The sequence below is a fragment of the Lithobates pipiens genome, unplaced genomic scaffold (genome assembly GCF_037356315.1).
Source record: "Lithobates pipiens isolate NorthernLeopardFrog02 unplaced genomic scaffold, aLitPip1_a1.2 Scaffold_8, whole genome shotgun sequence".
Taxonomy (NCBI): Eukaryota; Metazoa; Chordata; class Amphibia; order Anura; family Ranidae; genus Lithobates; species Lithobates pipiens.
The window spans coordinates 108,082,895-108,227,073 of record NW_027507903.1 but is presented as its reverse complement, the minus strand read 5'-3'; the positions used below and the strand labels follow the sequence as shown (position 1 = coordinate 108,227,073).

General features: G+C 44.1%; 1 protein-coding gene across 4 annotated transcripts; it reads left to right on the top strand.

The window, feature by feature from the left end:
* The first annotated feature begins 29,775 nt into the window (after positions 1 to 29,775).
* EDC3 (enhancer of mRNA decapping 3) lies at positions 29,776 to 120,357 on the top strand. Of its 4 annotated transcripts, none has more exons than XM_077472964.1 (8): positions 29,776 to 29,854; positions 49,112 to 49,307; positions 56,983 to 57,275; positions 71,708 to 71,764; positions 84,028 to 84,372; positions 102,630 to 102,783; positions 105,799 to 106,016; positions 119,625 to 120,357. In XM_077472964.1, exons 2-8 carry the CDS (start codon positions 49,144 to 49,146, stop codon positions 119,963 to 119,965), a joined length of 1,572 nt encoding a protein of 523 aa, XP_077329090.1. In that variant the 5' UTR covers positions 29,776 to 29,854; positions 49,112 to 49,143; the 3' UTR covers positions 119,966 to 120,357. The 4 variants fall into 4 exon arrangements, with proteins under 4 accessions (XP_077329090.1, XP_077329089.1, XP_077329088.1 ...); XM_077472963.1 differs by having other exon boundaries at positions 29,784 to 29,920; XM_077472962.1 differs by lacking the exon at positions 29,776 to 29,854 and adding an exon at positions 29,868 to 29,976.
* Positions 120,358 to 144,179: the final 23,822 nt, after the last annotated feature.

The following is a 144,179-nucleotide window of genomic DNA, read 5'->3' as shown; positions in this document are numbered from 1 at the left end:
GACCTGGGATAACACTGCTCCTAACCCAACGTCTGATGCATCAGTTTGTACAACAAAGTCCTTAGAGAAGTCTGGTGAGTACAACACTGGCTGGCTACATAAGGCTGTTTTTAAGGACTGAAATGCTTCCTCAGCCTCTGGGGACCATTTAACCATAACCGACTCTTTCCCTTTTGTCAGGTTGGTGAGGGGCACAGCCTGAGAAGCAAAATGGGGAATGAATCGTCGATAATAGCCAGCGATTCCCAGAAAGGCTCGTACCTGTTTCTTGCTGTTGGGACGTGGCCAACTCTGTATGGCCTCGACTTTATTGACTTGGGGTTTTATCACCCCCCTCCCAATAGTGTACCCAAGATATTTGGCCTCCTCCTGTCCAATGGTACACTTCTTTGGATTGGCCGTAAACCCAGCTTCCCGGATAGAGTCTAGGACTGCTTGTACTTTTGGCAAATGTGAGACCCAGTCTGTGCTATGGATAATCACATCATCCAGGTAAGCTGCAGCATATTTATGATGGGGCCTCAGAATCTTATCCATTTTCCGCTGGAATGTTGCCGGTGCATTCTGTAACCCAAACGGCATTCTCTTATATTGGAATGCCCCATCTGGGGTTACAAACGCAGTTTTCTCCTTGGCCGACTCGGCCAGGGGAATTTGCCAATACCCTTTGGTGAGATCAAGAGTTGTCATATATCGGGCTGTTCCCAGCCGGTCAACCAACTCATCTATACGTGGCATGGGGTAGGTGTCAAATTTTGTAACTTTATTTAATTGTCTAAAATCGTTACAAAACTGCCAGCTCCCATCAGGTTTGGGCACTAGTACAATAGGACTGGACCAGTCACTCTGGGACTCCTCTATCACACCCAATTCCAGCATCCTTTGAACCTCCCCACGTATTGCCTCCCGTCGGGCCTCTGGTATTCTATAAGGTTTTAGTTTTATCCTTTCTCCTGGCGGGGTGATAATGTCATGCTCTACGCCAGATGTTTGTCCCGGAAGCTCAGAGAAAATCTCTTTGTTACGAAGTACAAACTCTTTAACCTCCTGTTGTTGGGGTTTCGATAAGGTGTCTGCTATTCCAACCTCAGGAACTAAGCAATCAGGCTGTACTTGTGACAAAGTCTCTGCGACTAGGGATTCCCTATCCCTCCAGGCTTTCAGCAGATTGACGTGATAGATCTGCTCCGGCTTTCGCCTTCCTGGCTGTCTAACCCTGTAGTTCACCTCACTAATTTTTTCAATTACTTCATATGGACCTTGCCATTTGGCCAGAAATTTGCTTTCAACCGTAGGGACTAGCACCAAGACCCTATCCCCCGGGGAAAAAGTACGTGTCTTGGCCCCACGGTTGTACACTCTCTGCTGTGCTAACTGCGCTTGGGTTAAATGTTCCTTTACAATTGGCATTACCTGTGCAATTCTATCTTGCATCAGGGCGACATGCTCAATCACACTCCTGTGAGGAGAACTCTCATTTTCCCAAGTTTCCTTGGCGATATCCAGCAGCCCTCTTGGGTGTCTCCCATAGAGCAACTCGAAGGGTGAGAAACCCGTAGAGGATTGGGGTACCTCCCTAATGGCAAACATCAGATAGGGTATTAGACAATCCCAATTCTTTCCATCTCTATCCACCACCTTCTTTAACATTTGTTTTAGGGTTTTGTTGAATCTTTCAACCAACCCATCTGTTTGGGGGTGATACACAGATGTACGCAATTGCTTCACTTTGTACAACTTGCATAATTCTTTCATAACCCGGGACATAAAGGGTGTACCTTGGTCCGTAAGCAGTTCCTTACAAATACCCACGCGGCTAAAAACAAGGGATAGCTCTTTGGCTATGGTTTTGGCCGAGGTATTTCGGAGAGGAATTGCTTCCGGATAACGGGTGGCATAGTCCAATATAACCAAAATGTACTGATGCCCCCTAGCAGACTTCATTATCGGACCTACCAAATCCATTGCGATCCTCTCAAAGGGGACCTCAATGATAGGAAGAGGTACCAGTGGGTTACGGAAATGTGGCATAGGTGCCGACTTCTGACACACAGGGCAGGAGGAACAATAATTTTCTATTTCCTTCATGACCCCAGGCCAATAGAATCTCTGCAATACCCTCTCTCTGGTTTTCTCTGTCCCCAGATGACCTCCCAGAATGTGTCCATGAGCCAATTCTAACACCAACTTCCTGTAAGGTTTGGGCACTACAAGTTGCTCAATGGTTTCTTCTGCCCTTTGAGCCACTCGATATAGCAGGTCCCTTTCCATAGTGAAGTAAGGATAAGGGCAAGTCTTATCTGGGTTCACTAACTCGCCATCTATTTTCACCACATTTTCCCGTGCCTTTATTAGGGTGGGGTCTTTTAACTGTTCTGTGGCAAAATTTTCCCTGTGAACCTCAAGATCCGAAAACTCCACAGACGGCATGTTTTCATCTGAGGATGTTGGCTCCTCCCCAGTTTCTCGAGTTTCCCCCGCCAATACCGACAAGGGAAATTCAGGAGAGTCCTCACCACTCCCAGAGGAATTCTGGTCATCTTCCTGGTTTATAGGGGCACCAATGGGGGCCTCAGGACAATCCCAGAGTTCCCAGAATTTTGGAAAATCCCTTCCCACAATAGCATCATGTGGTAACTGAGACACTAACCCCACCTGATGAGAGAGGTTACCTTTGGGGGTCTCAAAAAACACTGAAGTTACAGGATACTCTCGGGTGTCCCCATGCACACAAATAACAGCCACCCTGTTCTTCCCAGAGACCTCTGTAGTAACTAATTCAGCTTTTATCAATGTTACCAGGCTACCTGAATCTAGCAACACATCAACATGTCTACCATTAATACACATTTTACATAAATGTTTCTCAGGTCCCCGAATGGCAGTGCATGCAACTGTCGCAAACAGCGACTGACGTCTCTCCCTTATAAAGTCACATTGCATAGGCTCATCCACAACTGGGCAATTGGCTGCAATATGTCCCTCTTGCCGGCAGCGGTAGCAAATAATTTTTTTCGCTGCCTCTTGCAGCATGGGCTTCCTGGGCTGCTCCCGCCAGACCTTAGGTAGAACTCCCACCCTCTCACTCTCTCCACCCTCACCCCTTGGAGTCATCTTACCCGCCACTGGGGATGGTCTGGTCTTAGGGGGGAAAGTCCGTGAGTCCCTGGAAGAGGTGGTCAAGTTCTCTGTAGCCAAGTACCTCTCAACCAGATCCACAAGTTTATCTGCATTTTCTGGGTCTCCATGGCTTACCCATTTTTGGATGGCAGTAGGAAGAGCTCTCAGGAAACGATCCATAACCACACGTTCCACAATGTTTGGTGCGGTCAAAATCTCTGGCTGCAGCCACTTCCTGCTCAGGTGAATGAGATCATACATTTGAGACCTGGGAGGTTTTCCAACCTGAAAAGTCCAGTTATGCACACGCTGAGCCCGGACTGCCAGGGTGACACCCAGCCGTGCCAATATTTCTGCTTTTAGCACCACATAGTCTTTTGCTTGGTCAGGCTCTAGGTCATAATAAGCTTTCTGCGATTCCCCAGTTAACAGAGGGGCCACCAGTCCAGCCCATTGCTCCTTAGGCCACTTTTCCCTTTCAGCAGTCCTTTCAAATGTGGTCAAAAACACCTCCGGATCATCCTCTCCAGTCATTTTTGTCAGTAAACGGCTCACACCAAAGGTTGCGGTATTATTGTACCCACTTGCTTCATTGGTCTGCGGACGTTGCTGTATCAATGTCTCTATTTGCTGTTGAAAATTCTGCTCTTGCTTCTGCAACAGGTCTATGAAGCGGGCTTCAGATCGCTGCTGGGCTTGTTGCTGAGCTTCCAAACTCTGCTGCAAAGTTGCATTTGTCTGCTGCTGATTTGCATTTGCCTGCTGCTGGGCTTGTTGTTGAGCTGCAAGGCTCTTTTGTAAAGCTGCATTTGTTTGCTGCTGATTTGCATTTGCTTGCTGCTGGTTTGCATTTGCTAGAGCCAGCTGTCTCAGTATCTCCTCCATGCTGGCCTTAACAAAAAAAAAAAAAAAACTGCCAAAATTCTCCACCAACTGTGAGGGGGTTCGCTCGGTAGCGGGTGTGTGTGACCCCCTGGATGGGTTCACAACACAAAGTCAGGCACAGCAGACAGCGGTGTAGGTGCAAAAAACAAAAGGTCCGGTTTATTTAGGCTACATGCAGTGATACATATAACAGCCAAACAAAATAAAACAAGAAAATAAATCCTGGTCAGCTTGACCTCTAACTACACACGTAGACTCCCTGTCTAACAACTGGGTGCAGCCTTGTGCTGCCCCAGTCCCTGTCTCTATTGTAGGGGTTTGCCACACAGGCGTTAACTCACCGCACAGAACAGATCTCAGACTCCCCAGTCTATACACACAAAACTGGTTCCAGGATGGAGCATCTCCCTATGCATGCTGGGGTTTTTTGTAGAGGTCTTAATGAGCCCACTTACTTCAGCTGGGCTCATTAACTCTTCCCCTCTAATTGTAAAAGTCTGCATAAAGCCTGAATCTAGGACACACATATTTCCCATCCAATACAACCAGGTGATTTTACCTGCGTGCTGCCACACATAGAATGCACTTTTTGGTTAAGTTCTATTGGTAGATAGCATGTCTAATTTTATTTGTTTTCTTTTTTTAATGCACAATAAAAAAAATTGTATATAATAATACTTGGCTATTTGTTTTACTTCAAATGACAGTTTGGGAGTAGACAGTTACATTTAAAAAAATACAATGTAAAATTGACAAGGGACACCAACATAGTTGTATCTTTGATCTTAAAAACTATGGGATAATGGTGTTGTGGTAACTTGCCCAAATGAAAAATAAAAAAAGCATAATAATATTATTCTTGATATCAATAGAAAAAAAAGCCTTTGACAATTTGTTTGCAATAACTCCATCAGCATCACCACCAAAGCAGCTTCATTATTATCCCATTAAAGAGAATAGTTTGCTGCATTTCGAGATTTCATAATTTGCCACATCACAAATGTTAATTCTCCGTTACAAACGCTAGTTTACAAGACTGACCGTTTCTGGCACGTCTTCCAAGCATGCGTGTTTGTACTTTGGACTTTTGTCCAACGGAATTCTGTTCACACGCTTGGAAAATCCGACAACACACATTTGTCTGCGGAAAATTTTAAAACCTGCTAGCCAACATTTGTCTGTGGAAAATCCAACAACAATTGTCCAATGGAGCATACACACGGTCGGGTTTTCCGCCAACAGTCTGTCATCACACATTTCCTGTCGGAACAAATGATCTGATTGTTGGCAGGGGATTGTGTGATGGCAGACTTTTGGCCTAAAATCCAACCGTTAGCACTCCTTTACACAATTGTTTTTTTTTTTTGTATATTCTCTTTTCATTCATATAATTATTCAGGTTTTACAGCATTATCAAATATAAAATATTACATTTTTATAAGAGTTGGTGATTCCACCTTACATTTTCCATTTATTTATTCTACACTGGAGCACCATCTCTCCTCTTCAAATCCTGAAAAGAAAAAAAATAATAGAAAGAAGAAGAAAAAAAAATCCTTCAGACAATTGTTGTCCAACTTTCGGCCAACAAATGTTGGATGGCAGGCTAGTAAATTTTTGGCGGACAACGGTCTGTTTTCAGATTTTCGTATTGTCTGTACACAAGTCCGTCACACAAAAGTCCAAAGTACAAACACGCATGCTCGGAATCAATGTTCACCAAACACGACTTTAGCAGAAGGTGCCCAAAGGGTGGCACTCAAGAGCTGAAATTCCACATAGTTCATCACTTTGTTTGTGTTTGTTGCCCGACAATTGTGTGCAAGACAAGATGCAGACACATGCCTTTTTGACAAAAGTCTGACGCTCTGTTGGCCAACAATCTGATCGTGTGTACCAGACTTTAAAGTGAGAATTAAACCCTCCTATCCTTTACAGCCAAGAAAGCTACTTCTGTTTGAACTACAGCTGCCATAGTGCTGCATATGTGATCAGTTATGACACCAGACATTTGATGGTTTGTCACTTTGATTGAAGACATCATCCCGGCATTCCAGAAATGGAACCTCGTACACACAATCAGATTTTCGGCGGGGAATTGTGTGATGACAGACTGTTTGCCTAAAATCCGACAGTTAGTACGCTCCATCAGACAATTGTTGTCTAACTTTTGGCCAACAAATGTTGGATGGCAGGCTAGTAAATTTTCAGATTCAGATTTTCATCTCGTCTGTACACAAGTCTGTCACACAAAAGTCCAAAGTACAAACATGCATGCTTGGAAGCAAGGATGAGCCGGAAGCGGTTGGTTTTGTAAACTAGCATTCGTAATGGAGAATTACCATTCGTGACGTGGCAAAGTATGAAATGTCGAAATGCAGCGCACATTCTATTTTTCTTTAATGGGATAATAATGAAGCTGCTTTGCTGGTGATGCTGATGGAGTTATTGCAAACAAATTGTCAAAGGCTTTTTTTTTTTTATAGTGATATCAAGAATAATATTATTATGCTTTTTTATTTTTTATTTGGGCAAGTTACCACAACACCATTATTCTGTAGTTTTTAAGATCAAAGCTACAACTATGTTGGTGTCCCTTGTTAATTTTACCTTGTATTTTTTAAAATGTAACTGCTTACTCCTAAACTGTCATTTGAAGTAAAACATATAAAATAAAACCAAAGAATTTCCAAGCTCAACTTACCAACCAGCCTGCGACCAACCAAATTAACCTGTCTAACAGTAGACGTTAAAAACAGGGGTTTAGTTGCACACATTTGCAAATACATGCATAAGCTTCAGGCCACGGAAAGGCCCCCTGTATCCTGCAGACCCTAACTCTAACTTTGAAGGGTCTCCACAGTAGAAGCACATGTATTCTATTGGATTGGATAGATGAAGGGCAGATGACTGGAGGGAACCCAACCCTCCTTAAAGGAGCAGGAGCACACTGAACACCCAGCACATTGCACAATGGCAGCAAAGGTGTCAGTGCACTGCCTGACCAATATGTCAACAATACAAAAAAAGTGTTAGGGTCTGCAGGATACAGGGTGCCTTGCTGTGGCCTGCAGCTTATGCATATATGTGCAAATGTGTGAAACTAAACCCCTGTTTTTAACGCATACAGTTAGACGGGTTAATTCGGTTGGTTGCAGGCTGGTTGGTAAGTTGAGCTTGGAAATTCTTTGGTTTTATTTTACATGCATTTGCCCTTTCAGTGCTCCTTACTGTGAAGATCAGTTATAGGTGGGGGCAGTGACCTTTTTTGTATTGTTGACATATTGGTCAGGCAAAGCACTGACACCTTTGCTGCCAGTGTGCAATGTGCTGGGTGTTCAGTGTGCTCCTGCGCCTTTAAGGAGGGTTGGGCTCCCTCCAGTCATCTGCCCTTCATCTATCCATTAGAATACATGTGCTCCCACTGTGGAGACTCTTCAAAGTTCGAGTTAGGGTCTGCAGGATACAGGGTGCCTTGCCGTGGCCTGCAGCTTATGCATGTATTTGCAAATGTGTGCAACTAAACCCCTTTTTTTAACGCATACTTTTAGACAGCTTAATTCAGTTGGTCGCAGGCTGGTTGGTAAATTGAGCTTGGAACTGTTTTGGTTTTATTTTACATGCGTTTGTTCTTCCAGTGCACCAGTTATAGGTGGGGGCAGTGACCTTTTTTTGTGAAGTAAAACACATAGTCAAGTATTATTCTACACAATTTTTTTTATTGTGCATTACAAAAAGCAAAAAATTACAGATGCTATCTGCCATAAAAAATATAAAGAACTTAACCAAAAAGTGCATTCTATGCATACAAAAATATAGAAAATATAACAAATAAAATCATTATTCCAAAACAAAAATAAAAATGAAATTAGTAATTGGTGAAGGGCTGAAAATCCCCAGTTCAGCGGCCTTGTTGGGGGCTTTGTTGCTGGTATTGCCACTGTCCGCCAGCTGCTGTGATGGGTGGGGTGGCTGTGGAGGTGGTGGAGGTGGGGCCTCAAAATCCGAAATGTGTGTTTTTTCTGAAATTTGGCCCCTCCTTACCTTGCTCAGGAGCTGCAGGATGAGTTCTTCACACCTTCTCCTTTGCTCAACATCCATCTCCCTTAATTTGTTTGCCGTCAGAAACCCAAATGCCTCAGTCGCATCTGGGTCTATCCGAATGGCAGTAGTGGCCTGGCTGAGAAAGGCAGCTGTGGCCTCATCCAGATTCCTGCTCTTCCTGGCCTTTTTAGCAGGAGGGCATAGGGGGGAGATCTGGAACTCCATCTGGCTGCTGGCCACGGGCTACTCCTACATATACATATACAGATGTCTTTGAGTCCATGACCCTGTTGAGCTCCCTTTTAAAAGTACTCCTCAGGTTTGATATTTTGTTCTTGATATAGCTGATGTCTGCCCTGGGGTACAAAGGCTTCACCAATTCAAGCAGTTTCTCCAATGCTGCCTTCCTCGAGATTTTATTTGCATAGTCTCGACTCTTGACCTTCCAGAGACAGGGCAGCGCCTGGTACAGGTCAATGAATTGGGGCAAAAAATCAGGCGCAGTAAATTTATCCATCATGATAAATGATATGATGCCTGCAAGACAGAACACAAGACAAAACATAATGTCTGGCTTAATTTAGCTGGTCCTAATCTAGGCCTCAATCTAAGCAGTATAGGCCACTAACCATCTATGCCCCAATTTCCAATTTTCCCTTCGTTTTCTGGCTCCTATTCGTGTATTGGTGATGGCAACCATTCGTTCTCCATTCCGAGATCGTTCCTACGGCCATTCCATTGACCATGCGTTATGGCTTTATATACACTGCACATTGGTGAAACTCTGCTCTAAGTGTGTCATGATGCTGGGGCGCAACCATCTCTCTTCTGCATGCGACATATGGCGGAAAATTCGCGAGGGACAACATGGCGGATTTGGCGGATTCCAGGCAGTCCCGCTGTGGTGGAGCTCATAGGAGGCACAAAGCAACTCCCATGAGCAAAGATGAGATGGTGGAGATGGTGCGCATCCTAGGGAAGCACGGTTATGACTGCAAGCTGTGCAATTATGTAAGGCCCAACGGCCGAAAGGACAGCATTTTGGAGAAGGCCATCACCTTTTTGCAGAGTGATTTTTTGGTGGAACGATCAAAGGATCAAATCAGAAAACGATGGTCTGATCTCAAACACCATGAGAAAGACCAGATGGAGTACATACATCTGATCATAAAAAAAAAGTAAGCAATATTTGTATCTAATCAATATGTATATGTATAATTTAGCTGTCTGTATATGTTCTTTCTCCAAGTAGCTCTAGAGAATTATATGTAAGGTTATATAAAATCTTTGTGACTTGGTATTCAAAAGATGAAGGTAAATATAAAGCAGATATGAACATTATTATTTGGTCATGTTTTTGGACATTTATTTGCTTTTGTAACTCATTTTTTAATCTTCTTTCAACAGGAAGGCACCAAAAAAGGAGGCACCAGCCAAACCACCACAATGCACGAAGGGAGGCTACCCTCGCTCGGGCCCCAACAGGGTAGGCAACAAGGGCATCTTTCCCAGTGGCGGCCCGCCCATAGGGGGCGCCCGGGCGCCGCCCCCCCCTCTCCCTAGGTGTAAAAAAAAAAAAAAAAAAAAAGTTAAAAAAAAAGTAAAAAAAAAAAACGGGCCCTTTAAGACATTTAAAAAAAAAAAAAAATGTCATTTAACAATTTAACATAGTGTACTGTGGCGCCGGTCACAGTGCACTATGAGAAGCGCCACGTCCATGCAATCACAAGATTGCATTCATGGCGCTTCATTTGCGGGTTAAAAACCCGCCTTGCGGCGCACAGCAGAACGCCGACTAGCTTCCGCCCGTAAAATCACTGTGATTCTACGGGCGGGAGCATTGTCACTCTTAGACAGGCAGTCACTTCCGGCTTTCGGCTGCTTCACGAAACCCGGAAGCGACGTAGGCAGCTCCGTTCCTTAGCCCGAGCGGAGCTGCCAGACAGTGAGAGGTGAGTCACCGCATAAAGGCTTTCTAGCCTCTACTTTGTGGAGAATGTTCGTGCATTTAGCTGAATGAATGCAAAAAGCTTTCACAGCCAGAAAGGTTTCCCCAGGCCAGGCGACTTTTGCCGTGGCCAATCAGAGAATGAGCTCTGAAGGGGGAACTCCACGCCAAATTTCTGAAAAAAAATTTGACGTGGGTTCCCCCTCCGAGAGCATACCAGGCCCTTAGGTCTGGTATGGATTCCAAGGGGAACCCCCTACGCCGAAAAAACGGCGTGGGGTTCCCCCCCAGATCCACACCAGACCCTTATCCGAGCACGCTACCCGGCCGGCCAGGAAAGGGGGTGGGGACGAGCGGGCGGCCCCCCCCCTCCTGAGCCGTACCAGGCCGCGTGCCCTCAACATGGGGGGGTGCCTTGGGGGAGGGGGGGCGTGCGGCCCCCCCACCCCAAAGCACCTTGTCCCCATGTTGATGAGGACAAGGGCCTCTTCCCGACAACCCTGGCCGTTGGTTGTCGGGGTCTGCGGGTGGGGGGCTTATCGGAATCCGGGAGCCCCCTTTAATAAGGGGGCCCCCGGATACCGGCCCCCCACCCTATGTGAATGAGTATGGGGTACAATGTACCCCTACCCATTCACCTGTGAAAAAAAGTACAAAAAAAAAACACAACACAGGGTTAAAATATTTTATTGCACAGCTCCGGGGGTCTTCCGTCTTCGGGGGTCTTCTCGCCGGACTCCTCCGCTATCTTCTTGTAGCTCTTTTACTAGCGGAGGAGTCCGGCTTTCTTCCTCGCCGCCGGCCTCTTCTCCCGACTTCGGGGGTCTTGTCCCCCTCTTCGGTTCTTCTGCCGGGCCACCGCGCCTTCTTATAGCTCTTTTACAGGCGGTGGCCCGGTCTTCTGCCGCCGCCGCCGCCGCCCGTTCTTCTTCTTCTTCTTCTTCTTCTTCTTCTTCTTCTCCTTCTTCTCCAGGAGATGTTGCCTCGACGATCTCCCTGGCCGGAATGCCAGGGACGCGCTGTGCTGCCACTTATATAGGGACAATGGGGCGGTGTCACATGGGTTGATGTCACATGGGTTGGTCACATGGGTTGATGTCCCATGTGACCAACCCATGTGACATCAACCCATGTGACACCGCCCCATTGTCCCTATATAAGTGGCAGCACAGCGCGTCCCTGGCATTCCGGCCAGGGAGATCGTCGAGGCAACATCTCCTGGAGAAGAAGGAGAAGAAGAAGAAGAAGAAGAAGAAGAAGAAGAACGGGCGGCGGCGGCGGCGGCAGAAGACCGGGCCACCGCCTGTAAAAGAGCTATAAGAAGGCGCGGTGGCCCGGCAGAAGAACCGAAGAGGGGGACAAGACCCCCGAAGTCGGGAGAAGAGGCCGGCGGCGAGGAAGAAAGCCGGACTCCTCCGCTAGTAAAAGAGCTACAAGAAGATAGCGGAGGAGTCCGGCGAGAAGACCCCCGAAGACGGAAGACCCCCGGAGCTGTGCAATAAAATATTTTAACCCTGTGTTGTGTTTTTTTTTTGTACTTTTTTTCACAGGTGAATGGGTAGGGGTACATTGTACCCCATACTCATTCACATAGGGTGGGGGGCCGGTATCCGGGGGCCCTCTTATTAAAGGGGGCTCCCGGATTCCGATAAGCCCCCCGCCCGCAGACCCCGACAACCAACGGCCAGGGTTGTCGGGAAGAGGCCCTTGTCCTCATCAACATGGGGACAAGGTGCTTTGGGGTGGGGGGGCCGCACGCCCCCCCTCCCCCAAGGCACCCCCCCATGTTGAGGGCACGCGGCCTGTTACGGCTCAGGAGGGGGGGGGGCGCCCGCTCGTCCCCACCCCCTTTCCTGGCCGGCCGGGTAGCGTGCTCGGATAAGGGTCTGGTGTGGATCTGGGGGGGAACCCCACGCCGTTTTTTCGGCGTAGGGGGTTCCCCTTGGAATCCATACCAGACCTAAGGGCCTGGTATGCTCTCGGAGGGGGAACCCACGTCAAATTTTTTTTCCGATTACATAAGGGGCGTGTTTTATGAGAAGTGGGAGGGGCCAAAATGGTGGGCGGGTCATGATGGGCGGGGTCTGGCGCCCCCCCATCCAAAAACTTCACCAGCCGCCACTGATCTTTCCCCCAAAAACGTAAGTGATAACTTCAAACACACTCATTTAGCCACTGACAGGGGTGGTTTTAGGTGGGCCAATGACCATGGGCTTAGGTCAGAACTTAAGGGGTAAAGAACACTTTCTGGTTTCTGCCTGCCTCATCAGTGCCCATTAGTGCAGCCTTGCCAGTGTAGACATGGGTAGAGGAGAGGCCCCGGGATCACAGTCACACAGAGTCACGCCTGCTAGGATGGTCATCATATATCCCCTTTCCCATAGGAGACGGGGGGGCAACTGCCTTGTTCAGTGTTTGCCCTCTGTAAAATTACATCACCATGCCTTTTCTATGCATTTTTCACAAGAAAACAACCAGAGTGCAGCATAGTGGAGTCAACAAGTCAGGAGCAAACATTGACATCAGACCAAGTGCAAGATTGGTCACCTAATGTACCAAAAAAAATGCTAGAAACATGGGACTTGGGGTGGCTTAATGAATGGTGTATTGTTTCTTTTTAGAGGAAAAGGAGTGTGGTGAGCTCACCCAGCATGTTGTTTTGGAGGCATGGGATCTGACTCCTGGACCCAGCACAGATGTCAAATACCCTGATCAGGGCCGCTGATAGGGGGGGACCACCGGTCCTTCTGTACGGGGCCCGCACACACACAGGGGCCCGGACAGGAGGCAGATCGGTGCGGATTGACAAATACAGAAAGGATCCATATAGCAGCTGAAATCCGATCTCTCTCCCTCCTGTCGGTTTTCAGCTGCTAGATGCATGTGAAAGCAGCGCTGCCTGTTTTTCTCTTGTGGAAAACAGAAAGATGTGTCAGGACACTGAGAGCGGGGGAAGTGCTGGTGAATTTGTCATTTATGGCCCCTTCCTGAGGCTGTCTTAAGACACAGGCACCTCTGAGAACTGCCCAGGGGTCCTTGGTGCATGGGGGAGGGATAGAAATTGCCTCCCACTGCCCCCAGTAGTACTCTGGTAACAAGTTCCCCTCACTGGTTCTCAGGTCAGTTCTGTAATATATCTTGTGTCCAGCTGTCCTAATGTATGTCTCCCTCCTGACATCTTCCTCCCGCCTCAGCCACTATCTTGTCCTGCTTTCCTTTCATTCTCACACAGACTCATCTCTGCCTGTCACAGGGCTCTTCTCCCACATCTTGTTAAAGCGGAGGTCCACCCTAAAGTGGACCTTCCGCTCATCGGAACCCTCCCCCCCTCCGGTGCCACAATCGGCACCTTTCGGGGGGGAGGGGGGTGCAGTTACCTGGATAATCCAGGTAACTGCACCCACTTCCGGGATAGCTCTCTGCGGAAAGGGGCGTAACTTACGCCCCTTTCCGCAAGTGCCCGCCCCTTCCCGCAAGTGCCCCGCTGTCTGCTGGGAAACACACAGATCCCAGAGGCAGCGGGGAGCGTCCTTATTGCGCAGCGCAATTCGCGCATGCGCAGTAGGGAACCGGGAAATGAAGCCGAAAGGCTCCATTTCCTGATTCCCATACCCAAGATGGCGGCGGCAGGACCCGACAGGCGACCTAGAGATCGGCTTCGGGTGCCGACATCGCGGGCGCGCTGGACAGGTAAGTGTCACTATTTTAAAAGTCAGCAGCTGCAGTATTTGTAGCTGCTGGCTTTTAAAAAAAAAAAAAACCCGGAGTCCCGGTGGACTCCCGCTTTAACCATCGCTGCTCACTCCCTGCTCATTTTTAGCCTTTTCTCCAACCGTCCAGACATTTTTTTCCGGACACTTTACAAACAATAGTCCCTCAATCCCCTTCCCCTCCCAGTCTTCTTCTCTGCAGACACTTCACCTTCACACAGGTGTGTGCCCCCCACATTCACACAGGTGTGTGCCCCCCACATTCACACAGGTGTGTGCCCCCCTCATACACAAACACTATAACTGCCTGGAATCCCCCACCCTGCACACCCCCAACACTGAATCTTTACTAGTTAATGGAATCTCACCCTCTACCCCTCCCTAACAGACAGCCTATTTTATTTTATTATACTGTGGCTATTCCTCACCAGCCAACAGTATTCCCCATGCTCATCCCTGCCACCCCTCTCCAGTCCCCTCCACCCCCATCCATATACCTCCCCTCCTTCCCTCATTCTATTACAAATCCTCCTCTTTTTTTTATCCCTTTACAGACCAGAATTACCCCAGTCTCACTCCAGTTCTTCTCTGCCCATGCCCCATCTCCTACCCACTTCCACCCCCCCTCCTCCTTCCTCACCCCACGATTCCCATCTCCACCCCCCCATTTTATTCAGGGTTAAGGAAGAACCCTGAAGTGGAGCAACCTATTACTGCTGCTGCTTGTGTGGGTGGGATGTGTACCGCGCCAATCCCTGCTGACTCTCTGCTCCTATTCAACCTATGTGATTGGCACAGTACACATCCCACCCACACAAGCAGCAGCATTAATAAGATGCCCCGCCTTGGGGTTCTTCCTTAACCCCTGCAAAGCACCAGAAGAAAGCCAGAAACTCTGGAGGGGAAGGTAGAGGGGGAGTTGGTCTTCCATTTGTAGATTTAGCCCAGTGGCAGCCTGCCAGAATCTGCAATGTCAGCTTCCCTGCACAGCTCTTCTTCAGGAGTCTGTATAATACATTACTGTTCATACACTGTTCTCTATACTGTACCCTCCTGCCCCCTGTACTGGGTCCACTTACCCTCCCCCTGTACTGTACCCTCCTAACCACTTACTGACTTACTGTGCCCTCCTCCCCACCCATACTGTGCCCTCCTGCCCCCCCCCCGGACCTTCCTGTCCCCCTTCTTCTGTGACTCCCTGTACTGTACTGTACTGTCCTAACTACTGTACCATGCCATCCTGCCCCCCCCCCCCCCGACTGTACCCTTCTGTTCCCCCACATACGTTTGTAAGTTATGCTGTGTTTGTGTCCACTAATGATAATTTTTGTGTATTTTTAGCGAAAATATTGATTTGATCAGTTTTAGGGCGGCCCTGTTAGGTAAGCTGTACAGGGCCCCGTGATTTCTAACAGCAGCCCTGACCCTGACACAAATCACAGTGAGGGCCAAAGCAACCCAGAAGAGGAAGAAAATATTCAGGGGCCTCTTGTTTGTTCAAGTAAGTATTGTTTGGACATTAAAACACTCAACATGTATACACATTTGAAGCCAAACACCCACTCTACACATTAGCAAAGTATGTTGTGCATTAACATTAGCATGGAGAAGGAAGAGGTGTAAGGAGCTGGCAGTGTTGCTAGGTACCCAAGTTTTGGGGACCCAGGCACCAGGGCCAAGATTAAAGAGTAGTTGCAGTGTGTACATTCCTAGTAGTGCAGGTGTCTGAAGGGCATGCAGGTTGCAAGCAAATATACACTGTGTAGGTAAGTATTTACTGAATTTGACTATAACTCACTATGTAGGGCCTCGTGACCATCGTTACCTTAATACTTTTTACTCTTCTTACTAGGTCATGATCTTCCACAATGCACTACTGGCAGAATGAGTACAGATATGTTGCATTGTTTGAAGGATCTGGAGCAAATCAAGGAGGCTACTACTGCTTTACAGTGAAGAATAAGAGATATTGTGGACATGCTTGCCAAATTTTAATTTCCTCTTGCCTGTTCTGAAGTTTTTTAATCCACTTGTTGGTTCCTTTTTTCCCTTTTCCTATTTAACATGTTTTTCGGACTTGGAATTGTGAAAGTTTAGGGACAGAACTCAGTTTTTCTCCACCCCACTCTTCTAGTTGCTCCACCAGGTCATGTTTTTGGTATTTTCCTCAGTCTAAAAACAACTGAGCAAATTACTAACAGTGAACATGACAACAACACCTGTGCCAAATTCTACAAGTATAGAAAACATGACCTGGGTTTGCATCTTGAGGAGGGGAGTTGGGCAACACTGCCCTAACTAATGTGAATTGTAATTTTTCAGTGTTTTTAAGAATATAAAACCCAAAATATGAAGGTGCTCCCAAATTGTGCCTTAACATTCTTATTTCCTTCATGATTCAATGCCTAAAATGTGTATATTTCCATACATCTAGTTTGCTAAAAGCGACAAAACACACAGTGTGTCAACATGTGCTATCTACCATCACTGGGTATCAATGGAATGCGTTTTGGGGATGCAACCCCTTCCTCATAACTAGAGAAGCTCAGAGGAAGGGGTTGCACCCGAAACATGTCCATTGATACCCCGTGATGGGAGCTAGCACATGTTGCCACACTGTGTGTTTTGTGGATTTAGGAAAAAATATGTTTATAACTACACACATTTGCGACATGGGATCATAAGGGTAATTTAATTGTTATGTCTCTATGTGTACATGGCTTTAAATTTTGATTTTTAAAGGGGTGAGATCACCCCATATGAGGAAGGCAACATCCACACGTTCTTGGGATACTAATGTCTCATTTGGCCTTCACTTTACCGAAATCAAACTTTGTAAGTCCCTGGTTTTGGGATGTGTATCTAATGTTTTGGAACATGCCTGTTTAGCCCCAAAAAAGGGCAAATAATGCAAAACATACATGTTATACACCAAGATGTTGGTTTGTTTTAAAATCTTTAACTGCACATGTGAATGTGCTTTGAGTAAATTGTTTTTTTACTAAACAAAGTGCAGCTTATTATTTCAAAGCTCAATAACAGTGTATTTGTTGTTGTAGTTACAGTGACAATGTGCTCTGAAATGTGGCCAACTCTGCAATTTTTAATCCTCCAAAAAATTATAAAAGTTGAAAAGGCATAATGTTTTTGAACTTTATGCATTAGATCCATTAAGAACAAAAACATTGTGTGTGTGTAGCAGACCCACAGCACACCATAATAAGAAAATATTGTCATCCCATGTAGCAAATAAGGTACATTTGCACTATTGGAGCAAGTGGGCAAAATAAAGCCCATTTGTGAACCTATTAGACAGATAAGAAACACAAACAACAGTAGTTCAAATTAAATATGAGTTTATGATCTTGAAATTATATTAGGTACAATCAGCTACAATTTGCTGCCAAGCCACTTCTCCTCTACCCACAAAGTAATCTAGGTATTTCTGATGTAAATATCTGGCAATTTGTGAGGGCAATCCAGCAGGGGGCATTTTCAAGAGCCGTCAGCACTCCCACAGATGGCCGAGCTGCAGCCTCTTCAGCTGGGCCTGCCACTGCTGGGTCCACATCACTTGGCAGTGAGGCAAGGTAGCTAGTCACATTCCTACTTAAAAAATATGTAAAATAATACAACAGCACAGGACCACATGGTTGATCTTGTAGAGTGCCAGGTTGATTGGAGTCAAAAACAGCCTGAAATGACTCGATAGGATGCCAAAGGCATTTTTAACCACCCTTCTGGCATGAGAGAGCATGCAATTGAATATTCTCTGCTCTGGGGTGAGGTTCCTCATAGGAAACGGCTTCATCAGATGTCCCCCAGAGCAAAGGCTTCATCTGCAACAAAAACAGAATCAAGGCACTCAGCATTCTACCCAGCAGGTGGCAAGTTAAAGATGCCATTCTGAAGCCGCTTGTAGAACTCTGTCTGCATAATCACTCACCAGACACACCAGAGTTGCGGCCGTTCTTCACAACATCCAGCAATATGCTGCAAAAGCCCCTATAATTAAAATAATAGGAGCCAGAGTTGGGTGGTAGGACAATCCAGACATGCTTCTTATCAAAAGCACCACCACAGTTGGGAAAATACCACTGATGATGGAACTGGGCTGCAATGTCTTGCCATTGCTGTGGGTTGGAATGAAACTGTGGATTAAAAAAAAAAAAAATGGGAGCTAGCCGGAGTTCAAGATGGACGTGCAGTAGAGGAGCTCCTGACTCAGCGGGGAAGTAGCGGCTAAAAGCACCCAGCCTAATCGCTCAATCGGGCAACCAGAGCGGCGATCCAGACCCCCGACAGCCAGGGACCACTCCGCTGACATGGCGGGGAAGAAACACAGACCAGGCAGGCCGGCGAGGCTGACGGAGTACTTCTCCTATGAAGGGAAGCAAGATGGCGCCGGCCGCACATCCACACCGTCAACCGCAGCTTCCAGCTGTGGAACACAGCAAAAGAAGCAAAAAAGGAGCAGCCCTCCGGGTGATCCAGGGTCCCCACCTGCCACACCATCCTCAGGGAGCCCATAGAAGGCGCGATTCAAGCCGGATGCCGCGGATAGCAACCATGAGGTGAGCTCCCTTCTAGACTCAGGCGATGACACTAGGGAGTTGCCAGACTCCATAGATGCTTTTCCCACTAACGGTCAGCCTGTCATAGACACAATGCTGAAGGAGATGCTAGTATCCTTAAGGGGTTCACTTCACTCAGATATGGTGGCATGCATGCACAAATTTGGGAAAGATCTATCTGCCAAGGTCACACATATAGAACACAGAATGGGGGACTATGCCACAACTATTAATGAGCTGGTTGACGCTAATGAAGCTAAAGATGATGAGATAGAAGACATCAGAGCCAAAATGGCGGACATTGAAGATAGGTCTAGGAGGAACAATGTGAAGATCAGAGGGGTCCCTGAGTCAGTCCAACAGCAGGAGTTAAGGGAATATGCAGTACAGCTTTTTACTGCCATACTGCCTGACCTGAAGGAGCTTGACACAGACTCCCGAAACCCAGCTACCTATCTGATAACATCCCAAGAGATGTCATTCTCCGTTTACATTTCTTTCACACGAAGGAAAGACTCATGACAGCCACTAGGCAGAAAGACAAGATTCCTCCTGAATACTCCCACCTGCAATTTTATGCAGATCTCTCACACTACACGCTGCAAAAACGCAGAAACATGGCAACCTTAACAAAGGCACTCAGGAACCACAAGATCAGCTATAGATGGGGTTTCCCCACAAAATTGATAGTCACAAAAGATGGCAAGGAATATGTAATGGACTCCATCCCCAAGGGCATGGCCCTTCTGAGCTCATGAGGGATCATTGCAGAAACCCATATGCCTTCCCTGTCAACCACAAGAACGCCCGCAAGCATACTTAATTGGGATCAGGGATCTTCCAGTCCTCACCCGCTCAGGAGGCAATGTACCACTCTGTAAACTTGGATACAACTTTCCCTCCAAGTTACTACTTGAGTGACGACATGTCACACTTTTTCACACTTTTGAGGTGTTTGACCTACCTATTGTTCCAGGTCTCTTGTTTATATGGTTGGTGGCACTTGACCACTCTGTTCAACGTTGACTTACACAATATTTCTTTCTATGGATTGTCAGTCGTCTCTTCCCTCCCAGGTGTGACACGGGTTCCCTTACTCTCTGAACCGGAACCATTCGAGCCACGGACTGAGAACCTCATGGTGAGCCTACAATGGATGAACACTACAACTGTAAGTGAGCAATACATCCACTTGAAACATATTCTCTCCCCACACGACTCCCATGGCTGTTAATTTTCTATCAATAAATGCCAAAGGCCTTAACCATCCGGCCAAACGCAGGTCTGTATGGAAAGAGGCCCTTCAGAGGAACTGTGACATCTTGTGCGTGCAAGAGACCCATTTTCAGAGTACTGCACCTCCCAAATGCACCCATCCCAAATTCCCCCATACCTTCTTCGCCAATGCTGACAAAAAAAAGAGAGGGGTGATGGTGGCGGTGAGGGACACTGTTGCATTTAAACTACACAAAATAGAGGAGGACCCTCAAGGTAGATTTATACTTATGGTATGTGAAATTAACTCTTCCCTTTTCACGTTGGCGAATATTTATGCCCCTAATGTCGAACAATCCAAATTTATGAACAAAATAATGAAGAAAATACATCAAGTACTCCAAGGCTCATTGCTAATGTGCGGGGACTAGGGATGAGCTTCGTGTTCGAGTCGAACGTACGTTCGACTCGAACATTGGCTGTTCGGCCGTTCGGCGAATTCCGAACGTTTGGGCCGTTCGCGTCAAAATTCGAGTGACGCGCGCGCGGACCACAATGCACTGCGGTGGCGCAGTGCATTGCTGCCCCATGATTGGCCAAGCATGCACTGTGACCCCGCATGCTTGGCCAATCGCAGCGCCGGCAGCGAGGAGAGCCATGATTGGCCACAGGCATCCTGCCTGTGGCCAATCATAGCTCAGGCTGTGTAGTGCACGCCCCACACTATATAAGGCCGCCTTTGAGGCGGCTTCGTGTAGTGTGTTACTTAGCATCTGAAGCAGTGGGTGTTCTGTGTACCTTCAACACAGTACACACCAATCGTTTTTGGCTGATTTCCTATCTTGCTGCTGTGTAGTGGTTGTTGTCTGTGCCCTGACTGCAGTATACACCACTATATTCACCTCACCTATATAGCTAGTGATCTAGCTTTAACCACTTAACAACTGCCCATTGCCGATTAACGGCTTCAGGGGGGTTGTTTAACTCTGAGAGGCCGTTAATTAACGGCCTCCCAGAATTCTGCTCTCGCGTGCCCCGAGGTGTGCGCACTCGAGAGCATCCGTGACCGCCGGGTCGCATCACGGATCACGGTAAACGGCCGCTCATAGCTTTTTTTAATATGGGTACGGGGTTCCCCTTAATATGCGTACAAGACCCAAATAGGCTGGTAATGGGCAGGGAGGGCTACCCATGCCATGTTTCTCAATGATTTTCAACCATATTGCAGGAACCAGATATAACATTAAAACCGCAAGCAGTTTTAAATGGTGTTATTTCCGTTTAATGTCATTTTGTGCAGGGACTGTTCTAAACACGGGAAACACGTGGCACTTCACAGGCATACTACAGACACCCCCCAGGGGTTTTTTTTCACTTTAATCGTCATTAAAATCAGTGCTCCCGCCAAAACTGCAGTTTTTAAAACTTTTTTTTGCAGTGACCCATGTCCCCTGAGGCAGGAGGCAGGTCCCCAAACCCTTTTTAGGACACTATCTTGCATATTAGCCGTTAAAATTAGCACTTTCCAATTCGAACGTTCGAGTCCCATAGACTTCAATGGGGTTCTAACGTTCGTACCGAACGCGGGGGTCGTTCGCAAGTTCTGGTGCGAACCGAACCGGGGGGTGTTCGGCTCATCCCTAGCGGGGACTTTAATATGGCTCCGGACCACAAGATGGATTCTACGTCACACCCCAAAAGGCCTCAGACTTCCCTTCTCCCATTTATGCGCAAGCACTTACTTTTTGATGCATGGAGATGCTTAAATGCCAATGCAAAGGACTTCTCCTTCTTTTCCCACAGCCACAAAACATATAGCAGGATCGATTTGTTTTTGATTGACAAGCAATTACTTTTTAAATGTAAATCATCGCAGATTCATGGTATAACTTGGTCGGATCATGCTCCGGTGGAGTTGCAAGTGGGGAACCCAATGAATAGGAAAAACGCTTTTATTTGGAGAGCAAATCCCCGGCTCCTCCGCCATGGCCCGACCAAAGAATATGTCAAGGGAAGATTATATGAATTCTTTACCACTAATCAGGGCTCAGTATCAGATCCTTTCATTCTCTGGAATGCCCACAAGGCGTTCGCCAGGGGAGTACTGATCCAACAGGGGGCCAGGGCTAAGAGGGAGAGGCAACAGCGGACCTTAACTATTATAGAAACAATAAAGACACTGGAGACCCAAAATATGTTGCACACAACACAAGCATTGACAGATCAACTCACGCTACTAAGAACAGAATTGAGACTAAGCCTTCTGGAGGACTTTGAGAAAGCCACCAGGAAAATGAAATTGACATACTACACTAGTGGCAACAGGGCAGGGAAACTGCTAGCTAATAAATTAAAGGGTTACAGACACAAGACCCACATTCAACATGTACTGCACCACAAGACACAGGCTAAACTTCAACACCCACAAGATATAGTGGATGCGTTCAGTAGCTATTATGGCTCCTTATACAACCTTAAAGACGACACTACTACAGCGCAACCATCTACTGCCACTATAACTGACTTCCTACGAACACTTAGCCTCCCCAAACTTACAGAGGATCACCTACACATGTTAAACGCCCCCATCACAGACGTGGAAATTGGTCAAATAATACGGTAGTTACCTTTAAACAAGTCCCCGGGTCCGGATGGCTTCCCCGGGGAGTACTACAAATCCTTTCAAGATATACTAATACCACACATGGTGGAAGTGTTTGGTTCTGCTGTTGCCTCCTCCTCGTTCCCCCAGGAAATGTTGAAAGCCACTATAGTTGCGTTGCCTAAACCGGGTAAAAGCCCGGATACCCCGCAGAACTTTAGGCCAATTTCGTTGTTGAATAATGATGTTAAGATATATGCTAAGCTTATGGCCACTAGATGAATGCATATCCTGCCTGAATTGATTGACGTGGACCAATCGGGATTTACTAGGGGGAGGCAGACCTCAGATGCTACCAGACGCCTGATTAATGTGATTCATGCAGTCAATAGGAGCGGAACGCCTTCTCTGCTCCTGGCTTTGGACGCAGAGAAGGCGTTCGATAGAATACACTGGCAATTTTTGTCTCAGGTACTGCAGGGGTTTGGTTTTAACGGTACAATTTATTCCGCCATAATGGCCCTATACTCCCAACCGTCAGCTCAGATACTTGTAGCAGGAGCGTTATCTAAGCCGTTCCAGATTACAAATGGGACAAGGCAGGGGTGCCCTCTTTCACCCCTGATCTTTAATCTATTAATGGAACCTCTCGCTATCTATTTGAGATCGCATCCACACATTCATGGAGTACACATAGGGGGGAGGAAACACACCATTAGCCTGTTAGCAGATGATATTATCCTGATGCTCACTGACGTTGAAGTCTCTCTAGAGACGGTCCACCAAGCCCTACACATCTTCAACGACATATCATATTACAAAGTCAATGCAAACAAATCGTACATACTCAACTTAGGAGTCCCAGATCATTCCAAGAGCAAACTGGAACAAAGATTCCCCTATATATGGTGCCAGGAAGGGATTAAATATTTAGGTATCACTCTCACTTCCAAAACAGATGATCTGGTAGTGGCCAACTACATTCCGATGCTCAAAAAGTTGGAGGGGAAACTGAAAGCCATATCCATAACAGAACTGTCATGGTTGGGAAGATTGGCGGCATTTAAAATGCAGATTTTGCCTCAACTGCTGAATGTATTTAGGACGCTACCTATACCAATACCTAACTCATATTTTAACGCAATACAATCTATATTGAACAGATTTATATGGCAAGGGAAAAGGGCCAGATGCGCTTTTAGTAAGATGATCAAACATAAGAGAGCGGGAGGGGTGGGTCATGTCCAAATCCAAGATTACTATTTTGCAGCAATCTTGGCCCAACTTATGCATTGGGTTATCCCTAACCCCGACCAGAGCACACTATGGTCGGACATTGAACAGACACAATTAATGTCGGGCACGCTGAGAGATTTTCTACTCACAGCACACTCACATTCTTCTCTGGATGCCAAAATGTCACCTACTATTTTGGCCGCCCTGAGGGCTTGGCTATATTTTAAAAAGCACTGTAGAGGGTCGGGCACTCTTTTGCCCCTAAAAATACCCATATTGACGCTTAAGTACCTGATACCAGACATAAACATTAAAACATGGGAAAATCGAGGTATCCAACATTTGGACGACATAATAGTTGATGCACGCATTAAGCCATTTTCCTCTCTTCGTCAGGCTTATGGTCTGTCGGAACAGGAATACTACATATACTTACAGATCTCACAGATATTTAAGAGAGATACCAACCTAACGTTTTCACTTCCCTTCAAATTACGCTGCTTTTATACAGACAAGCAAAGTAAATCAAAGGGGATCTCAATAATATATATGGGACTTCAAGGGAAAAACCTGTGCGAGAAATCGCAAAATATGGTGGCATGGGAAAATGAGCTAGGAAAGGTTTTCCTGTTGAGCAATGGGAGAGGGCTTTTAGAATAACACACACGTCCACTAAAAGCACCAATCTGTGAGAAATGCAGCAGAAAATTACCCTTAGATGGTACCTAACCCCGAGCCGTCTCTCGAAAATATACCACACAACATCGTCTGAGTGCTGGAGGCGTTGCGGGGGATATGGATCTTTGAGCCATGTCCTCTGGAATTGCCCCAAAATTGGTCCACTTTGGAAACAAGTAGAGTGTGCCATCCGTAATATTACAGGTTTGCAATGGGAATTGGACCCAGAGATGGCGATTCTTTCGCTAGACCTAGACAAATTTCCCATTACGCATAGGACAGTAGTCTCACACATGCTGTTGGCAACCAGATTAATAATTCTTAGACATTGGCGAGATACTGAGACTCCATCTTTGTTGGAAGTGATGACTACTATCCACACACATGGCAAGTACGAAGTTCTACACTCTTCAACACAGGGGAAGTATGAGGAAACAAACGAGTTATGGGCACCATGGCACCAGTGGTACTCGATCTATAGCAATAGGGGACAGCCTTAACTGGGAGTGAGAGAGCGATTATGTAACGTTTAATTGTGACACGACTGACTTTCGAGTTTTGAGTTTTGAGTTGTTATTGAGTTTTATTATTTTATTATACAGTTAATTTTGTTTATGATAAACAACAGTCGGATACTAATGTATCAGTATTTCCCAAGGTACACATTTCCATAGTAAACTTCTTTTTCACCTAGCAGAATGAATAAATAAGAGGGGAGCACCCACTCGGGGGATGCGTCCTCCTTGGGGGATCGCTTAAGTCCGCCAAGGGGGAAGGCCCTCCCTATCATCCATGATCTCTACGCGTACTTGGTTTGTACACGGGAGACGACACTATTTTGATAATGAATCGATATTTGATGGTTATAAGTATGTATCTTCATGTGCAACAACATGTCAAAGCTTGTACTGACTGTAACCTGCATTCTTTCTATAAATTTCAATAAACATTATTTGAAGATAAAAAATAAAAAAAATTACTACTTCTGTACATAACATTGCAAGCAGATTTGACACAAACATGCTTAGCCAACATAAGGAGAAAACTTAAATGAGTATTTAAGACAAAAGGATGAGGTCAACTTATCTGATTCATCTCCCCCTCTGGTGGCCCATTAGCAAAATTTTAGTGTGTGTGTGGGGGGGGGGGGGGGGGGAGGGGGGGAATGGGTAGCTGTTTTGGAAAGGTAACCCTCTCCACTTCTGTGAGAGCTGTTTGCATAAATAATCTGGGATACTTTAGCCAGCCCCTCCTTACTTACACTACTGTCAGCCCAGTGGACAGGTAAGAGGTGTCATAATCTAAAAATATGGATCCACACTGTTCAAATTTTGACATTCTGAAAATACCTATCAATATAATAGGAGACAAAAGCTTTCTACGTTAAAATTTGTAGGTAATCAGGCAGGCCCTTGAACCACATGGTTTGGGGAATTTATACAGAAATTTCAACACAAAAGATGTATAGTGTGTATGGGTTTGGCAAAGTCAGCAGATAGAGTATTGGTATCTGTTGAATTTGCATTTTTTGGGGGGGAGGGTTCCAAATCAGCTTGTTCCCCAAAAAAATGGTCTCTTGCACTCTGCCTGAATTTGAGGACAACAATAAAATTTGTACACATTTGAGGGGTTGTTTAGGGTAAGCCCCAAAATGTAGCGGACAAAAATATTATGAAGTTACTAGGCTAGGTGTGTATGGGCCCAGGATAGCATGCTGGGAGGTTAGTTATGGAAAATATGCATGTAGGCCAACAAAGGAGCAAGAAAAGCTTACAGCATGCATGAGGACAAAGAGGACATTCACAGCATATTATAATATTGATAATTATGTAATCACCAATTAGCAGAATCGTCCACCTGACATTAGTCTAAAACCTTGTATACACGATTTGATTATTGGTCAACAGAGCGTCAGACTTTTGTCCGAAGGGCGTGTGCCAGGTACTTGTCTTGCATACAAACGGTACACAATTGTCGGCCAAAAGATCAATCGGATCCTGTGTACGAGGCCTTAGACTTCAAGCGGAACTGTGGAAAAAAAAATGTTTTATTACATTTCTTCCTTTTCCAAAAAATTGAGACAAAAAACAAAAAAAAATTACAGCGTAAAAAAACTTGCCATACCTCTTACTTGTCTACTTTCCAAAAGGGATCATTTGGGGAGTATTTGTACTCTTCCGGCATTTTAAGGGCCTCAAGAAACGAGATAGGCCATCAGTACATCAGGATTGATCAATTTTCAAAGATATATACTATTGTTTGCAGACGCTATAACTTTCACACAAACCAATTAATATACGCTTATTGGGATTTTTTTTTACCATAGACATGTACCAGAGTACATTTTGGCCTAAATTTATGAAGAAATTTGAGGTTATTGGATATGTTTTATATATCCTTTTCTGGATTATATAGCAAAAACTAAAAACCCCCCAGTGGTGATCAAATACTGCCAAAATAAATCTCTATTTGTGTGATTTTTTTTTTATAAATTCCATTTGGGTACAGTATTGCATGACCGAGCAATTGCCAGTTAAAGTAGCGCAGTGCTGAATAGAAACAAGTGGTCTGGAAATGAAGGGGTTAAAACCTTCCAGAGATCAAGTAGTTAAATCATGCTCACAGCTGCAACTGTGAGGCATTAAGAAGCAGCAAGGGGCTTCTGACAAAAGTAATGAATTTTATGGGGCTCTCAAAGTGCAACCCCCCATTTCCCCGCCCCCAGCAGCACCCAAGGTGGTTTCTGGGCTCTCCCATTCCACCTGGCAGTCCTGGACTGTGAGAAATGGCTTTCCTGGGGTAAACAGGAGGAATCAATTCCCCGACTAATGACCCCGGAAGGGACGATTGTTATGCCACTTTCGGGGTCACAGCTTTCATTCCTTGGCTAGTGTAGATAAGGATGCAGCTGTTCAAACATGATCTGTGTTTGAATGGTTGCATTGGATGACAGGGGAGACATTGGGTGTTGTTGGATTTGGGGACCCCAAATGCCTCCATAAAGAGGACCTGTCATCTGCCCATGCTATCACATAGGGGCTTGTTAGCCCTGTTGTGATAACAATAAAGTTAACAAAAAAAGTGTAAAAAATAAGAATTCTACAAAAAAAAAAAATGTAAAGCATCCCAGTCACCCCCCACCCATATAAAAAGTGCAGCATAGAGCGAGCACGTGTATGATGTAACATTATTTGCATGCACATGTGAGGTTTTCTTGCAATAATTGTAGGGCCATACATGCACAATTGTCAGACTTGATATTTTTAACCACTTGCACTTTCACCCCCTTCCGGCCCAGGCCAATTTTTAGCTTTCATCGCTGTCACACTTTGAATGACAATTGCGCGGCCATCCTACACTGTAATCATGTGAAATTTTTATCATTTTCTTCACACAAAGAGAGCTTTCTTTTCGTGGTATTTAAAAGGGTTGTAAACCCTCATGTTTTTTCACCTTAATGTGTCCTATGCATTAAGGTGAAAAAACACCTGGCATTGACCGGCCCCCTAGCCCCCCCCCCTCGTTTTACTTATCTGAGCCCCGTATTTCCCTTGACGGGGGCGCGCTGTCCCTCTCTGGAGGGGATATCAGCTCTTAATTGGATAGATTGATAGCAGTGTAGCCATTGGCACCCACTGCTGTAAATCAAATGCAATGACGTGGGGAGGGGCCGAGTCCAGCATTCGTGTCTATGGAGGCAAATGCTGGACCTGGGAGTATGCCTGCAAGGTAACCCCCCCGTGAGAGTGCTTCTCCTAAGGGGTTATCTGATGCAGGGAGGACCCCAGAAATGGAGGATCGGGGCCACTCTGTGCAAAACGAGCTAGACAGTGGAAGTAATTATAATATGTTTGTTATTTTTTTTTAAAATCAAAAACGGGCCTTTACAATCATTTTAATCACTGCTGGATTTTTTACGCAAAATTTTGTAAAAACGTTTTTCTTAGTTTCTGTCAGTAAATTTTGTAAATAAGTAATTTTTCTCCTTCACTGATGTGCGCTGAAGAGGTGACACTGATAGGCTGCACTGATGGGCACTGTTTGGGTGGCACTTATGAACACCGATGAGGCAGCACTTATGGGCACGGTTTGGGTGGCACTGATGAGGAGACACTAATATGCTGCACTTATGGGCACTGATAGGTGGCACTGATGGGTGGCACTGGTTGGCACTGATAGTTGGCACAGATAGGCAGCACTGATGGACATTGATGGGTGGCACTGATCGGCAGCAATGATAGGCAGCACTGATAGCCAGCACTGACTGGCGTCACTAATGGGCACTGATTGGTGGCCCTTGTGGGCACTGATAGCACTTTATTGTAATCAGGACATTGATGATCAGTGCCTTGATTACATGTCTTGATATCCCCTGCGAGGAGATGTCACTGATTGGCTATCCTTGCTACACACTCTGTCAGTGTGAGGCGATGAGAGCCGATTACCGGCATTTCCGTGTTTACATGTGACTGGCTGCGATTGGACACAGCCGATCAAATGGTTAAAGAACTGTGACCCTTTATGAAGATCGGGGTCGCGCCTTGTCCTGGCAATGCGGCGCAGTAGCGATCGCCACGCTGTGCGCCCCCATGGGCACCCCCATGGGCACGCAAGAGCAGCTGTTCTGGGATGACCCTCATTCATAGCTCCCAACTGTCCTTGATTTCGAGGGACTGTCCCTGATTTGGAGCAATGTTCCTCTGTCCCTCTTTCCCCCTCATTTTGGTCTGATCTATATAGTTGTAAATAAAATGCACTTGCTAAACCTTTCATCCAATCTCTAAATTGCTACACCCTGATGGGTTTACTTCCCCTTTGATTCCCTGCTAAGGAAAAGCATAATGGACTACTATGCATCACATAGTAGTACATTATGTGTCACTTACCTGACACAGGAGCCAGCGAAGTCACCGCTGTCCCCTTGTATACTGAGCGCCCATCTTCTTGGTGGGTCTCGCTGCTCCGGCGCTGTCATTCGACGAAGCTGTGATGACGTCAATCCCGCGCATGCGCACGGGAGCCGCCACTCGTGGCATATCGCCGTTGACAGCGGTGCGCTCAGTGCGCCTGAGCGCCTCTGTGCCGTAGACACTGGTGCCTGTGTTTTGGCAAATATCTCCTAAAGCGTATAGGTTTAGGAGGTATTTCTTGGACCTACAGGTAAGCCTTAATCTAGGCTTACCTGTAGATCAAAGTGGTTTGTAAGGGTTTACAACCACTTTAAGGGGGTGTGGCAGGGGGCGTGTCCTATGCCTACACACGTTTGTTAGTAGGTGTCCCTCATTCCCATCTCAAAATGTTGGGAGGTATGTGTCATTTGACGGTGGGTGGGTGGTAAGTGGTTAATAACTGTTTACTCGAGGCAACATCATCTTTAATATTTTACTAAAAATTGGGTATTTGCTTGCACTAAAATGTATTGTGGTGTATTTGTTTCCTGAAAATATACGTTTGCTAAATAACTGTGCCAATATCAAACAACATAAAAAATTGGAACGTCATTTTCTTTCTCAGGGTCTCTCCTTTCAGAAAATATACACTTTGCATATTAGTAGACAAGTGGTTAACTATTCAAACAAGCCAATACAATAACACAATGGATGGCTGGAAGTGAAACATTAGTGTAGTGTTTTTGAAGAACGCGCTAAAGTTTGCTGAATAGACAGGGACGATAGCACCGAGGATCATTATCATGGAGGGGGCGGGATTGGGTGGTTCATGGTCGCGCATGCGCTGTGTGTAGAGCTAGCTGAAGGCGCGCTTGCGGGGATTGAGCCCGTACGAAAGAAACTAGCAACGCACACCTATCTCCATAGCAACGTCCTACATTACTTCCAAACCGGTAATGACGTTTTTTGTGAGCGACTGCTAGCGGAAGTCGTAGTTGGTGACTTATGTGTGTTTTGAGGTGGGTGTCTCGCTGCTGCTGGGATTAATAAAGCCGGGTCTAGGGGTGTCAGTGTGGTAAGTTTGTGTGAGAGCAGCACGTAGGCACTGATATGTGTGTGTGGGGCTTCTATGTGTAAGGAGCTGGGTGTGTGTGTGCGCCATTATAGATTCATTTCATTGACTTGTATACATGTAGAAGGGAGTGCAGTGTCTACTGTGATAGCAATACAATCAGATACACTATAGGGACAGTCCGCACCTGGTAGGGATGGCAGCAAAAGTCCCGCCAGAAGTTTGTTTTGCTGGTTTGGCTGTAGTGGGGATGGGATCAGGATTGTATACAGTGAGGGGGTTTGGTGACATGACTAGAATGAGGGGACAGAGATAACAAGCAAACCTCCCCTCACTTTACTCGGAAATAAGGGTTTACATGCTGGCTGTGTCTATTTAGAAGGAATTTATTTTCCTTCTTTAGTTTAAATAGTTTACATTTTGACATGTTCCAACCCAGGGGGCCCCAAACGTTCTACACCCCCTGGTGCCCAACCTGTGGCCCTGTGGTATTTTTTATTTTTTTTTGCTGCGCTTGGGTCTATCCAGACAATAATCTTTAGGGTTGCACCAATACCACTTTTTAACCACTTCAGCCCTGGAAGATTTTACCCCCTTCCTGACCAGAGCACTTTTTGCGATTCGGCATTGTGACGCTTTAACTGACAATTGCGCGGTTGTGCGACGTTGCAACCAAACAAAATTGACGTCCTTTTTTTTCCCCCGTAATTAGAGGTTTCTTTTGATGGTATTTGATCACCCCTGCGGTTTTTATTTTTTGCACTATAAACAAAAAAAGAGCGACGATTTTGAAAAAAAAAACAATATTTTTTACTTTTTGCTATAATAAATATCCCCCCCAAAAATATAAAAAACAAATTTTTTTCCTCAGTTTAGGCCGATACTTATTCTACATATTTTTGGTTTGTGTAAAAAGTTATAGCGTCTACAAAATAGGGGATAGATTTATGGCATTTTTAATATTATTTTTTTAATTTTTTTTTTTTTTTTTGTAGTAATGGCGGCGATTTACATATTTTTTTTTTATTGTGACGGTGACATTATGGCGGACGCATCAGACACTTTTGACATTATCTTGGGACCATTGTCATTTATACAGCAATCAGTGCTAAAAATGCACTGATTACTGTGTAAATGACACTGGCAGGGAAGGGGTTAAACACTATGGGGCAATCAAGAGGTTAAGTGTGTCCTAGGGAGTGATTCTAACTGTGTGGGGGGGGGGGGGGGGGGGAGCGTGGGCTACCACTGACATGACAACGAGCACTGCTCCCGATGACAGGGAGTAATGATCTCTGTCATATCACAAGGCAGAACGGGGAAATGCCTTGTTTACTTAGACACTTCCCCGTTCTGCCACTCCGTGACACGATTGTGGGACACAGGCCGACATAGAGTCATGCCCACAATGACGTGTCTTATAGGGGACCTACCTGTATGCCCATTTGCGCAACGTGACATTGTGCTGACGTATATCATCGTGCACTGGTCGGCAAGCGGTTAAGACAAGTACCGATACTTCTTTTTTTTTTTTTTAAATATTCACCGATACTGATTACTGATACTTTTTTTTTTTTTTTTTTTTATTTGTTTATTTTTTTAATGTTTTGTGACAGTGGCACTAATGAGGCTTGGACTGTGTCAATCGTGTTTCTTTTCAATTTATATTTTTGGGGGAGTGGACAGTGTCTGTGTTGTTTTTATTTTATTCGTTAAATTTTATTTTATTTTTATTTTTTACAATTTAACTTTTAAATATTTCTTACAATTATTATAATTTTTTTTTTTTTTTTTTTTTTTTACATCTACCCTTTGAGAAAGGGGAATAAGGTCACAGATTCCCCAGTCTCTTTCTCTGCAGCCTCAGCTGAACGGAAGATGAATGGACAGGAGACAGCGGCTCCTCCTCATTCATAAACTGAAGCACTGTTAATACAGTTTATTATGCTCAGTTATGAATGGACAGAGGCAGTAATCACTGACCCTGGTTATTCAGAAAAGGAAGGAGCCGGTACATGACATATTTACCGGCTTCTTCCTCCGCTCTCAATCCTGACAGATCTGGGTGGGAGCCAGGGAGCCAGAGGAGTGCAGCAGTGAGGGCAGTTATAAGCTCCGATCTCCCTGTATAGCGTTTAATAAAGCAGCTGAAAGCGCGGGAGGAGGAGAAGTGTCTGTCAGCTGTTCAGTATCTGAACCGATAGTAGTATCGGTTAGAGATCGACCGATATGGGTTTTTCTCTGGCCAATGCCGATATTTAGAAATCATGGAGGCCGATATATGATGCCGATATGTTAGGCCAATTTATTTATTTATTTATTTATTTTTTATCCCCCTTCATCTCATAAAACCTAACAGACACCTTTCCCACTGATGCGTTTTTTTTAAGGCGCTTTTGGGCTAAAAATAGCACCTGTAAAGTGCCTGCAAAACGGCTCCCCTGCAGTCTGTGTGAAAGACAGAGTGCTTTCACATGGAGGCGATGCGCTGGCACAATGTTAAAAAAAAAAAAAAAAAAAAAAGTCCTGCAAGCAGCACGTTTGGAGTGGTGTATACCGCTCCTCCACTACTCCTGCCCATTGATATTAATGGGCACCACTGCCGAAGCGCATGCAATGCAATTTGCCAGCGGTGCTTCACGGGCGCATTTAACCTCTTCTTCGGGTGCTAGCTGGGTTATATGCACGCCACTAGCAGCCGAATAGCACCGCTAAAATGATGGTAAAGCACCGCTAAAACTAGCAGCATTTTACCATCAACGCCTGCCCGCTCCAGTGTGAAAGCAGCCTATAAAATAAAAACGGGTAGTCAAAACTTTTGGACGAAAAAAGAATGGGCTAACTTTACTGTTTTAGTTTTTTTTTTTTAAATCATTTCGTGTATTTTTTTCCCCCAAAAAAATGCATTTGAAAGACCTCTGCGCAAATGCCGTGTGACATAAAATGTTGCAACAACCGCTATTTTATTCCCTAGGACAGTGGTGGCGTACCTTGGCACCCCAGATGTTTTGGAACTACATTTCCCATGATGCTCTAGCACTCTGCAGTGTAGCTGAGCATCATGGGAAATGTAGTTCCAAAACATCTGGGGTGCCGAGCTTCACCATCACTGCCCTAGGATCTCTGCTAAAAAAATTTTGGGGGTCTAAGTGGTTTTCTGGCAGAAAATACAGGGCTTTTACTTGTAAGCAACAAGTGTCAGAAAAGATTTAGTCTTTAAATGGTTAAACTGAGAACTTCTACACACGGAGATGAGTTCATTCATTCAAGTGTAAACCTTGTATCTTTTTGCTCTTTTCTTGGCAGACTGCGCAGAGAGGAAACAAGTGCTTCTATGAAGACTCAGGCAACTTATGCCGCATACACACGTAGCCGACTATCCGGTGGACTTAGTCTGGCGGACGTCCCGGCCGGCCAGGAAAGGGGGGGACGAGCGAGCAGCCCCCCTCCTGAGCCGTACCAGGCTGTGTGCCCTCAACATGGGGGGGTGCCTTGTGGAAGGGGGGGCCGCGCGGCCCCCCCACCCCAAAGCACCTTGTCCCCATGTTGATGAGGACAAGGGCCTCTTCCCGACAACCCTGGCCGTTGGTTTTCGGGGTCTGCGGGCGGGGGGCTTATCGGAATCCGGGATCCCCCTTTAATAAGGGGGCCCCCGGATACCGGCCCCCCACCCTATGTGAATGAGTATGGGGTACAATGTACCCCTACCCATTCACCTGTGAAAAAAAAAGTACGAAAAAAAAAAACACAACACAGGGTAAAAATAGTTTATTGCACAGCTCCGGGGTCTTCCGTCTAAGCGGAGGAGTCCGGCGAGAAGACCCCCGAAGACGGAAGACCCCCGGAGCTGTGCAATAAACTATTTTTACCCTGTGTTGTGTTTTTTGTTTTTTTTACTTTTTTTCACAGGTGAATGGGTAGGGATACATTGTACCCCATACTCATTCACATAGGGTGGGGGGCCGGTATCCGGGGGCCCCCTTATTAAAGGGGGCTTCCAGATTCCCATAAGCCCCCCGCCCGCAGACCCCGACAACCAACGGCCAGGGTTGTCGGGAAGAGGCCCTTGTCCTCACCAACATGGGGACAAGGTGCTTTGGGGTGGGGGGGGCCGCGCGGCCCCCCTTCCCCAAGGCACCCCCCATGTTGAAGGCACGCGGCCTGGTACGGCTCAGGAGGGGGGGTGCTCGCTCGTCCCCCCCCCCCCCCCTTTCCTGGCCGGCCGGGTAGCGTGGTCGGACAAGGGTCTGATGTGGACCTGGGGGGACCCCCACGCCGATTTTTTTCGGCATTGGGGTTCCCCTTTAAGTCCATACCAGCGACGTCTCCTTCGTGAGCCCCACCTACCTGGAGACCCGCTCAAAATGAGCAGACTTTTCTCCGGGCGGGAAAAGTCAGTTCATTTCAAAAGTACGGCAGACTGGCATACGCACGGCCGGATTGTCCGCCGAAATGCAAGTCCAGCGGGAAGATTGGAGTGCAAAACTACTTTCTAAGTCCGCTGTACTTTCGGGTAAAAAAAGTCTGCCGGAGGCTACACACGGAGGGATTGTCCGGTGGACTTGAGTTTGCCGGACTTTTCCACCCGAATGTTTGATCGTGTGTACGCTGCATTACACTGACTTCTATTACAGAAGTCATTTCCAAGTCCCGCTGTTCTAAATTGGCCTTTTTATCAGCTCAATCGGCCGATGCCGATTAATTAAGAAAATGGCAAATATCGACCGATATATCGGGGGGCCGATATATCGGTCGACCTCTCGTATCAGTGCAACCTTAGTAGTCTGTATTGCCTTGTAATAGCCAGTCATTTCTAGCAGTCTCCTGTAATATGCCCACGGTCTTTGACTGTCTGCCGTGCCGTGGCCGCAGTCTCTGACCACCTCTTGGGGATATTAGGGACCAACACTGTCCTGCATGGAGGGTCAGGTCAATGTCTTTCAGATTTTAGTTAAGTTAGACTGTGTCCAATGTCTCAGATTTGGTGGTAGTCAGGAGTACAAAAAACAACAATAAATGACCTAGAACATGTAGCCAGTGGGAGGAGGAATAATGCAATACAGAACCTAATATAATTTCCCACACCCACTCAAAATTAATAATTAGTGTAAGCAAGTGAATACAGATATTAAACCGTACTAATTTGTGTGACAAAAAATATACATATTTAATTTAGTAATGTATATGAGTAATTAGGAATAATGCCTAATCATTGGTGTCGGAAGAAATCATGCGAGTCGGATTTTTGGAATTGGCGCCCCTCTGAGATTCTTTGTATTTTTATTGCCTTACTTTTTTTAAAGTGATACTAAAGTCTCTGATTTTTTTTACAAAAAACTAAATAGAAAATACACATTTTATACTTACCTGCTCTGTGTAGTGGTTTTGCACAGAGCAGCCCAGATCCTCCGCTTCTGGGGTCCCTTTTTTGGTGCTAAAGGCCCCTCCCTCCTGTTCATTGCCACCACAGAAAGCAGCTTTCTATGGGGGTGGGGGGTGGTACCCAAGCCAAGTTGCAGCTCCCTGTGTCCAGTCATACATGGAGCCCTAGCCCTGCCCCCCTCTCTTTTCATTGGCTCACTGACTTTAATTGACAGCAGTGGGGCCAATGGGGCTTTGCTGCTGTCTCAGCCAATGAGGCGGGAGAGTCCTGGGCAGCCGAGTCCCTCATGCAACATCGCTGGATCGAGATGGGCTCCGGTAAGTATTAGGGGGACAGAGGAGGGGCTGACGCACACAGAAGGTTATGCATAGAATTAGGGGTGCAACGGATCGTCACCGGTCCGTGATCCGAATGGGTCACCCTGCTCGGATCGGCACATGCTGCGGTCTCGGCCTTAGGTAAGGCCGCGGCTTTGAACTAGCTCCGAAGCGGCGGCTATCTTTCTACACCCAGGCTGTTTACAATGTGATCGCTCCGTCAAATTATGGAGCGATCACTTGTAAACAAACCGGCGTCCTATCATGACACCGGTTCCTCCCTCCCATCTCTGTACTGATCTGTACAGTGGTGGGGAGAGATCGGTGTCAGCAGCGCTGTGGGCTGCATCTGTAGTGCCCACTGCTGCTCTGTGACAGCCATTCCTCCATACCCTGCCAATACTCTGCCATAACCCAACCATACTCAGCCAATATTACAGTGGGGGAGATTGTGGATATTACAGTGATGACTATATGGTGGTGGAATTTTCACAGATTTTTGCAAATTCAATTATTAGCTGATCCGAAAAATGATCCGATCCATGACTCTGATCCGAGGAACGATCAGTTTTTTGATCCGTTGCACCCCTACATAGAATGTATTAAGCTTCTGCTAAACCTTCTGCCTTTACAACCACTTTAATTACCAACAATTTATTATTATTATTATTTTTTTTTTTAAGAGGTTTTCATTTTTTGGTAATAATATCTTGCGTATTAATTCATCTTATTACCTTTTTATAATTTTTTTTTTTCTACAAAAGTGAAGTTTGTAAATGTTTTACTACTTCTTACATGACCACGTTGGTAACATGCAAAATGTCCCCGTGTACCCACTAACATGAAAGCAATCAGTATAAAATGAAAATTATGTATGAATCTACCAGTAATTGTGCAGCCCTTGCATAATATATATAATATATAAATATATATATATAATTTATATTTGTTTTACGGTATGTTCACATCGGAGGCGGGTTTAAAATCATGTGAGTTCAGCTTAACTTGCACGATTTCAAACCTGCATTTCATTGCACGTTCAGGGGCGATTTAAAAGACATCGGTGTGGGTTAATGCACAGATGTCTAATGAAATCGCCCTCTAAATCGGTGCTGTGGCACAAAGTTGGTGTCGCACTGATTTGGTCAGTGCCAGCAATAGGCTGATATTTTGACATGTCAAATCGCCCCAATGCGAATGGGGCTTGTATCAATAACAAGTTAACTTATCGTTTATTGTTATTGTTCCCTATTTTATTGATATGCATCCCATATTCACAACTGTAATACATTTATATTGAAAAAGCAAAATAATTATTAACCACTTCCCTCCCACCTGGCCTATAGCAGATTGACGGCCAGGCGGTGGTTTTATCGTTCTGACTGGACGTCATATAATGTCCTGCAGAAGATCCCGCTAATGCGCGGTGATCTCTGGTGCGGTGTGTCTCTCGGACACACTGTATCACTGTTCGTGGTAAAGAGCCTATAGCGTACCATGTGATCAGCTGCGTCCAATCACAGTGTAAATAGGAAATGTTGGTTATCGGCATTGCTCTCCTCACACTGACAACGCGTGGGAAAAGGAGAGCAGATGAGCGGCTTCCTCAGTGGGGACATGCACACAGATAATCAGTGCAGCCCCACCCATGATGCCTGTCAGTACTTCATATTAGTGTCTCCTTATCCGTGCATATCCGTGAAGGAGAAAACTTACCTATTTACAACATTTTATAACAGAAACTAAAAAAACCTTTTCAAAATTTTTGGTCCTTTTTTTTTTTCCGTTTGTTTAGCAAAAAATAACAAAAACAGTGGTAATTAAATACCATCAAAAGAAATCTATCTGTTTAAAGAAAATGATTAAAAAAAATTGGTTTGGCTACAGTGTTGCATGACAATTGTCATTCAAAATCTGACAGCGCTGAAAATTGGCCTGGGCAGGAACGGGGTGAAAGTGCCCAGTATTGAAGTGGTTAAATTATTTGTGTGCATTCACATTGCATAAATATGTTATACGGTGCCTTTAACGGCTGATATGATTAAATATTGCGTAAATTGATAAGGATTAATTTGGCATTACCAAATTGCAACATTATTGCGAACTCACTGTTATTTTACTTGACTCCCCACTCCAACACTCTCCTCCTTTGCCTGAATCTCCGGTCTGTTGATATCATCACATACAATGTAGGGATATTGATTATGTATGCTGGAGTGCGACCAGAAACGGCCTTAGCTTTCAGAACGTGCTGTGGGGGATCAGTGCTGGAGGGGCTCTGCAGGAGCCAGGAATAAGGTAAGTATTTACATCTTATTCATGCAACCCTAGACATAATGAGAATTTAACCTTTGCATTGCGGGGTTGGCCTCACTGCAATGATTATTTTATTTAATTTTTTTAATTCTTGAGGTTGGAATTTATAAAAAAAAATAAGTAAAAATTTGACATTAGACAAAATATATCGGTTGAAAATTGTGTTTTCGTCATTTTGCTGATAAAGAAAAAGGTGGCGATAATGGGGCCAAAAACGCGCGCACGTTTTGCAGCGATTTTACTGTGCTTATGGTGTGTTTCATAGATCATGTGTCTCAAAAACCACATCAAAAATATTTTCAATACATTTTCCCAGGGTGGATTTGACTTAAATCCACTCAATTTAAATCCTAATTTATAAAGAGCAACTGTCATCCCTGTCCCACAGTGGCTCCTCCTGACATGCTGATTCACCGACAGTCCCATTCACTTTAATGGGATGGCTGGTGATGTGGCAGTGACACAACAAGGTGAGGTACGTGGTGGCAGCAGGTGAGTGGATGCCCGCTAACAGTCATTGCCATGATGGATCTGAAATGACAGATGCTCTTTAAATGTAAGGACTTATTCTTGCTGGTAGTTAGAATCTTTAACCACTTCCGGACTGCGCACACTGATTTACATCCTCACTTTGAGGACGGATATCGTTATGCTAGCTGCCATAACCCTGGTATCCCTGTGTTCGGCTGGCGGTCCAGCACAAGATAAACGTGGTCTCTGCAACGGATTCGCCGCAAAATCACGTTTATCGTCGTTGGGAGAGGGCCCCCCCCCCTCCCGCCGCAATCCGGTCATCTCCACTGCTTGCCTCCGCCACTGTCGATGGCTCCGGTAATCAGATCCTTCCTGTTTCTGTGCATGGAGACGAGTGAGGGAAAGATGGCCCCCACCCATCTCCATTACACTGCAGGGCAGAAGCAATGTCAAAACATAACTTCTGCCCATAACTCTTAAAGGGCCATTTTTTTTGTTTTCATTATTTTAAATGACGTTTTTTTTTTTTTTTTTTACTTTTTATTGCATTTTAGTGTAAATATGAGATCTGAGGTCCCGCCGAGCTCGCGTGCAGAAGCGAACGCATACGTGAGTAGCACCAGCATGAAAACGGTGTTAAAACCGCACATGTGAGGTAGCGCCGCGATCGGTAGAGTGAGAACAATAATTCTAGCCCTTCTCTGTAATGCAAAACATGCAACCTGTAAAATGTCGCCTATGGAGATTTTTATGGGTAAATGTTTGTCGCCATTCCATGAACGGGCGCAATTTTGAAGCGTGACATGTTGGGTATCAATTTACTCGGCATAACATTATCTTTCCCAAGTGTTCTTCCAGGACAGCCCTTGAGAGATGGAGCTCCTCCCATCGACACAGGAAACACATTGCCACAGTTCAAAAGGCGGTCCCTCAGGTCCCTGATCAGTCATTTGTGTTTCCTCCGTCGGAGGAACATGTTGCCAGGAACCTGGAGGCCCCTCTCAGGGGCTGCCTGAAGAATCTGTAAGCCATAAGGGACTGGGTCCTGTTTTTTGGCTACAGTGGGGTCCATACCTTGTTTGTTTGGCTCGGGTACCGTCCAGCTGAACCAGAGCAGACCTGTTACCCTCCTCCTTCCAGTGCCAAGGTGGCCAGGGGCAGAATGACGCTGGTTTCCCCCAGGAGCAGTGAGTGGAACCTTCCATCTCTGGTCCTTGTTGGGGTCGGAGACGCCGAGCATCATTTCCAGTGGAACCGCGTCATCACTGCGTGCCGAGACTTCCGGGTCTCTAGGGCACAGGGAGGAGAGGGAGAGCCAGCGCTGTGCCTGTGCAGTCCCAACCAGCGTCCAGCGATACAGGACTAGCGGCGGGATCCGGAGCGGCAGAGGGGGACCATGGAGGCTATTCCCCAGGACACTCCAGCGGAGGCAGGAACCAGCCAATCCCAGGTAGGCTGCTGGGCATGCTATTACTCTGGTGGTCTAAGGAGTTGTGGTGTTTGTAGGCTGGGATCTGTAGTGCCCCACGGTGGTGGTTAACTCACAGTTAAGGATGTATGCAGTTGGTGGTGATTCTAAGGAGGGACATGGAGCTGACGCTAAAAATGTTTTCTTATTTTGGCAAAATTTTTGGGCTCCTTTAAAGAGGAAAGGGTGTCGACTTTTAAGTCCCTCCGGGAGTTAATCACCGATGTAGGCTCAGCTGCCTCCACTAATAGAACAACTGCAATTTCCTCCTCACCATGCTTTACAACACCCAGCTCAGGGGAGCCCCGTATGGTCAGGGAGCCTAGCCCCACATTGATTAGCCCTGATTCCTCTGATACAGATTCTGATCAGGAAGAGGATCAAGCAACATCTAAAGCCTCAAAGTATAAGCTGTCTCTTGAGGCAGTAGATGAGCTAATGGGCGCTATCTATGATACGCTGGAATTTGAGGAGGAAGGAACTCAGTTATCCAGACATGATAAGATGTATGAGGCTCTGGGGAAAGCAATCGGTTAGCTCGTTCGGCTGTTAACCGAAAGGTTGGTGGAAGGGTTTTTCCGATACATAAAGTGCTTTCTGACCTTATCCTTATGGAGTGGTCTGAACCGGATAAAAAGGTTTTCTTATCCAATTCCCTTAAGAGAAGGTTCCCTTTTGATGAGAGCCCAGAGGTGGTCTGGAATAAAAATCCTAAACTAGACTCCCCTCTGTCCAAAGTCTCAAAGCAGGCTGATCTGGCCTTTGAGGATATGGGCCATTTGAAAGATCCAATAGACATAGTCTTAAAGAGGGCCTGGGATGCCTCTATGGCAGGCTTAAAACCAGCTCTAGCCACTTCTTGTGTAGCTAGAAACCTGGAGTTCTGGTTGTCACAACTGCAGGAACATCTAAAAGCAGGCACTCCTAGGGGGAGCTTTTGAAAACCTTCCCTATACTTTTCAAGGCCACTAGTTTCATCTCTGACGCCTCCACGGACTCCGTAAAGTTTACGGCTAAGTGTGCAGCACTTTCAGTGGCAGCAAGGAGGTCAGTATGGATGAAAACTTGGGGGGGAGACACGGCGTCTAAAACCCGCCTGTGCAGCATCCCTTTTACAGGAGACTTAGTCTTCGGGTCTGAGTTAAATTCCGCCTTAGAATGGACGGCGGATAAAAAGAAAACCTTTCCCGCAAAAAAAAAAGTTTTCAAAGAAAAAAAATTCGTCCCTCTAAGGAACCCTCTAAATCGGAGAAGAGTTCAACCCCCAGAAAGCATTGGTCGGGACATAAGGGGAAAGGGGGCATACTTTTTAACGCCCCCAATCAGGACCCCAAACCCCAGTGACGTCAGGGTTCCTGTGGGAGGAAGATTAAGCAAATTTCTTCCACAGTGGGAAGAGACAACCTCGAACGAGTTTGTCTTAAATATAATAAAAAGGGGTTACGCGCTGGAATTCCACAGCAGCCCTCCCTCAAAGTTTTTGGTGACAAAACTCCCAAGTCACTCGGAAAAGGCCAGGGCCTTACCTTTACTGATAGGGGAAATGGTGGATCAAGAAGTATTGACACCAGTCCCTATTCAGGAACAAGGGGACGTTTTTTTTTACTCTACTTTGCACATTTTTGTGGTAAAAAAGCCGTCGGGGAGGTTCAGACTAATTATGAACCTCAGACCACTGAATCGCTCCATCCGTTACAAGAGATTCCATTTATTCCATAAAAAATCTCCTCCAGAAAGAGATATTTATGGCTACCCTGGTTCTAAGGGATGCTTATTTGCATATCCCAATAAGGGAAGAATGGCAAAAATTCCTTCGGGTGGCAGTACAGATAGACACAAAAGTTTACCACTTTCAGTGCAGAGCGCTCCCCTTCGCTCTATCATTCCCCCCCCCCCCCCCCCCCCCCGAGGGTCTTTACCAAGGTTCTCGGAGAGGCACTAGTTCCATTGAGGCTTCAGTCAGTCTCGATTATTCCCTATCTAGATGACCTGCTTCTAACAGCACACTCGGAGAGTCGTCTTTCTCAGGATCTGGAGTTGACTCAACTCAGCCTGAGTTGATTAGGGTGGATTGTCAGTCAGGAGAAATCCAAGACAACCCCAACACAGGAGATCCTGTATTTAGGTTACTGGATCAAGTCTGTAGATCAGAAAATTGTACTGCCGGAAGAAAAAGATTTTGAATCTGTGGCAGAGAACATCTTGTCTTCGATGCAGCCCCAAATGTACGGTGAGGGAAGTAATGTCTGTCTTAGGTCTTAGGACGGCAGCCATTCCAGCCGTACAATGGGCCAGGTTCCACCAAAGAAACCTTCAGGGACTTCTGTTGGAACAATTAAAGGGCAGAGATCTGGAGGAGGAGGTATCGATCCCCCTCAAAAATAAAACGCTCCCTCTAGTGGTGGAAGGACAGGAAGAACCTAAACAAAGGGGTTCATTGGGTCCTTCCTATCACTTCAACACTAACAATGGATGCGAGCAGCTGGGGCTGGGGAGCCCACCTTGGCTCGAGCTGGGTCCAGGACAAGTGGACCCCGGAAGAGAAATGTTTCTCCTCCAATTGGAAGGCGCTAACAGCAATCCTGAGAGCTATTTTAGCTTTTCAGCCCACAATACAGGGTCACCATCTACAAGTCCGTTCAGACAACATGACGGCTGTAGCATATATAAACAAACAAGGAGGTACCAGAAGTCCTTGTTTGATGTTGGTAGCCAGACGCTTTTTCCAGTGGGCAGAAGCCAATCTGGAATCCATTTCTGCTGTACACCTGAAAGGGGATCTGAACAGCACGGTGGACTTCTTGAGTCGACAAAAAGTTTCGAACCAAGAATGGTCCTTGCACCCAGAGGCATTCAATCTTATAACAACTCACTGGGGAAAACCAGCAGTGGACCTTTTTGCAAGCAAAGAGAATGCAAAGGTTCCCAGTTTTTGCTCGCTAAGCCCGGGAGATCAGCCCCTGGCTGTAGATGCCTTGCAGACTCCGTGGGCTTTCAGTCTGGCGTATGCATTTCCCCCTCTTCATCTCATTCCGAGGGTCCTAGCAAGATTCCTCACGGAAAAAACCTGTTTGATTCTAGTAGCACCATTCTGGCCCAGGAGACCGTGGTTCACAACGCTACTACAATTGACAGACTTTCCTCTAAGGCTTCCCTGCAGACGGGACCTCCTGTCACAGGGACCTCTTTATCATCCGCAGGTGGCCTTGCTGAAGCTTTCAGCATGGTTACTGAGGAGGAAATCTTAAGGAGTAAGGGCCTGACAGATGAGGTAATTGCGACCTTACTACAGAGTCGCAAACCAGTCACGAGGGCTATTTACAAAAAAGTCTGGAGAAAATGTAATAGCTGGCTGAATAGCCGTAAGGAGATAAACATGAATACGGCTAATATTCTACAGTTTTTACAGGAAGGATTAAACAAAGGGTTAACCCTAAGTACTATTAAGGTACAGATAGCTGCCTTAAGTGTGTACCTAGATGAACGCTTACAGGAAAATCCTTTTGTCGCTAGGTTCTGTAAGGCAGTTGCTAGACGTAAGCCGGTCAGAGTCAACAGAGTCCCATCCTGGGATTTAGCAGTTGTACTAAAAGCTTTCTTGGGGTCACCCTTTGAGCCTATCTCCGAGGCCTCCCTAAGGCTTATTACATTTAAGACAGTACTCCTGGTGGCAATCACTTCAGCCCGTAGGGTCAGTGAAATCCAAGCCCTTTCCATCAGGGAACCGTTTTTTTTTACAGATCCTAAAAGACAGAGTCATTCTGAAGACAGACCCTGGGTTCTTACCATAGGTAGCATCTAGCTTCCGTAGGTCACCAGATATTGTCCTCCCCTCATTTTTTCAAAATGTAGCAAATGAGAAAGAAGAACGTTTTCATTTATTGGATGTGAGGGGGTGTATTCTAGAATATCTAAAAGTAACAAATCCATTCAGAATCTGACTCCCCTTTTGTCCCTTTTTCCAGGCAGCGTAGGGGGCAAAAAGCTTCAAAAGTAACCATAGCTAGATGGATTAGGCTAGCTATAGCAGAGGGGTATAAGGCCTTGAATAGAGATCCTCCTGAGGGTGTGAAAGCTCACTCCACAAGAGCGTTGTCTGCATCCTGGGCAGAAAGAGCTGGTGTCACCCCGGAGCAGGTATGTAAAGCAGCCACATGGTCAAGCTTTTCCACCTTTACAAGGCATTACCGACTGGACCTAATGTCTAGTCAGGATCAGGCCTTTGGGAGAAAAGTCCTCCAGGCCGTAGTCCCCCCCCCCCCCCCCCCATCTGGTAAGTACTTGGGGATCCTCTCAAGGGCTGTCCTGGAAGAACACTTGGGAAAACTGGAGTTAGTACTTACTGGTAACTCCTTTTCCGGTGGTCTTCCAGGACAGCACGATCCCACCCTTTATTTGATTATAGTGATGTACTAATGTTATTACCTGTTAGGCCGCGTACACACGCGGGGACTGTTCGCCCCCCTTTGTCCGCTGAACAGTGTTTCAGCGGACAGTCCGCTCGTGTGTGGGCTTTCAGCGGACAGTTTCAGCAAACAGTCCGCTGAACAAGGTTTTTCGGAAATTCCGAAAAACTGTCCGCTGAAACTTTGTTTCAGCGAACAGTCCCCTCGTGTGTAGGCTTGTTCGTCAAACTAAGTTCCGCGCATGCTCAGAAAGGATTTACACGCCGAAGTTTGCATTGCAGTGTATAGGACGTCGTTTTCTAGTCCCGTCGTACGTGCTGTACACGTCATCGCGCACGGTTTCAGCAAACTGTTCGTTCGTCGTGTGTGGCCATGTCCGTCCATGCTAATTTTGAGCGGACTGTTTGCTGAAACTGTTTGACGGACAAAGTTGGGCAAACAGTCCCCGCGTGTGTACGCGGGTGTACGCGGCCTTATGGTTTATATGTTTTTTGCAGTTCCATCCTTCGGTTCTTGGTGAATGACTGACTGACTGACCGACCAGGGACCTGAGGGACTGCCTTTTGAACTGTGGCAATGTGTTTCCTGTGTCGATGGGAGGAGCTCCATCTCTCAAGGGCTGTCCTGGAAGACCACCGGAAAAGGAGTTACCGGTAAGTACTAACTCCAGTTTTTCACAATATAAAAAAAATGCGCTACTGTTGTCTTATTTTTTTTTTCATTCAAAAAAGTGTATTTTAAAAAAAAAAAATTGCGCTTGTAAGACCGCTGCGCAAATATGGTGTGACAGAAAGTATTGCATCGACCGCCATTTTATTCTCTAGGGTGTTAGGAAAAAAATATATAATGTTTGGGGGTTCTAAGTAATTTTCTATAACAATGAAAACATGTTTTTAACTTGTAAATAACACATCTAAAAAAGAGGCCTGGTCCATAAGTGGTTAAAGCGGTTGTATAGTTTTTTTTTTTTTTTTTACTTTTACCTACAGGTAAGCCTATAATAAGGCTTACCTGTAGGTGGAAATTAATATCTTATAAACCTGTACAGATTAGGAGATATTTACGTTTAATGCAGCCGCTGACGTCATGCGCTGCATGCGCGTTTAAGACCCGGCTGAAGGTCTGGCAGAACTGCCAGATCTTTCCAGGAAAAAGACTCCCGCGCGTGACCTATCGCGGCTTCGGCCACTCACAGCAGTGGAGCCATGATACCCGGAAGACACGCAGAGGCAACATGTCAGCTCCCTCCACGTGGATCAGGCGAGATACCGGCGCCTCGTTCTAAGGTGAGTATTTCATAAAGAGCTAGTATGCGCTGCATACTAGCTCATTATGCCTTTGCCTTGCAGGTTTTTTTGTTTTAAAAAAAAAAAAAAGGTGTGGGTTTACTCCCCCTTTAATATTTGCAACAAAATTAAGGTTTCCTATTTAGAATAATAAGCTGCCAGGTTAGTAAAACATACAAAAGAACTTAAACTGAATATATCAGCTGGGTCCACATAAAAAAAACACACGGTTCTTTCATCACAGCATGTCTTCTCATGATGAGGTTTCATTTGGGCCACCAGGCCTTGCATCTTTGTTGCATTGCTTGCATTTTGCACCCATACCTGCTTTACCCACAGGTAGAGGAACTTCATTAAAATATTCTCAAACCGGGTCCCTTTTATGGCCTGCTGTCATTTTACTCCTCAAGTGAGGAATAAATCACTTCAAGATATGTGCAGAAAGGTTTATTATCTGCTTAGAAGGTTCCACTTTCATTTTTACTGCATGCCCTTCCTCCTCACACTTAGAGCCTGGTACAGATACATTTCTCTTCAAGCAATCATACAGTTTGTAGTGTACATAGATTTGCAAAACGCTAGGATAATGAAACATTCCTGAACTTTGTTTTATCTTATGGGCACTATGAAATTGTGTGAATGCATCAAAGCGTGCATGTTATCTCAGCTTGCAGAGCTTGGATTCATTGAATGTTTTCCAAAAATGTTAATATTGCAGAATATATAGCCTCATGCTACATCATAACTAAGCTCCAATTCATGCTGAATAAACTGAATTCTTAATGTCTCTTAAATAGAAAACTATCTTTAGAGAGATTCTTACTCCAAAATAATTTTATTAAAATAAATGTGATAGATAAAAAAAAAAAAATCAGATTTAAATAAAAATAAAAATCATAGAATTTTATCCACCCTGATTTTAATGGGGAAGTGCGATTTTTTTTTTTTTTTTTTTTTTTTTTTTTTTTTTTTCTGACCAAAAATGCAGTAAGCAATGTTTTTAACACCACAATGAAAGCGCAAATCAACCAGTGTGAAAACATACATATAATTTAATATAATAAAAACAAATCGTTTAAATATTTTTAATTATTAAATATTTTTCATAAACCTGCCTCATCACATGCACACACCTAGGACACGTGTATATGTAAATACATCTTGGGTTTCCCTGCATGATCTACTGTTCTCTGCCTACACTAACTTATGGCCTCATGTAAAGGCGCCCCCTAAATAAATCTTTTGGTATTATAGTTTGTCACCATTTAGCAGTAGTGAATATTTTGAGGCTTGGTTTGTCTAGTGACCATATGTTAAAAAAAAAAAAAAATCATTCTTCCGCCTGTTCTCCTTCCAAAGTGGGTGCCAGCTCCTTCAAGAGCATATCCCACTCAATGCAACAGTGACAATAGCAAAATTAGATCAACCTTAGATCCTAGATTAACCACATCCACTGAGGAGCTTACAGAAGCTTCAAATACAGTCCCTGCATCTTGACCACACTCCACTGACACATTTCTCCTTAATTGAGTTTAGGGTAGAGAGTTGTAGCCAGGGCCGGACTTACCATTGGGCTTGACTGGGCTCAAGCCCGAGGGCCCCGCCGAGATACATAGCCGAGTGTACTCGGCTTGGCTCCACTCACAATGACTCCCAGTCCTGCCCTATGATGGACATAACACAGGGACTGGGCGTGACTGCGAGCCGAGTCGAGTACACCCGACTCCGTTCGGGACTGCGAGAGGACCCGAGAGCCGCTGTAATGACCCATCACAGTTTGCTATGGAAGTGATGTTCCGTCGCCGCCATCTTGCTATACCCCACGCTCATCCACAGTAAGGATACACTAAGAAGGGGGGAAAGTGGACATGTTGTTACACCCACTGGAGTTTTTAGACGTATTTATAACAGTAAAGTGAGTTTCTAGAGTGAAATACAGGACTTACAACTCCGTTTGACTAGTTAGATGTAGAATTTTAAAAGCACCAAACTTCTGTCAGATTAGCAAACCTGTGAGATGAGCAGGGATGCTGCTGCTTTTAAAATTCTAGATCTAAGTAGTAAGCCAGAGTTGTAAGTCCTGTATTTCACTATACAAACTGACTTTACTGTTATAAATGCATGTAAAATGCAATTCTGGTGGGTGTAACAACATGTCCGCTTTCCCTCTTCTTAGTATAACCTTACTGTGGGTGAGTGTGGGGTTTAGCAAGATGGCGACGACGAAACGTCACTTCCGTAGCAAACTGTGATGGGTCACCGAATATGTCGTTACACCGTTGAGAGGACCCGAGAGCCGCCGAGATACACAGGAATCTGTATCTCGGCGACGCCATTTTTAAACTAAAAGACTGCAATGACAAGGCTGCAAATGACACTGACAAGGCTGCAGATGGATGGGCAAGGCTGCAGATGGACACTGATAAGGCTGCATTGATGGGCATTTAAATGTAAGTTTGTTTTTTTTTCCTTAAACTTCCCTCCTAAACTTGGGGTGCGTGTTTATAAGCCGATAAATACGGTAATGTATAGAAAGTAGGGCCCGAAAGTGACTCAAGCCCAGGGGCCCTCACCACCCTAAGTCCTGCCCTGGTTGTAGCCCTCTAAAACGAAGGCCTCGTACACACGGTTTGATTGTTGTACAACCAAGCATTTGATTTTTGTCAAAAGCGCGTGTGCAGGATTTTGTCTAGCATACTAACTATCCGCAAATTGTCATTTGATAAACACGAACGTAGTGACGTCCTATGAGAGTATAAAGAGGAAGTTAATTTCTCAAGAGCCACCTTTTGGGCCCCTTCTGCTAATTTCATGTTTAGTAGAAGTTTTTCAGATCATACAAAACAAACACCTTTTAAAATACGTCTGGCATAACTACATCAGTATCACCAGCAAAGCAGCTTCATTATTATCCTATTAAAGAAGATGAGAATGTGCGCTGCATTTTGACATTTCATTAATTGCCACGTCACAAATGTTAATTTTAGATTACAAATGGTAGTTTACAAGACCAAACTCTTCCCAGTCGTTCCTTAATTCCGGGCATGTGTGTTTGTACTTTTGACTCTTGTGACAATTTCTGTACTGACCATCCAAAAATCAGATGTTGAGTTCACATCCAACAAAAATTTTATAGCCTGCACTTCCAGCTTTTGTCTGACGAAAAAGTCAAATCGGCTGTCGAAAGCACCGTACTAACGATCCGAAAATCCGCAGACAGCTCGTCTTGCGAATTTCCCCTTGTGTGTATGAGGCCTAAGTACAGTTGGGGTGAAATTAGTTAGAGGGGCGTGGCCAAGAGGCTGGGGCTGTAATGAAGCCTATGTTAGCTCATTAATAGATGTGGTTGATCTATGTGGTGTGTGCCTCCTAATTTTGCTATTAATGTGTCTGGTATTTATTTGCTCGACACCATCTTATCTCTTATTTTTACTGTATTATTGGAGCATTTCCATTGTTTATAACTAACCCATATATTTTTTTTGCAGCTATAGTATTTGGGACAATCACTGGTTCAATTATGGCTTCGGACTGGCTGGAAAGTGTTGTGTCCATTAATTGTGGAGACACTTTGGGTGTGTATCAAGGACAGGTGTCTGCTGTTGACCAGCTTAATCAGACAATATCGCTTACACAGCCCTTTCACAATGGGGTGAAGTGCCTTGTTCCAGAAGTCACATTCAGGTGAGCTGAGTTTTTATTTTATTTTGTGATCAGCAGATTAAAGTGGCATTAAACCCAAAATCAAATGTGTATTATATTGCAGCTTACCTATCCTTGGATGCAATAGCTGCATTCTTTTTATTTTTTAGGCCTGCTTTCTTTTTATTTGCACCTGATGATCTGGCCAGTAAATCTGTTGTTTTTCAATAGAACAAACTGTCTGCAAATGTAACAGTTATGCTCTGTACACACAGTTGGACTTTCCGACGGAAAATGTGCGATTGGACTGTGTTGTCGGAAATTCCGATCGTGTGTGGGCTCCGTCGGAATTTGCAACACACAAAGTTTTAGATTTTCCAACAACAAAATCCAATCGTTTAAATTCCGATCGTGTATAGACAATTCCGACGCACAAAATGCCACGCATGCTCAGAATAAATTACGAGACAAATGCTATTGGCTACTGGCCTCTTAATAGTCCTGTCATACCATCTGATTTTCCGACAACTTTGTGCGACCGTGTGTATGCAAGACAAGTTTGAGCCGAAATCCGTAAGAAAAAAAATCTGACAGATTTTGTAGTCGGAATGTCCGACCGTGTGTACGAGGCATTAGTGTTGGCACAAACCATCTACCACTGACAGGGATGATTACAATTATGAGCTTTTATTTATGTACAAACTTTTTCCCAAAAGAAAAAAAAAAAGTTGTAACTACTTGCGTAAATGCAGCGTGAGCTGAAGTTTGGCTTCAATTTATTAGTGTATCTAAATCTGCTAGTATAGCTAACACCCCCCCCCCCCCCCCAATCCAGACTGTCAATGCTGCTGTCCAAAGGTGCCCCCGTGCTTCTTCATCCATAGTGGAGGCACTTTAATACAAGAGTTGTGTTACTGGCCAGATCACCAGCTGAAAACGGGAAGATTGGATCCAAAAAAATAATCTCTTCACTTTTCAGACGATAAGGGATCAATGCTTTTATTAAAACATTGACAACATCATGCTTTTCTCTTTTTTTTTTTTTTTTTTTTTTATATATGTATAGTACTTGAAACAACTGTAATGTTTTTACATATTGCTTTAGAAAAAAAACCCTAGGTACGGTATAAAATGGTAGAGAGAGCTGCAAAGCATTTTTCAATGCAATAAAGCAATTCTTCCCCTCAAAGCCTTGTAATATTTGCTTCTCCACTGATGGGTACCTGAAATGTCAAATGAGAGGCTCTAGAAGAGCCAGCCAGTCAGACCTTCTCCTTTGAAGACGGGTCTTTCCCTTCAATCTATAACTTTCCACTCCTTTTTGTTTTCTTTGTGTTTTACTTGTTTTTCAAGTGAGTCCAAAGTGAACAAAAAAGTGGTACATTATAGGGGTGGGGGGGGACCATTGCAGAATTGAAAATAACAGAATAAGTTATCGATAAAGTGTTGTAGTTCATCAAGAAACTTTTTTTCAGTTTGTGGGGAAAAACAGATTACATCTAACAATAGATCCTTATATGAAACAAGTTTTCCTCCATTTGTTATGTCAATTGCGCATAAAAATTATTATTACTATACAGGATTTATGTAGCATCAATAGTTTGCGCAGTACTTTACAACAGTGGTTCTCTCACCCTGTCCTCAAGTACCCCCAACAGGCCATGTTTGCAGGTTTTCCTTTATCCTGTTGGGAGTGCTTGAGGACAAGGTTGAGAACCACTGCTTTACAACATGAGGGCACACAGTACACTACAATTCAACACAGGAGTAATACTTTAAACCAATGTTTTGTTTGCGTTTTTTTTTTTTTTTGCATGTTTACCTAAAGTTAGTTACTTAGCCAACTTGCAGTGATGGTGCATATGGAGGGCCGGTTCACACCAGATGCGTTCCAGTGTGTTTTTTTTTTTTTTTTTTTCTGCATCAATAACACATAGAGTATTTATTTATATGGGTTCCAATGGCATAGTTCACATCAGTGCAGTGTATTCCAATGCAGTAAAAAAAAAAAAAGAACACGCTGCACTTTTTTTCAGCACTAAACTGTACTGGAACATGGCAAAACACATAAACGCAACTAAATGTATCAAAAACACACCCCTAACCGCATTACAGCAAAAAAAAAAAAAAAAAGAAAAAAAAAAGCAGAGAACCTTGGGGAAAAAAAGAAAACAAAATGAGGATTAAAAACTCCCTGGAATTCATTGAGGGCCAGTTCACTTCAAAGAAACACAGTTCAGATGTGTTTCTGCATGCGCCTTTTTGATGCATTTGTTTCCTTTTTTTTTCTTCTCCCTAAATAAGGATGTGCATTCCGGTGCATTTGTTTGGTGCTTTCCAGTGCATTTTTGATGCATTTTACCACGTTCCAGTACAGTTCAGTGCAGAAAAAATGCAGCATGTTCTTTTTTTTTTATTTCTTGAAACTGCAACTGATGTGAACTATGCTATTGGAAACCATATAACCTACTATCCATGAGTTTTTGATGCAGAAAACAAAATTGCATTGAACTGCATGTGGTGTAAACTGTCCCTGAAAACGCATCAAAAACATATATGCAGAAACGCATCGAGTGCTTTTTTTGTGGTGTGAACTATAAGCAAAAACACATCCAAAGTGCATATTTGTGGTGTGAACTGGCCCTGAAAGGTGGGCAGCGTGTAAACTGCTGAAGCACCTCTTTGATCATAACGTTCTCTTTCATACTGCATTAATAAATGAGTGTACCTATCCTGTGTGTGACTTTGTAAATAGAATTTGGGACAAATAACGGAGTCCTTGGTGTAGTAGTGCCTTGTTAGAGCTTCATTAGGTTGACAACATATTGAAAAAAAATGTGGAAGTTGGCTTCTTTTGTTTGGTTGTTAACATTTGTGCTTCATGTAGATGTTACATAGTAGGTGAGGTTGAAAAAAGGGGCAACCTATGTGTGTGATTTAATATCTGTATTACATTGTATATACCTGTATATTGTGGTCGTTCAGGTGCCCTTCTAGTGCTCCTCGCTGAAACCACTGCCTGTGGAAGAGAATTCCACATCCTAACCGCTCTTACAGTAAAGAACCCGCTACGCAGTTTAAGGTTAAACCGCTTTTCTTCTAATTTTAATGAGTGGTCAAATGTCTTATTAAATTCCCTTCTGCAGAAAAGCTTTATCCCTATTGTGAGGTCACCAGTACGGTATTTGTACATTGACATCTTATTTCCTCTCAAGCGTCTCTTTTCCAGAGAAAACAAGTTCAGTGCTCATAACCTTTCCTCAAACTAAGGTCCTCCCAGTCCCTTTATTCGTTTTGTTGCCCTTCTCTGGACTCTCTCTCTCCAGTTCCAGCACATCCCTCCTGAAGACTGGTGCCCAGAACTGGACGGCATACTCCAGGTGTTGCCGGACCAGAATCTTGTAGAGTGGGAGAATTATTTTATCTGTGGAGTTAAACCCCTTTTTAATGCATGCCATTATTCTGTTTGCTTTGCTTGCAGCAACTTGGCATTGCATGCCATTGCTGAGCCTGTCATCTATTAGGACCCCTAGGTCCCTTTCCATCCTAGATTTCCCCAGAGGTTTCCCCCTAGTGAGTAGATTGCATTCATATTTTTGCCATCCAAATACATTATTTTAAATTTTTCTACATTAAACCTCATTTGCTATGTAGTTACCCATCCCATTAATTTGTTCAGATCTTCTTGCAAGGTTTCCACATCCTGCGGGGAAGTTATTGCCCTGCTTAGCTTAGTATCATCCGCAAATACTGAGATTGAGCGGTTTATCCCTTCCTCCATGTCGAACAAGTTAAATGGGATTGATCCCAGGACAGAACCCTCTGGGATCCCACTTTTCACCCTACACCATTCTAAGTACTCCCCATTTATTGCTACCCTCTGAACTTGCCCCTGTAACCAATTTTCAGTCCATGTACTCACCCTATGGTCTATGCCAATGGACCTTACTTTGTACAGTAACTATTCAGAACTGTATCAAATGCTTTTGCAAAATCCAGATACTCCACGTCTACAGGCCTTTCTTTATCTAGATGACAGCTCACCTCCTCATAGAAGGTTAGATAGATTGGTTTGGCAAGAATGATTCTTTATGAATCCATGCTTATTACTGCTAATGATACCGTTGTCATTACTAAAATCTTTTATATAGTCATTATCACCCCCTCTAAGAGCTTGCATACAATTGATGTTAGGCTAACTGGTCTGTAATTCCCAGGGATGTATCTTGGCCCTTTTTTAACTATTGGTGCTACATTGACTTTTCTCCAATCGGCTGGTACCATTCCATTCAGTAGACTGTTCGTAAAAGTTAGGCACAATGGTCTGGCAATTACTTGACTGAGTTCCTTAAGGACCCTCGGGTGCAAGCCATCTGGTCCCGGTGACTTATTTATGCTGAGTTTTTCAAGTTTATTTCTAATTCTGTCCTCTGTTAGCCATGAGGGTGCTTTCTGTGACATGTCATCAGGATAAACATTGCAGTTTTGGTTACTGAAGCCCCCCGATTCCCTTGTGAAGACTGAGGAGAAGAATGAATTCAATACCTTCGCCATCTCTCCATCCTTGGTAACCAGATTACCTTCATGATTCTTTGAGACCAATATGATCTGACCTCCCTTTCTTACTATTTATGTACTTTTTTTTTTTTTTCTTTTTTTTAACTCTCCTCCGCTATGTGCCTTTGTGTTCTATCTTAGCTGTCCTGATTGCACCCTTACATTTCTTGTTACATTCTTTGTAAAGTTTGAATGCTGATCATGCCTCAGCCTTGTATTTTTTTGAAGGCCTTCTTTGCTTTTATATCCATTTTTTCGATGGAGTTAAGCCACCCGGGACTTTTATTAGCTCTTTTAAATTTATTTCCCATTTGGATGCTCTGGCTAACGCCCTTATTTAATATGCTCTTAAAGCATACCCATTTTTCCTCTGTGTTCTGTTTTCCTAAGATTTTATCCCAATTGTTATCTTCTAGCAAGAATCGTAGTTTAGGGAAGTTGGTTCCTTTGAAATTCGGTGTCTTTTGTATTCCCCTTATGTTTCCTATTTTTGTGATTTATACTAAAACAAATTGACCTGTGATCACTGTTAGAGGTCGACCGATATATCGGCCGGCCGATATTTGCCGGTTTTTAATTAATCGGCCGATTGTGCTGATAAAAAGGCCGATTTAGAACAGCGCTACTTGGAAAGACTTCTGTAATAGAAGTCAGTGTAAGTTGCCTGAGTAGTCATAGAAACGACTTTCCTCCTCTCTGGGCAGTCTGCCAAGAAAAGAACAAAAAGATACAATGTTTACACTTGAATTAAATCATCTCAGTGTGTAGAGTTCTCAGTTTAACCATTTAAAGACTAAATCTTTTCTGACACTTGTTGCTTACAAATAAATATCCTGTATTTTCTGCCAGAAAATCACTTAGACCCCCCAAAAATTATATATATTTTTTTTAGCAGAGATCCTAGGGAATAAAATAGCGGTTGTTTCAATATTTTATGTCACACGGCATTTGCACAGAGGTCTTTCAAATGCATTTTTTTGAGAAAAAAATACACTATTTAACCACTTCAATACAGGGCACTTTCACCCCCTTCCTTCCCAGCCCAATTTTCAGCTTTCATCGCTCTAGCGCTTTCAGTGACAATTGCGCGGTCATGCTACACTGTACCCAAATGAAATTGTTATCATTTTGTTCGCACAAATAGAGCTTTATTTTGGTGTTATTTATTCACGACTCCGTTTTTTTTTTTTTTTGCGATATAAGCGCAAAAAAAGCGGAAATTTGGGAAAAAAACAATATATTTTTTTTTCTATTTGAAAAGAAATCCAATAAAATCAAATTTTGTCATAAATTTAAGCCAAAATGTATTCTGCTACATGTTTTTGGTAAAAAAAATTCCGTTAAGTGTATAATAATTGGTTTGTGTGATCACGGACATATGTACGCAAATGATCATGTACATATGTGTGCAGGTGATCACGTACATATGTGTGCAGATAATCATTGGGACATGTGATTTTAGTGGGACATATGTGGGGGACATGTTTTTATTATTAGGGACATGTGTTTTTATTTGGGGACATGTATGTTTTGGGGACATATGTGGGGACTGTGTTTGTACTGTGTGGTGTGTTTACACTACACTGATGATCAGTGAGTAAAAAGCTGTAAAAAGCAGCCCATACTCACTGATCATCAGCCGGCTGCAGCGTTCTGCTCTCCTCTCCTCAGCGGTGACTTCCGTGTGAGGAGAGGAGAGCCGATTGCCTAGCAACCGGCTGTTTGTTTACATCACATGACGGCCGTGATTGGACACGGCCGTCATGTGATCAGGAGGGCCAATCACAGAGCCCTCCTGCCGATCTGAGATGTGCCGTGTCCGGGTGACACGAGCACATGAAGGACGTTCCTGAACGTCCTATCAGGAGTAGACGGCTCCCACCCGGCCGTATATATGCATTGGCCGTGTGGGAAGTGGTTAAAAAAAAAAAAAAAAAAAAAAAACAGTAAAGTTAGCCCATTTTTTTTTTCGTACAAAAGTTTTGACCTGTTTTTATTTAATATATAGGGTTTTTTTTTAATCTAAATCATACATACAAGTAAACTGATTGGAGGTTTGTTTTGTTTAATAAATGTTTAAATGTAAGAAATTTTCTGTATCACTTATGAAGGCCGCTTTCACACTGGAGCGGACAGGCCAATAAAACGGTAAAACGCTGCAAGTTTTAGCGGCTCTTTACCATCATTTTAGCGGCGCTATTTGGCTGCTAGTGGGGCACATAAAACCCAGCTAGCGGCCGAGGAAGAGGTTAAATGCGCCCGTGAAGCACCGCTGCCAAATCGCATTGCATGCGCTTCGGCAGTGGTGCCCATTCATATCAATGGGCAGGAGTGGTGGAGGAGCGGTATACACCACTCCAAACGTGCTGCTTGCAGGACTTTTTTTAAGATCCTGCCAGCGCATCGCCTTAGTGCCCGTTCACACTACCGCGACTTGTCAGGCGACTTAGTCGCCTGACAAGTCACGCTCCGTTCTGTACTATGGAACCGTTCTAATAGGAGCGACTCAAGTCACTCCGACTTAGAAAAAGGTTCCTGTAATATTTTTGGGGCGACTTCAGGCAACTTGCATTGACTTCTATACAGTCGTCGTTTTGCAAGTCGCTGCTGAAGTCATGTGCAGGTCGCGTCTGTGAGTCGCGCTGAAATTCGTGTCGCCCCTGTGTGAAAGGGCACTCAGTGTGAAAGCACTCTGTCTTTCACACAGACTGCAGCGGAGCCATTTTGCAGGCACTTTACAGGCGCTATTTTTAGCCCAAAAGCACCTGAAAAATGTCCCAGTTGGAAAGGTGTGTTAGATTTTATGAGATCAAGGGGGATTAAAAAAATAAATAAAAATCTGCCTAACATATCGGCCCAAAAAAAATCAGCATCATATATCGGCTATCGGCATCGGCCAGAGAAAAACCCATATCGGTCGACCTCTAATCACTCTTTTCTAAATTGCCCTGTATTTCCACATCCGTGATCAGGTCTGTATTGTTGGTAATCAGTAGGTCTAGTAACACTTTGTTTCTAGTTGGTGCATTTACCATCTGGCCTATGAAATTGTCCTGCAAGACTTTTAGAAACTGGCGAGCCTTAGATGAATGCTACTAGTACTATATAATTTACTGGATTGTTTCTTAAGTAGTAACAAGGGGACTGTATTTGCTCTTAGGGCAGGGGACATCGTAAACTTAAAGATTTTGGAGATCCCTGGGAATAGTCGGAGACAGACAAATAATCAGCCTTCTGAGCACACAAATACAAATTGTGTACCCACCAGTCATCAAAATGGTATGGGGAAACCAAGACCAGAGGCAAGCAGTGCACAGAACATCCCCCGGAGAACAGACGGGAGAGCCAATGATCCTACCGGAACATCTCCACAGCCATGCTCAAAAAGTTATATGGACAGGCAGACTGAAGGTCTGAATCAGCCGAAGAACTTTCGTCGAAGGCACAACTCTTGTAAGTATGATAGTTGTGGAAGCATGGTTTGCCATATTATAAAGCAAGTATTGTTTGTACTTTGAACGTGTTTTCTGTATTTTCTTTGAATTATCTGAGGTATCATTTATACAGTGTGTAAGTAACTGTTTTCACTGCCAAATACAGTGCAGTTTCACTCCATTTGATACATATTTTATGTTTTGATAAATTACTTATGCATTAAAATGTCAAAAGTGACAGTTCTGAATATACATTCCTGGAGAACATTGGATGACTTTGAGGTGAGACTCTATGCAACATCAGCCATGTGCTGACAGCTTATATTGTCACTTAGTTTAGTTTAAAAGTCAGTGCGGTTATTTAGTTGCTTTCTCCAAGTAGGTCACTGATTGGTGCCATAACAAGGAGCTGGAAAAAAAATGAAAGGGTATGGGGAGAGAGAAGGGGGGGGGGGAACCCTAAGGCCCCTTTCACACATGCGGACAGTATGTCCGTATTTCATCGATCCGTTTGCGGATGAAATACAGACATACATTCATCCCTATGGGACAGCGGGTGTCTGTGGATGCACATCCGCAGACACCCGCTATTGTCCGCCTCCGCAACAGTCCGATTCTGCAGACAGAGGAAAATCCTATTTTTCTATCCGTCTGCAGAGCGGATTGGATGAGCACGGACAGACGGTCCGTGTCCGTCCGATCCCCATAGAGGACAGCGGAGAACTGACAGGGCAGTCCCTGCACAGTGTGCGGAGACCGCCCTGTCCGCAGCCGGCTCAGCGGCGACAACGGAGCGGTCCCTGCTGAGCGAGCGGATCTTCACGGGGCGGATCATTACTGATCCGCCCCGTGTGAAAGGGGCCTTAATGGGAGTTGCCCTGCTAGCCATTTGGGGGTTTGAAGCTTCTATTCAAATTAATAGCCAATAGCTTGAGCTCAGGGAGCAAATGCAGGTGATGCTAAAGCTGGCCATAGGTGTGTCTGAACAAAATAGACTGATTCCTCTATCCACACAAACAAGGTGGAGTCGATCAGGGATGGCCACACACTGATCAAAGTACAGCTGGTCTCTGCTAAGCCAGACAAATTCCAGCTTTACATATGCACATTTATTTTATTAGATGTTGCTATTCTTCCACCAACACTGGTATAGTGTAGTTTTATCTCCTAAAAACACATGCTCTTTCAGGCACAAGGTGGAAAAACCATTCACGTGCTGCCCACTGCTCATGTCTTATCTTTTTTCAGCACAGTGCAGCGCTATGGTTCCTTTTCACTCCTAAACAGGAACACTTGTGTGACCAGATTCCACCTAAAGATGTAACGGACAGCTGTGAGGCATACAGTATACTGAACTGAAGGGGATAGCAAGGGGGCTGGACTATAGTTTGGAAATGTGCTGCATTTTTGAGCTTTTATTATCGCTTGTATATTCCTTTTGTTACCATTATAATTTTAACAGCATAACTGTGTTACGTTTTCTGGAAAAGGTGGGATTTTTATCTAATTTTGCCAACTTCTGCTTTTTATATAGCACAATCTGTCCCTAAATAACGTGCAGACTTGTAGGCTGATCTTTTCCCCTAAAAATTCTGAGCTATTGAGCTATTGATCTTCAAACAAGCATGCAGATTGGGAATTTTTACTTTAATATTGGCCCACCTTGCTGTATACTTGCCTCATCTCAGTGAATCAAAATATTGAAGGCAGAGACATGAAAACTGCTTTACTCAGTTACATTCCTGTCTTCGGGCAGCCTTTGTCACTAGCTTCTCTAGTCATCTTCCAAGACAGCCCACCTGAGAGATGACTGGTCCACCTGACGGGAAACGCAATCAACACTTGATGTTAAAAGGCCCCTCCCTTGCACCTCAATTCTTGATTGTGTTTCTCTGCAAGGAAACGTTAATTTTCTGTGGACCTGAAATCTATAGCGGATGGTTCCCCCCTGGATGTTGGAAGCCAAAGCAAGCCAGGGAGGGGCTGCAGGTCCAGCTAGGATTCATTTCCACCCTAGGGTAATACTATTGCCGGGGGTCCTCTCCGGCGAGGAGTTTTTCAAGCACAAAGGAGTGTCCCGGCGCTCCTGTGAGTAAATACCTCCTCTTACCTTGATCCCAGGCCAGGTGCCGTGGGGACTGAAGGGACCGGTGGGTCTGCTGGAGTCCTGGTCGGTCTGTGAAACCCCTCCAGGATGTGAGAGAGCGAGCGTTCTGGCCGCCGGACACCAGGGTGGAGCAAGATGGCGCTGGTTTCCTTTCCGAGCGGCATCAAGTCTAGCGGCTGGACTACCACAAGATGACGCCTCTCCCATCTACCCCGCCTGACCTTAAGACCTCACGCTAGAGGCCGAATTCACTTCTGGCTGCGGGGCTGCAACAAAATGGCGCTGGACAGCACGGCGATACCCATAAAACTCTGGAGGAGCAAGGTGGGGGTTCCACAAGTCCCTCTCCTATTCCAAACCACCCACTGTGGTGAGTCTACCTCTTTTTTGCCAGGTGGTTGGTTAAGGGTGGCCTTACACTCCTTGTGGTGGGGGGCAGGAGATCGATATACAGCCTGTTGTGTTTATGGGTACTGTATTATCTTTTATCTCTCTAGAGCCCAGTGGATCTGCTCTAAGCCCAAAAACCCCCTTCCCCTTAGAGCAAAAAAGGTGTGGTTATTGTAATGAAAAGCTCCCACAGGAGCATGTGAAACCTTTTTGCTATAGATGCATCCATAAGCTGTCAGGCAAGGAAACCTCAGCAGGGATGAAGGACTTCTTTTCAGTACAATCAGAGATGCCTGCTACACTCCAATCTCTGAAAACAGTGATGGCATCAAAAGAAGGGATAAGCACTAGTGACAGAGACCCTGTCTTCTAGGGAGGGTACCCTCTCTCGGGGGTACATCCGCCAGAAGCCAGAGAACCCCACAGAGACCTCCCTCCTCTCTCACTAATGGGGAAGAGAAGTTTTAGGAGCTGGGGAAGTCAGGCCGAAGATCCTTAGAAGAAGGAGAGAATTCTGAGTCAGAAAGCCAAGACAGTGAGGGTTCCAGGCACAATAGACACCTCTTTTCCGTGGAATACATGGGGGCTGCTCGGGGCAATTTATGCCTCCTGAGGACCTCCCGCAGCCTTCAACTCAGGTGTTGGCCTACGGTAAAGGAACAATTTAAAGGAAGTCAAAGACTCGCTAGAGATTGTGAGCAAAGCTATGCCAAACCTAGCGGACGCAGCAGTGGTCAAGTCAGTGGCCCTCAATTTTGCAGGGAGGGCCATCTGTGTCAAACTGTGGGAAGGGGACCATATGTCCAGGACACGGGTCTGTGGGTTGCCTTTTGAGGGTTCCCTGCTCTTTGAGCCTGGCCTTGATCAGGTCCTTTCATGTTCTATGGAAAAAGGGAAAAAATTCCCGGTGAGAGCCAGGAAGGAGAAAGGCAGGAAGTTTTTCCATGGACCCCCAAACCAAATCCAATTCAAGGCCAAAAAGGACTCAAACAGAAGATGGGTGAATGGAAAGAATAGACAGAAGGGTGGTCTGCTCTTTTCTGGACTCAGACACCAGCAAACAGTCCGTGACGCCAGTGTCAGAGTAGGGGGGAGACTTTCTTACTTTGTTTTGCAGTGGAAGAAGATCTCTGAGGGCCCCTATATCTTGCAGATCCTTATTTGAGGATATCGGTTGGAACTTCTCTCCCCTCCTCCACAAAATTTTATACTGACCCATCCACCCAAGGATCCTCTAAGGGCAGCAGGGTTTCTAGACAACCTACAAGATCTGGCAGGCCAGGAGGTAATTGTTCCTGTACCAAAGGAACAGCTCTATCAGGGATCTTACTCCCATGTCTTTGTCGTCCAGAAACTATCAGGGAAATTTCGCCTGATAATAAACCTCAGGAAACTAAACAAGTTTCCGCGACAAAATGGAGAGATATACAGCGTACGCAAACATCTGTTGAAGGATGCCTTCATGTCTACAATAGTTTTAAGGGACGCTTACCTCCCAAATCCTGAAACATCAGTCCCTGTTAAAGTTTGCAACGGGATACAGCATTGGCAATTTCCAGCTCTCCCATTCGGTTTAACAACAAGTTCAAGGGTATTCACAAAGGTCCTGGCAGAGGCAGTTGCTTACCTGCATCTTCAGGGGATCTTTATACCCCATCTAGATGGTCTCCTGATTTATGGTCCTTTCTTACAACAGGTGAGAACAGATGTAGACAAAGTGATTTTCACCTTTAGAGACACTAGGTTGGATAGTGAACCCGTGAGAAGTCATCCCTCGAACCATCCCAGTTAAAGACCTTCCTGTAATACTTGGTGGATACAAGGGCTCGAAAGCTTTTGCTCCCAGAGGAAAAAAGGGTAAAGGTGGTAGCGGCGGTTTCCTCACCGATGGAACTCGGAGACTGCTCTCACAGACAGGTTATGAGTCTTAGGACTCATGACCTCCTGCATCCCAGCAGTTCCCTGAGCACAGCTCCATTCAAGGGAACTGCAGTTCTTCCTACTATCCTCTTAGGACAGAGATGGAGTCACTGGATGGAATGGTTTCCATCCCAGCAAGAGTAAGGTCCTCCCTGGATTGGTGACTTAGCCAAGACAGGCTCACGTTAGGTCATCCCTGGGCCCAGTGGAACCCAGTGAAGATTACTACTGACGCGAGCGCCTGGGGTTAAGGCGTTCACTTGGAGGACCTCCGAGCCCAGGGATCCTGGCCCTGACCCAAGCAAAGACCTCCTCCAACCACAGGGAGTTCTTGGCGGTTGGTCAGGCATTGAAGGTTTTCAAAGGCAGGATTCGGGGGAACTAGAAGTCCAAGTCCTATCAGACAACATAACAACTGTCTCTTACTTGAACCTTTGGTGGGGGGGGGGGGGGGGGACAAGGTCCAGGAGACTCCTAAAATTGGCTTTAGTAGTTCTAGATTGGACAGACGGAACCCTTCAGTCCATATCGACGGTCCACATAAAAGGGTGCACCAATGTGGTGGCGGACTTTCTAAGCCGACTGTCCATCCACCAGGGGGAATGGAGGTTAAGACGTGTTCCTTCAGATAAGTCAGCGGTTTGGAGTACTGGAGAGAGATCTTTTTGCCCACAGAGGGAAACGGAAGGTAGAGCGATTTTTCTCTTTCACTAGAGAGGGAGGATCGGAGAGGGTGAATGCTCTAGCACAGAACTGGGATTGCAGCCTAGCGTACACCTTTCTCCCATTGACATTAATTCCTTGGGTCCTACAGAAGCTGTCCCACTCAGAGCGCAAACTGATCTTGGTAGCCCCATGGTGGGCAAAAAGGACATGGTTACCTACTCTGAGGAAATGGTCTGTTTCCCTCCCAGACAGGATCTCCTTCTGCAAGGGCCAGCACCTCACCTCGACCCAGGATTCTTCAACTTGAAGGCCTGGCTCTTGAGAGGGAGATACTCGGAGACAAGGGATGCTCTGAAAGAGTGATTGAGACCCTCCCAGGAAGCCAGAAGCCGATCACTAGAAAAATCTAAGCAAAAAAACTGGAATGTTTTTTCACACTGGTGCCAGGATAGAGAAATCTCTAAGCCTTCAGTACTAGTAGTACTTGAATTTTTGCAGGCTGCGGTGGACCAAGGGATTGCCCTGAACACCCTAAAAGTACAAATAGCAGTGTTGGTGTTTTTGGATCAGAGGCTCGCGCTGGAGCTGCTTATTTTAAAGATTTCTGTTAGCAAGGGAGAGGTTAACCCCTGTAAGAATTACCAGATTCCCGCCTTGGAATCTGATGCTGGTCCTGGAAACGCTGATGAAAGCGGCTTTCAAACCAGCACTACAAATTTCAGTTACATTTTTGATGCTTAAATTAGCTTTCTCTTATATTCACTGACCGACACAGCTCCTCTCTGTAACAAAATGGGTTGTTAGATCTATCACTGGAAATTACTAGGCAAAGTTGTAATACTACACTTCAGAACTTTAGTTCCGCCCAAGGGGGGGCGGTCCTTTAGGCTACAATCTCCACACTTTGCTCTAGCAGCCTCAGTTTTGTTTTGCCTAGTGAGGAGATACACATAGGAACCCTGTGGGCCCATAGGTCTGTGTTTTTTTGATGCAGAAGCTTGGCTTTTTGCGCAAGATGAATGATTCTGTGATCTTCTATCAACAGCCGGCTGGGTGACAGGCTGGTTCACTTATCCTTGTAGTCTCCCCAGTCCGGCCATCGAGTGTGTGCACGTCGCAGCTACGGCTTGGCAGGCCACGACATATCTCAGCTCCAGAGGTGGTCGGTGAGCTTTTATGCTCCGGGGCATACATATGACCGGGCTACTGATGTCTGTGTCACAGTATGCCGGGCCAGTATCCTTTCTGTACTGATCAGGAGTTGGCTACAATGTACTGTCTCCCAGCTCTTCAGGACTGGTAAGTACGGCTCTCCCTATCTCGGCAGGGTTGAGCAGCTGGGCATTCCCTGGGAGGTCGATTCGGGGGGCCCCCTCACCCCCTCTCTTCTCTCCCCTGTCCCTAACTCCCCTCCCGCCCCCCCTCATTCGGTCCCCAAATACATGGCGGCGCGTTACCCCTTTGAGGAAAGCCTTCTCAAAAAGTGGTCGGCTCCTCTGGTCGTGGACCCCCCAGTATCCAGGTTAAATAAAGTAACCACGATCCCGGTTGAGGGGACTCCTGCATTCAAGGATCCCACGGACAGGAAGGCCGAGGCGGTGGCTCATTCCTTGTTTACGGTTGTGGGGTCAGCCGTGCGACCTGTACTGGCATCTGCACTTGTGTTGCAGACACTGACTGAGTGGGCAAAACCACGAATTGGGAGAGCAACAGGCTTCCCCTGTCTGCGTGGAACTAGCAGACCAACTGGTGCAAGGCCTTAAGTACGTCTGTGACGCAGCCCTGGATACTCTCCCTCTGTTATCCAGGGCTTCAGTGTCAGCTGTGGTGCTGAGGCGCCTAATTTGACTGAAATGCTGGTCTGCTGACCAGGCATCCAAGAAAGCCCTGACGGATCTTCCTTTCCTTGGCGACCAGCTCTTTGGTGCCTCGTTAGATGACATTATTAAAAATGCCACCGGTGGTAAGAGTACACTACTCCCACAGGCCAGGAAAGCTAAGGAGCCACGCCGTAGGCAAGGGCCCTCTTTTTCCGCTTTTACAAACGGCTTTTTCGTCTGCCCGGAACTTCGACTAAACGTCCCCAGCCCGACATGACGCCCACAGACGGTCAGAAATGTGTGTGTGTGGGGGGGGGGGGGGTCGCCTTCGGGAGTTTGAAGCCCGGTGGTCTTCCCGGTTATCCGATCAATGGGTCTGCGATCTGATTTCCACAGGCTACAAGATAGTTTCTCTCTTGGCCTCCAAACCGATTCTTCCCCTCCAGCATACCCGTATCCCCGGCTCGCCGGAAGGCCCTCTTGGGGGCAGTAAGGGACCTGCTAAATCGCGGGGTGGTTGTACCGGTTCCGGACTCTGAGTGCTTCCAGGGATTCTACTCAAATCTCTTTGTGGTTCCCAAGAAGGAAGGGGTACGTCCAATCTTGTACTTAAAAGCCCTCAATCACTTTGTGAAAGTGCAGAGGTTCAGAATAGAATCAATTCGCTCAGTAGTCGCTGCACTCCATCAAGGGGACTCCCTGGTGTCCTTGGACATCCAGGATGCGTACCTGCAAATACCCATTTGCCTTCGGCATCAAAAGTTTCTGCGTTTTGCAATCGTGGACGACCATTACCAATTTGTGGCTCTTCCCTTTGGTCTGGCATCAGCCCCCGCGTCTTTACCAAGGTACTGGCTCCAGTATTGGCGTTGCTGCGACAACGTGGGATCGCGATCATGGGCTACCTAGACGATCTCCTCCTGAGACCATCTTCCACCTCAGAATTAGAGGAGGATGTGGCGATTACCATGCAGACTCTGCAGGAATTTGGGTGGCTGTTGAACCTAAAGAAGTTGTTGATTTTGCCAACCCAGCATCTGGAGTACCTAGGTTTGCTGTTGGACTCCAGGGAAGCGAGAGTTTTTCTCTCTTCAGACAAATTGCAGACTCTCAGATCTGCGGTCAAACTACTGATGAACCGCAAGTAGTCATCACTCCGGTTTTGCATGTGACTAGTGGGACTCATGGTAGCCTCCTTCGAGGCAGTGCCTTACTCCCAGTTCCACACCAGAGCTCTGCAGAAGGAGATCTTGTCAAAATGGGACAAATCTCAGTTGTCCCTGGATCAGCAGATCCAGGTGAGCCAGCCAGTCAGGGACTCACTAAACTGGTGGTTGAGGTCCCCGGTGGTTCAGTCCGGAAAATCGTTCCTTCCTCTGAAATGGTCGGTGATAACTACAGATGCCAGTCTATCCGGCTGGGGGGAGTAATGGGGGATCAATCTGCTCGAATTGAGAGCGATCAGGCTGTGTCTCCACACATGGTCGATGAGTCTTCAAGAGCGTCCGCAACAAGATACAGTCGGACAACGCCACGGCTGTGGCATACGTAAATCACCAAGGGGGAACAAGAAGCTCAGCCGCTGCACGGGAGGTCGCTCACATACTTCGGTGGGAAGAGCGACATGTACCGGCCCTGTCGGGCCATTTACATCCCAGGTGTGGAGAACTGGCAGGCTGACTATCTAAGCTGCCAGATACTGGACCCAGGAGAATGGGCATTGCATCTGGAGACATTCAGGCTGCTGTGCCTGAAGTGGGGCACACCAGATGTGGATCTACTGGCCTCCCGTCTCAATCGGAAGGTGCCAAGATTAGTGTCCAGGACAAGAGATCCGTGGGCAGACGCGGCGGACGTGCTGGTGGCCCCGTGGGATCAGTACCAGCTGATCTACGCCTTTCCTCCACTGAAACTGTTGCCACGTCTGCTTTGCAGAGTGGAAGCCGAGGGGATCCCAGTATTACTGATTGCCCCAGATTGGCCTCAGCGTCCTTGGTACGCAGACCTGGTGCGTCTGGTGGCAGATGCTCCCTGGCGACTGCCGTTGCAAGAAGACCTCCTATCTCAAGGTCCAATTCTCCATCCTGCTTTACCATCTCTGGCTTTAACGGCATGGCTATTGAGAGCCAGGTGTTGAGGCATTGGGGTCTGTTGGACTCAGTGATTGCAACTATTTTATGGGCACAGAAATTTTCTTCTCGGAAGATATACCATCGTACCTGGAAGGCCTACATTTCCATGTGTGAGGAGAAAGGATGGCATCCGCGCTCCTTTTCCATATCCAGGATCCTGCTGTTTCTCCAGCAAGGAGTTAACCAGAGATTGGCTTTAAGCACCATCAAAGGGCAAATCTCAGCCTTGGCTGTCTTTTTCAATGACCCCTGGCATCGCACTCCTTAGTGAGTACCTTCGTTCAGGGGGTACGACACGTATTCCCTCCGGTGCGTCCACCGTTGCCCCCATGGGATTTGAACCTGGTGTTGTCGGTGCTTCAAAATCCGCCGTTTGGGAATATCGGGGAGATTCCCCTTTTGACTCTTTCCCAGAAAGTGGTCTTTCTAGTGGCCATCACCTCAGCCAGAAGGGTTTCGGAATTGGCGGCCTTGTCCTGCAAGTCGCAATATCTGGTTATCCACATGGATAAGGTGGTGTTGTGTCCGCAACTGTCTTTCTACCGAAGGTGGTCTCGGCTTTTCATATCAATGAGGACATTGTATTACCATTGCTGTGTCCTAAGCCGAAGCACCCTAAAGAGGTGGCCCTTCACGCTTTGGACGTGGTTAGGGCTCTGAAAATGTATTTGTCTGCCACGGCTCCCTTTCGGAAGTCAGACTCACTGTTTTTTTTTTTTTTTTCGGTAGCTGGTCCCAAGAAAGGCAGGTCTCGTCGGCCACCATTTCCAGGTGGATCAGACAGATTGTAATACAAGCCTACGCCTTGAAGGGGCAGGTGCCCCCCTTTCCGGTCACGGCCCACTCTACAAGGGCAATCGGAACGGCTTGGGCCTTCCGACACCAAGCGTCGGTCGCTCGGGTGTGTAAGACGGCGACCTGGTCGTCTGTCCATACGTTTATCAAGTTTTACAAGGTAGACGTCGGTGCATCAGCTGATGCCTGTTTTGGCTGCAAAGTTTTGCAGGCGGCCGTGTAGTAGCAATTGAATATGCAACCGATATTTTTTCCTTTTTTTTTTTTTTTTTTTTTTTTTTTTTTTTTTAAAAAACAAACAAAAAAAACGCAGTACTGTTATGTTAATGCACTGTTGCATTACTTCCACAGTGGTTGCGGTCTTGGGGATCACTCCTGTTGAGGATACCCTGTTGGCTTGTGGTGGTTTTCCACGCACTGCTGTTTTTTTGTGGGTTTAGTTTCACTAGTTCCCACCTGCCATGGTGGATGAAGTTTTTATGCTGTTTTTCCCACCCTTCGTTTAGCACTGCTTGGGGACCTCCCATTTTGTTAGAGAGGAGCTGTGTCGGTCGGTGAATATTAGAGAAAATAGGATTTTTAGTACTCGTCGTAAAACCTTTTCTCTGTAATTCACCTACCGACACAGCACCCGCCCCACCTTTTTCTCTTTACGTTATACTGCTTGTTGACATACTGAGGCTGCTGGGGCAGAGTGTGGGGATTGTAGCCTAAGGAACCGCACCCCTGGGCGGAACTAAAGTTCTCAAGTGCTGTATTACAACTTCGCCTAGTAATCTCCAGTGATGGGGCTAACAACCCATTTTGTTACAGAGAGGAGTTGTCGGTCGGTGAATTACAGAGAAAAGGATTTTACGGTGAGTACAAAAAATCCTATTTTTACTGCCCATCACTACAGCCGGAAGGGTAAGCAACCTGCAAGCCCTGTCAATTAAGGAGCCTTTTTTTTTGGCATTGGAGGACCGAGTGGTTCTGAGGCAAGAGGTATCTCCCCAAGTTTACCTCCCAATTTCATAGATCACAAGACATTACTTTTACCCTCTTTTTTGTGAAAACCTCTAAAAACAAGGAAGAAGAAAAATGTAATTTACTAAATGGTCAGAAGGTGTTTACTGGCATACCTAGATTAGGTGAAAGACTTCAGGGATACAAGTAACCTTTTGATTCTATTTAGCAACCCTAGAAGGGGAGGGCAAGCATCTATAACAACAGTAGCCAGGTGAATCAGACAGACTATAGGAATGAGCAAGCAGGGTCCCCAATATAAGTAGACCTCAAAGCCCATTCCACAAGATCTCTGGCAGCCTCGTGGGCAGAAAGAGCCAGAGCTTCAATAGAACAGATCTGTTGGACAGGACACTTTCCTAAAGCATTACAGAGTGGAACTGCTATAGCCTCAGGATCTGGCATTTGGCAGAAAGGTCTTGCAAGCGGTAGTGCCACCCTAAGGTAGGCCTTGAACTTCTTATTCATCCTCTCAGGTGTGCCATTCTGAAAGATGACTAGAGAAAATTACCAGTTACCCTTTAACTGCCTTTCTAGGAAATCTTCCAGGACCGCAGGCCTAATTCCCACCCTTTTTTGTTGTAATTACTAAGGGAAAAGTTTCCCTCTTGCACCAGGATAACCTATTACTTTGGCAGAACTGAGGTGCAGGGGGAAGGGAGGGGCCTTTTAACCTCATGTGTTGATTGTGTTTCCTGTCAGATGGACCAGTCATCTCTCAGATGTGCCGTCCTGGAAGATTTCCCAGAAAAGCAGTTACCAGTTAAAGACTGTTTACCCCTACTTTTTTGGTTTGTCAATACTTTGTATGTGCCCAGCTTTATTCATTCTTTTAAAAAATAATATCCAAATATCTAACCCCCATGAATGCATTTTATAAATGCAGTAATTTCTTTAAAATATGGGTTAATAAAAAATAGCCTTTGGACTGGATTAGCCTTCCAAGTCAGACCAAGAATCCAAAGCTGCTGTTTTGCATGTGGCCAACCATCTTAAATCGGTAGTAAACACTTGTACCTACAGGTAAGCTTATAATAAAGATTACCTTTATAGGTACAAGGAATATCACTATTTCTGCAGCCAGTGACATTAGATGCATGCGCTCTGAAGGTATGGCATACTGAGTAGCGATGTGATGTGATCGTGGCTCCCACATGCATGCGTGGGAGTGACATCATCGAAGCCCGGCCATTCAAACGTCTGAGGCCCGTGAACCCGGCAGGAAGTCTGGGTGAAGATGGAAGCCATGTTAGCGGTGACAGCACGGTGCTGGAAGGCTTCATTTTACGGTAAGTTGTTTTTTTTTTTTTTTTTAATGTGCTACTATGCAATGCATAGTAGCACATTATGACATTAAAGTGATTGTAAAGGCAGAAGATTTTTTTTCCTATCTTAATGAATTCTATGCATTAAGATAAAAAGTCTTCTGTGTGCAGCAGCCCCCCTAATACCGGAGGTTCATCTAGATCCAGCGATGTAGCAGGAGTGTCTCGGCTACCCAGGACTCCCCTCCTCATTGGCTGAGACAACATTGGCTTCCGCTGCCATCGATGAAAGTCAGTCAGCCAATGAGGAGAGAAAGCAGGTGGGGCCGGGACACGGCTTTGTGTCCAAATAGACACAGGCAGCTTGGACTCGGCTTGGGTGCCCCCATAGCAAGCTGTTTGCTGTGGGGCACTCAACCAGAGGGAGGGGCCAGGAGCACCGCATCGGAGCTGCTCTGTGAAAAACCACTGCACAGAGTAGTTAAGTATAACATGTTCGTTTTTAACTAGAGAAAAAAAAGGGCTTTAAAATAATTTTAACCTGCAGGGGAAAGGTTTATGTGTGTTGTTTTTTATTTTTTTTACTTTACTACCGCTTTAAAGTCTGCGTGTGTGCGTGCGTGTGTAAAATATATAGCTCATTTTTTATTTATTTTTTAATTAATTTTTGGTTAGGGAAAGGAAGAATTCTCTGCCATTGTATTATAGTTCCCTGTGTACTATTGGAAACATTTCCTTTCACTTCCTTGTCCCTAGGACATAAGAGGAAATCTCCCAAAGTAGCGGAATTCTACCCACAACAGTATCACCATTGGAAGGCTTCCCTTTACATCTTTAAAACTTTGGATTCCCCTCACTTTCCATATCAGTGACAATATTCACCAGTGCAAATAGATGGTTGAGTTCTGCCCAAAGGGGATACAGACAGGAGTAAAAACTTTAAAGCAGAGTTGTTTTTTTTTTTTTTTTTAAGTCACCAGCTACAAACACTGTAGCTGCTGACCCCTAACAAACACACTTGTCTGTCCAGGGAGCCCGCGATATCTATTCTCCTGAGGCCAATCCGTCCATTGGATCGTTGTACAGGCGCCACCATTCTAACTAATGGAAACAGGCAGTGCAGCCTTGCGGCCTCACCAGCAGGGGGGCTCACCAGTCACCATACAAAAGGATATGATGTCCTGGGCCGTGGCCCAGATGGATCGGAAGTACACTATGTACTTCATAAAAAAAGTAGGAAGGAAACTGTAAAAATGTTTTAATATCCAAAAACGAGAGGTGGTCTTTCATTTAAGACCACCTCTCAGTGGGTGGTACTGGGCTTTAAGAGGGGCTAATCCTTCCCTATTCTATCCAAAACTGGAGATATATTTTACTTTCACGTCTGGCCTATCCTCCTGGGATATCGCTTTGCGGGCCACATTTTTCGATAAATCAGTGTACTGGGCCAGCACCATGTGATCACTGTGACCGATCACAGCAGATCACATGGCAATTGTACACAATGAATGGCTTCCATTCATAGCCATTCATTGTGTACTGTTGTGTTTGATCTTTGTGATTGGTTACATGGTACAGACAGGGCCAATCATACCGTAGTACATTTGTACCATGTGATCGCTGTGGCCAATTACAGCTTCTCAATAGTATAGAATGGAATGGATGCCATTCATAAAGTATTGCATATAAAAGTTATCACTGTTCTAAGCAGTCAGAGCGTGTGTGTGCGTGTGTGTGCGTGTGTGTGCGTGTGTGTGCGTGTGCGTGTGTGTGTGTAATAAAATAAAATAATCCTAATCACCTCTTTTAACAATTACATGGGGGGGGGGGGGGGTTGGTTGGGTGTGGGTGGTTTACATACAGTCTCACCAGTCAGTGGCAGTACTGCACTGGTGACAGAAAAAAAAAACATATTTTTTTTTTAAATTGCTTCACTTTCCAAGTATTGTGACAAAAAAATTACAACTTCAAAATACTTGCCCTCTTACCAAATACCTTGGACTAAAGTGGAAACAGTGCAGCGCTAGAAATCAAATGAGTATTGACATATCAACATACCGTGGTATTCAAAATAAATTGGGATTATGCAAAAAAACTCTAACACCATCATTTAATTAATAGTACCTCTAAATAAAGTACACTGTGCAAATAGTAAATCAATGTGAAACTTAATGTGTCAGCATAATAGCCAGGCAACTACAATTTTCTGAAGGAGGTCTACATTGGCAGTGCTTGTATAACTGTTATGGCATGTTTGCTTTGTGTATAAATCGGTGCGCTTATTTCCAAAGTACTTCTGCATTTTTATTCGCTTTTTTTTTATCTGCTTTCCCCTAACCATTTGCTGCCAGCACCTCCCAAATGCTTCGGACACTCTTTGGGGAGATATCAGGAAACAGATGGAGCAGGTATTCTAGTAGTTTAGAAAAATGCCATGTAAGGAAAACTTGTCTTGCTTATGATTTGGAGGATTAATTATGCAAAAACATTGTTTTATTGGCTTAATTTGTTTGGACATGTACAGAAGTATTTTTACAGAATGTAAAAAACCTACTGAGGGGCATTTATCAGAGCTGGTGCAGCCAGAATCTGGAGCAGCTGTGCATGACAACCAATCAGTGTCTATTTTCGGCTTGTTCGGTTATGCATTAAAAATTAATAGAAGTTGATTGTTGCCATGCACAGCTTCCGCATGCGATGCTACAGATTCTGGCTGCTCAAGTTTTGATAAATTCCCCTCACTGTCCAGAATGAACATGCAAAAATGAAAGTGTTTTCCATACCAACCAGTTAGACTCCCTAGTTTTATTTTCACCTCTGTTGCAGGCAAAAAAATGGCTTTTAAAATTGATTCACAATTTATCCACGATACATTTCACCAAAATTTAGTGTAACTTTGTTATGACTTTGGCTTTGACCAGGGTGATCATTTTGTCTGTGCTCTACAAAGTCAGCAGACATGTGCAGAATGGAAAAATTAATTTAGTTTCGTTTTGGTTTCTTTATTTTAACGAATTCCAAATTTGCAGAAAGGTCTGAATTCTGTGTAAAGAAAAACTGGTTGTTAAGGAGCGGGCCGGAAAGCCTGCCGGCGTGTCCCTACAATCGATGACTCATCAGCTGTCAGCGGGTTTCCCCCCCCCCCCCCCCATGCATACCAGGCCCTTTGGTTCTGCTATGGATTTTAAGGGGAACCCCACGCCAAAATGTAAAAAACAAACCGGCGTGGGGCTCCCAAAAGCCATACCAGACCCTTATCCAAGCATGCAGCCCGGCAGGTCAGGAAAGGGGCCATACCAGGCCACATCCACCCCCCCCCCCCCCCCAAAGCACCTTGTCCCCATGCTAATGGGGTCAAGGGCCTCTTCCCCGCAACCCTGGCTGGTGTTTGTGGGGGTCTGTGGGCCTGAGGCTTATCAGAATCTGGAAGCCCCCTTTTTAGCAAGGGGCTCCCAGATCCCGTTACCCCTACTCATTCACCCAAAAAGTGTAAAAAGTAAATAAAACACAACACAAGTCTTTGAAAATTTCTTTATTAAAAAATAAAAGAAATGCTCCCCCGGTGTAGATTCATTATCTGTCACGATGCCAACCGCCGACCCGAAAAAGGGAAAAAAAAACAAACAAAAAAACTCTGGTTCTGCCGTCTGACTCTTAAATAACTGTGACGTGACTGGATGACACCGCCCCTTAGTTATTTGAGGAACTGACAGACTTTTTTTGGGTCAGCGATTATTTTTCGTTTTTAAATAAAGGAATTGTCAAAAATGGTCTACTGTCATTTTTTTACACTACGATTTATTTTTATTCTTTGAATTAGTAGGAGTACTGTTTACCCCATACTCATTCACATGGGGGGGGGGTGGGGCTGATCTGGGGACCCCTGGTTAAAGGAGCCTTTCAGATCCCAATAAGATCCCTGCCCGCAGACCCCCACAACTACTGGCCACGGTTATAGGGACAAGGTGCTTTTGGGGGGATGTGGCCTGGTATGGGGGGGGAAGGGGGCGCTCGCTTATCCCCCACACCACCAACCTCCCCCATTTCCTGACCTGCCGGGTTGCATGGTATGGATTTTGGAGGGGGGGACCCAGCATATTTATTATTTCATTTATTTTGTGCCTCTTAAAATCCATACCAGACCCAGCATTCCCCCCCCCCCCCTTTTTTTTTTTCAGCTGATCAGTCGTCGGTTGTTAAAGTGGTTGTTGAGCTACTTTATAATCTACACACAATCCCCTCTCTTATAAAGCCTCATATGCTGCAGTGTATGTTCTTTGTAAAAAAAAAGATGCCTATTTCTACCTGAATTCACAGCGATGATCAGTGGTCACTTGACTGCTTGAGGCGCCCTCTCCCTATCTGACAGCTAGAGTGGGAGGGACCAAGATTCCCCCGCTGAAGTCAGGAGGAAAGGGGGAGAGAGCCGAGACATCAGCTGGAGGGGGGGGGCTCGAATTGCGTGGCCGCAGATCAGCTCTGTAAATTCAAGTAGAAATCTGCATGTTTTTTTTTTTTTTTTTTTTTTACAAAGAACATACACTGCAGCATAGGGGGCTTTATAACGGAGGGGATTGTGTGTAGTTTATAAAGGTATTGCAGCGGCAGGAGGGGGGAAAGAGGGGTGGTATTGGTGTAAGAGCTGACAGGCAGGGAGGGGAGGGGGCGAGGAGGACACAGGAGACTGAGAGCAGAGCTGCGAATGATGGAGGCAGTTAAACTGACCACAGGGTCAGGGCTCAGCAACCATCATATACCGTGGTCAGTTTACAGAGGGGAGGGTATAGCCAGGCAGCATCTGCCAGGTATTTTAGGTGATACAAGGGGCAGTTGAAAAAATTACTGAAGGTCCGTTTTAAGGACACGGCAGGTTTCTTTGTACCTACCAAGTGTTTGCGCTGTTCTGTCGTAATGCATGTGAGAAAATAAAGATTATACATTCTTTGTAATATGTAGAAAGAGAGCTACTGTTTATATGCTTTGTATTGGAATTCCTGTAATGGTTCTATAGTGTCCAAGTTATTTTGTATATCCAATTAGATTTGTATGAATATAAATACAGAAAAAATCAGCGCAGTACAATTGTATGAATGTACCTCTTTTTTTTTTTTTTTTCTGCTCTTTGAAATTAATAAAGAGTTTGGATTTTTTTTAAAAGACATGGCAGGCCAGTTTTCCGGCCCACTCATTAACAACCAGCTATTCTTCACACAGAATTCAAATCGGTCGATCAATTTTCGACCGATTCAAATTGTTCTGAAAATTTGGAATTATTTAGAAAATCCAGATCCAAAAGAAACCAAATAAAACTTTATTTTTTATTGCTAGCATTCTTTTCACAAGTCGCACGTATATCATGCAGGTGCAACTTTTATGCGAATTTTGAGGATTTACATTGAAGTCTGTCCCTCAAGTCACATGAAAGTTAGACCAAAGTAGTGCAAGGACTGCTTTAAAGTCGCTGCCACTTTAAGTCTCACAGATATGAATGGTACTCATTGGGAAAGATGGGGTGCGACTTGTCTAATGCAACTTTGGGGTCCAAAGTCGCACAAGTGTGAATGCTTTCATTGGTAAAGCACATAACATTTTTTAAGAAGCAGTAAATTGGTGTGCAAGGATAAAAACAAAAAACATTGCCCTAAGAAACAGGATTTCCCTTTTGACACTGGACAAACCTTTCAAGATCAGGCCATCCAAGATTATATTGCACAAATAATCTACTTGCATATGGATATTAGAAAAAAATAACAGGAGATAACAGCAAATTTTTCTTTACAATTCCATGTTTGGACTTATGTGAAACAGGTTATCAAGAGTATTGGAAAATATTACTCTTCTTTCTTTTGTATCGAAATGATTTTTCCATGCTGTTATCTTCTGTGATTATCAGCCCTTGTCTGTACCATTGTTTAAGTGCATGAAGTCAAGTAGCATAAATGTTTATTAAGGGGTGATAAACTGTATTATCAATGTAAACCACATGTATATAGTGATGATTAATGTTGTGAAGCACATGAATTATGAATGTTTAAAAGCAATATAAGCCCTCCTATCTGCACCTTCATAAGATATACATTGATCGTAGCGTTTCATGGTGCCATGTGTTGTCCCATACACACGGTCTTTATTTGAGTAAACCTGCACATTCATGTGTCAGCAGTTTCTGTATGTGTTCAAACATGAGACATGCCCCATGGCACTGCACAGGTTAATGCGTGATTACTGTCTTTACTTTTAACAACTGATACTTTCCTCACATCCCACAATCACTGTGTTTTGAAGTCTAGTGTTCTGCAGGTTAAAGCTATATAGTAAATAGATCTGAAATAGACACAAGCTGTCAGAGCAATGAAGGAAAGGGATGTGTTTCATCACATCTCAAATTTGTGATGAGATACAGGATAAAAAGCAAGCCATCAGTTGGATGCTGTGTGACCTGCAACCCTCCCTTTTAGTGTAACATGTGAGACCGCCATTACAAGGTAAGGCAAAAAAACAACAACACTTGTTGTAATACCTAGCTAATCTAAAAATATTTGAAAGTATACAATGCAATTTTTTAACAAACGATCTCATTTGCAAATAGAACACAGGTCTAATGTTTGGAAGTACACTTTTATTATCGCAAAGTTTGGGTTATTCTGCAGCCTTAAGATGGTTCAGGGCTCATTCACATGTGCAGCTGACATGCTTCACAGGTAGCGAGCTGGCGATATAGGATGGTGATCTTCCGGGACCCCTTTTATCCTAATTCAACTGACCACACCAAGCAGGCAAGCAGATCCATGCTAGTATGGTCAGTTTACGTAGCTATGTACTGCTTGATAGTGGCTTCTGTTGGAATAAACAGCAGCGCTGGCTGGGGTGTCTATATGGGGCTACAGGAGATACAGGCATGCTGTGCATAGACACAGCGTCCTGCAACTCCATGCAGGAAGAAGGTGTTGCCGTGTGTAATGTATGTTTGATATACACAGACATGCCCTCCTATGGGGAACAGTGAAGGCTGTGTGGTCATGTGACCGCTAATTAAAGCATGGCTTTAACCTTTTAGCTGCTAGGTTCATATAACGTACGGACCTAGAGCACTGCTTCCTGCTGACCAGGTCTGTGCACTGTATGGATCCGCATTGCTCCTCGGCTTTATGCTCATGGTCACTTAAGTTAACCATGAACTAACTTATAGCAGAGTTATTCAGCAAACTAATAGCTCTGATCAGCAGCTGATAAGCTACTGATCAGAGAAATTGACCTAAAATGTGACCCCCTCCCAGCACGGCTTCCTTGCATGTCTCCCGCTTCTTCACCATACCCCCTCTGCCTGCTTTCTGCCCCCTTTTAGTGCCCTCCGCCTACCTGATGTCTAGGCGCCATCTCCCTGAAGCTGTTAGCTGGCTCTCCCACCTCCCCCTTTCCGTGTATGCACAGAGGGATTAACCCACCTCCCTGATGTCTGGGCGCCCCCTCCCTGAATTTGCTCTTCTTCCTCTCCCTCCTGACGGCTGCAGCTGCTGACATATCTGTCAGCATGGAGCAGTCGTTGACCGATCTGTCAGGATGTAGCAGGCGGGGCGGGGGGGCAGCTAGTAAACTGTTTACCAGCCCCCTTCCTTTCCTGAACGAATAGTCAGTGATCATTACCGATCGCACACTGTGTGCGTCAATTTTATGAATGAATTGGAGTCTATACTGATTCCTATTCATTCATATACAGTGCAGCTCAAGTTTTATTGAAAGAGACTGTCTTCAGTCTCTTTCTCTGTTTCAAAAAAGAGACTTTAGAGCTCCAACCCAACCCCCCCCCCCCCCTTTTTTTGTACCTGTATAAAAAAAACTATCCTGATTTTACCAACAAATGCGCCGCAGAGGCACTGTGGTAGACTTGGAGGCACCGCAGAGGCACTGTGGTAGACTTGGAGGCACCGCAGAAGGTTGTAGGAGGGCACTAAGAAACACAAAAAAAAGGTAAAAAACTGTTGATATGAGTGGTAAACTTGATGCAGTGGTTAATCAATTCCAGTCTATAGGTGCTTTCCTCTTCGTGCAAGTGTCTATTTAGCCAATGGTGACAGTCCAAATGATGGTGACTATGCACACCACAGTGTCCTCCAACTGTCACTCTAAGCGCTCACCTCACAAGGAGACTCACCATAGGGTCCAATGGCACCTTCCACTTAGGGCAGGCATGTCCAAAGTCCGGCCCGCGGGCCAATCACAGCCCGCGGTCCGGTTTTGAATGGCCCGCCTGGCTATCAGGGCTGTCAGATGAGCGATCCCCTGCCGAGCTGTACATCGGCACTGTGAGAAGCTCCTCAGCCCCAAAAGTTAAAGTAAAGTGCAGAGGAGTGTGCTGTGCTCTCTGCTTCCCCCTACAGTGCAGTACCGGCTGAATGAGGAAGCTGGAAAGGTACTGTACTATGCTACAAGCTAGATTAGTTTTAAAAGTGCTTTATTCATGTGTGTGGCCATGTGTCTGTCTGTATGTATGTCTGTGTGTATGCATGTGTGTGTGCGTGCATTTTTCTGCATGTGTCTGTGTGTATGTTACTTTTAATCCAGACCCCCCCCCCCCCCCCCCCCCCCCATTCTTGTACCATCAGAACTGCTTTTGTAAGGCTTGTGTGTGATAGCAGCCAGGACTGCTGCTCCTCTGCAAAGCAATCCATCTCATCTGTGTGGCTACGGGCTGCGTGTAGGGAAGCCCATTCATTCCAATGGGCTTCGCAACCCACAAAAATGCAGGGAAAGAAGTCCCCAATCTTTCTTCTTTTTTTTTTTTTTTTTTATTGAACTGCTCCAAAAGCACCCCACATCCAATGTGTGGGATACCATTAAGAATTAATGGTACCCCTAAAGAGCAGAGGCAAGAGAATTCTTGCTGGGCAGTGTATTAGTGCTTGAACGAACACGCAGACAGAATGGTCAGCCCTCAATGGTCGGCCCTCGTGCATGTTCACTTCATCAAATCTGGCCCTCTTTGAAAAAAGTTTGGACAGCCCTGCCTTAGGGGTATATATCCAGCAATTTGCCGTTCTTCTATCTGCATAAGGACTCTGTCTCTCAAATGGCGTTCCTCATAAGTAGATATCATAAGGGTAGGAAAGAACTTGACATAGTGTTTATCGTTTAAAAACACTATCTTTAATATAACGGTAAACACCTTACATTTACAGATGAACTATTCCTGATGCACACAGGTGAATCCCTTGTATGCTTAGGGTAGGAAATCCCTGGATCACTGAAACATTCACAGATTCTCATACCCGTGTCCCCAGCGGCTCATTCTCTGCTTCCTGATTGTGCGTGATGACATCACAGGCTCCGCCTTGACGCGTTTTGTCACTACATCTGTGCCTATATGAAGAGGTTCTGCAGCAAGTTGGGGGCAGTTTGGGAGGTCAGGGGATCTGCAGCCAGCTGAAGGCCCAGGAGGAAGGAGGGCACGGCCTGGCTATTGAGAACCACTGGACTAGGGACTATAGATTTTGGGATTTATGGTGTGCATAGAGCAGTGCATGTTGTTATTATTATTTATGGTACTTATATAGCGCCATCAATTTATGCAGCATTTTACATATATATTCACATCAGTCCCTACTCTCAAGGAGCTTAAAATCCAAAAGCCAATTAACCTACCAGCATGTCTTTGGAGTATGGGAGGAAACCAGAGTACCCGGAGGAAATCCACGCAGGCACAGGGAGAACATGCAAACTCCAGGCAGGTAGTGTCATGGTTGGGTTTCAAACCAGCAACCCTTTTTACTGCTAGGCGAGAGTGCTAACCACTACACCACTGTGCTGCCCACATGACCATGACCAACATTTCAAAACAGAAGGCAGTGAGTGGGATAAAAAGAAGAGGTTTTAGAAGCTCACAGAGGATATTACAAGGAGGCAGAAAAATACAGCAAGAAATGTATTTCATGAAAAATAGATAACTATTAAGTAGTGGATGTGTATGGATTATCTTTGGAAAATAAGGATATAATTTAGTGTCACTTTATTCAGAATATTACTGCTCTTGATTTTATACACCAATACATGTGAAAGGCCACTTTTCATAATATCTGGAGTTCTGCTTCTGTCTGCCTGTTTTCAAAGACATACAGCCTGCCAGATGAGCCAGATTTGCAGGATATCTGAGACTGTGAGATGGTTTCCCCACAACTGATGAACAAACTCCTTGCACGCACCAACGCTACAGAAGTGTGCGTGTGCTGGAGGGGGATGTGTTTTTCACAGTGTTTCTTCAGGGATTCATTCATTGAAGTCATATTTCTGGCTGAGAGAGAATAATGCATAATAAGCTCTCCACAGACGCAATTAGATTAACATTGCCTAGGCCGCGGTTGACAGAGTTCATGTCTCAATGCGTGTGCTGCTTTCCAACTCGCATACTGTCACGGAGGTATAATACATCAGTTCATCCCCCAGGAGGTGGGAGTTCCTCCATCAGCACGAGATGAGAACAAGTTGTAATTGTAGACCATGTACACTATACCTTTTCTGTGCACATGAGATGGATGACTTTGTTACATGTACAAGCTGAAAGAAAAGCTTTGTGAGATGTGAAAAAAGGGGGGGGGGGGATAATACTTTTTTTTATGACGCTTGCAATTCTATCTCTCCACTTGTGTGCCAAGTATTTAAACCACTATCTCCAGAAATAAAATGTATGCATACAATATGCGTTAATAATAATCTGAAACAGATGTGTGCAATTCATGTTTGAAAGAAATAGGCTAGAACAGTAATGGCCTGAGATGTTTTGGAACTACATTTCCCATAATGCTCAACTACACTGCAGAGTGCATGAGCATCATGGGAAAAGTAGTTCCAAAACATCTGGGGTGCCAAGGTTCGCCATCACTGGGCTATAAGATGTGAATTTTGCTATTCACTGAAGATATTTTATCAGTTGGGGTACTTGCACATGATACTGATGCTTGAACATCTAATTCCTGGCAGAAAATATCTGCATAAAAAATGGAAGGATGGACCGTATAAGTGCATGTATTCACGTGATTTTGCTTGTACACTTGTGTAAAAATTCTTCTAGCATTTCTTGAGCTGTGGAGCATGCACATAAATACTCTCCAGCAATGCAGATTTTTATTTATTTATTTATTTATTTTTTTACTGATCTATACTCAGCACAAGTTTACATGCCTAATATAACAATGAGCTGTATTTAGAACAGAAAAAAAAGCCTAAATAAAAAAAATGCTTTTAGGCATCCATGTGCACTAGGCCTTTAATAATCTGCTTTCTAGAACAGGAATTGGTTGATAAATATACTAATCTAATATGTATTCTTGCTGTAAGTGCTAACTAGTTTATAAAACAAAACTGCACTGAAAAACTTTATATGCTCACTTGCCAGCCACTTTAACCATTTGCTGACCGGGCCATTATTATTATTATACAGGATTCATATAGCGCCAACAGTTTGCGCAGCCCTTTACAACATGAGGGCGAGCAGTACAGTTACAACACAATTCAGTACAGCAGGAATCAGAGAGCACCGCTCGTTAGAGCTTACAATCCAGGAGATATTCTATTTGCCATCTAGGATGTCAAATGTCTATCAGGGTTATGGCTGTAGCAAAATGCCATCACTCCGGTATTGTTTTTTCAGCCAGCAATTCTCTACAAGGTAAAAGTGGTCTGAGTGGCACCCCCACCACCGTTTCCCTGGCTTACCTGACCGATGGTTGAAGCCTGGGACCCATCTGGTGCCAGCGATGGCTTGCAATAGAGATCATTGAAGGCAAGATGGCCTCCGCTCATCTCTATGGCCCTGGAGTACCGGAGCAGCGACATGACGTCACTTCAAGTTCCTCCGGCATGTAAACAATTTTTTTTTTTATCTTTTATTTAGCTAATCAAAAGACATGAATCATGGCATCAGAACACATTAGAGAAGTACAATGGTATAGAGAACAGTAAACGGTGTAATATATGAGTTTGTAATACAGAACAAAAGACATTATACATAATGACCCCATTGATTCACGTATCCCTATTTAAAGGACCAAAAAAGCATGACAACATGCTTTCACAAAAGTGAAATAGAATACTGCCGTGGAATAAATTGCTGAACAAGACAAGTCCATGGATCCTGCCTAAATCATTTTCCAATTTTCTGTACTGGAAAAGAAATGATAGAACCGTATAAATATGGCGACAAAGAAAAGGAACAGAGGAATTGAGAGATTAGGAGCAGGCTAGAAATGGAAAAAAAAAGAGAACACAGAAAGAAAAGGGGAAAGAAAAAAAGAGGGGGGCGGGGGAAGGAACGTTCAGAAGTAGGGATGAGCTCAGGCGTGTTTGCATGGAACATGTGCAGAGCCCACCAGGAAGTTGGCGCAGCACTAATCACAGGCAGTGAGACATTGCCCCGATGTGCAGCTGCAGAGATTGGCAATGTCTCACTGCCTGTGATTAGCGCAGAGCTGTGCTGACTTCCTGGCGGGCTCTGCACGTGTTCCATGCGAACACGCCTGAGCTCATCCCTATTCAGAAGGGTAAGAGCCGGGAGAGGGGGAGGGAATGGAGGGGAGAAATGGAGAGTTGTGAACTCAATGTTAACAGAATGTGTAATCGGTGTCATCAAAATACAGACTTCACCCATATATGTGTCAGGACAAATTTAGTCTACAGTGTCGCTTTCAAAAAGGGCCTGGCCCTCATCAGAGAAGATTAACATTTTCCATAATGTCCATGTTTTAGAGTAGTGTTCGTGTTGGTGATGAGCCATAGGAATAAGAGCCTCCCATTTTATTTCCTCTACTTTTAAGCCATAGACCTATGGTCAAAGGCTGCGTAGATTTCCAGCGAAGAGGAATGCCATCTTTGGCAGCGTCAAGAAGATGGTGAGTAACCGTTTTTTTTTTTTTTTTGTACATTTTTCCTGCCATATTGGAGGCATTAAGTAAAAAGAAAGCAGGATCATCAGAGATTGGACATTCCGTAAATGTTTGGGCAGTGAGGCTGATTTGCTTCCAGGACTGCTCAAGGTTGGGGCAAGTCTAAAAGATGTGGAGAATTGTTCCCTGCTCCTCCCGGCATCTCCAGCAGCGATCTGGTAAGCAAGCCTTTTAAAAAAAAAAAAATTAAATAAAAAAGAAAAGCAAAAGATCAAAAAATTATGCTTAAACCCCAGATCTCTCCATATAGAGTACCTGTCATGCTGTATTGCTATGTTATGTCATGGAACATTCATGGCAAACTATGTCTTCATAAACTGCATAAAACTTGTGACAAATGTGCATAGAGCAGCCGATTCAAGTGAATGGGTGCCTTATGCGACATGCAGAATCGCATGAAAATCACATGTCAAAATCATGGTTATGTGAACGGGGCGGAAATTGTTGAAATCCAGGTTTATGGTTCTTGTTAATAAAATAGTCCCGAGTTGCCATCAATGAAAACGGATTAAAATTGGTCGCCATTTAATAAGAAAAGAGCTGCCATTGTTGTCCTGATTCTAAAAAGATTAGTTGCCTGGCCCTTTCTGGATTCAACACTTTTGAATCCCCTAAAGTAAGCATGCTGTAAATGGGTGCTAGAAATATGTGAGAATTCCTTATCTATACTTCTGAGTTAGCAGTTAAAAGCCAAAGCAGTAGTATGACTGCCAGGGAACAAATGTTCTCAAAGGGAGAGTCAGCAACGGCTACATAATTCTCTTGACATGAGGCCTGCTTTTTTGAATATAGGTTTGACCTACGCAATGAGACTGCTCCCTGCTTAACATTCAATGGAAACCTGTCCTAGGAGAAACCTATAGGCTGCGATTGCTTACCACCTCCTGAAAATGCTAATTTTCTGGTTTCAGTATTTCATGGGTCACTGACTTGGAACAAGTATGTAATGAAGGAAGATTAAACTGATGGTCTCCCTACTTGTTTCAGGCCAGTGGATGAAGTCATTGGATCTACATGACAACCGGGAAGGTTTGTATTTTCAGGAGACTTGCCCAATAGCATGGTACAGATTAATGTTGTATTCACAGTTTCAGCATCACCTTCTCTCTGACTTCATTGCTGCCTTGCCCACACTTTTTGAAACTTTAGACTCTTAAATGATGAACAATGCCTAACAGTGCAGCTGCTCGATATCTGTCATTAGCCTTGTTGAGGAATAGTCTAAAAACCCTTTGTGGGTATTTATGGTGTTCGTATTACAGCAAATTATTGCATCCCAAAAGCAGACTACATTAGAAACCTTTGCTTTGACTTTCTGTAGTTCTAGAGCACACAGTGTGACTCAGCGTATGACCTTACCACAGGTCTCCTAAGGACACTGGCTAGACTCTATTTGGTGCTGTGATTTGCTTTAGGAGATCTGTGTGTTAAGAGCATAGAGAACTGAGTACAATGTGTAAGCAGACATACTTTCAAGTCATGTAAATAAACATCTTGAGGACATACCGTGCTAATTACAGACTCTCACGGAAACCGTTTTATAAGGATTTTTTTTTAAAATGCTCCCCTAAAACACTGCGCCTTCCAAATCATCCTTTTCTGTTGCTTGGGTTTCATAGCCATCCACTAAAATGTATTTTAGCTGATCATGGCAAGTTTTGCATGTCCTCTTTACTGATATTTTGTAGAATGTCGTTATGTTCTACTTTTTTTTTATTTATTTTTTTTTCTTCACGCAGGGTCTTCAAGCAGCCGCTATCCAAACCAGGTGACCCCCAAGAAGAATGGACCCAAGAATGGACAGCTTAAAGCTAGAGATGATGAGTGCTTTGGAGAAGAGTTGGATGAAATTCCAGGCACAGATTTTGATTTTGAGGGGAACCTTGCTCTTTTTGATAAAGCAGCTGTATTTGAGCAGATAGACACCCATGAAAGGCGAGGGGGTGGAGGAGGAGCTAGGTCACGAGGTACACCTAGTGAAAGACCCCCAAATTACAGACATGACGAGAATATACTAGAGTCTGATCCAATTGTATATAGAAGAATTGTTGTACCACATCCTGGTGGAATGGAATACTGTACAGGTAAGAGAATTGAGATGTATAGTAGTCTTCTTCAGCATTAAATTCTTTAAACTGGCAAGTTTCTGGCAACATAAAATCTACTTTGTATCAGTAATTGTCAATTTACAAAGTATATTGGCTTTTAAATTGCCCAGGGGCAGCTGGTAAAATGCGTTATATGTAAAAGTGTCAGACACTACAGACTTAAAAGCTAATGCACCTTTTGAGAAAATAATAAATGCACATATTTATGAAGAAAACAAAATGTTTATTTTTTCCATCTGGAAAGCATTTCACCCGTGGTCAGTAGATCACAGTGCATTGCTGGACTCCTGCAGACTCTCAGCAGACAGATCATTTACGCACGAGAGTGCTCTCCAACGACCTCACAGATAATTGAGAACTACAAGCTGTCTGCTGTGAATGAATGACAGATGTGTGAGCGGAGCCTAACACAGTCACACTGTTTGTTTGTTTTTAAATTGTGACCTGTGACAAGGGGTGCAGGTGGAAGATAACTGGGGGGGGGGGGGGTTACTGCACGAGCATGTCAGACATTCTAATCTAAATATGGGTGTGATATGCTCCCAAAGGTTGACAGAGCCTATAAGAGCAGAATTCGTTGAAGATTGGGAACCTGCTACAGGTGGGTAAAGACCTGATCATGTTGCAGGGGATACTCGAGAACTACTTTAGTGCACCATACCCTTTAAGCTGGGTTCACACTGGTAAGTCACGACAATCATACGACTGGATCCGACTTTGCCCTACGACTTGAAGTCTGACTTCAATGAATGGGGATCCGACTTAGATCCTGACAATGCAGGTACTTTGTCTGGTATGAATCTTTAGGGGAAACGCCACATCAAAATTTGAAAAGAAAAAAAAAAAACACCATGGGTTCCTCCTTTAAGAGCATACCAGCCCGGTAGGTCAGGAAAGGTGGTGGGGATGAGTGAGCAGCCCCACCCCTGTTTCCTGAACCGTACTAGGCCACATGCACTCAATATGGGGTGGGTGGGTGCTTTGGGGCAGGGGGGCCTTGCTCCCCCCCGCCGCCCCAAAGTGCCTTGTCCCTATTTTGATGAGGACAAGGGCCTCTTCCCAACAACCCTGGCCGTTGGTTGTCTGGGCCTGCGGGCGGGGGCTTATCGGAATTTTGAAGCCTCCTTTAACAAGGGGGCCCCCAGATCCTGGCCCCCCTCCCTATGTGAGTATGGGGTACATTGTACCCCTACCCATTCACCTAAAAAAATAAACAAAAAAAAAAGTCAAAAATAAAACACAGTACACAGGTTTTTAAATAAATGTATTAAGTCAGCTCTGGCATCGCTTCCGATTACTTCTCCGCTGATTTCTTATAGCTCTCTCCAGTTCTCCTCCATCTGTCCGCTGTCTTCTGCCTCTGCCGAGTTTTCTTCGCTGTCTTCTCTCTCTTTTGCCAGGTCTTCTCCGCTGTCGTCTTCTTCCTCTGTTCTTCCGATGTTGACTCAACGCTCTATCCCGCTCTAATGCTGGGTGCGCTGTGTGCCACTACTTATATTGGCATGGGGTTAGGTCCCTGGGTGACGTCATCCAGAGGCCTATCCCTTATGATGTCACCGCCCAGGGCATGATGGGGTGATGATATAAGGGGTGGGGCCTCCACATGAGATGACCCCACCCCATGCCAACATATAATAGTGGCACACTAAGCCCCCAGCATTAGAGCGGGAGAGACCGTTGAGTCAACATCAGAAGAAGAACAGAGGGAGAAGACCCAACAGAGGCAGAAGACAAAGGGAGAAGAAATCGGAAAGCGACTACGGAGCTGCCTTAATAAATTACTTTAAAAACTTGTGTACTGTGTGCTGCGTTTTCAACACCTTTTTTATTTATTTTTTTCAGGTGAATGGGTAGGGGCAAACTATGAGAAAGGATGTGAGACCATAGCAGGCTCTCAAATGCTCACATGGGTGCTTTGGGGTGGGGGGGGGAGAAGGGCCCCCGCTGCCCCAAAGCACCCACCTCCCCATGTTGAGGACATGTGGCCTGGTATGGTTCAGGAGGGGGCGGGGGCGTTCGTTCAACCCCACCCCCTTTCCTGACCTGCTGGGTTGTGTGCTCGGACAGGGTCTGGTATTGATTTTGGAGGGACCCCCATGCAGTTTTTTTTGGCGTGGGGGTTCTCCTTAAAATCCATACCAGAACAAAGGGCCTGGTATGCTCTTGGAGGGGGAACCCATGCCGCATTTTTTTTTATTTGGTGTGGAGTTCCCCTTCAAGATCATCAGTTGCGTGCCAGAGTCGGATCAGTTAAGATGGCTATCCGACTTCAGTGATATTGAATTGGCTGAAGTAGGATCAAAGTCGGACCAGAGTAGTGCAGGGAGCATTTTCAAAGTCAGACCGACTTATGTCAGACCAGTGAAGATGGCTCTCATAGGGAAACATTGATTTTCACATGTCATGTGACATGAGCTCCCAATGTCGAAGCATTTCTCGTACCAGTGTGAACCCGGCCTTAGGCGTGACTACTGTTGGGTTGATTTACTAAAAGTTTGGATAGTGCAAAATCTGGTGCAGCTGTGCATGGTAGCCAATCGGCTTCTAATTTCAGCTTCTTCAATTAAGCTTTGACAAAAAAAAAATGGAAACTGGTTTCTATGCAGACCTGTACCAGATTTTTCACACTCTAATTTTAGTAAATCAACCCCTGTGTTTGTTGGTGCTCTAAATTTCCCAAAAGTAATGCAGGCTTCATGTGTTTTGGCTTATCAAGGACCTATTCAGAATAAATGAATAGGCTGCCTTAGCATCCATGTATGAAGAAATGCATGTTTATGTCCAAGGTGAACAGTTAGGTCATCAGGCTGGGCATGCTGTGTGGTAGGTGTAGATCCTATGACCAGACAGTAAAAAAACCTTTGGCAGGTTAGACAGTTCTTATATATGTAGTTCCGCTGTGTATGCCTGGAGTTCATCTTTAGACTTTGGCACACTGGATGCTTACTGGATTATTTTATTGCACCTCTATTACAGAGAACTGATATCATGCTGCTGGCAAACTACTGTACCTCCTAAACTTTAAAACCAACAACCACCAAAGCCTTTAAATTGACCTTTTAAGGCCGGCCATACACGGTTCGAAGCTTCAAATCGTGTGTGTGTGTGTGTGTGTGCAGGCTGAACCATCGATCGATCAACTTGGGTACAACCAGCCTGCTGGATTCACTTGTGACTATTCCTAGTGGCTACTATAGCCGTTAGCAATAATTTTTTTTTTCCTTCTGCCGTGGACGGCTTTCCCTGCCAGTCCCCCACTGGGAGAAAACAATTGCTCCGCAGGAGCGATTCCCCTGTCAGCACTGTCCTTGGTTGCAGGAAAGAAATTTGCACCATCTATGGCCTGCCTTAGACTATTTGCGATGGATTGTATTGGAGGAATATGCAAGACACACAGCTTCTTTGTGCAGCACATTTTCATATGTGTTCCCAGGTACTTAAAAATCTCTGAAGTTTAAATATGGTGGAAACGGCTTTTAAAATTGGGCAATGGAAGTAGTGTTTTGAAGAGAAAAAATAAAATTTGAAGAAAAAAATTTGAAAGTGGAAGAATTTTTGTTGTAGTTTGAGGCCTGTACTACATGTTGCTTTTAATAATGAAGTACTAATCTTTCTGCTGAACTGGCTGAGATTTGGACCGCTTAACATTAGCAGCATCAAGCTGACTGCATAAGTGGTTTTCACATCTCTGTTACTGAATGACCTACTCCAGACATGCCCAGAAATTCTGAACCAGATATGTACGGAATTACTTTTCTTCACTGCCCCTATGAGCATGCCCTTTCAAAAGAACTGAACAAGGCCTGCTCATAAATCCTTAGGCATTGGGGAGGGGAGGGTTGCTTCTTAGGGGTTCCAGGTAGTACTGATTTAGGAGTTTCAACCAAAGGTGGTATGCGTAGACCTCCTTTAGTAATTTTTTTATATTTCTGTATTCTACACCATATTTGCTTTAAATTTAAATCTTTGTTACCTTAGCCTTAAAGGATAAGTTCACCATTCGTTACATGTTACACTCATATTCAGGATGTACCATGTTACGAATGGACCAGCCCCTGCACCTCCCCGATCCCTGCTGTGACAGCTAGTGGGGTCCTTCTCCCTCCCTGCTAGCTGTCACAATTTATACAAAAACGCCCACCCTGCCGTGTCACTGATTGACAGGAGTCTGAGCATGGAAAACTACAAGGTGTGGCATCCTTTGGGGCTGTTGGCTTGAAGTTTTTAATGAACTACCATAGCACTGTGGTAGTAGCCCTGTATCTGTTTACCCCTATGGGAGGCACGGGCATGCAGATACACTGGCAGATCTGCTGGATACCTGCATGGCTGGCACCAGTGATCTGATGATCGCTGTTGCTATGCTTTACAGCAGGCTTTCTTAACCTTTTAACCCTAGAGGAACCCCAAAAATAATTTTCATGTCTCTAGGAACCCTTACTAAAACCAAATCATCAGGGCTCAATAGGAACAATGCTCCTTATATTAGTGGCCAATAGGAAGAATGTCCCCCATAAAGTGGAGTTTAGAATGCCACCCTTAAAGACAGCTAAAAAGATATTTGGTGTTATGCTGCTGGCTTTGCTAAGTGGTCCTGAACCTTGAAATCTGTAGGCATCATCAAATAGGTGGGTCATCATCCACAGCTCAAGGAACCCCTAGCAACCTCTGGAGGGTTCCACTGAAATCTGGTTGAGGATAGCTGGCTGCTTTACAGGCTCAAAAAAACAAATGTGCATTTATTATTTTTCCAAAAAGTGAACTTCTCCTTTAAGCAGGTAGCTGGGCGTATTTTCTTTTGGCCCCCTACCAACCTGCTGTCCCATGAACTGAAAATAGAGCTCACAGCCTGCTGCATTTCTTTGGAATGCTTGGCTTTATAAATGTGATTTGTCTTTGGAAAATGACTGAGGTAAATAGGTTTGTGAGGCTACAGCCTTACTGCTACAGTAAAGGATTAACAACTTCAGGCATGACTGTAACCTTGGCACTTCACTGCTCTGAAACAACTGATTGGTGGTATTCTGTTAATTCAGCCTAAATGCAGCAGTATAGGGCTTTTTTAAGTATTTTTTTATTTTATTTTATTTGTGTGTTTGTATTTTTTTTTTTTTGTTTTTTTATAAGAAAATGTAGCATTCTTCCAAATCATGTTGACTATTGCTAGATTCATAATAACATTTTAGAGTTTGTATTGTGCACTCCACAAATCCTGCATGTCATAGCTTTGTTCCTTAGTGTTTATCTTTTGGCTTTTGTCAATTAACCTGTTCCTTTTCCTGTGTAATCTTTTTACTGGCAAGATTCCTGTCCACACTGCCAAATCATTGTGCTGAAGGAGTTTGTGTTTTAACATGTTGCGTGTTGTATTAGCATGAGATTTGTGTGATAGGATTGTCTATTAAAAAAAAAAAAAAAGGTTTGCAGTTGAAGAGTTACACAAGCAGAAAATAGGTTACTGGTGTGTTGTGTATATTACAAGTGACCCTTGCCCCTTCCCACAGTGTGAATGATTGCTTTGCATGTGTGTTGCGTGTTAAGAACAGTACTCTATCGATATCTGCCTGGCTTCACTAGCAGCTGTAAAATCTCATAGTAAAACTTTGCAAACAACACCCCTCCCTCCTCCACTCTAGGCCTCTTTAATTGCTTGGCTTCCTGAGCAGCCAACCACCCCCCTCAGCTTCCTATCAAAGCATGCTCCATTCTGGCTGGGGTTCAGTCTGCTGGAGAACCCCCCCACCCCCTCCCGCCAGTTTACTTTAATTAGATTTTTTTTGGTGTTTGCTTTCAGCTTCCAATTGCTCCCCACCACCCTATTTCCTTTCTGTGCTCTCTGTTCACCCCAGTGCAAAGTTTACATAACATCCCATATTACCAAAGGAGTGGTATTACGAACATTGCCTTGCGTGTGTGAAGCGGGAGGCGTTTCTTCTTTAACTGCACACATGTCACCCAGTAATTAAAAGTCTAAACATTAGCTGTAGTTTCTCCCTCGTTGCGTGACAGGACTTTCTCCTTCACCGTCTCCTTCCTTATTAGATTGTGTGCTAAGAGCTGGCTCATCTCCCAAGAAGCAAAAGGGTTAATCGCCTAGCCTGCCAGTTCCTGGAAGTTGCCTTCGTGGTATAGAGAGAGCGTGCCAGTGGGATAGTGCTATGTGGCACGCAAGGTGTGAGGACAGGAACACGGAAATTTGTTATTAAATTTAATTACGTAGTATTAATGTTTATTATGAGTATTGCTTAATAGGCATTAAGATATTTCCTGATTAAAGTAATTCACAAAATGAATGCCAGGTAAGAAATAGGTCTTAAATAAAACTGGGAAAGTTATGACAAGTATATTATCCATGTTTAAAGTGGAAATTTACCAATAACAATTAATGTTCTTTTTAAAGTGGTAATAAACCCAAAAGCAAACATTTATTATATTGCAGCTTACCAATTCTCAGGTGTGATGGCTGCATTCCTTTTCTTTTATAGGCTTGCATTCTTCTATTTTCATCTGACGATCCAGGCCAGTAAGTCTGTCTTTAAAAAGCACAAGCTCTCCAGCAGAATGCATCAGTTTACATTGAGACAAACCATTTAACACTGACAAAATGATCGGCTTTTATTTTATCATTTAAAACCTTTATTCCAAAAGGAAAAAACGGTTTGCTGTAACTGATTATAATGTGTGAGCTGGAGTTCAGTTTGTTAGTGTATTTAAAAGTATGGTTTGAAGGTGTTTATTTCAATATTTTTATTTAGATTTTTCAAAACAAGAGGCATGAGCAGGAATCATGAGATAACATTGAAACTGTTTGTGATACAATCCTATTGTTAACATATGAAGGCATACATATGGTATTTATCTTACCATCTGAATCTTGTCTCCTTCACCCGGACACCCCTACTGGGAGCCAACTGTCGAGGAGAGGGAGGCATTGCCACCAAAGATTAAGGAACATATAATAAAACAGAGGGTATACCAAGCTATATATGTTGCATACATAGAGCCTGTAATATGGAACTTCTTCTAGAGTATCGGGGTGCTGAAAAGGAAGAAAAGAAAATGGTGTTTGTCATTGATGACCATAACATCTTTATGTGTTGACCTTAAGAGCCAAGGTCCAAATTTTTCCTGAGCCAAGCTTGTTGTAGCAGGGGTCTTCAAACTACAGCCCTCCAGTTGTTCAGGAACTACAATTCCCATCATGTCTAGTCATGTCTGTGAATGTCAGAGTTTTACAATGCCTGGGATGTGTAGTTCTGAAACAGCTGGAGAGCCGTAGTTTCAAGACTCCTGTTGTAGCATCTGTAACAATCTATCCCCTGTTGTTTGTATACTAAACCAAGTAAGTGGATTACCAGGGTATACAGAGAAGAGTGGAGGCAGGAGAAAGAAAAGAGTAAATATGTGAGGATATAAAGGCATCAGGGAGCTACATAGGACTAGATTTGTTGTATTCTGCTATAGGGGCTGGGATTTTTTTTTGTATATAGGTCTTCCAATGTTCCCATACCATGTCATGTTTATCTGTAGTGGACTGGTGGATACTGACTATCTTTTCCTGAACCATTACCCAGGATATTTTCCTTTTAACAGTAGCAAAGGACACTGTAGGCTGTTTCCATGCTCGGGCTCGTGATTTTCGTGACCAGCAATATAAAATGAACGAGAATCCAGAGATACTTAGGACATCCCACTGGGCATCCGTTCAGTAAGGCAATCTCGGGTGTTTTTTGACACAGACACGCCGGTCACTTTGCACAGCAAAGAAAAGATCCTGTTCCAGAAGCCCCCAATATGAGGACACTTCCACCATATGTGGAATAAAGGTCTCGTCATCCCACATCCTCTAAAGTATAGTGGGGACGTGCCTGGAAAAATCTTGGTCATACATAAAGGTACATTATACCAGTGTGTGAGTATTTTGGTACTTGCCTCTATAAGTGAGACATTAGCTATGCCCTTAAAGGACTTCTGGAACTTTGAGTACCACGTGCTTGCATCGCAAGTGACCTGAAGATCCTGTTTACCGCTTGTAAGGTGGTTTCTCAGTATTCTCCCTAAGTGAGGCATAAATCATAGATCTTCCTCCCCTCTGATCCATACAGCCATAGAATCATTTTTTGTATGCCGTTATATTCAGGGGTTTGGGTTTTGAGGTCCATAAAGATAAGATGAAATGTTGAATTTGATGCAGATGGAATAATTCAGATGATGGCATATGCAGTTTGCTAGTTCAGTGGCTTGCCCTGAGGGGACCCATAGAGGAAGACTTCTGTATTAGAAGTCAATGTAAGTTGCCTGAAGACATCAGTGAAGGACTTTCCTCCTCTCTGGGCAGGCTGCCAAGAAAAGATCAAAGTAATACAATGTTTCTTCTTCAATAGGCTGAACTCCCTGTGTAGAAGTTCAGTTTAACCATTTAACCACTTAAGGACCAGGCCTCTTTTTCAGACTTGGTGTTTACATGTTTAAAACAGTTTTTTTTGCTAGAAAATTACTTAGAACCCCCAAACATTTTATATTGTTTTTTTTCTAACACCCTAGAGAATAAAATGGCGGTCATTGAAATACTTTTTTTCACACCGTATTTGCGCAGCGGTCTTACAAGCGCACTTTTTCTGGAAAAAATTCACTTTTTTGAATAAAAAAATAAGACAACAGTAAAATTAGCCCAATTTTTTTTATATTGTGAAAGATAATGGTACGCCGAGTAAATTGATACCCAACATGTCACGCTTAAAAATTGCGCCCGCTCGTGGAATGGCGTCAAACTTTTAGCCTCAAAAATCTCCATAAGCGACATTTTAAAAAATTCTACAGGTTGCATTTTTTGCGTTACAGAGGAGATCTAGGGCTAGAATTATTGCTCTCGCTCTACCGATCGTGGCGATACCTCACATGTGTGGTTTGACCACCGTTTTCATATGCAGGCGCTACTCACGTATGCGCTCGCTTCTGTGCGCAAGCTCGTCGTGACGGGGTGTTTTTTTTTTTTTTTAAATTTTTATTTTTTCTTATTTATTTTAATTGATTTTATTTATTTTTACACTGTTTAAAAAAAAAAAAAAATGGATCACTTTTATTCCTATTACAAGGAATGTAAACATCCCTTGTAATAGAAAAAAAGCATGACAGGTCCTCTTAAATATGAGATCTGGGGTCAAAAAGTCCTCAGATCTCATATTTGGGCTAAAATGCAACAAAAAAAAAGAAAATCTGACATTTAAAAAAAATATACCTTTAAGAGGTATGGGCGGAAGTGACGTTTTGACGTCGCTTCCGCCCTCCTATGGTATAGAGACGAGTGGGGGCCATCTTTGCCTCACTTGTCTCTATGCCCAGCAGATGAAGGGACCCGATCGCCTCCGCCGCTACCGACGGCTCCGGTAAGCGGCGGAAGGTGCGGGAGGGGGGGTGGCACCTCTCCCGCCGCCGATAGCGGGGATCTCGTGGCGAATCCGCCGCGGAGACCACCGTTATCGTACAGCCGACCGCCGCCTGAAGGGATGGATATCTCGGTTGTGGCAGCAGCTGCTGCCGTTACCGAGATATCCCTCTTCAAAAATAGGACGTACATCGTCGTGCGGCGGTCGGCAAGTGGTTAAAGACTAAATCTTTTCTGACACTTGTTGCTTACAAGTAAAAATCCAGTATTTTCTGCTAGAAAATCACTCAGAACCCCCAAAAATTATATATATTTTTTTAGCAGAGACCCTGGGGAATAAAATGGCGGTTGTTGCAATATTTTATGTGACGCGGTATTTGCGCAGAGGTCTTTCAAACGCAATTATTTTGGAAAAAATACACAGATTAATAAAAAATAAAAATAAAACAGTAAAGTTAGCCCTTTTTTTTTTCCCCCTCCAAAAGTTTTGAGGACCTGTTTTTGTGTATTTAATAAATAGTTTTTTTTTTTTTAAATCTAAATTATACATACAAGTGAACTGATTGGAGGTTTGTTTTGTTTAATAAATGTGTAAGAAATTTTCTGCATCACTTAAGGCTGCTTTCACACTGGAGCGGGCAGGTGTTGACGGTAAAACGCTGCTAGTTTTAGCAGTGATTTACCGTCATTTTAGCCCCGCTATTCGGCTGCTAGCGGGGCAGTGAAGCTCTGCTGCAAAATCGCATTGCATGCGCTTCAGCAGTGGTGCCCATTAATTTCAATGGGCAGGCGTGGTGGAGGAGCGTTTTTTACACCGCTCCAAACATGCTGCTTGCAGGATTTTTTTTTTTTTTTTTTATGTCCTGCCAGCGCATCTCCTCAGTGTGAAAGCACTCGAGCTTTCACACTGACTGCAGGGGAGCCGTTTTGAAGGCAATTTACAGGCACTATTTTTAGCCCAAAATCGCCTGAAAAACATCCCAGTGTGAAAGGTGTCCAACTTAGATTTTATGAGATGAAGGGAAAAAAATAAATAAAAATCGGCCTAACATATCGGCCCAAAAAAATCAGCATCATATATCGGCCATCGGCCGCCACGATTTCTAAATATCGGCCAGAGAAAAACCCATATCGGTCGACCTCTAATCCGGTCTACTACCCTGTGAGTATATGATCGAGAACTGGGTTAGTTGAGCTGCTTGGTAGTATCTCCATAGGTCTGCCAGACCTAGTCCACCTTGGGTACATCTTCTAAGAAATGCACTTTTTTAGAGCAGTGATATCCCTTATTACCCCAGATGAATTGTGTTATCTGGGATTGGAATTTTTGCAGAGGGGATCTCAGGATCGGGATGGGTAAGGATCAGAATAAGTATAAAATCCTAGGTAAGAGGGTCATTTTTACAGCATTCACCCAGATCTATCTCTCCACTCCTCAAATAACCCCCTCTATCTCCTCACGGATCTCAAACTTACTGAATGACATATCGGTATGGATGTCACACCACTTTCTCAAACTCAGTCTTTCTAAAACTGAGCTTGTAATATTTCTTCCTTCCCGGTCCCCCCTCCCCCCCTTGACTTTACCATTAAGATCAACAGCACAACCATTGGTCCCTCCACACATGCCAGGGTGCTGGGTGTAATCCTTGACTCTGACCTCTCCTTCAGTCCCCACATCCAATCACTGACTAAATACTGTCGCCTTAACCTCCACAACATCTCCAGAATTCAAAAAGCAACTTATTCACTCCTTGATTATTTCCCGCCTTGACTACTGAAACTCTCTCCTTAAAGAGGAGCTGCACCTTTAAAAAAAAATATGAAAAGCCAGCAGCTACAAATATTGCAGCTTCTGATTTTTAATAAATTGACACTTACCTGTCCCAGGGTCCCCCAACGCCATCCTCTGTCAGGGAATTGGGAAGTGAAGCATTGCGGCTTCACTGCCCAGTTCCCTACTGCGCATGCGCGAGTCGCGCTGCGTGTCTGTACTGGTCCCCGCTGTGTCCTGGGAACTGTGTGTTTCTCAGAACACAACGGGGGGGGCGGGGCAACAGCGGCAAGCTTGTCCCAGAAGTTGGTGCCGATACCTGGATTATCCAGGTATCTGCACCCCCCCTCCCCCCTGAAAGGTGCCGATTGTGTCACCGGAGGGGGGGGAGGGATCAGATGAGCGGAACTTCCACTTCAGGGTGGAGGTCCGCTTTAATGGCCTACCCTTACGCAGGCTATCCCCCCTTCAGTCAATTATGCTGCTGTTACACTAATACACCTCACTAATCGATCTGTGACTGCTGCCCCTCTCTGCCAATCCCTTCACTGGCTTCCCCTACCCCCACCGTATAAAATTCTAAATGCTAACCATAACATACAAGGCCATCCACAACATCGCCCCCAGCTACATCACCAACCTCACCTGCATATATCGCCCAAATCGTCCCCTGCGCTTCGCCCAGGACCTCCTGTTCTCTAGCTCCCTTGCTCGCCTTGCAGGACTTCTTCAGAGCCTCTCCCATCCTCTAGAATTCCCTGCCCCGGTATATCTGATCAGCCCCTAACCTTTAGGAGATCCCTGAAAACTTGCTTATTCAGGGAAGCCTATCCCACACCCACCTAACATCTGTCCCTGAGCCACCCCCCATCAAATCATTCCCTGCATCTATTACCCTTTGTATCACCACCCCCTCTCTTTAGAATGTAAGCTCTACGAGCAGGGCCCTCCTCTCCCTTCTGTATTGAACTGTGCTGTAATTGTGCTGTCCCCCCTCTACATTGTAAAGCGCTGTGTAAACTGTGAATAATAATACCCTGCCAAACCAGAACAGAGTCCCCTGTCCCCAACTATATAGGTCCTCCTTCAGTTTTTTTATACATGGTAGGGAGGGTAATTGGCATTATATAATTGGTCAACACTAGCTGTCAGTTTGACGCCCAAATAAGGGATCGAGGAGGGGTTCCAGGCAAATGTGAAGTGGTTTTTGAGACGCTCCACCACAGGTATTGGGGGTGGTAATATTTAAAGCCACAGATTTGGCCATGTTAACTCTCAACCCTGAGACCTTGCCAAAATATTGGTAGTAGAAATAAGGGGGAAGTAATGAAACGCAGCAGATCATCTGCAAATAAAGCACATTTATGAAAATGGGGGCCGCAGTTAACACCATGTATATCTGGGTGGTTTCATATTGCGGTGGCTAGGGTTTCAATCGATATGGCAAAACTAATAGGAGAAAGGGGGCATTCTTGTCTAGTGCCTCTGTGTATCGAGAAAGGGTTTGAGTAGTGGCCTTGGAGTTTGACTTGGGTGCTCGGGTTGGAGTACAAATTCCTTAATAACTGTATGAAGTGAGGGCCAAACCCCCATCTTCGTAACACTTCAAACAGATAAGGCCACTCGACAGTATCAGACACTTTTTATAGATCTACAGACAATAGAAATCTTTGGTTTGTGCTAAATGATAAATCTACAAGTAAATGCATTGTTTTGGATTTGTAAGAACACCTCTATTTTGGCATTTGTGCATTTGCTTCAGCACTGTTATCAAAATAATATAAAGTATTCTGTCTCTATTAGCCCCCATTAACACTTGAGCATTTTTTGTCTTGTTTGTCTGTGTCTGACTACGCTCAACCTGCAGATTTTTTTTCTGATTGTCCCTGTTCATACAGTACATCCAGTTGTCCAGTGTGCTATTTTTTGAGCATATTCAGACATAAACTTCAATAGGTGTAGTCTGTAAAATGTATGAAAACTTTGCTCAAAGACCTGAACCTTGACACACGTGCAAATAAACTTGCACAACGTTTGTAAAACACCCCAACGTTTCTCAACCCCTTTGCGCCTGAGGCCGCGTACACACGGGCGGACTGTTCGCCCAACTTTGACCGCTGAACAGTGTTTCAGCGGACAGTCCGCTCGTGTGTGGGCTTCAGCGGACAGTTTCAGCGGACAGTCTGACGAACAAAGTTTTTCGGAATTTCCGTAAAACTGTCCGCTGAAACTTGGTTTGAGCGGACAGTCCGCTCGTGTGTAGGCTTGTTCGTCAAACTAAGTTCCGCGCATGCTCAGAAAGGATTTACACGCCGAAGGTTGCATTGCAGTGTATAGGGCGTCGTTTTTCTAGTCCCGTCGTACGTGCCGTTCACGTCATCGCGCACGGTTTCAGCGGACTGTTCGTTCATCGTGTGTGGTCAAGTCCGCTCATGCTAATTTTGAGCGGACTGTTTGTCAAACTGTTTGACGAACAAGGTTGGGCGAACAGTCCGCGCGTGTGTACGCGGCCTAAGGTTAAAAAAAATATATATAAATTTAAAATTTAGCTTCATATTTCTTGCTACCATAAACTACTACCAAGAACAACCCAAAACAAACTCTCCTTCTCCTGAAGATCACAGCAATACCACATGTGTATGTTAGTTGTTTGTACCCGTAGTACAGCCCAGAAACAATAGTGTGCATTTTGCTTTTTTCTCTTTTTTTTTGCCTAAAATACACTGACACTGATCTTAAAAAAAAAAAAAAAATCCTGTCCAAAAAAATTGATATTGACCTTTGACCCTGACATTGGCCCAAACACTAACCCTGACATTGACCTAGATCAAACCTTGATCTAGGTATTTAAGGAAAAAAATATATATTTTTTAATTTAATATTTTTTTCCACACACTTTTTTTCTATCTCTGCAAGGACAGAGAAAGACGCAATGTATCTTTCTTGTCCATTCACAGACGCAAAAAACATTGGGGCTGGCTTCATAGTGACTGATAACTGGATAGCCGATCGGAGACAATCACAGTGATCAGGTGACCCTGAAATCGGACGCTACGGGTTCCAGATTGTTAGAATGGGGCCTGGGGGCTTTCGAATCCCCGATCGCTGTGCGTCACTCTCCCAGCACAAAGGGAGATGAGCAAATATGTGGCCCCATGGCAAAAGGCATGAACTACTTTGAAGTTGCTGCGACTTTAAGTCTCACATAAATTAATGGTTGCCATTGGAAAACATGGGGTACTTTGATGTCCAAAATCGCACAAGTGTGAGTGGGGTATAAATATTTCAAGGTTGTAGTGCCCTCTATATTCTAACCCAAATTATGAACATCTGTCAAAATTTAGGCTTCGAAAACAATTACAAAATGCATAATTTTTTTTAAGGTGAATTAATCATTGGTAGTTACTGTAATATAAAATATTGGGCCTAGAACTGCAATGTCAATTTTAGTCCTTCAGGCCCACCAGCAGTGTGTGTTTTAGCCAGAGCTGTGTATGGTTCTAGTTATCAGTTAGTTGCCCCTATCAGGGATCAACACTTTATATTTTTTTGGTTTGTTTATCTGACAGTCTAAAGCTAAAAGGAAAAATTGTACTGCATGGTATCTTGAAGGCAAGAGCCAAGCACAATTGGCTTAGAGGATTACATTATTCATAATGTATTTTTTAACCACTTTACGCCTGCACTATAGCCAATAGACGGCTACAGCATGGGATTCCATTGGCAGAAGGGCGTCAATAGATGCCCATTCAGACTCAGGTGATCACAGTGGCCCTTTACCAGGTGATCAGCTGTCAGCCAATGACAATTGATCACAGAAGTAAACAAGCTGGTTATCGTTTTTTTTTTTTTTTCCCCTTGTGCTGACAGCGTGAGGAGAAAAGAAGAAAACTGGTAAACGGCTTCTGTTACAAGGAGGTCGGTCCCATACAGTGCCCATCAGTGCCGCCTATCAGTGCCACTCCATCAGTGCAGCCTCATCAGCAAACATCAGTGAAGGAGAAAAATTACCTGTTTGCAGAATTGTAAAACAAACTATGAGAAATTTGTGTTTTTTTTTTTATTTTATTTTTTTAAATCTAGCAAAAAATAAAAAACACAGTGGTGATTAAATACCATCAAAAGACATCTCTATTTGTGTGAAAAAAATTATAAAAACTTTGCTTGGGTATAGTGTTGCATGATGGCATAATTGTCATTCAAAAAGCGGTAGCACTGAAAATTGGCCTGGACAAGAAGGGGGTGTAAGTGGCCAGTAAGCAAGTGGTCTTCTAATTGGGTAAAAACACTGTTGAGCATAACAATTTCCTGTGATGCATTAGCAAGGGAACAAGTAGGCTATAGAGAAAATATGGGTAGAAGGGTGGTGAAGAATGTGTTAAGAAAAGGCTTGAACAGTCTTGAGTAGATGAATGAGCACCTGTGTGAATGGAGGAAGCATTGCGTGTGACCACGAAACAGCTGTGGAAGCAGGTGCAGCTGGAGTAACCTGTCTAACAGCTTGTTATACTTCATTCATGTATGATGCTAAGTGTCAACAAGACTCGGAACACTCAAGGAAGTCTATTCATACTTGGCCACTTTCAACTCATTGTGATCACAGAACTTGTGTCTGTAGCATGTACTGATTGTGCATGGGTTGGTTCTAGTTTGCATCGAACACTTCAAGCATATTTCTTACAAAATCCCTCATTCACGTATTCACCTCTCTGGACCACAATACTGCCTTCAACTCACTTTCTATACAATCTAATTGTACAATCTCCTTCAGATCTCCAACAGAGACTGTACAATCAGATTGCATAGTGTATGGCCATCTTTATAAAAGTACATACGAGGGAGTGGACAGAGACAATTGTAGTTACATATTTTTGAGCGTTTTTACTTGTTACACACTGCGCCCTGAGCCCATCCAGTTATGTGACAAAAGTAAATTAATATTCGCTATTGTCTTCCTGATTCTTCTCCCAACCACTTAGGAAGCAGGTCCTGAGATCCGATTTGGCCAGGGAGTCTTGGGACTTACTTCATGTTCGGCTGGGAGGAGAAGCAACGACCCCAGAGCAAGGAGCAGCAGCTTTGCCCCGGATCCTCTGATCGCCGCCTTCCCCCTCCATCTCCCTCAATGGGGGGAATTGCCGCCTTCCCCTCCATCTCCCTCAATGGGGGGAATTGCCGCCTTCCCCTCCATCTCCCTCAATGGGGGGAAATTGCCGCCTTCCCCTCCATCTCCCTCAATGGGGGGAAATTGCCGCCTTCCCCTCCATCTCCCTCAATGGGGGGGATTGCTGCCTTCCTGTCCATCTCCCGCGGGGGCGGGGAAATCACTGCCTTCTCGTCCGACTCCTGTGGTGGGTGAAGATATCGCCGCCTTCCTGTCCATCTCCTGTGGGGTACGAGAACATTGCAGCCTTCCCGCCCGTCTCTTGTGGGGTGCGAGGACATTACAGCCTTCCCGTCCATCTCCTGTGGGGTGCGAGGACATTACAGCCTTCCCGTCCATCTCCTGTGGTGTGCGAGGACATTACAGCCTTCCCGTCCATCTCCTGTGGGGGGTCGAGGACATTGCCACCTTCCAGTCCATCTCCTGTGGGGGGCAAGGACGTAGCTGCCTTCTTGTCTGTCTCCTGTGGGGGGTGAGGACTTCCTGTGCAGGGGGGAGGCACTTACAAGCATTGCTCTGCTGTGAAAAGAAAAAAGTAAAACCGTATTTTTATAGCACAATACAATTATTGTATTTGAAAATGCATGCAAGTGCGCTGCAGTACGCACAAACCCAAAAAACGAACTGGTCAATTTAAAATTCCTTTTACAAATAAAGTGAAGTTGAAGAAAAAATACTTCAGATCAAAGCAGCACATGTTCAAACTCGATCCACCATGTCAGTGCACATTTATATGCACTCAATACATACATCTCAATGTGAATGGAACCTTAAGTGCACATTAAGTTTTTGTTCAAGTATTGATATAGTATTGTTTTATAGTATTTTATGCTAGCAGATACAGAAGGTCAGAGAGAGGTAGGGTGAAGTTTTGGCGGCTGTTCAGGTACATAATGTAAGAGGGAGATACTGTGAAGCCAGAAGTTGAAAACGGCCTCTTTGAGGTGAAAAGCTTGGCCGCTTGCCTTGGCTTTCATGCCAATTCTTAATCACAGCTTGCAGGCTTTCGTGCGATGGAACAAGAGACTCTGGACTTCATGCAACTGGTTTGGCTCTTTTAATGGTTTGTCATTACTATGCCACTTTGTGAAATAGTGCAGGTGGTCTCCCATTACCATAAGTTGCCTATGAAAATGTACTCTGTGGTCATAAGTCATTTGTGTCACTCTTGGGATAAAATATATGCCATTTTTGTGCCTAAATGTATATTTACCACACGGCGAATGCTGCTTCAATTACGGTATATCTAAAATATCAAATAATTAATCTGAATAGAGCAGGAAATGGTTAAAACCCATAATTTTTTTAATTTTTTTTGCCATTGGTTCCCCTTTGGGTAGATTTCCTTTTATCTTATATCCTGTAGACAAAACAGGAAGTTAGAACAAGTGTTTCCATAGAGAGGGAAATGGTCTGTTCGGTAGCTATTACCAGAACAAGTATCCTCTGTGGAAGATTTATCTTCTTTTGCTGTTCTAGTCACAACTCAAAATTTAGGATTTTCCCTTATTTTTAGTCCACCAGGACAAATTGAGAGGATGAATCTGCCTAAAGCAGGCATAGAAAACAATAGGAACCTTACTAGGGTTCTAATCACTCTATCCAAAACTAGAAAAAGTTTGGGGTTTAGACACAGTTTAAGTTCATCATACCAGTGTCTTCCAGGTGTCTATAATTTAAGCAAGTAAAATAATGCCAACTCATTCGCAGCTGGCTATTTAGTTATTGGTTTAAATATGTATTACTAAACTATGATCAACCCATACACTTTTTTTTTTTTTTTTTTTTTTCCTTTTCATCTTTTTGTGGAGAAAGAGAGTACTACACGTTTCTGCGTTCAATTCTCATTGCTTGTCTGTTGCACAGTTTTCCCTGGTTTCTTCTTGACAGCTTTCATGTTTGTCCTGCAGATTCAGGTCTGGTGGTGCCCAGTATCTCTTATAGCCTGCACAAGAAGCTGTTAAGTGTGGCTGAGAAACATGGACTAACAGTGGAGAAACGGTTGGAAATGTCAGGCGTTTGTGCAAGTCAAATGGCTCTCACATTGCTTGGTGGGCCCAACAGGTGAGCTAAGACATTAATTCACTATTGCCATGTGTGTGTGTGTGTGTGTGTGTGTGTATGTGTATAATATATATATAATGATTTTCTTCAATGGTTGTTTTAGTGACCTTTGATTATGACTTTGATTATAGCAAAATACAAGAAAACTTCTGCATAGGATAGCTTTTCAGACTGTGGTTGACAGGCAGCTGGAAGATATGTCACCTCACTGCCTGTTTTAACACTGAAAGTGCCGCACCCCTGTGCCACAACTGCATGCAGTTGCTGTCCTATTACCAGGCAGTTCCTATTCACTTGAATGGGTCATGTTCAGTGGTATGTGTACAGCCCTGAGTGACTATGTGTCCTTGATTAGGTGAGTGGTAAAAGCTACCGTTCAAATGCCTCTGAAAAGCGATCCAATGGTTGCCCCACATCTGAGCGAGCCCTAAAACAATCTGTAGAGGCTTTGAGTGGCAACATGTATGATTGTATCATCGCCCTTTTTGGGCTTACATGGCAATCTGTGCTACTGGGCCTTTACCTTAAAGAGGAAGTAAACCCTGATGGGTTTTACATCCTCTTTTGCGCCTTGCAAAGCCTGCAGATTAAAAGCATAATGGGCTAGTATGCATCTCATACAAACCTATTATGTGACACTTACCTGCAAATGAATCCATCGCTGTCCCCTGTGCAGGCTGTTTACATCTTAGCCCCTCTTTCATCCGGGGGCAGCGGACTCTGGCTCTGTGACTGGCACGGGAGCCTTCGGTAATGGCGCATGCTGGGGAAGAAACGGCACAGAGGTCTTCACAGCGCATGCGCCGTTTACATCATTGGCGCACTACTAGTGAAATGTCTCCTAAACGGGGCACGTTTAGGAGATATTTCCACTACCTATAGAGGTAAGCCTAGAGCTTACCTATAGTTAAAAGTAGTAAACCCTCCCCACTAGGGAGGGTTTACAACCACTTTAAAGCTGAACTTTAGGTATGGCTTTTTTTTGCATAGCTACATTGGCTTAGACCATTATAAGTATGTGCCATACCTGTGTCCTCCACCTTGTCCAATTAGAGGAAGAATGCCATCTGTGCCAAGTGAGCGACACCCTGTGTTCACAATGCAGCAGGGAAGCCACTTGGCACAAGACCTGAAAGCTAGCCACGATTTTTGTAGTAGCGGTGCATACCACAGTGATTTCTAGCTTCCACAGGGATCACAAAGGTATGGCACATACTTACAATGGTCTAAGCCAATGTAGCTATGCAAAAAAAGCCATACCTAAAGTTCAGCTTTAAAGTGGTTGTAAACCCTCCCTAGTGGGGAGGGTTTACAACCTTTAACTATAGGTAAGCTCTAGGCTTACCTATAGGTAGAGGAAATATCTCCTAAATGTGCACCGTCTAAGAGATCATACACTTGTGGTGCGCCAATGATGTAATCGGTGCATGCGCTGTGAATAAACAGACCTCCGTGCCATTTCTTCCCCCAGCGTGTGCCGTTACTGACAGCTCCCACGCCAGTTACAGAGCCGGAGTCCGCTGCCCCCAGAAGAAAGAGGGGTGAAGATGGACACAGCCTGCACAGGGGACAGCAATGGATTCATTTGCAGGTAAGTGTCACATAATGGGCTAGTATGCGATGCATACTAGTCCATTATGCTTTTAATTTGCAGGGAGCAAAAGATCAAGTAAAACCCATCAGGGGTTCTCTGAATGACATCCCTGCCAGGCAAGTAACCCCCTGAGTGACAATGCAGCAGGACAGCCACACTGGAAGCTAGAGTTGATGGAGTGCTGCCTACTACAGTGATTCCACAGCTTCCACAGGGATCAACTAGGTATGGAATGTGCATACATACTTTAGTCCAAGCTGGACCAACATAACTGCAAAGAAAAGGCTGCACCTAAAGTAAGATATGATGAAGTGAGAGTTGGCTATGAATTTCTGCTTTTCAAAACCTTCTTATGTTCTGATACTTTATAAGGCAAAGATTTGTTTAAACATACAGTAAAAATGTTGTACAAACATTGTACCAAGTTTATGGTATTATAAGTGTGTTTAATTTCAGGCTACTGAATGTAGTTGTTTTGCTTTCTTAGTTATCAAGACAACAGGAAATAGAGAGCTGGGCAGCATTTCAGAGAAAATATGTCTTAGGCTCTCAGTGCCATAATTGTCATTACCAGACCCAATAGAGCTCAGTTTAAACTGAGAACCAGGCAACAGTGCGTGCAAGATAAGAGAAGAGGAATGAAGCTAGTTCTACAGACCGGCCTCCCTTTCCCACTGTTAAAGCGATACGAGTGCTCATGGAATGTTCTTTTCACTCACAATACAGATATGCTCCCCTGTCTTCCTGCTCTTGCACCATTCCTGTAATACCAGTTCTGCAGAAGTCTCTAGAGTACAAACCGATTTAGCAAGGTCGTGCTTTGTAAGCCTTGCGTGTGTATAAACAAGCACAGATAAATTACTAGGTGTGGGTTGGTCTTCAGAGTGAATAAACCGGATATTATTGCTGCTGCATGAAACATGCCGAAATCTCCCAGGACTTAAGATTATAATGATAATTAACTGTCTCATAGCATAAACACAAAAGTCATTGTCCCTGTAAAATGCCTTCTCAGATGCCTTACTTGTGTTTTTTTTTTTTTTTTTTCTAATGTGCTCTAATACTGATATCTAAAGTGGAACCCTTGCCTAACAAAATTATTAGGTATTATTATTTAGGTTTTCATTTTGTTAGCTAGGGTTGAGTAAACCATTATTATAATACTTCATTAATGTTATTACTGTTATTATAATACTATAATATTATAATACTGTTAATATTTTGGTCTTTCACTCTACTGCCAGATCCCGTTGGTCGTAAGTAAAAACATGCTGCTTTTGTGTACAACATAAAGCCTGCTGAAAGTTGAATGCTCTCAGTAACATTTTAAACATATTGGTTGCTTATGATGTTTTGAGCCTTTCTCGGAGTTTGCGTTTGTGTAATGTGTCCTGAACACAATTGTATCCTTATACTTGTAGGTTAAATCCTAAAAACATACACCAGCGACCTACTGTTGCACTTCTGTGTGGACCTCACATCAAAGGAGCTCAAGGCATTAGCTGTGGTCGTCATTTGGCCAATCATGATGTAGACGTTATCCTTTTCTTACCAAACTTTGTTAAAATGTTGGAGCCTGTTACTAACGAGCTGAATCTGTTCTGTCGGACTGAAGGCAAGCAGGTTTCCAATGTCAAAGGTACGTAATGTACATGTATCGTGCAGACAGAACCTGTTTCTTATTGTCTGCTTGTAGCAGTCATTTGCATTTCTGTGCTTCAGGTACATCTTGAGAGAGAGCCTTTACTTAAGCCCCGTACACACGGGCCAAATTTCGGGAGACATCGGCCATGTTCAATAAAAAACGGCCTACATTCGGCCCATGTGTTTGTCGGTCTGTCTGACAGAAGCTGGCCATTTGGCCGGCTTCTGTCAGACGAGCATGCTGGAAAAGCAGGAGCTAATTGACTCCCGATCCGCTCTCAGCCGATAGCGGAGATTGCTCATCACAGTGTTCTGGCAGGGAGCCTTTCCCCTGTCAGAACACAACAGCTCAGTGGGGTGGATTGATATACTAATTTCAGATGGTTAGTACAGCATCTCCGACAGGAGCTGTTGTCTGAATTAAAAAGAACTTGTAGTGGGGGGTGCATTAATATAATGTTTGTTTATTACAGGTATTTATATAGTGCAATCAATATATGCAGTGCTTGTACATATTTATGATACGTTCACATCAGTCCCTCTCCTCGAGGTGGTTATAATCTAAGATCCCTCACTCTCAACTACTTTGTGCGTCCAGGTAGATTATACCTTGTTTTTTTTTTCAGAACAAGCTGGGCTTTCATTTGGTTGTAAATGATAATGGATATCTCCCCCCCCCTTTTTCTTTTTTTTTTTTTTTTTTTTTTTATCAAAGGTAAACTGGGCCAAAATATAAAAAAAAATAAAAACATTATGTGGTGTTCACGGCAAATTCGAAAAGCCGCAAAACCACGTTAAAGTCTATGGGACATTAACATGAAAAACTAAAACTGCTTACTTTAAAGGCTTATATGCAAGTTATTGTCATAAAAAGTGTTTGAGGATTTGAGTCCTGCCCCAGGGGACATGTATCAATGCAAAAAAAAAGTTTTAAAAACTGACGTTTTTTGCTTAAAGTGAAACAATTTAAAATTAAATATTGTGCCTGGGGGGTCTCTATAGTTGGCCTATAAAGTGGCGCATTTTTCCCTTGTTTAGAACAATTGCGGTTGTAATGAATTGTTGGGTCTCAGCAGTATAGATATGTCATGTGGTGTCAGAGGGGGGTGTCATCAGTTTACGTCACTGGGGTGGCCCCGCCCTCAGCTATATAACAGCTGTGACAGAGAAGGAGGTGGAGCTGTTGCAGCTTTTTTTTTTTTTTCTTTTTTCGGTCCGTCAGGGGGGTTGTGAGATGGATCTACATCGTGGGACATTTTTATTTTTTAATAAAAGACTTGTCCGAAAGTGTCTCCTGTCTTTTTTACTATTTTTGACACTTTTTTTTTGTGAAATGGTAGGGGTACAATGTATCGTTACCAATTCACATAGGGGGAAGGCTGGGATCTGGGGGACTCCTTGTTAATGGAGGCTTCCAGATTCCGATAAGCCCCCTGCCTGCAGACCCCTACAACCACCGGGCAAAGGTTGTGGGGATGAGGCCCTTGTCCCCATCAGCATGGGGACAAGATGCTTTAGGCTACTCCAAAGCACCCTCCCCATGTTGAAGGCTTGTGGCCTGGTACGGTTCAGGAAGGAGGGGCCCCCTCTCGACACTCCCCCCCTCCTTTTCCTGCAGCCTGCCAGGTTGCATGCTCGGATAAGGGTCTGATATGGATTTTGAGGGGGACCCCTGTGCCATTTTTGTTTTTCACATTTTGGCACAGGGTTCCCCTTTACTATCCATACCAGACCCATGCCGTTTTTTGCAATGAGTTTTAGCTATATTGCCGAGATCCGAAAATTCATTACAGCCGCAATCCGTTTTAAATGACTTTTTTTCTTTAAGAATTGTCACTTTGCTGTGGTACTGTTCTAAACACGGGAAAACTGCGCCATTTTACAGACATACTAAGGACCACCCCCCAGACATGGTATTTAAAGTAATACTTCATTTTCATTGTTTCACTTTAAGCATTATTAAAATCTCTGCTCTTGAAAAAAAAAGGCAGTTTTTTAAAACTTTTTTTTGCATTGCCTGGGGTAGGACCCAGGTCCCCAAACCTTTTTTTCTGACAATAACTTGCATATAAGTCTTTTTGTCTGACAATAACTTGCATATATAAAATGAGAACTTTCAACATTCAGTCAAATAATCGCTGATACCAAGTACTGATACCTTTGCATGTGTAATAGCACTGCCCCAGGACTACTTCAACTGCCCTGCTGCTCCGCTGCCTCTAAACGTGAGTGGGTGCAGGTCCTGCTGCAAACAGGAACATGAGAAGAGAAAAAAGTGGTTGGATGGTTGCACTGTAATGCAATCTCTTTTATTGATGAATAACCATAATCATTACAGCAAACAGAGGTGAACTACAAAGATAAACTGATGCATTTCACACCTACATATGGTGCTTAATCATAGCTTAAAATATTGAACACATATGCAGATATATATATATATATATATATATATATATATATATATATATATATATATATATATATATATATATATATATACATACATACAAGTAGAGTAGGGCGTTGACAACGGCCAATCAGTCACTTAATTGATAAAAGACCAAAATGCGTGTCTGTTCTGATGTTGTCAATGCAACAATCAATTTAGAGACAGTCAGCTCTTTGACCATAAATAAAACAATCGTCACACAATACAGAAAAGTTCATGAGAGATGTGGGTAAAATTGTTCAATGAATCTATAAACATTGTTACATAAACATCAAAAAATTACATGTATATCTCACAGTTATCCGGGACTACCATCAATATAGAAAATTCAATCAATCAATAGGTACTCAAATGAACCCAACCAATAACGTGGAAAGGGCAACACAAAAGGGTACATAACCACATACTGATCAATTAGAGGGAATTGTATATACAATAAAACCTTTAAAGTGGAAGTAAACTCCCTATCATTTTCAGCCAAGGAAGCTGCCATCTTTGCCTCTGTTTAATCTTCAACTGCTATGGTGCTGCACATGTGATTCATTATGACACCAGCCATTGGATGGTTTGATAGTTTGGCTGAGAGCACAGCCAATGTGCAGTTAGCATTCCCTGCATGCCTTTTTTTTAACTGTTTAAATCGATGGGTTTAGTTCCACTTTAATTGCAAGCGTAACTCATTCCGGAAACATGCGTGTAATCCAAAGCACTTGTATATCAAAGCGAATTTCCTCATCAGAAATAATGGAAACTCATATGATTCGTTCCACAACCATTTATTCATAAGTCCTTCAGTTTATAATCCATATAAAGAGATTATAGCATGTGATCAGGTTGTGTCACCATAAAATGTCCATCCGCAAATGAAAGCCTCCACGAAGGGAGTCCGAAAAAACTAGGTTTTACCTGTAACGCTTCTCTTTTTATAGAGCTGGACCCCGGGATCCAGTATTATTATTATTGTTTTTTTCAGCCATATTCCTGGCGGGGTGCTTTGCAGGCCCAGGACTGTGGATCCCCCATTTAAAAAAAAAAAGGGGCCCCCAGTACCTGAAGTTTTTCTAAACGGAGCCCACCGTGAGAGGTGAAGATTGGGTCTGTTACCACAGAACCCTGCGGCTGGATAAGGTAAGGGAGATTCCTACGGAATTTTTCTAATTCTTGTGGGTTTTCTCCTTTAAAGCGGGAGTAAACCCTGTTTCAAAAAACACTTACATTCCCGGCATGCCGGAAATGCTAACTTTCACATTGGTTGTGCTCTCAACCAAACTTTCAAACCATCCAATGGCTGGTTTCATAACTGATCACATGTGCAGCATTATGGCAGTTGAAGAATCATTAGAGGCCAAGATGGCAGCTTCCTTGACTGAAAACGATAGAAGGGTTTACTTACGCCGGAGGGCTGTCAAGAGCATGTACCTTTCCATGCTTGTCAGTCTCGTTTTTGTGTCTCAAGCTGTATGCTCCTCCGAGCCCATGCTCCAGGTGGAATGTGGAATGTGGGGGGGGGGGGGGGGGGGGGGTTCTTTTTGGGAATGTCCCTCCTACAGCTTCCTTCAGGCTAGAGGCCATAGGGCAGTTGGCGGTATGCCGCACCACCACCTCCGCCATTACGGCGGCTCTTCATCCACCGGCCCTCCCCAGCCTCCCCTCCATATGTGATCTGATCAGGATCGGAGCCCTCGGCTCATGTGGGAAAAGCTGTCTTTTTGAAAAAGACAGGGGGCAGAAGGAGTAGTCGGAGGAGGGGGGGGGGCGGAGAATTAGCGCAACGTCGGCGTGGTTTAACGCCCACAATGTGGGCTATGCGAGGCTATAAAGTGCACTCTTTTGCAGGTGCACACAGCTCAAGGAGGGACACAGAGCAGATAGATGGTATGTGAGTGTGGGTGACACAGGCATTCCCAGGCAACATTTACTTGGTATCAGACTGAGCCCTGATAGCAGCGGCAGTTGCTGGACTATTTTGTTCAGCAGTGGGTGCATTTCTGGTAGTACCTCTGCATTTGTGCTTGGCACTATGGACAGAAGGGGAGGTACAAATACCCTGAGAAATAGGGGCTCAAAGGTATCTCCCTCAGGCTCTGAGGATCTGCAGCACCATCTCCCCCTGAAGGACCTAGGGAGGCTGGTCCGAGTGAGCCATTGGGGTCAGGGGCTGCAACTGCTTCTGGCATTTCAGCCCTGTATATATTACTCAGGAGGTTTTTTTCCTCGACCATAAGTGGATTAGAGGAATGATTAATGGTCTTAATCGCATCTTCACGAAGTGGAAGAAAACACAGTTCCCCTTCTACCACCCAGGACCCTCAAACAGAGGAACTCTGGGAAAGGGGCATCGAATCCGCCTCAGAGAACGGGGATGACTCCTCTTCTGAGGAATCAAGTGGGGAAGGACTCTCTTCAGATTCACAGGCTGAGAAATTGCTGGTGCAATCTCTTACTGAAATGGTCCGCTCCACATTTAATTTACCTGTAACTGAGTTGGTTGAAAAACCCACATCTTGTTCACTGAAGCCTCCTCAAGCTGCGCATGCTTTTCCTGTTCATTTCTTGCTGGAAAAGTTATTTATTCTGATTGGGATAACCCAGATAAACATTTTTTTCCTCCTAAAAAGTTTTCAACACTTTATCCTATGGAGGAAAAATTCACAAAGATGATGCTAGCCTTTCGGGTTGGGGAGCAGTTCTGGAAGAGATGACTGTCCAAGGGAAATGGTCCAAAAAATATTATGGGCAGCATAGTGGTGTAGTGGTTAGCACTCTTACCTAGCAGTAAGAAGGTCGCTGGTTCAAATCCCAACCACGACACTACCTGCCTGGAGTTTGCATGTTCTCGCTGTGCCTGCGTGGGTTTCCTCCGAGTACTCAAGGAGGGACACAGAGCAGATAGATGGCATGTGAGTGTGGGTGACACAGGCATTCCCAGGCAACATTTACTTGGTATCAGACTGATTCCTCCCACAATCCAAAGACATGCAGGTAGGTTAATTGGCTTCTGTCCAAAATTGGCCCTAGTATATGAATGGGGACCTTGGATTGTGGGCTCCTTGAGGGTAGGGACCAATGCGAGTGTGCAATGTACAGGGATAGGGACAATTATAGACACTCGCTCGCGTTGAACTAACTATGGAACTATGAAACCTAGCCTTAAAGGCTTGGACATTCAGGTTGCAGGGTTGTCCTGTCAGGATCCAATCTGACAATGCCACAGCAGTGGCTTATATCCATCACCAAGGGGGCTCCAGGAGTTGTGCAACCCAGGGAGAGGTAAACCAGATCCTAATCTGGGCATGGAAGCATGTCCATTCCAGGGGTAGAGAACTGGCAGGCTGACTACTTAAGTCACCAGCAGCCAATGGCTGTGCTGCTATCAATCTATCCAATCAGCACACGAGACACCAGCTAGATCTGATGTTTTGGTTCCCGGCTGAAGAAAGGCAGCGTTCAGGTAAGTAAAACGGGGGGGACTGTGGGGGGGGCTGCAGCACTACAGAAGGTTTTTCACCTTAATGCATTAAGGGAAAAAACCATGAGGGTTTACAACCTCTTTCACTTTTTGATGATCCAATTTTATGAGATGCACTTTAGATTACACCTGCGATTAGAAGGCAGTCTATTGTATTATAAGGAGGACTATATGGACTGTGTAAACGTTAAAAAACAGAAAAAACATATTGGCATGACCTTGTTAAGCAATAACATATGGAATACATGGTTTCTTGTTTGAAAGCAGATTTGTTTTGCCAAGCATTGTATGTATTATCAAAATAGTTCATTTTCAGTGTGTTGCTCCCCCTCGTTTTGTCTATTTAAAAATAATTTCTATGAATGTTTCTATAAACTTTGTCTCTCTTTGGGGCCCTTTCAAACCATATGCAATCTTGCCCAATGCAGTGTACGGATTAGCACTGTGATGCCAGGGCCTACCATAAATTAATTTATCTAAAATTATTGGGCAACACATAGACAAAGTACAAATTCTAAGCAAACGGGCCAGACACCAATGGCGTCTTCTGGTTAACATTATTGAATGAAAAAGCACATACTGCCATCCTTCCAGCAAAAGCTACACCCCTAAAATGCATTTCACACCAAGCTGTGCTGGTGAAACGTGCCTTTTGGTGAAGGATGGCAGTGTGTCCTGTATATGCTTGTTCATTCAATAACGTTAACCAGAAGATGTCAGGTGTGCAGTCCATTCCCTTTGAGGTCTTCACATCTGGTGTTTTGGGACCACACTGCAATAGAGGCAAAACTCTATGCGGGTTTTGGGTGCTATCTATTTGTAATGGCACCTAAACGCGGTGCGGTTTTGCTGCAAGTGTTGCACGATAAATTGTAGCAAACCACATCATGCAAAACCTGTCTCTCAAAAGAAGCTCCCGCTCCTTTTTGGGCGAATCGTCATGTTGCAGTCGCTGTTGGTTGTTGCCTTTGCACAGAATCTGGCTTCTCTGGTTTTGATAAGGTACTGGCATACCTCTGTATGTCAGCTCATAACTGGTTTTAATTACTGCCAGTTTGCTCAACTGAGAACTGGCGGTATTTCAGCAAGAATTGGTCGCTGCCATAGTGACGGGTTCTTAAAGTGGCAAATGTAAGAACGACCTGCATTCCCTGCATAGGTCAGTAATGTTTACAACCCTGGTGTAAATGCTTCCCTGAATTAGGAGCAGGTAAGAAAATTACTGACGAGTCATTAGGTGTTCATTCAATTCCCCTGGTTTTGTATTAACTGCAATGCAAAGTTGTGTTATACTGCCATCATGTGGTTGCAGAAAAAAAAAAGTAAAAAGTGTGTTAACGGTATAATGTCATTTTTCATTACACCAGTGTGTATATGTATGTGTGTATATATATATATATATATATATATATATATATATATATATATATATATATATATATACACACACACACACACACACACACACACACACACACACACACACACACACACACACACACACACACACACACACACACACACACACACACCGGCCACTTTATTAGGTACACCTGTTCAATTGGCTGATTAGCAGTTTGTGTTACCAAGCAATCACATGGCAGCAACTCCATGCATTTAGGCATATAGACATGATTAACCACTTGGGACCCGCTCTATAGCCGAATGACGGCTACAGCGCGGATCTCCTTTTCCGGGACTACGTCTATTGACGTAGTCCCGTGCACGAGCGGCCTGCGCGCCCCCTGAGGGGCACGCGCGGCGCGCTCTGTGATCGGCGAGTCTGAGACTCGCCTGATCACCGATCAGAGCAAGGGGTCGATCCCGACCCCCCTTATCACGTGATCAGCTGTCAGCCAATGACAGCTGATCATGTGATATAACGGAGCCAGTAATCGGCTAGCCGATCACCTGCGGCCGTGATCGGGACATCAGTCCCGATCACGGCCAGCCCTGCCAGTGCCCACCTGCCCCCTGCCAGTGCCCACCTGCCCCCTCATCAATAAAGATTATGATAAAATAAGTGCCCCCCGTCAGTGCCACCCAGCAGTGCCCACAATCTGCCTCAACAAAGGTGCTGCACCCCAGTGCCACATATCCATGCCCAGCAGTGCCGCCCAGCAGTGCCACCTATCAGTGGTACCTATCAGTGCCCCTTAGTGCCACCAAATCCGTGCTACCCATCCGTGCCACCTTATCTGTGCCCATCAGTGCCGCCTTATCTGTGCCTATTAGTGCCGCCTTAACTATGCCTATCAGTGCCCACCAATGCAGCCTATCAGTGCCACCTCATCTGCGCACTTCAATGAAGGAGAAAAATGACCTGTTTGGAAAATTTTATAACAAACTATTAAACATGATTTTTTTTTTTTTTGCATCTTTTTTTGTTTGTTTAGCAAAAAATAAAACTCCCAGCTGTAATTAAATACCACCAAAAGAAAGCTCTATTTGTGGGGAAAAAAACGATAAAAATTTCATTTGGGTACAGTGTTGTATGCCCGCGCAATTGTCATTCAAAGTGCATCAGCGCTGAAAGCTGAAAATTGGTCTGGGACTGAGGGGGGTTTAAGTGCCCAGTAAGCAAGTGGTTAAGACAACTTGCTGACGTTCAAACTGGTCTGAGTATTTAAAAAACTGCTGATCTACTGGGGTTTTCACAAACAACCATCTCTCTGAGTTTACAGAGAATGGTCCAAAAAAGAGAAAATATCCAGTGAGTGGCAGGGGCTGTTGATGTCAGAGGAGAATGGGCAGACTGGTTTGAGATAATAGAAAGGCAACAGTAACTAAAAAAAAAAACACTCATTACCAAGGTATACAGAATACAATCTCTGAACGCACAACACATTGAACCTTTAAGCAGATGGGCTTCAGCAGCAGAAAACCGCACTGAGTGCCACTCCTGTCAGCGAAGAACAGGAAAATGGGGCTACAATTCGCACGGGCTTGCCAAAATTGGACCATAGAAGATTGCAAATACGTTGCCTGGTCTGATGAGGCCCCTTAGTACCATTTGAGCATTGTTTAAAGGCCACGGCCTACCTGAGTATTGTTGCTGACTATTCGAGATAGGCTGAACGCCCTCCTTGGTTTGCAGCAGTACTCCCGCACAGGGAAAAGTTCTAACCCAAACAGCGATCCCCACTGAAGTCTATGGGAACCAAACAGGAAAAAACAATTGCCCATTTTGAAGGCTTAAATGCAAGTAATTGGCCATAAAAGGGGTATGAGTGTCCAGGTACTGCCCTGGGGGACATGTATGAATGTAAAAGCGATCGTTTTTTCAGGTGATTTTAATGATGCTTAAATTGCAGCAATAAAAATGAAAAGTTCTTTTATAGTGCCTGGGGGGTCCCCTTAGTCAGCCTGTAAAATGGCGCATCTGTAGCATATATACATGTATGTACAACAACATCCAACATGTATGCATGAGTCAAATCAGATTTAAAATGACTCGTGGTTGCAATTGCCCTCAGCGTGGGGGGGTGCTTTGGGGCAGGGGGGGGCTCTGTCCACCCACACCCCAAAGCATCTGGTCCCCATGTTGATGGGGACAGGGGGCTCATCCCCACAACCATGGCCAATGGTTGTGGGGGTCTGTGCGCGAGGTAATTATCAGAATCTGGAAGCCCCCTTTAACAAGGGGGCCCTTAGATCCTGGATACATAGTACCCCTACCCATTCACCAAAAAAGTATCAAAAAGTAATAAAAACAGTCTGTTTTGACAATTCCTTTATCAAAAAAGAAAAAAAAAGTGTCCCCTGATGTAAATTATCTTCAATCGGGCCGCACTCGAATAATAATTCTGCAGACGTGAAGGTTGGCTGCCTACTGCAGGCTAAGCCATTTGACAGTTCTTATATAGGTAAGGGGTTGGGCTACCTGGCTATGTGACCTGGTCCGTGATGTCAGAAGGGGTGAAGCCACCAGGTGGCCTCGCCCCTTACCTATATAAGAACTGTTAGCCAGCTTAGCCTGCAGTGGGTGCACAACCTTCATGTCGGCGGAATTATTATTCGGGTGGTTATGACGTGGTGATTGACGAGGAATTTACATCATGGCATACTGTTTTTATTTATTAATAAAGGAATTGTCAAAAACTGCATGTGTTTTTATTACTTTTTGGCACACTTTTGGTGAATGGGTAGAGGGACTATGTATCCCATATTCATTCACACGGCAGGGGGGGATCTGGGATATGGGGGTCCCCTTGTTAAAGGGGACTTCCAGATTCCGATAAGCTACAGTTCTGGGAATGAGGCCCTTGTACCCCAAAGCACCCCTCCCCCCATGTTGAGGGCATGTGGCCTGGTATGGCTTTTTCTTCTTTGGACTCCAGTGTCACTGGGGGAGTCCATTCACAGCTGATGACTCATCAGTTGTTAAGGAGCGGCGCCGGGAAGCTGGCTGTGGCATCCTTAACAGCTTATACTGCGCCCTGATTGGGCAAAGCTTTAAAGTAAGGGTAAAGTAAAACTAGCCTTAACTGAAGAATAATTTGGGTTAAAGAAGGGGATGTTTTTGGCCTTTCCTGATTAACTCTTTCCCCCCAACAGTATGTATGTATGAGGCCTCACTGGACTGGGCTTTTTTCTGTGGGGTCACATATATGCGTATCTATCTTTGTGCTTGGGAGCATGTCGCACAGCGTGCTCCCAGCACCAGGTTGTCGCAGTGTCTCTTTCCCTTCTCCCTCTCCCCCCCTCGCTGAGCGAAAAATAAAAAAAGAGAAAAAATGTCAAGGTTTGATCTAAATCATTGCCACGGTTAGTGTTTGGTCAAGTAAGGGTCAAAGTCTTTATATTTTAAGCAGGATTTTTTTTTAGAGCATGTTGTTAATGTATTTTAGGTAGGATATAAAAAAATAAAAAAAATAAAAGCAAAGTGCACACTATTGTTTCTGGGCTGTACTACGGGTACATACAACTAACATACACATATGTTGTATTTCTGAGATTGTTGGGAGCAGAACTTATTTTGGGTTGTTCTTTGACCGTAGTTTATGGTAGTAGCAAGAAATATACAGCTACATTTAAAAAAAAAAAAAAAAAAAAATTTATTTTATTTTTTTATTATTAATTTTTTATTTTTGGCCGTGTTTTCCTTTGATAATAAAAGAAAAATCAGGAGATATGCATTACCATTTACCACCAAATGAAACCTCAATTTGAAAAACAAGATGCACCAGATGCACAAAGTAGTTGTGATATGTATGTTTTTACGAACACGTTAACCACTTCAGTACAGGGCATTTTCACCCCCTTCCTGCCCAGACTAATTTTAAGCTTTCAGTGCTGTAACATTTTGAATTGCAATTGTGCGGTAATTCAATACTGTAACTATATGAAATTTTTAATTTTTATTTTTTTTATCTCCCCACACAAATAGCGCTTTCTTTTGGTGGTATTTGATCACCTCTGTGGTTTTAATTTTTTGTGCTATAAACAAAAAGAGCATCGATTTTGAAAAAAAACACAATATTTTTTACTTTTTGCTATAATAAATATCCCAATTTTTTTTTTTTTTAAAGAACAATTTTCTTCCTCAGTTTAGGCCTATATGTATTCTACATATTTCTGGTTAAAAAAAAAAACAATAAGCTCATATTGATTGGTTTGCGCAAAAGTTATAGCACCTACAAAATAGGGGATAGATTTATGGCATTTTTATTATTATTTGTTTTTTACTAGTAATGGCAGCGATCTGCGATTTTTGTCAGGACTGTGATATTGCAGCAGACAGACTGGACACTTTTGCCACTATTTAGGGACCATTGACAATTATAGAGTGACCAGTTCTACAAATATGCACTGATTACTGTATAAACGTCACTGGCAATGAAGGGGCCGATCAAGGGGTTAAATGTGTTACCTAGGGAGTGATTCTAACTGTGGGGGAGGGGACTGACTGGGGGAGTTGACCAGTCAGTGTTTCTATATACAAGGGACACACGATCTGTCTCCTCTCCCCTGACAGGACGTGGATCTGTGTGTTTACACACACAGATCCGCATCCCTGCTCTGTGACAAGCAATGCGGGTGCCAGACGGACATCACGGCTGCCAGGCACGCGCATCGGTCCCTGAGTGATGTGGCACACACGCACTCCCTAGACGACCGGGAAGCCGCGGCCGTCATATTACTATACGCGGGATGGAAATTGGTTAAAGTTGCAAAATTGTGCTTGGGCATGAACATTTGTTTTAACCGTAGGTGCAAATGGGTTAAAAAGTGGGGTCTTAATTATAGCTAAGAATGGCATTTACTGACTTTGAATTTTCTTCACTTTCCTGGGAATTTACCATCCACCCTCCCTATTTTTTGTCACAGATTTATTGGCAGTTTTTAAGGCTGGCCAGACACTGTTTGCATTTTTCGGTCTGTTCCTGATGAACCAGCCGATATCCAATCAGTGAGCAGCCCTGTTGACCTCCTCCTGGTTGACATCCTTTTAATTAGAGAATTAAAGGAGCTGGGAGGAAACCTGGGCACAGACAAGGTTGCATTGGTGGTCACAGGTCATGCTGCAATGATGAACATAGGCAAGGCTGGATTGGTGGGCACAGGTCACTCTGCATTGATGGGCACTGATAAAGTTGTTTATTTTTGTAACTTAATTCTGCATTTGATCATTTTTGAGGGTGTATTTAGGTGCAGAATTAAATGAGGTGCAGGGTAGGGATTGGGTGGGGCAACTGGTGGCGAGTAACCCTTAAGGCCTGGCTAGTAGCTCAGGGCTTTAAATTTTGAGCCTTGATCTAAGGTCTATCTTACCCTGTTCACAACTGCTGCTGTCCGCTTTCACCACAGAATGAAACGCATTGTCATTGCCCTATAGGTAGCAAAACTGTTGTGGGGGAAAAACAAAAACGGTGCTACATTAATGCTGCTGACATATGCTGCTGCTGAAATAGAATGATCTCCCAAGGGATGATTTCCCATATTTAACCTTTTCGATGCCAGACCATTGTTGCAATTTTTCACTTTTTACCATTTTTTTTATTTTATTTTTTCATTTTTCACTTACAGCTTTCTCAGTTTTTAAAAGATCTTCTGTCAGTTTTGCTGCTTTTACATGCCATGTTTAGCCGTGTTTGCGCTTGGAAGCGTTTGAAAAAAAATATATATATATTTTTTCAAAATTGGCAAAAATTAAAAATGCCTATATATAAACGAAAAGTACCTAAATGCGAGTTACTGTGATTAGAGCTTGAAATGCCTCTAAACTCAGTGTCTGAACTCATTTTTTTTGCTTTCCAAAAAAGGTCTCTAAACTCAACTGCCTAAAAATGACATTAAACGAACCAGTGTACATGTACTGATAAGATAACATTGGATGAGTTCAGGGGCAGCTGAACAAGGCATCCAACTGCCTCTGAATGTCTGTTTACCAGCAGCAGTGTATATGAGGCTTAAATGTTGTATTAACACAGAATTTGTCCTTGATGAAAATAACTATAATAACTTCAATGTAGGTGTCTTTATTACATGTTTTAGGATGTATAAGATGATATTTAATGCAGTAAGCAATCCATTATCTTGGTGTCATAACACATTTCCAAGAAAATTAGTTTCTGTAAAAATTCGAAAGTGCACTATAGTTCAAAATGGATAAACTGCAATCATTAATATTATGGTAATTTGTGCTTCTAAATGTGTTTATCGGTTTGTTTCCTTCTCAGATCTGCCAGATTGCCCTGTAGATTTGGTCATTCACTGTTTGGACTGCCATGAAAATGCCTTCTTGCGTGATCAGCCATGGTACAAAGCGGCTGTGGAATGGGCTAACCAAAACCGAGCCCCAGTGCTAAGCATTGACCCACCTGTAACTGACCAGGAGCTAGGCATACATGCCAAATGGTCCCTGCAGTTGGGACTTCCTCTGGCTCTTGGGGAACAGGCTGGCCGCGTCTATTTGAGTGACATCGGTATTCCCCAAAAGGTGTTCAAGGAGGTGGGCATCACCTATCACTCGCCTTTTGGCTGCAAGTTTGTTATTCCCTTACATTCCATGCAAGGATGAAATGACTATCTGGCCTGTTCCGGCTATTTTGCCTTAATTACACAGGCAAATAACTGCCATTAATCCCACTTTAAACCCCAGTGGCATGAGCTGTGTGTGCAGGGCATCAGCTTTTATGACCACAAGAATGGTGTTAATATGTCAGTGGCATTCTGGGAAACAAGTTTGTTTTGTTTGTCTTTGTTCCTGCACCAGCCAACCCAGAACATATTTTTAAGGAATCTGCTTCTAACAAACAGAAGGGAAGCAAGTTCCATTTTATTTTTTTATTGTTAAATTGTCATTGCAAAGACACATCTCTGTTTCTTGTAGCTTTACTAGTTTACTGTTCATCATTCAGTCACTTGAGTGATCCCGCATTTACCAAATGAAGCTCTTGGTTTTTGTGTGTATTCGTGTTTGTTTGTTTTTTTGGAGGGGGGGGGGGGGGATTTTGAATTCACAAAACATGTAAATTCTAATATCCAACTCGTGCTATAAAAAAGTTGAAGAAGCGGAGTTTTTTTTACAAACTACACAACATACATATTACACTTCTGTATATCAATTTTAAAAAAAGCTTATTGGCATCTGCTGTTAGGTAACCAAGAATCTGTTCTCTCACAGGCGATTACAATACTTGTGGCTTGCTAAGACCCAGATTAAAGCTCCACTCACACTAGTGCAACTTCTCATGCCACTTTAGGACACTTAAAGCCAAATGTAATATTCCCCACGCACGTGTCCCTGAAAATAGCCAATCTTTAATACTGGGTGCTGTAATGACCACAGGCTGGGAACTGTAGACACAGTCACTTCCAGTGCTAATAGGTCTTCTAAGGTGAGGAGTAACAGGTGGCATATATAAGGGTGGTGTGAAAGGTATACAGTGCCTTGCGAAAGTATTCGCCCCCCTTGAACTTTTCAACCTTTTACCACATTTCAGGCTTCAAACATAAAGATATAAAATTTTAATTTTTTGTGAAGAATCACCAACAAGTGGGACACAATTGTGAAGTGGAACGAAATCTATTGGATATTTTAAACTTTTTTAGCAAATAAAAAACTGAAAAGTGGTGCGTGCAAAATTATTCAGCCCTTTTACTTTCAGTGCAGCAAACTCACTCCAGAAGTTCAGCGAGGATCTCTGAATGATCCATTGTTGTCTTAAATGACTGATGGTGATAAATAGAATCCACCTGTGTGTAATCGAGTCTCTGTATAAATGCACCTGCTCTGTGATAGTCTTAGGCCGCGTACACACGGGCAGATTGTCTGCCCAACTAAGTTCGTCAGACAATCCAACAGACAGTCCGTTCAAAATTTGCATGAACGGACTTGACCACACACGATGAGCAGACAGTCCGCTGAAAGCGTGCGAGATGACGTGTACAGCACGTACGACGGGACTAGAAAAACGACGTCCTATACACTGCAATGCAACCTTCGGCCGTGTAAATCCTTTCTGAGCATGCGCCATACTTAGTTCGTCCAACTTGCCTACACACGAGCGGACTGTCCGCTGAAACCAAGTTTGGACGGACAAAACCAAGTTTGAACGGACAAAATTTCGGAAATTCCGTAAGACTTTGTTCGTCAGACAGTCCACTGAAGCCCACACACGAGCGGATTGTCCGCTGAAACACGGTTCAGCGGACTAAGTTGGACAGACAATCCGCCCATGTGTACGCGGCCTTAGGGTTCTGTTGAAAGTGCAGAGAGCATCATGAAGACCAAGGAACACACCAGGCAGGTCCGTAATACTGTTGTGGAGAAGTTTAAATCCGGATTTGGATACAAAAAGATTTCCCAAGCTTTAAACATCCCAAGGAGCACTGTGCAAGCGATCATTTTGAAATGGAAGGAGTATCAGACCACTGCAAATCTACCAAGACCTGGCCGTCCCTCTAAACTTTCAGCTCAGACAAGGAGAAGACTGATCAGAGATGCAGCCAAGAGGCCCATGATCACTCTGGATGAACTGCAGAGAACTACAGCTGAGGTGGGAGAGTGTGTCCCTAGGACAACAATCGGTCGTACACTGCACAAATCTGGCCTTTATGGAAGAGTGGCAAGAAGAAAGCCATTTCTCAAAGATATCCATAAAAAGTCTTGTCTAAAGTTTGCCACAAGCCACCTTGGAGACACACCAAACGTGGAAGAAGGTGCTCTGGTCAGATGAAACCAAAATCGAACTTTTTGCCCACAATGCAAAACGATATGTTTGGCGCAAAAGCAACACAGCTCATCACCCTCAACACACCATCCCCACTGTCAAACATGGTGGTGGCAGCATCATGGTTTGGGCCTGCTTTTCTTCAGCAGGGACAGGGAAGATGGTTAAAATTGAGGGGAAGATGGATGAAGCCAAATACAGGACCATTCTGGATAAAACCTGTTGGAGTCTGCAAAAGACCTGAAACTGGGACGGAGATTTATCTTCCAACAAGACAATGATCCCAAACATACAGCAAAATCTACAAAGGAATGGTTCACAAATAAACGTATCCAGGTGTTAGAATGGCCAAGTCAAAGTCCAGACCTGAATCCAATCGAGAATCTGTGGAAAGAGCTGAAAACTGCTGTTCACAAACGCTCTCCATCTAACCTCACTGAGCTCGAGCTGTTTTGCAAGGAAGAATGGGCAAGAATTTCAGTCTCTCGATGTGCAAAACTGATAGAGACATACCCAAAGCGACTTGCAGCTGTAATCGCAGCAAAAGGTGGCTCTACAAAGTATTAACGCAAGGGGGCCGAATAATTTTGCACGCCCCACTTTTCATTTTTTTTAAAAATGCAATAGATTTTGTTCCACTTCACAATTGTGTCCCACTTGTTGGTGATTCTTCACAAAAAATAAAATTTTTATATCTTTGTTTTGAAGCCGGAAATGTGGCAAAAGGTTGAAAAGTTCAAGGGGGGCGAATACTTTCGCAAGGCACTGTATATGGTATCCCATGACTAGGTGGATGCTGCCTTCCTTTTAGATGGGGTAATCCGAAGGAAACTACAAGAAAAACAGAAATGGAAGGCGCGCACACCTAGTGCATTACCAGAGATCATTTAAAGTGGAAGTAAACCCATGGATTTAAACAGTTAAAAAAAAAAAAGGCATGCCGGGAATGCCAACTGCACATTGGCTGTGCTCTCAGCCCAACTATCAAACCATCCAATAGCTGGTGTCATAACGAATCACATGTACAGCACCATAGCAGTTGCAGATTAAACAGAGGCAAAGATGGCAGCTTCCTTGGCTGAAAACGATAGGGGAGTTTACTTCCACTTTAATAATAGAAAAATTGTATAAAAGTGGTGTGCTGGTGACATTTCTTAATTTAGACACAAAGTCGCAGCTCATTCATTTCAATGGCACCTGTTTTAATCTTCCTGATGGCAGAAGTCGCCTTGATTAAACATTTTTAAAGCTTGGCCCATATTCAATTGCCTAATTTCTTGTACTCCCTAAAAGGATTGTAGCAGGACAACCTCTTGTGATATAGACTCTGAATGTCAGTTCAGGCACAAAATTTGAGCATTGGTATGAGTACCACCCTGTCTGGGAAGTACGCGAGTATGGGTTCTTTAAACCCCAATGCTGACTTTATTCTGGCTGATGTTAATGCCACCGGTAAAGCAGTTTTGAGTGAGAGGTACCACAGGGTGATTGAAGGCATCTGATGCAATAACATAACAGCAATGTTGAGATCCTATTTCGGGAACAATTTGAAATTTCAACCAAATTGCTTCTTGAAAAACAGTGCAATTAGGTGTTGGATGCCCACTGTATGCTGGTGAAGGCAGAGATAGCCAAACATTTCTGCCTATAGCATACTTGCACAGAGACCTAGTTCAAGCCACGCCTCCAGCGTAAAATCTTTATCAGCAATAATACTGGGAATTTATGCCATATTCTACTATAGGCACGGTTAGAGCAGTCCTTTCTCGTTTTCTCGTTTGTAAGATTATTTACAATCTTCACAGAACATTCAAATCCATTAGCCTCTGCCTCTCTAGACCTAGGCCATCAGCCTGAGCCTGTCAGATGCTGGATGAATGGGACTTTGGAGAAGATTTGATCTTGCATACAGAGGTATTCAATCCTTGACACTTATAAGGATGAACAAAGGGCACCAAGGCCCCTTCGACCAATCTGGGATCATCACTAGAACTGTCACCTTCCCCCGCCATAGCCTCAGCTGGAAGCTGAGAAGCAGAGGGAGCAGCAGAAAGGCATAAGTTGTCTTGGAGATCCACTCTGCAGTCAGCACCTTCACCCTGATTGCTTGCGGATTCTGGGCCCTGGAATGGAACTTCAGCAACTTGGTGTTGACTGGGGATGTGAGCGGTCTACCTCTGGAAGAAAAATACCAAGCTCTGTTAGTTCTGAAAAGACTCGCAGTTCTGGACCAATCTGACCAGGCACATAGGCCACGGATAGCTGCAGATTATTGACTTAGACAGATTCTAGAATTGGAGAAACCTCCTTCAGAAGGGAGAGACTGAGCCTTGTTTCAAGATGTAGGCCACAGTCATTGCACTGTCCAACTATACCAGGACAGGCTTACCCCGGAACATTGCAGACAATTTAGTTTCTTCAAACATAAGTTTAGGCCACTGGTCCAGAAACCTGACTTTGAATGGTAGCGAGAGTTTAACTGAGCTGCTGGAGCGAGGCGATTTCTATGGCTCAATCTGAGACGTGAAGGATGAAAGATCTCCAAATATAGCCTAAAATGCTTGCCTTAATGCACCACGTGTCAATCACCAAAGCCATACCTATTTCCACAGAGGCACCACATAGTGCCCATAAGGCATGTATGGGGTGGCACAATCCCAAAATAAAAAAGCATCCTGACATGGAACTCTTTACTGACTTCTTGGTTTATGCGTTGGCGTCCCAGTTTTTCCTGGACTCCCAAACAGACATGCAGAAGCTAAGCTCTGCAGTGAGCGTGGAAACTGACTTGAGTTTTTCGGTCTCCTTTTAACTCAGCAGACATTCATCTTGAGGCAGGAAGCCAAATTGACCACTATTAAATTTAGGCTTGACCTTCTACTATCAAGAAAAATAGGATATTTAAAACAGCTTACCTGTAAAATCCTTTTCTTTGAAGTACATCACAGGACACAGAGCCATAGTAGTTACTATGTGGGTTATAGGCCACCTTCAGGTGATGGACACTGGCACACCCTAAGACAAAACGTCCACTCCCTATATAACCCCTCCCACTACTGGGAGTACCTCAGTTTTGTAGCCAAGCAATACATGTGTATACCAAAAAGAAGGGAGGGACCTCTGTCCCCGTGATGTACTTCAAAGAAAAGATTTTACAGGTAAGCAGTTTTAAAAATCCTCTTTTCTTATCGTACATCACGGGACACAGAGCCATAGTAGTTACTATGTGGGATGTCCCATAGCAATGCAAACTGAAGGGAGGGAGACGCAACAAAAGTAGGGTACTAAGAGACTAGAGGACTTATACTGCAGCCTGCAGTACACTGTGCCCAAAGGCGATATCCTCATCACCTTTTACATCTATTTGATGGAACCTGGTAAATGTATGGACTGAAGACCAAGTCACGGCCTTGCAGATTTGAGCCATGGAGACTTGGTGATGCACTGCCCAGGAAGCACTAACAGCCCTGGTGAAGTGAGCTTTAGTATGAAAAGGTGTAATTTTCCTCTTTAAACCATAAGCTTGAACAATCACTTGACAAATCTATTTAGAAATAGTAGATTTTTACGCTGCCTGTCCTCTCTTAGGACCTTCTGGCAACACAAACAAAACTTCTGTTTTACGAATCTGAGCGGTCACCTTCAAATATACCTTAACTGCTCTCACCACATCAAGAGAATGTAGTGACCTTTCTTCCACAGAATGAGGGTCTGGAAAAAATGAAGGCAGAACAATATCCTGGTTTAAATGAAAACCTGACGCTACCTTTTGGTAGGAATTTGGATGAGAACTAGGGTTGTCCCGATACCGAGCAACATGCTCCCGATGCCAGATCCAATACGCGGGAGAGAAAGCGACCCGGCGCAACCGGAAGTCAGCGGCCGGAACAGTGGAAGTGATGACCCATGTTGATGTTGGCGGTTGAACATCCCAACTCCCATCTTGGTACACCCTGCATTGGACCGAAGTAAGCCAGCAGCGGACATCTTGTTATACCCAGCCTGAACTATATGGGCTGGGTGTAACAAGATGTCCGCTGCTGCTTTTATGCGGCAAGGAATATTAAGATGGGCTGCCGCAGGCAGTCTTTCCTCATGGCATTTCAGTGCCTGCCCATCGGTGCTCATAAATGCCACCTATCAGTGCCCAATGTCCATAAGTGCCGCTCATCAGTGCCAGCAACCTATCAATGCCAGCTACCTATCAGTGCCATCTGTAAGTGCCAGCCATCTGTCAGTGCTCATCAGTGCCACCTAATCCTATCAGTGCTGCATGTAAGTGCCACCTAATCTGTATTGTGCTTTGAAAACTGTCACATGACATACAAAAAAAACTCGGTAAAAACAATCGTTAATTGGTATCGGCAAGTACTTGAGAAAAAAAAGTATCGGTACTTGTACTCGGTCTTAAAGAAGTGATATCAGGACAACCCTAATGAGGATGCAATACAACCTTATCCTTATGAATAATCAAATATGGCTCTTTACAAGAAAGAGCTGCCAACTCTGATACCCTTCTTGCAGAAGATATGGCAACCAAAAAAACGAATTTCCTTGTCAAAAGGACCAAGAGAATATCTTGTATTGGCTCAAAAGGCTGTTTGTGTAATGCCGGCAGGACTAAATTCAAGTCCCAAGGGTTCAGGGGTGACCTTACCGGAGGATTAATCCCTGTTACCCCCTGAATAAAGCTGCAAACCAGAGAGTGTGAAGCAAGTGATCATTGAAAAAACACAGATAAGGCAGACACCTGCCTTTGATAGTACTCAAGGCCAACTTAATTTCTAATCCCTGATCCTACCTATGACATATTTCCTGGGGTGTCAACCCCTGGATTCACACCAGGAGCCATATGCCTTCCAGACTCTATAATATATGACTCTGGAGGCAGGCTTCCTAGCATTAACCAAAGTAGAAACTACTGAACCTAACAGCCCACGGTCTTTCAGAATGTGGGTCTCAATAGCCAAACCGTTAAATTTAGCGTTTGTAAGGTAGGATGGAATACTGGACCTTGCGAGAGAAGGTCTGGCCACAGTGGTAGGATCCATGGGTCCCCAACAGGCATCTTTACAATCTCTGCATACCAAGATCTCCTGGACCACAAGAATCACCTCCTTCCTTTCCTGCTTGATCCTGTGAGGAAGCAGCAGAACAGGAGGGAACGCATAAATCTGTGAAAACTGATCCCACGGAAAAATCAAGGCATCTGTTCCGCATGCCAGCGGATCCTTTGTCCTTGACACAAAGTTGTCAATCTTTTTGTTGAACCTGAACGAAAACAGATCCATGCCTGGAATTCCCCATCTTTGACAGAAAGATATTGGGGTGAAGAGACCATTCTCACTTGAACAACTAATGGCGATTCAAGTCCGCCTGCCAATTCTTTATTCCCGGATAGAAGACTGCCGATAGGCAAGGAATGTTGTCTTCTGCCCAGGATAGGATATGATTTACCTCTCTTTGAGCTGCATGAGTTCTTGTGCCCCCTTGGTGATTGATATAGGACACTGTTGTGACATTGTCGGATTGAATCCTGACAGGACAATTCTGTAATCTGAGCATCCAGGCCTTCAGGGCCAGGCGTGCTGCACGAATCTCTAGAATATTGATGGGCAGGGTCATTTCTGTTTTGGACCATTTTCCTTGGACAGAAGCTTCTTCCAGGACTGCTCCCCAGCCCAGAAGGCTGTCATCTGTTGTCAACACCTTCCAGATAACTGGTTGGAAGGACTTTCCTTTCTGAAGATTCTTGGATATCAACCACCAACTAAGGCTTTGATGCACTTTGGGGGATAAATGCATTGGGAAGTCTAGAGCTTGGACCTTCTTGTTCCAAGTTGGCAGGATACTGTTTTGCAGCAGTCTTGAATGAAACTGCGCATAAGGAACAGCCTTGAATGAAGCTACCATCTTTCCCAACATTCTCGTGCAAAGTCGTATAGAAGGATTCTTCTTTGCTTTGACCACCTGAATCGTTTCCTCTGTGGAACTGAACTTCACCTGGGGCAAGAACACCCTCTTCTGAGCTGTATCTATGATCAGGCCCAAGTGCCCCGATATCCTTAGAATTCCCAATTCTTGACAATTATCAGGCCTAAGTGCTGCAATCTCCTTGATGGTTCTAAGGAGGATTTCTCTGGGTTGAGAATCCAACCTAGGTATTGCAGGTAGCTGACTGTGGTGACCAAACTCTGGTTTAAGCGGGCTACCAACTGATCTATGAAGAGGAGATCATCTAAATAAGCTAGAATCATTATACCCTGAGCCCTTAATCTGGCTAAAGGGGAAGCCAGAACTTTTGTAAATACTTGAGGTACTTTAACTAGACCGAAAAGGCAGAGCTACAAACTGAAAATGAAGATTTTCAATCTCATAGCATAGATATTTCTGGTGAGCGGGGGAAATAGGTACATGTAGATTAGCATCCTTGATGTCCATTGATGCTAGCATTTCTATACCTTGTAGAATGGTGACCACTGATCGGATTGACTCCATGAGAAAAGAGCGGATATTCTAAAACTGGTTTAGATCTTTGAGATCTAAAATGGATCTGACATCCCTGTTTGGTTTTGGTACCGTAAAAAGGTTTGAGTAAAACCCTAACCCTCGCTCTTACATGGTGACCACCAATATCACTTTTTGAGACAAGAGATGATCCAAAGCCAGAAAAAGAGAATTTTTTTTTCTGGGTCTCTGGGAATGTTTGATCTGAGAAAACGAGGCGACTGGAACTCTCAGAACTCTAGTCTGTAACCTAGAGATATTGAGGAAGCCACCCATTTGTCTCTACACTGTCCCGGCCAGACCCTTGAGAACTGCAGAAGTCTCCCCCCCCCCCCACTCGAGCGAGCGGGGCACCCCTTCATAAGGAAGTTTTAGTATCTTGTTTAGTGGGTTTCCTCCCCCAGGGCCTCGGTTGACCCTGAGGTTTACCTCTTGAATTTGACGATGGAGGCCATTGTGACTGCCTGGAGGCAGATGCTCCTGCCACTGGAGAAGAAGCTTGTTTAAAAGAAAAACACTTAAACTACTTCTTAACTGGTAAAGGGGAACTTTTTCCATTAGAAATTCTTTGGATGTATTTATGTAGATCATCTCCAAACAACCGTTTACCATGAAATGGAAAACTAGCCAAGAACTTTTTGCTTTGCGCTTCGGCTGACCAATTTTTCAAGCATAGAACTCTACAAGCATGAGCCGTGAGGCATGGAGAATAGAATTTTTCTTAGCGTCTACTGTAAAACATAATGCCTCTGATACCCTTTCTAAATCTTGGCCCTACAGATCAGGAATAATCTTGAGCACCTCTTTAAACTGGTCTTTTAAGGACTGACATACCCCGCTGCCAGTGCATACTGAACCACGAACCTGCCAGAGAAATATTGTTTTTAAATAGGAATTCCAACTTATCTGTTGGATCCTTCAACATTTGAGCATTGTCTACAGCAAAGTTTCTCAAGCAGTGTGCCGCGGCAAAAGCCCCCAGGTTTGCCGTGGCAAAATGACCCCCAATATAGGCAGCTAATCATGTCTCAACTGCTGGCCACTCGGTTAAGCTTTATTACAGTGGTGCTGGTCTGCTGTATAAAGCTCACTTCCTCTGCCACAGGCACTCGGAAGCTGTGCGGGCTTTCGACTGTGTCTAGCCAACCGATTACGTCATTGGTTGCTATGGGAAGGTTGGGCGCACACACTGCTCTGTGACATGTTAGCCGCGGATGCCAGAGTGATGCTGGCTGGTGCACTTATCCCGGAGGGGTGGAGAAGAATGAGAAAAGGGTAAAAGAACAGTGAGGAGACACTGGTACAGTATTTGTACCTGTAATTTTCAATGTGTAATATTTTAAATTGCAGGCAAAACAACTACATAACTTGTTACAATTAGGGCATTTTCACATTGACTCATTCCATTGCAAGCATGGTGATTTTTAAAAAATTTTTTAATATACATGGGCTATGTGGGTTATTATTGATGATGATAACTATACTTTAATACTGTAGTTTGGCCGCAGTGCAGGTGTAGCGCAAGGTAGCTGCAGTTTTCATGTGGTTTCTCAAACTTCTATTACAGTACTGTCGTCCTCAGCACAAGCGGCCTGCGCGCCCCCTGAGGGGCGTGTGCTGCGCATTCTGTGATCAGCGAGTCTGAGATTCGCCTGATCATGGATTGGAACAAGGGGTCGATCCCGACCCCTTACCACGTGATCAGCTGTCAGCCAATGACAGCTGATCATGTGATCACAACACAGCCGGTAATCGGCTATTTTTCCTCCTCATGCTGACAGCGCGAGGAGAAAAAAAAAAAAGCCGATCACCGACGGCCGTGATCGGGACTGATCACGGTGAGCTGGGGGATAGCTCATCAGTGCCCACCTGCCCCCGCCACCAAAAATATGCCAAAAAGTGACACCCCATAGTGCCACCCATCAGTGCCCACAATCTGCCTTGCACACACAGTGCTGCACCTCAGTGCCACATATCTGTGCCCATCAGTGACGCCCATCAGTCCCATCTATAAGTGGTACCTATCAGTGCCCATCTGTGCCACCCATCAGTGCCATCTTATCTGTGCCCATCAGTGCCGCCTTATCTGTGCCCATCAGTACTGCCTTATTTGTGCCTATCGGTGCCACCTTATCTGTGCCTATCAGTGCCCACCAGCGCCGCCTCATCAGCGCATTTCAATGAAGGAGAAAAATTACCCGTTTGCAAAATTTTATAAAACTATTAAACATGATTTTTTATTTTGGATCTTTTTTTGTTTGTTTAGCAAAAAATAAAACTTACAGCTGTAATTAAATACCACCAAAAGAAAGCACTATTTGTGGGGAAAAAATGATAAAAATTTCATTTGGGTACAGTATTGTATGGCCGCGCAATTGTCATTCAAAGTGCATCAGCGCTGAAAGCTGAAAATTGGTCTGGGCAGGAGGGGGGTTTAAGTGCCCAGTAAGCAAGTGGTTAAATTTGTCACTCTTGTTATATTGCAGTAATTTGCTAAAATCATTTAAGATTTTTTTTTTTCCCTCATTAATGTAACACAGCACCCCATATTGACTGAAAAACGCAGAATTGTTGACATTTTTACAGATTTATTAAAAAAGAAAAACTGAAATATCAGTCTTAAGTATGCAGACCTTTTGCTTAGTATTTAGTAGAAGCACCCTTTTGATCTAATACAGCCATGAGTCTTTTTGGGAAAGATGTAACAAGTTTTTTCATGCCTGGATTTGGGGATCCTCTGCCATTCCTCCTTGCAAATCCTTTCCAGTTCTGTTAGGTTGGATGGTAAAAGCTGGTGGACAGCCATTTTTAGGTCTCTCCAGAGATGCTCAATTGGGTTTAAGTCAGGGCTCTGCCTGGGCCATTCAAGAACAGTCATGGAGTTGTTGTGAAGCCACTCCTTCATTATTTTAGCTGTGTGCTTAAGGTCATTGTCTTGTTGGAATGTAAATCATCGGCCCAGTCTGAAGCCCTGAGCAATCTGGAGCAGGTTTTCTCCCCGGATTTCCCTGTACTTGGCCGCATTAATCTTTCCCTCGATTGCAACCAGTCAGTCCCTGCAGCTGAAAAACACCCCCACAGCATGATGACTGTATTGGACAGGTGATGAGCAGTGTCTGGTTTTCTCCACACATACCACTTAGAATTAAGACCAAAAAGTTCTATCTTGGTATCATCAGACCAGAGAATCTTATTTCTCACCATCTTGTAGTCCTTCAGATGTTTTTTTTTTTTTTTTTTTTTTTTTAAAAGCAAACTCCATGAGGGCTTTCATGTGTCTTGCACTGAGGAGAGGCTTCCATCAGGCCACTCTGCCATAAAGCCCCGACTGGTGGAGGGCTGCAGTGATGGTTGACTTTCTACAACTTTCTCCCAACTGGAGCTCAGCCACAGTGACCTTTGGGCTCTTCTCCCCCCGATAGCTCAGTTTGTCTGGACAGCCAGCTCTAGGAAGGGTTCTGGTCACCCCAAACGTCTTCCATTTAAGGATTATGGAGGCCACTGTGCTCTTAGGAACCTTAACCACTTCCCGACCAGCGCACGACGATGTACGTCGACAGAATGGCACGGGCAGGCATATTGGCGTACATGTACGTCCAATATTCGTTGCCATCGGGAGCGCGCCGCCGGCGGCGCGCTCCCGCGCTGGTCGGGACCCCCGTGAGTCCGGTCGCGGGACCCGCGGACTCGATCGCCGCGGGCATCCCCGCGATCGTCTCACGGAGCGGCCGAATGGAGGAAATGCTGTATAAACAACATTTTCCCATTCTGCCTAGCAACTAGTGACGCTGATCTCTGCTCCATGTGATTGGAGCAGAGATCAGTGTACACTAAATGAAAGCCCAACCCCCCCCACCGTTAGTAACACACCCCTAGGAACACTTAACCCCTACACTGCCACCCACTGGTTAACCCTTTCACTGCCAGTGTCATTTACACAGGAATCACTGCATTTATATAGCAGTAATTACTGTATAAATGACAATGGTCCCAAAAATGTGTCAAAAATGTCCGATGGGTCCCCGACACAATAAAAAATCGCAGATCGCCGCCATTACTAGTAAAAAAATAAATAATAAAAAATTATTAATAAAAATGCTATAAAACTATCCCTATTTTGTAAACGCTATAACTTTTGCGCAAACCAATCAATAATCGCTTATTGCGATTTTTTTTTTAACCAAAAATATGTAGAAGAATACGTATCGGCCTAAATTGAGGGAAAAAAAAAGTTTTTTTATATATTTTTGGGGGATATTTATTATAACAAAAAGTAAAAAATAATGCGTTTTTTTCAAAATTGTTGCTCTATTTTTGTTTATAGCGCAAAAAATAAAAACCGCAGGGGTGATCAAATACCACCAAAAGAAAGCTCTATTTGTGGGAAAAAAAGGACGTCAATTTTGTTTGGGAGCCACGTCGCACGACCGCGCAATTGTCAGTTAAAGCGACGCAGTGCCGAAATCGCAAAAAGTGGTCTGGTCTTTGACCAGCAAATTGGTCCGGTCTGAAAGTGGTTAAGTGCAGCAGAAATGTTTTGTAACCTTGGCCAGATCTGTGCTTTGCCACAATTCTGTCTCTGAGCTCTTTAGGTCAGTGGTCATCAACCCTGTCGGCAGGGCCCACTAACAGGCCAGATTTGCAAGTGTTAGTGGCCCTGAGGACAGGGTTGATGACCACTGCTTTAGGCAGTTCCTTTGACCTCATAATTCTCATTTGCTTTGACATGCAGCTGTAAGGTCTTATATAGACAGGTGTGTCTTTCCTAATCAAGTCCAATCAGTATAATCAAACACAGCTGGACTCAAATGAAGGTGTAGAACCATCAAGGATGATCAGAATAAATGGACAGCACCTGAGTTAAATATGTGAGTGTCACAGCAAAGGGTCTGAATACTTAGGACCATGTGATGTTTTTCTTTTTTAATAAATCTGCAAAAATGTCAACAATTCTGTGTTTTTCTATCAATATGGGGTGCTGTGTGTACATTAATGAGGGGAAAAAAAATGAGCTTACATGATTTTAGCAAATTACTGCAATATAACAAAGAGTGAAAAATGTAAGGGGGTCTGAATACTTTCCATCTCCACTCTATGTAGTAAATTTTTGGGTACATCTTCTGAAAGCACACCAAAAATGAGGGGTGTGATAGAAGTATATAGGAAACGCACATCAAAACCGCAGGTACCCTGCACTGCGGCCAAACTGCAGTATTGAAGTATAGTTATTATCAATAATGACCCACATAGCCCATGTATATTATATTAAAAAAAAAAAAATTAAATCACCATGCCTGCAATGGAATGAGTTAATGTGAAAGTGCCCTAATTGTAACACGTGTTATATAGTTTTTTTTTTTTTTTTTTTCCACAAAACCGCAATTTCCTAGTTGCAGATTTGAAATGGTTTGCCGGGGTTAAGGCTGAAGATATCAGCCATAACCTTGGTATTGTTTTTTTACAGCCAGTGGCTGACTTTCTCATGAAAGCATTCCATGCGGCCCTTGAGCCACTGGAACACTTTCAGAAGTGGATGTTTTTTTTAATCTTTTGCTTTTAAAAAGGTAGAAGGAGAGATATGAGGTATTTTTGACCTCAGATCTCTCCATAAAGAGGACCTATCATCCATTTCTATTACAAAGGATGTTTACAAAAAAGTGAGAATTTTATTTTTATTTTTTTAAGCACCCGCCAATCCCTCCGTGCTCGCACACAGAAGCAAATGGATACGCAAGTCACACACGCATATGTAAACAGTATTCACACCACACGTGAGGTATCACTGCACATGTTAGAGGCGAGTGCAATAATTCTAGTGCTAGACCTCCTCTTTAACTCTAAACATGTAACCTGTAAAGGTGTTTAAAGCGTTGCCTAAAGAGATTTTTAGGTACCATTGTTTTTCACCATTTCATGAGTTTGCGCAATTATAAAGTGTGACAGGTTAGGTATTTATTTACCCACCGTAACATCACCTTCCACACTGTACCCCAAAATTGGGGTATACATTGTGTTTTGTTTTAATTAATTGAAGTGAATTTTTTTACATAAATAAATGTGTTTACAAAACCACTGCGCAAATACAACGTGGCATAAAAAATTGCAACAATCACACCCTAGTGTGGTACATCATACTGAACTCTGTACTCTGCATTACAGAATACAGAACTCAGCGGTTATAAAAACTACTGAAAGGTCTAGCATGGATCGTTTTTTTGCAAAGAAAGGCTCCTGTACCAATCTCTGGTTCAGAGCCATCATCAGAGAGGGTAGTGGAGGCCAGCATCAAGACAAAGACAAGACAGTATGACGACAGTTACCTGTCATATGGTTTCATCTGTACAGCGATTTCATCATGCCCTCTCCCTGTGTGTCTGATATGTGGTATGAAATTATCAAATAAAGCAATGGTTCCAAGCAAACTTAAAAGACACCTGAAGACAAATCATCACTAGCCAGCAAGAGACCAGAATATTTAATTTGTTTGAAAAGTCAACACAAAACGGCAAGAGCAAGTCATGATGTAGAATGCAAATGTGTCAGAGAAAGCACTGGAGGCTAGCTATTTAGTGGCAGAGATAAGCTAAAAAGCCACAAATTGCGAAAACAGTAATTTTGCCAGCATGCACAACTATTGTCAACAAAATGCTAGGCCCACAAGCAGCAAAATAAATTGCAAACGTTCCACTGCCTGACAGTACAATTGGAAGGCGAATCAATGACATGTCTGCAGATATTGAAAATCTGTTTAAAAAAAAAAAAAAAAAAAAATCAGATCTACTGGGCAATTTTCCTTACAAATTGATGAATCCACTGACAAAAGTGGGCATGCTCAGCTCTTGGTAAATGTTCGATTCATAGACGAGGACGATATCAGGGAGACTTTTCTTTTTTTTTTTTTTTATGTAAACCGATACCTGAGAAAACAAGTGAAGAGGAGATTTATCGTGTGACAATGGAGTATCTTGAACAGGGCAGATTAAGCTGGAAGAACTGCAACAGTGTCTGCACTGATGGTGCTGCTGCAATGATGGGAAGTGCCAAGGGCTTCATCAGCAGAGTCAGAGTTCAGAACCCAAGTGTGCGAAACACTGACTGCTTTCTTCACAGGGAGGCACTAGTTGCAAAGACCCTGCCAAAAGAACTGTCAGACGTACTGGATGGAGCAGTGAACATTGTAAACTATCAAAATGCAGCCCTTAAAGATACGTCTGTTTTCAATTCTGTGCACAGAAATGGGAGCAGAGCATCATAGCTTGTTGTTACATACCGCAGTCCACTGGCTTTCACGGGGAAAATCTTCTCACCTCGTCTGACAAATTACGTGCCTTCAGATCCAAGCTGACACTCTGGCGCTCCTTTGTAGAACAGGGTAGCCTTGAGATTTTTTTCCCCTGTGCAATGCACATTCAAATGGCAGCACACTTTCTGATCTTATCTCTCAACAACTACAAATTCTCAACGAAAAATTTAGTCACTATTTTCCATTGGTAGCTTTTTCAGAGTTTGACTGGGTCCGTAACCCTTGGAGTTCATGTGCATTGGATAGCTTAAAAGTCTTGCCACTAGTGGCACAAGAGCAACTGGCAGAGATCAGGGAAGATCACACATTACAAATAAAATATCAAGATGTGGCTTTGGATAAGTTTTGAGTATCATTGAATAGTGAGTACTCAGTTTCAAGTACCACCATTGCAATTCTACTACCCTACATACTTGTGTGAACTGAGCTTTTCAAGCCTAACCTACATCAAGAACAATAATGAGAAAGAGCCATCTGAATAAATCTGCTATAAAAGGTGTACCACATCCCCAAAAAATATAAGAATGGAAAAAACCCCTAGAAGTGGGACTTTATAGGTACTACCATGTCAACATTGATAGAAAAATATAACGTTTATTATACAAATAAAAAAATATACATAATAACAAAGAAAAAAACACATAAATGGTCGCGGATGCATAGTAAATATACAAACAATAGTGGATTGGTGTAATGGAATGACCCAAACCCAACAACGTTTTAGAGATGAGTTGTATTCTCCATCAGGGATTTTTTTTTCCAGGTAACACCATATCTAAAAGATTTGAATATCATTTTTTAACATAAGTTTTCGTGCAAATAAGTTTGAACTTGTAAAAGATCTTCAACTATCAACATTTGCATTAGGGCAGAACCCTAAATCTTTTTGGAGTATCTGTGACTCTTCCAGGGAAAGTGTATAAGATGAAAGATTAATTCTATTCGTCGTGGTTAAGTGATCAAGTGCAGGGGATTTGACAGTAGATCGTCCAGATTCTCCATCCAATAACTCAATGTTAAAAAAATATCAAAACCATCTCTAAAAGATTTGAATATAAAGTAATCAGCCAACAAATCATAGCTTAGATTATTACAATACCATGAGATGCAAAACATATACTTACATCCTAATCACTAGGTGAGTACATTTTGAGCATCCAAAACAATTTTTTAAAATAAATACGGAAGAGATATCATAACGCAGGGCCCAACACAAATCCCGTCCAACCATATAATCGTAGAGAATGTGTAGATACTGGAAAAGAAGAAAAAATTGGGGGGAATGGTATAAAGGTCCCCCACTGTGTCACCTATCCAACCAGCCACACTGAAGTCTGGATCCCCAGACCAACAGAGGGCAGGCATGTATACTGGGGCCCCAAAAGATGGAGAGTCTGAAAGGGAAGGCAGACATAGAAAAAACAATTTTATATATATATATATATATATATATATATATATATATATATATATATATATATATATATATATATATATATATATATATATAAAAAAGGTCCATGGCATATTCTAAAATTGCAACCTCACCTTGATCAAATAGTGATGTCGCTTACAGGCCACTAACAGAACGGCGAGGGGCGCCCTGGAGGCCCCGGGATCCCAAGAATCTAAACCTGCTGGCCGGTGAAAAAAAAAAAAAAAACGAAATCCCAAAAAGTAATTACAATAAATCAAAATGATAAAGCCAAATGTATCTATATACAGTGCCTTGCGAAAGTATTCAGCCCCCTTGAACTTTTCAACCTTTTGCCACATTTCAGGCTTCAAACATAAAGATATAAATTTTTTATTTTTTGTGAAGAATCACCAACAAGTGGGACACAATTGTTAAGTGGAATGAAATCTATTGGATTTTTTAAACTTTTTTAACAAATAAAAAAATGAAAAGTGGGGTGTGCAAAATTATTCTGCCCCCCTTCGTTAATACTTTGTAGAGCCACCTTTTGCTGCGATTACAGCTGCAAGTCTCTTGGGGTATGTCTCTATCAGTTTTGCACATCGAGAGACTGAAATTCTTACCCATTCTTCCTTGCAAAACAGCTCAAGCTCAGTGAGGTTGGATGGAGAGCGTTTGTGAACAGCAGTTTTCAGCTCTTTCCACAGATTCTCGATTGGATTCAGGTCTGGACTTTGACTTGGCCATTCGAACACCTGGATAAGTTTATTTGTGAACCATTCCTTTGTAGATTTTGCTGTATGTTTGGGATCATTGTCTTGTTGGAAGATAAATCTCCATCCCAGTTTCAGGTCTTTTGCAGACTCCAACAGGTTTTCATCCAGAATGGTCCTGTATTTGGCTGCATCCATCTTCCCCTCAATTTTAACCATCTTCCCTGTCCCTGCTGAAGAAAAGCAGGCCCAAACAATGATGCTGCCACCACCATGTTTGACAGTGGGGATGGCGTGTTGAGGGTGATGAGCTGTGTTGCTTTTACGCCAAACATATCGTTTTGCATTGTGGGCAAAAAGTTCGATTTTGGTTTCATCTGACCAGAGCACCTTCTTCCACATGTTTGGTGTGTCTCCCAGGTGGCTTGTGGCAAACTTTAGATGAGACTTTTTATGGATATCTTTGAGAAATGGCTTTCTTCTTGCCACTCTTCCATAAAGGCCAGATTTGTGCAGTGTACGACTGATTGTTGTCCTATGGACACACTCTCCCACCTCAGCTGTAGTTCTCTGCAGTTCATCCAGAGTGATCATGGGCCTCTTGGCTGCATCTCTGATCAGTCTTCTCCTTGTCTGAGCTGAAAGTTTAGAGGGACGGCCAGGTCTTGGTAGATTTGCAGTGGTCTGATACTCCTTTCATTTCAAAATGATCGCTTGCACAGTGCTCCTTGGGAGGTTTAAAGCTTGGGAAATCTTTTTGTATCCAAATCCGGCTTTAACCTTCTCCACAACAGTATTACGGACCTGCCTGGTGTGTTCTTTGGTCTTCATGATGCTCTCTGCGCTTTCAACAGAACCCTGAGACTATCACAGAGCAGGTGCATTTATACAGAGACTTGATTACACACAGGTGGATTCTATTTATCACCATCAGTCATTTAGGACAACATTGGATCATTCAAAGATCCTAGCTGAACTTCTGGAGTGAGTTTGCTGTACTGAAAGTAAAAAGGGGCCGAATAATTTTGCACGCACCACTTTTCAGTTTTTTATTTGGTAAAAAAGTTTAAAATATCCAATGGATTTCGTTCCACTTCCACTAAAATTTTATATCTTTATGTTCGAAGCCTGAAATGTGGCAAAAGGTTGAAAAGTTCAAGGGCGCCGAATACTTTTGCAAGGCACTGTATAGCATAACATGTCCAGATTAGATGTCAGATACATCAAACCCAAAGGACATTAATGTTAGCTAAACAAACAGATTACCTGCACAGTCTGGGTCTAAAGTGTGGCTCCCAAGAACACCTATAAGTGAGCGTCCGTCTCCTAGTCCTGCTTAGCCTGTAATGAATCAGCACTTAAATAGTGAACCTAGCGCAGCTGATCAGTCAACAATGCCAATCAGCTGTGTGTCAGTCTGCCCCAAGCCAAACCTCCAAGGGCCGGCCCCCTGAGATGTCGGCACGCCCCACCTCTACACTGGGCAGGCACCAAGAACGATGCGCGCGCAACGACCGGCAAAATGCCAGTGCATTCCAGTGCCGCAATCGCGCTGACGTTACAGCGGAAGCACAGCAGAGGGGCACAACGCAGGGACATCCCACTGGCACGGAGAGTCAAGGCATATGTCGCCATGGAAACCAGTATGGAGGGATAACACCAGCTGTTAAAGTGAAAACCCCAGCCAACTGTAAGCCCCAATAGGGGACTGTCTCCCCACGCCGGGCATACATGATGAGGATAGGAAGAAGTGTAAAAAGGTATGGTCTCAACTATAGATTAAACCAGAATCAAATAAATATACTTAATCTATGGGGGAAGGGATAAGGGGGAACCCCGCGTCAGTGTCTCTGCCGCATAGAGCAAAAGAAAGGCAAGCCACGGATGCAATCAAGAGGAGAAAAGTAAATTATTACATCAGTATATCACAATAATCAGTAAACCTGATCTAATAATAAGGATAGCTCATCTTCCCAATAAATCAGGTGAAACCAGACATATTCAAAAAAGCAGACCCAGATTACTTCTCCATCCCTCCCGAATTAAACCCCTTCAGAAAAGGTCTAAAACAAACGGCCTCATTAAGGCCAGCGGGGCAAGTAGCTTTCAAGGTGTATATCCACCGCAGTTCAAGCTGGAGGAGACTCTTGTTCCAGTCTCCTCCCCTCGAACTGGCGTGGATATCCAGGATCAAAAATTGAACCCTGGCATAAATACCCTGATGGACTAGGGTGGTGCGTCTCCCCAACGGCAGGTCAGGGTTGCAGACCTGCATACTACAAATGTGGCGATAGGCTCTCTTCCAAAAGGGGAGCTTAGTTTTCCCAATATAAAAGCAGCCACAGTCACATTGAAGGATATACACCACCCCAAAGGTCTGACAATTCGCAAAATGGCGAGCCTTGAAGATTTGACCATTGGGCAAAGTGGGGCTCCTAGTGGTGTTCATATATCGACAATACCCACATGTGCCACACATAAAAGTGCCCTTATATTTGCAATGTTCATTTACTTCCTTTCCCCTATATTCGCTCTTCACTAGTTTGGAGGCCACAGATGTTGCCCTCCTGAAGGTGAAGAGAGGTACGTCTGGGATTAACTGACCAAGATGGGGGTCCATTTTAAGAATGTGCCAATATTTCGAAACAATCTTACGGATATCAACATGTTGATTGCAATATTTTGTTATGATTCTCAAGGGATTGTCCTGACTGGGGGATCGTTGAGAATAAAGAATGTCCTGTCTGGTTCGAATTGTGGCCCGTCGGAATGCCTTTTTAAGTGATGTATTAGAATACCCCCTCAGCAGAATACCCCCTACATCTCAATTTGTCTGCCTCCATTTTAAAAATAGCTTCGTCCATACAATTGCGTCTCACCTTTAACCACTTCAGCCCCGGACCAATTAACAGCCTAAGGACCAGAGGTCTTTTTACAATTTCGCACTGCACTGCTTTAACTGGTAATTGCGCAGTCATGCAATGTTGTATCCAAACGAAATGTGCGTCCTTTTCTTCCCACAAATAGAGCTTTCTTTTGATGGTATTTGAATGCCTCTGCGATTTTTACTTTTTGCGATATAAATGGAAAAAGACCGAAAATTTTGAGAAAAAAAAAAAGATATTTTCTACTTTTTGTTATAAGAAAAATCGAATAAACTTAATTTTAGTCATACATTTAGGGCAAAATTTATTCAGCCACATGTCTTTAGTAAAAAAAAAATGTCAATAAAGCGTATATTTATTGGTTTGCGCAAAAGTTATAGCCTCTACAAACTAGAGTACATTTTCTGGAATTTACACAGCTTTTAATTTATGACTGCCTATCTCATTTCTTGAGGTGCTAAAATGGCAGGGCAGTACAACCCCCCCCAAGTGACCCAATTTTGGAAAGTAGACACCCCAAGGAAATTGCTGAGGGGCATGTTGAGCCCATTGAATATTTTTTTTTTTGTCCCAAGTGATTGAATTATGACACCAAAAAAAAAAAAAAGTTTACAAAAAGTTGTCACTAAATGATATATTGCTCACACATGCCATAGTTATATGTGGAATTGCACCCCAAAATATATTCTGCTGCTTCTTCTGAGTACGGGGATACCACATATGTGGGACTTTTTGGGAGTCTAACCGCGTATGGCACCCCGAAAACCAATCAATGCCTTCAGGATTTCGAAGGGTGCAAATTTTTGATTTCACTCCTCACTACTTATCACAGTTTCGAAGGCCATAAAATGCCAAAATAGCACAACCCCCCCCCCCCCCCCCCCCGAATGACCCCATTTTGGAAAGTAGGCACCCCAAGCTATTTACTGAGAGGCATGTTGAGTCCATGAAATATTTTATATTTTGCCACAAGTTGCAGGAATATTGAAAAAAATTTTTGCACAAAGTGGTCACTAAATGATATATTGCTCACACATGCTAAGGGCATAAGTGAAATTACACCCCAAAATAAATTCTGCTGCTTCTCCCGAGTACGAGGATACCACATGTGGGGGACTGTTTGGGAGTCTAGCCATGTACGAGACCCCGAAAACCAAGCACTGCCTTCCGGATTTAAATATAAAACGCTACAAAAAAAAAAAACTGTTAGCGATCGCAGGGATCAGGCCTGACTCTGCGAACGCTGCAGTTATATTGTTTAGTGTTTTGTAAGTGACAGTGATCGATCGATACTGCACTTGGGTGCGCTGGGCGGTGGGGCAAAACGCAGGTGCCAGCAGGTATCTGGGCTGATCCCGCTAACAATGCGGTTTTTTGGAACCCTAAACTGCTGGGGACGCTAGTATAGATCTGATCAGATATTGATCTGTTCAGATACTATACCACTACGGGAGGTGTATGCTTTGCGCGTGGGTGTTAGCGGTACTGGCACTAACCTAGCGCTGCCTGGGGCCCTAAAACCTAATTGATATCACCCGCCGGGTGATCAGGGGGTTAAACCTTTATTGGGCAATAAATGGTGGGTGCCCTGATGCTATAAAAAGCAAACTAACCAGAGTCACCCATAACACTTATACGGTGATCACTGGTGAAAGGGTTAACTAGGGGCAATCAGGGGATTAAAATCTTTATTAGGTAGGGAATGGGGGTCCCTGGCGCTATATAAAAACCTGACGGGGAACCTAAATAACTAACTGGCTAACCAGCATCACCAGTGGCACTTATACGGTGATCGCTGGTGAAAGGGTTAACTAGGGGCAATCGGGGAGTTAAAACCATTATTGGGTAGTATATGGAGGTACCTAGCGCTATAAAAACCTGGCGGCGAACCTAAAAAAAATAACTAGCTACCTAGCGACACTAATGCAGCGATCAGAAAAACGAACGGTTAGTGATACTGGCAAAAGGGGGTGAAAGGGTTAACTAGGGGCAATCAGGGGGTTAAAACCGTTATTGGGTAGTATATCGGGATACCTAGTGCTATAAAAACCTGGCGGTGAACCTAAAAAAAAAAAAAATTACTAGCTACCTAGCGACACCAGTGACACTAATGCAGCGATCAGAAAAACAATCGCTTAGTGACACTGGCAAAAAGGGTGAAAGGGTTAACTCTAGGGGCAATCAGGGGGTTAAACCTTTATTGGGGGGTGGTAGGGGGCTACCCTGGACCTAGCACTAACTGCCCTGACAGTTTTTACTTTTACAACTGACACTGAATGCAGTGATCAGTAAATAAATAATCACTGCAATCAGTGACACTGATGGGGGGGGGCGATCGGGTTTGTGTGCCTACATGTTAGTGTAGTGTTGGTGCACACTTACTTTCACTCTTCTCCTCGTAGTCCGGTCAAAAAGACCACCCTGAGGAGAATGACATTACTTCCTCCCTGCCTGTGTTTACTATACACAGCAGGGGAAGCTTCTCATTTGCCAGGAGCGATCGAGAGGGGATGGCATCCCCTCATACCGGATCGCTCCTGAAGCGAAACGGACCGCCGCATCCAGCGGGAGGGGGTCCGATCGGACCCCCCTCCCGCTGGAAGGCAATCATGTACATGTACGTGCCTGTACATGCCATTCTGATGACGTACATTGGCATGCGGCGGTCCTTAAGTGGTTATATATTGACTATATGTATAGACATGATCAAGGTCTCAGGGTGAAAGCTGGAAGCGTGCAGATTATTATTCCCTGCAGTTTCTTTGCGATAAAGGCTGCTGCCAAGGGTACCATCCCCATTCCTGGATACCTGGACATCAAGAAATGAGATGGTGTTGGTATTTGATGACAGTGAATGCAAGATTGAATCGCAATGAATTCATTCTTGCTAGGCATTGACTCAATAACTCCAATGAGCCATCCCAAATGGTGAAAATTTCATCAATATACCTGAACCACACCAAAAAGTTGTCTGTGTATATTGATAAGTCTTCGTCATTCAGGAACATAGGATTCCTACTCCCCCAGGTACAGGTTGGCATACGATGGGGCACAACAAGTCCCCATTGCAACCCCCTGCACCTGGAGGTAGTGGGAACCATTGAAAGTAAAAACATTATGATGTAAGATGTAATCTAGAAGAGACGAGATACATTTGTTGTATCCCCAGTCCACATCACTACATTGATAAATGGTGTGCTTCACAGCTGCCACCCCCTTATCATTGGGAATGGA

Excerpts from the sequence above, each read along its gene's own strand:
- EDC3 (XM_077472964.1), top strand. The coding sequence starts at position 49,144 with ATGGCTTCGGACTGGCTGGAAAGTGTTGTGTCCATTAATTGTGGAGAC. Across the intron at positions 49,308-56,982 it reads GTTCCAGAAGTCACATTCAG|GGCAGGGGACATCGTAAACT; the intron begins GTGAGCTGAGTT and ends ATTTGCTCTTAG. Across the intron at positions 84,373-102,629 it reads TGGAATGGAATACTGTACAG|ATTCAGGTCTGGTGGTGCCC; the intron begins GTAAGAGAATTG and ends TTTGTCCTGCAG.